We start from the raw sequence: 141,061 nt of genomic DNA on the forward strand, positions 1-141,061 counted from the left end.
CTCGTGATTTTTCCCACTCCACAACAGGCAGACAAGGGCTTTCTAGACAAAAAGTTGTCATCGTTTGAACCTCTCAGCATGAAGACTTTCATGGAGAGATCAAAACAGTTTTTGTCTAAACTAGTTTTTACCAAACTAAAAAGCAACCAACTAATGTTCCTAATTCTTAGCCTCAGCCTTTGCCAAATACCCGTTACCATGATATGATTGATGGAAAACATGTTTGTATCTGTAAAATGGGCTTAAGGAACATTTGGCCACCCCAAATTAGATAATAAAATTAACAACTAAACCTAAATATCCTGCCATGTTAAAAAAAAATAGTGTAGGTAAAACCACCATTCAAAATTGTGGATTTTTTTTACATTGTGATGTTGGGATATTGTTGATTAAGCATCCCATGCTTTTTTTATTAATTATTTTATGATTATAGTTGATTCTTTTCTAAGTTTTGGTTGGGAGAGGGAGAGTGAGCAGGAGAGTTTGGGTAAGAAGGAATGGAGAGGGTAAAATAGACCAGTACCCAGATAAGACGTTTGCACGCGCAGGTTCTGAGGCCGAGGCTTCATCAGAAGGTTAACTTAGTGACTGCTGAGCCAAAACCCAGCTATTGCGAAACATATTCAAAGGTAAAATTACAGAACCACCAACGGAAAGGAGATTCACTTGTTGGTGGATCAGTTGATGAATTAAGGGCGTTTGCCTATTGCAACAGATGTAATGCGATACCTCTCATCCCAAACAAGGAAGACGAAGAAATATCGATGGAAAGCCTTTGATAGGTCTACAACTGAACTTCAGAATTTATACTAAGTTGTGTTTTTAATTAGATGAAAGTTGTCTGTTTCATTAGCCCGGCATGATACTTGAATATATTAGAGATCTGTACCACTAGTGGAAGGCTAAAATACACCATATGGACTATCTTTGATTTGATTTATTTAATCCACTAAAGGCATACAGTATTTATCTATTTCTTAACAGATCAGAATGCTAGAGGAAACTTCTCAGTATTGACAAATAACAAACTGTCATCATTCCAGGACGAGGCAGACATGATGTTCATGTTCGGTGGGGTTGGTGAGGTAAATGAGAATATCGTCTAAGTAAACAAAGACAAAGCGGTTGAGAAAAATCACGTAAAACGTCATCAACCAGTCTTTGAAATACCGCAGGAGCGTTGGTGAAGCCGAACGGCATGACGAGGTACTCATAGTGGTCAAGCGGAGTATTAAAGGCAGTCTTCCACTCGTCGCCGTCTCGGATGCAGACCAGGTGGTAGGCATTGCAGAGGTCGAGTTAAAGATACGCACCTCCTGGACAGAATCAAAAACGGAGTTAATTAAGGGAAGGGAATATTTATCCTTGACCGTGATTTGGTGAAGTTCCCAATAGTCGATGCAGGGTCTTAGAGACTTGTCTTTCTTTTCAACAAAGAAAAACCCTGCACCGACCGGAGAGGAAGAGGGACGGATGTGACCAGAGGAGAGGGCTTCTTGAATATATTGCTCCATGGCATATTTTTCAGGGCCGGACAAGTTAAATAATTTCCCATTAGGGAGGGTGGCGCCACTAAGGAGCTCAATGGAGCAATCATACAGCCTGTGGGGAGGTAACGAACTAGCTTTGGCCTTACAAAACACGGACTTGAGAACATGATAACACGATCAACATCAGTAACCTCGCCAGTGGAGGTGGTGACAGTGCGCGGAACTAGCGGAGTGCAAACAATTGGCCATACAGTAAATGCTCCAGTTAGAAATGTGGAGAGCGGACCAATCGATGTGGGGGTTGTGAAGATGCAACCAAGAAAACCCCAGAATTATAGTAGTCTGCGGCGACTGAGTGATAAAAAACCTGATGTATTAACGATGGTTACCGGAAGTAAGAACAAGAATAGGTTTAGTACGGTGAGTGATGCGGGAAAGTTGTTTGCCGCCCAACCCGGCCGCAGTGATAGGGTTGCTGAGTGATTTAGTGGGTAACGAGAATTGTTTGACCAGTTGCTGGTCAATTAAACTATGCTCGGTGCCAATTCAATCATGAACAAGCCCATTATGTGAAATTTTGACAGGTACAAATAGAAGATCATTTTCTTTGGTGTTAGAAGAGTCTTCCCCCCGTGACATGTTACCTAACGGGGGGCTCTGTAGTTTAAACGGAGTGAACACTATGAGACCATGTGACCAGAATGACCACAATAAAAACATAAACCCTCATCTTTGCGTTTTTGTCTTTCTTCTGCGGTCAACTTGGAATGACCAATTTGCATGGGTTCCTCAGTGAAGTTTCCGGAAGGTTATGGATTTGAATGATAGGAAACATTCCCCGTAGGAGTACGGATGGGTGTGTTGGAAATTTGCTTACGGTTTTGTTGACTTCTTTCTGTTTGACGTTCACGGAGCGGGATGTCAGACAGGAGGGCTGCGGAGACGAGATCTTCAAAATGATTAGCTTCAGGCTGTGTGCAAAGATGGTCTTTTATATATTCGTTTAACGATTGGTACAAAATTCCTTTGAGCGCAGTGTCGGGCCAGCCTGCCTCTACCGCCAGGATACAAAAGTCAATGACATGATCACTTACCGAGCGTCTGCGTTGTCTGAGGCTAAGCAACCGTCGGACAGCTTCTTCTTGTTTGCGGGGTTGATCGAACACAAGACGAAATTCTCCAATAAAACAGTCAAAGGGTAAGTGAGAGATGGGATGGGCAGCCAGAAATGCTTGGGCCCACTGGAGAGCTTTATTACGTAATGCATTGACAATCAGGGTGATTTTGCTGTGGTCAGTTTGGTAATACCTTGGTGCTTGACACTGTAGTAAAAATCCGCCGCAGGCTTCGACATCTCCATAGAATGGTTCCGGTTGGAGGCAGAAGAAGACGGAGGCTGAGTAGGCGCTGTGGGGTTAGAAAAGGGTTGGCAAAAGGGTTTGAGTGATACCGTCAAGGCGACGAAAGAGATCCTGCTGAGCTGAGGACATCTGGGTGAGAGCAACTGCTTGACGGCCGAGAATCATTCCTTGCTGCAATATGGTGAGGCAGAGTCCTTCCGGGTCAGCTGGGTCGGGAGTTTGGCCACTTCGTTCTGTCATGGTATGTTTTAACTTGACAGACCCAGATACTGGAACCCGTAAGAAAACTGAGGAGGCGAGAGGTAAGTATGAAATATTTAATTGCTGGTAGGTAATATCGTTTGTAGGCTGGTAAGGTTGAATCCGGAGAAATGAGTTTAAATCCTTGGCTTGAAGGTGAGGCGTGGCTGGAGGGCTTCGGAAGGAAGTTTTCCGGACGAGTCATCCTGTAGGCGAGGCGTAGCAAGATTAGCGTGAGGCAAATAAACATGACTCAAGATACTAGAACTAACCAGACTATGCACCGTTGAGGAACAACGAACTGGCATTGAATACTGGCACTGGATCTCCTTAAGAAGCAGCGGCTTGACGAGGTGAGTGAAGTCAGCTGGTCACGTCAGGAATGGAGCAGAGGAGGGTGGGGGGAGAAGACTGACAGAGGCACCATGACACACTTGATCTTCTCGCAGATTCAAAAGATAGTTGGTATAGTGAGGCAAACAGTATGAAGCTTTGACCGTCCACCATTTTTATGCACACACTAACCTGATACAGAGTAGAATACTAATATATACACCAGTAGAATTTGCCCAACGTAAATGTATAAAAATACTTTAGCACAGAACAGCCTGTTCTTTACTAATAATTGCTATTTTGGTGATTCCATTGCAAAGGTTGACAAAAGAGGTTCACCTGAATGACCACTGCAACCCTTCTGCATTCATTCTACAAGAAGTCTGCGTCTGTTGAGGCATTTAAAAACACAGTAAAGAGCCTTAAAATGAGCTCTTGTTTTCTGCCATTGTTTTATGAGGCCTTTAGCCTTGACCTCTCCTAGAATTCAACTCCCAAAGCAGCATTGGAGAACTAGTCCACTCGGGAGAAACTCAGCATCAAAATATCTTTAGAGCCCAATATGAGGTCCAAATTAAAGCAAAACTTTACCGCTTTGGTTCCATTTGCTCACCCCTTATTCTGGGAGATTAACACATGCATCAAATCCTCTTAAATTAAGCAACATTTTCTATAGAATCTTGAAAAACCTCATCACCAAAGCTACACTTTTGATCTGTTTTTTTTCTGGACTATTCTTTGGACTGTAAACTATTTTGTATTTCTTTAAGTGCTATTTAGCACAATGCATAGTAAAATATTTAACTCTGGATTATTTGGAAATTCTCATTAAAAAACTAGGTTCAGAAAATCTACATTGTCATGCAGCTTTTGTTTTGATAACAGTTTTTCATTCAGAGTGCACAGGCACTGTATACATTCAAATTACCACCAGCATTTCTCCATCTATGGCAGGAGCATATCTTTTCATTTATTTTCTATTCCATCCTGAAAGTGAGGGCAAAAGCCAGACGGCAGTCAACCCCCCTGTAAGTGGAATTCACACTAATTAGGTCGGTGTAAAGGTACTAGCTTTGCCAGTGTCCTTGTACAGCCTCATTGGACCCCTCCCCCGACAGGTACCGCTGGTCAGAGCATTTCTTAAGGCTCTTGACTCTGCCGCCGCCTTCTAAAATCACTACTCTGCTTCTCATCTTTCCTTTTTATCTTCCATCGTCTTCGGTTAGTTGTTTTTTTTCCTTTAAACAGTCATTGCAGCAACATTTTGAATTGCTTTCCCTGTGTAGCAGTGAATAAATAAGAGGATTAAAGTCTCTGAATATATATATTTTTTTCATTTGAAAATGAGTTTTCAAAGTTGAGAATATAACAAGAAAAATGGCGTTTGAGTCAGTGACAAACTTTTGGGGTTGAAAAAGTTTGGAGGAAACAGACAGACAGACTAAAAGTACTGAACATTAAGAGAATGAGGACAAGTAAAAGTAAAGGAGAAGATTTAGATCCCAGAAGTCTCAGACAGACACTTGTCCCTGGAGACTTCTTATCTAGGGGGGACATCTTTGACTTGATAACCCTATACTTAGTTACCTGTATCACTTGTGAACCTTCTTCTACAAACAGACTTACACACACACACACGCACACACACAAAGAAACACTCACATACTGACACAACAGTAACATACATTAGCTCCCACTTCCACTGCTCCTCTCCATTGCCACCTTATTAAGATTCATACACCCAAAAGGTGACTTTTTAGTCGGGCACAGTGTCAAGGCCTCCCCACCGCCACCATTCTGACCCACAAGCTGCCTGAAGGTAAAGGTACAGTGACAGGTAGTTTCCCTCTTCTGGGAATGGGTGCAGAGACCTATGTGTCATGTGTGTCTCAGACAGACAGGGAGTTGTGGTGTGATGACAAGCCCTCTATGCTTCTTGGCTGCCAGAATTTTTTTATTAATGTCTTTATCTACCTATTTTTTCTTAAAAAGCCTTTTTTTTCAACAATTCTTGATCTAGTATATGCAACAGAGGAGACTCCTGCTGAGAGCATAATTATTTATGTACTTGTGTATTTCTTTTGCGTATGTCTTAGGCATTGATGTTTGAAGTGCTGTACTTGTTTTCTGAGCTAGAAAACGCCAAATTTTCCAGGAAATCCGTTCTGCTACAGTCTTGAACCTACTTTCAAGAGTGTTTGAAAGCAAATTTAACCACATGAATTTATGAAAAATGTTATTATCTCCTTGTTCAAACCTAGTCCATATAGGACTAAATCTGACTATAGGAAATTTTTAGGAGACCTTCTGAAATCCACGAATAGCAGGAATCACTAAAAAGTGGAATAGCTGGTTCAAGACAGAACACTCATACCAGGAAGTAGAAACCTCATCAGCATCTGTGGCTTAATGTTCAGACCTAAAAGCAAAAGAACATGTTATACCAATGTTTTTTTTTTTTGTTTTGTTTTTTTAAACTTGTCCTGTCCAACAGCTGGGCAGACAGATGACAGCTGAAGGCCTCTTGTGTTGGACATATTTTACTTTTACAACAGGGGTTATGAATCTTCTGACAAACCAGAGGTATGTCTGAATAAACCCCTTTTGTAATCGAGGCCAAACTTTATTCATTTTAATTGTTTTTGAAATTGTTTTGTGTCGGACCGGACGGAAAAGGAAAAAAGGGAAGAAGAGACAGGGATGTTAGAAAAGGGGGGGATAGGAGGGTGATCATAGGAGGGGGGAGGGGGGTAAAACCATGAAGCAGCATGAAGCAACAAGCTACTGGATGTTTATCATTACGGTAAGGTTCAGATAGAATAGAAATCTCAAAGGGGTGGGGCCTGTCCACACACACACTCAAATGGACAGCTTGGACATCTGCTGCCTGCTGGCAGTGATGTCCAAGCACCCCCCCCTACCAAGGGCCCTACATGTCTAAGGTGCAAATAAAATCGAGAGAGGGGGGGCCCATTCCATACGGCAACCATGGGAGGGGAACCACTGCCAAGTAGCCCCCCCCCCAAGGCAGGCTAAACCCTTCACCCCCTCACCCTAATATGAGATTATATGAGAAAAGGGGTAAGTTGGGGACAGCTGTGAGACTGTCCCCCGGTGGTCAAACAGCCGCCAAACAGCCCCCCCCCAAGCAAGCCCAGGCCCCCACCCCCAAGCGCCGACCCAGGGAGAGCTCTGGTCAGGCCTCGACGGGACCGAGGCTGCCAACCGACCCGGGCAACCGCCGATTGCCTCAGCGGAGACCCCGACCCGTCGAATCCCCAAGGTCCCGTACCGATAGCGCCCCCCCCCCCCCCCCCCCCCCACAGGACGGGGCCGACAAGCCCCCCCCAGACCCTGCAACCCCAGCGGATGACACCCAGACCGACCGGGGGCCCCAAGAGGGTTCCAGAGCCAGGGAAGGGTTGATCCCAGCCCCAGGTGTAAACGGACAGCCCGCCCAGCGCCGCTGGACCTCCCCCCCCAAGCAGGACCCCCGCCAACTCCCCCAGCACAGGCAGAGAGACCACCCCCCCAAGCCAAGCCGAGCCACCACTCAACCCCCCCACCCCCACCCCCACCCCCCCCCCGTGCCCAGAAGACCCCGCAGCGCCCCAGCCCGCCCCACCCAGGCACCGGACCATTATACCAATGTTTACATCACAACAGGTCTTCCAACAGCTAAACAACACATGCAGCTCCAAAACCAAAATCTGTCTCAGTGTCATTAGAGATCTTTGAAGTACTGGATCAGAAATGAAAACAGACAGAATTACTATGACAGTTGCAGTTTACCCATTGGCCACCTGTGACAAATGGATGTTTTAAATATGTGGTAAAGGTTGATTTGAAGCATCTCATATTAAATGTTTTACCAATGCCCCCTGGTATGGAAGCAATAAAAACAAACAACAGAGAGCTATACTGTTTTTGTTTGTCATTAGTAATAACTTCTAGCTGTGCTTCAGAAAAAATAATTGAACTATCTTTTAAGGGAATATTCGGATCAGAACAATCCACCTTTGTGCTGGCAAATGTTCACACTTACCCACAATGTGTTTTGTCTGGCAGATCATGATCCAGTTTTTCTACTTTTTCTGACCCTGGATTTATACTTGTCCGTCTGCAATGCATCTCCGTTGCATGGGGAGTCTGTCTCATTACCGTCAGTTAGTTTACATTGTTTCCGTTGCGACTCCAGTCCGTGACCCCTCCCTTCTAACTCCAGGAGTGGTTTGTCCTGCCACCCTCGTCTCGAGTAGTTCACCATGCTCTCTTTGCTCATCTATAAATTAGGCAATCAGGCCCCATGCCCTCTCATTCCTCACTGAGTTCTTGTAAAATGGATGTTTTGTGTCACAAATTGTCATGTTTTCGTACTTCCAAAATTAACCTTTTGTCGTCCTTGGCAAAAATGGACGCCAGTGTTATCTGCGCTGTTAACGTGCCTTGTCAAGTGGCCACATCAAGCTAAATATGAAACATAATTTTATGAAATTGTATTTTGAAAGAACAACAACATTTTTATTTTGAAACCCAGAACCGTTTCCGCTTTCTCTGGTCTTTTCACGTGGCAGTGACGCATCAATGGACTCGTGATAGAACTCCTGCATAAAGCTTGTGTTGTGTTGCGTTGCTGAGGGAAAGACGCAAGACGCAGACATGACGGAGGTGATGTAAGCATTTCAAATGATAGCTCAATTTTTTTGTGTCAAGGCAACAGAGACGCAAGGCTAACGGACCACTGTAGATCAGCTTTTAGGGAGGGACCACATCAGAGAAGCCTCTGTGAGAAAAGGATCACACCCAGATTTTCATAATTTTTTTACTTTCATGATTAGAGTTCTGTATGCCTTAGTTCTCCATCCTGTTTTATTTTGAAGGTTTACTACATGTCTTAGATTTGAGTTTTACTTCCCTGCCCCCAATCTCTCCTGATCGCTTTCACCTGTGTCTCGTCAGTCCTGTTTGTATACATGTCTTGTCTTTGCGTTCCTCTGTGCTGGTCCAAACTGTCTTCTCCCTTGTCTACCTGGTTACTGTGACAGTTTGGTTTCGTTTCCCTGCTCAGCAGCGCTTTTGTTTATGAGTATAAAACCCTTTTTACTTGGAACCATCTGCCTCCCGTCTCTGCATTTTGGGTCCTTCACCAACCCCCACACCTAACACAGACGAGAGGAACCACAACGATGGACAAAAAATCCTTAAAGCTGCTTGGCGTGGAAGCATATGGCTTAAATTTTATACAGACAGTTTCTTCTAGTGGGTATAGAAGAGAGCGTTGTTGTTCTATTGTGTTACAAATACTTTTCTTTAGCCAAGCACAGAGTTGTAGGGGTTTAGGCAGGTCAAAGTCCTCAAACCTGTCTAGCACAATATCAACAAAACCATTATCTGTAATCCTTGGGGAAAAAAATTCCAAAGGTAGATGAAGAACGGGTCAGAACTACCTCAGAAGTGTGGGTCAGAAACATTGTTGTTAAACTGGAAGCTAAACTGGCACGACATTGCTTTACACCACTGGACATGGGTACTGTGTATGCAACTGTCTGTCAAAAAACTGTGTATGAGACTAAAATGCATTACAGGGTAATTCCCGCAACCATTCAGCAGAGCAAAGCTGGGGGTATACTTTTAAAATTAGTCTTTGGGCTAAAATGTGAGGAGACCACGACAGTAGCTTCTTCATTGCAGAACCTGTGAGGAGTAGTAAAAAAAAGTGTAAGCAGGAAAAAAAAAGTTACATTGCACATACAAAGGTCTAAAGTAAGGTAAGACGTGTACCTTGTTTTAGTCTCCAGTGTCATTTATGCTTCCAGTTGCATAAAAGGACGCTCGTACTGTGCTGCTTATGCATGTTGACCCTGTCGCTACATTTTCTTCTATGTAAAGAATTGAAAGAATTTGATGGTGGTACTGCAATGCAGACATAGTTGTTAAAAAATGTTAAACATGTTGATGGTCCAAGGTTGGCTATTTGATCTAACAGTGATCCTTTGGATCCAGCCACAGGGGGGCACAATCCAGTGCTTTGGTCCCAAGTCCCAGTCCATTGATAAATCTAAAGGGTTGTGTCAGGGGGGCGTACAATAAAAAAGTAAAACCAAATCCGTCATATGAATCACAAATAGAGCTTTCATGGAGGCAGATGATTTGCTGCGGCAACCACAAACAGGGAACAGCTGAAAGGGAAAGAGAAGAAGAGTTCTTTCTCTTTCTCTCTCTCTTTGTTTTCACAAATCAAATGTGCTTTTACCAAAGCAAAGGATGGCTTGTGTTTTATCATAAAGCCTGATGCTGAAACCACAGCATAAATTTAGGCAGAGTTGTAACCTGAGGTCACACAGACTGTTTAAGGTCTTTAAATATTAGATGCACTAAGCCATGCCTTCCAGCTTGAGCTGTTCTTCTCCTAGTTTGTATCAGTGTAGCAGCCATTCAGGTCTGCAGTCCATGCACCTTCCTTTATCATTTATTATTCATGTCCATCCTCGAGCCATATTTGTGTTACGTAAGGGAATCAGCTGTCTTATTTAAGGAAAATGCCTTAACATTTTACTTTTTTCTTTTCTGAGATTCCACATTTTTAAAGATTAGTATGGAATCAGGGACGCTACAGGGCGGAGCTGGAGAGGGGGCGAAAATATTTGTCTCCCCAATTTTTGAGTCAATACTTTGGAAAAAAAAATGTTTTTAAAAAAAAATCCGGTTCCGGGTTACAGCACAGGACGCGTGTGTGGCTCTCTTCGACTATACAACTATCTTCAAACGACTTAAAAAAAGGATTTTCTACAAAAAAGAGAGCTGACCATGGCCCCTAAGAAAAGCCAGGAATACAAAGACCTTAAAAAGACTCTTGTTGATGTCCAAGCTACGTTGTATCCCTTTATGGAACAAGTGAATGCTAAGCTAACGCCACTCACAGTGCTATTGGAAGAATTCCTGAGGCTCCGCGTTGAAAACGAGAGCAACGAGATAACCGGGTCGACATTCTGGAGAAAAGACTGGACGATGTGGAACAACAAGTAAGGATGAATAATGTCATCCTCAATGGATTACCGATCAAACCTCGGGCAAAGCTAAACGCAGCTGGAGTTAGCATTGCTAATGCTAATAGCGCTAGGAGCTCTAAAACGGACAGCGGTGGAGAGTCTCTGGAACACCAAGTGAAATCATTTCTCACATCTAAAGGGATTTCCCTGGATCTCAATAACTTCGAGACCTGCCACCCGCTCCCCAGGAGAAAGGAGACGGATAAACCAGCGATCCTCATCAGGTTTGTGAATCAAAAACACAAGCTAGCTCTGATGAATCAATGCAAAAATCTCAAAGGATCTGCTGTTTATCTGAACGACCATGTGACCAGAAGGAATGCTGAAATCGCAAAACATGCCAGGCTTCTCAGGAAGCAGAAGCAGATTAAGAACACTCAGGTTAAAGGCTGCAGGATTTACGTCAAACCATTCGGTCCACCGGACCGGGCCAAGGTTCTGGTTGTGAACACCATGAAGGACTTTGAGAAATGCTTGATTACGGTCTGGACCAACATGCAATAATAAATCAAAGAGCCAAATAATTTCAAGAAATATTACGCCTGGATACATCACTTTTTCCATAAGTCTGAAGTGACCTGATTATCAACAAAGATCTGACATGCAGACAACTTGACCTCAACTCTTAGGCGCCGCTGATATCAGCTGAAGAAGGATATGGACCTCTATCCAATGTCTGCAGACATAACAGCGAAGAGAACTATAAACTCTGTTTAAACTGAGAAGAACAGCTGTTTATCAGCAGAAGAAGAAATGCCAACCTTTGTCTTTCAACAAATATGGAGCCTTTTTGCTTTGTATTTTGCTTCATAGCATTACTTTATCATAAAAAAAAGAAAGAAAAAAGAAAGAAATAAATAAAAATACAAACACATAATAAAACAAATGATTAATCAATTATTGAAAATTGTCAAATTGATTGACTTTTAATGATATTACTTCACTTGCTTCAAAAAAATTGATAAGCTGATTAATGAATTTTTCCTAATGAAACATAATTTTGTACATATTATTAACTTTAGATACTTAACAAAATGTTTCTATGAAAATTCCCGAAACAGTGTTTTGTCTATTTTACTGATACAGTATTATTTTTTTAATCATATCAATGACTTTTATAGGTAACATAATCTGCATATATTTTGGATACTTTATTGCCATGTTGACTTCTAAAAGTTATTTTTTACAAAATAGTTTAAGTAATTCATCTTTGTCATGTGCTTTCTAGGAACCGGATTGTGATAAACCATGTAATAAAATGGTTACAGTAGAACAGGGTTGGGATTATATAAATTCGCTTCCTTCCACTCCCTTTCAAGCAATACTTAATTTTATGTCTAATTATGCTAAGTTTGATTAGTTATTCTACGAATGTATAACTGATGATTGTATTGTTTTTGTGTATTATTCCCATTTGATTTCTTGAAATAAACCATTTCAAATCATTTAAAAAAAAAAATCAAATATTAGTAACATTATTGACAAAGCCGTCAGGGGTCAGTCAGTCAGGTGGGGATGACGTCATTACAAAATCGGGTGGCCATAGAGCTGTGGCAGCTGTATCACTGGCTGACAGCAGCTCTGATTGGACGATGTGTAAATGTCTCCAGACGGCGGGCGTCCATATCAAGTGCAACCAGCCTCCAACCACTCAGTAGCCTTGGGATATATTATCATTCTACTACCGAATTCTAACAAATGGCCTATAGCAGTAGAATGGCAGCATGGGGTGGCTGGAAGGGGACAGTCTGAAATAGGCCGATCATCAGACAATTTTGGGGACTTTGGAGACACTACTACCAATCAATTATTGCGCTGATGCCTTCTTGCCACCCGCCTGTCACTGGACTGCCATCGCACACCCTCGAAATGTGTCACTGACTGATGTCAAAATTATCCAGTGGCCGTAAAATTTTAACATTTCTTAAATCCTCAGCGGCCACCGCACAGCATGTAAAATTGCGGCTGCTGCCTCCCGATTACAAACACAGCCACGTGGCCACCTACCCGCTGATTATACTGAAAAACTTGCATTTAAGGTGGGGCGCGGCAGCATTTTGGAACATGTGATTAGTCTAAGCACTACAAAAATTACAAAAGCTATATTTTTGAAATAAAAATAATAACAATAAAAAAACTGTTAGAAATATGTATATTTGATACTTTTATTTCTCATGGCTTTAAACTCTGGTGTTTTGCCTCCCTTACAAAGTCTTCTGCCCCCCTTCTAATATTAAATGTTTTACCACTGCCCCCTGGTATGGAAGCAATAAAAACAAACAGAAAGAGTTTTCTTTAAATTAAAAAAATGTAAAGTTTCTAATTGTTAAAACAAAAGAAAGCTATCCTGTTTTTCTAGCTGTGCTTCAGGAAAAAAATTGAACTATCCTAAAAGGGAGTGTTTGGATCACAACAATCCACCTTTGTGCTGGCAAATGTTCACACTTACCCACAATGTGTCGCCTAAGTGTAACCGTGAAACCAATAAATTTTTACTTCCCTTGCCCTCAGTCCACAGTGTGGGACACAGTGGTCATATAAATGATGAAAGAACATTTTATTGTAGCCATAAATGTCACATCGCTGATTTCCATTTGGTTTCATTGTCAACTCTAAATAATTTTCTTTGCTGGATGATTTACAGACGGCTTTTTGAGTGAGAGATACTTCGCTGCTTATCTAACAACAGCTTGTTGTTTTCATCAATTACATTATTCACATAAGTTAGGGATATTGTTATTTACATAAGTGCTTTTCCTATTTGGTCTGAATTTTTAAGAAATACAAAAAAGTTCTCTGGTAATGAATAAAAAGAAACATAATTTTCATTAGTGTGGTATTTCTTGCCCCAAAATTAGACAATAAAGCTAGCACCAAATAATGACCACATCAATGGTAAGTTTTTTCACCATTTGCTGCATAAAAGCTTGACAGCAGCATCTTGTGCTCCTCACTAGCCTCACGATGATGTTCTGAGGTAATGCGTTCCACTCTTCCAAAAGTGCTGCATGCAGTTCTGCCAGGTCACTTAGGGGTGGGTTACCATCATCCAGTCTTCAGCTGGTCCCAGACATGCTTTGCGGGGTTCAGGTTGGGGCCAATTCTGGCCATACCATATGAGAGACTCCCACTTCCTAAAATCAATTCTGGCACAATGTGGTGGAGCACTATCATCCACGACAAGAAAATTGTGGGTTTGCTGGTGGAACTGGGTGATGATGATGGGCTCTATGAGGCCTTAAAGGTAAGAATGTGCAGTGCCTGGGCCATCTAAAATTACCAAATCGGTTTTGCACTGAGTTGTGATGCTGCTGTTGCACCTCCTCCACCAAAGCAAAGCCCATGGACCATCTTGACCCCTGGTTATTGCTCACCTCGCCTTCTCCAGTAATACTTATGACCATCATTTGTGTGCAAGGTGACCCTAAACTCATCAGTGAACCAGACTGTAGACCATTGCTGTATTGTCCAGGTCACATGGTCTTGTACCCACTGCAAACGTTCATGGCTGTTGTCTTGGTTTCCCCTGCAATGGCCATTTGGCATTCAAGTCAAGGTAGTGGAGTCAGTTCTGAATTGTCTAGAAGCCATATTACCCCTAACATCATGTAAACTGGCCTGCAGTTGTGTGGCATTTTCAAAGTGACGTCTGAGTGCAGAGATTGTCACTGTTGCAAGCTGTCACCCGTGTGAAACTCTGCCAGTAGTTCTGTGTCTTGATGCAAGTTTGCTGATGACACTTTGAGACACACCAGATTCACCTGCAACATCTGACCGCTTACTGCCAACCTGACAGTGTGCTATGGTGGTGCTGCTCGTCCATTAAGGGACACCATGTGTTCATGACTGTTTAAATGATGAACTTGCAATGACTTGTTGTCAAAATCAGCTTTTTATACCCACAGACTGTTGAAATTGATGCCACATTGAAAAGTTTTTTCCTTGAAAATTTTTGGGTTTTGGACCCAATAAGTAAGACATACACAGTGAGACAATTACGTGGAAAACACAAAATTGCCTAACTAGCCCGAAAATCTGTGAAGTGAAACAGACACTGTGTATACAACATCCACTGAGTTCTTCACAATATCCCTAACTGATTGTGAGCACTGATGAGTACAATTAAACAGATAAACTACCAGTGTCTTCTTTAATGTTCTGTCAGTAAGTGACATCTCTGATTAAAGAAAAAAAGTCGTTAAGCTACAGTTTATTGGTTCATCCTTGACTAAAAGATCAAAATACTTAGCTCAGGACTGATTTAGATCCTAACCTAGTAATTATAACTTTGGAACTACGATCGCTCATCTCAGATCCATGTCAAACAAACATTTCTCTGACAGCACAGGACTCAAAAACACACGTTTGGAAGTGCAAACAGTGAATATTTGCAATAGATTATTAATATCAGCCTTAGCAGCTGTTGTGACAACTGATTTCTGCTGTTTACCCCCACAACTTAACATCAAAAATGTCAAGCTAGTGGTTCTGCAAATAGAAGAGCGGAATGCTTTAACATAGTTGTTAGATTTATTCCCATACCACAATTCATGTGTGCTCGCATTTCCATATAAACCCCAAACAGTTTCTGTTTGGGTATTTTTGTTTGGCATTGCTCCTACAGCAGTGGTGCTACTGGAGCTAAAAATCCCACTAAAAACAGTCTTTAAAAAAAAAAAAATCTCCTTAACTTCTCTACAAGTCATGCACATTGTGACACCTTCAAAATGATCCCAGCCGCACATTAGATGCTGTCCTGTACTGACAGACGTAATCAAATTCAATTATCCACTCCTCCATTTGCTTCCCATTAGTGTTCCTCTCCCATTCTCTGTTCAAATTCCCACCCTGCAACAAAACATTTGAATGACAAAGGCGCAAACCTCACGCCCGCAACAGGCAGACTGCTGCGGCTCATCTCTGCTGCCTGGATCACCCCCTCTCCTTCCCACACGTCCTCTTTTCTAAAATCGATAGAAAGGAAAACAAAATGACACGGTTTCATATCGCTGCTGTGATACCACGAGACTACACAGGGAAATTACTATTTCCTCACACAAAAGGCTCCATTACTGCCAGGTGACCTCTCATCATTGTGTTTGTTAACCCTAGAGTTAGACACCCCAGGATCTGCACCTCAATGTATGTGAGAGCAGGTGTGCCTGTGTGTGTATGCATGACTGAGCAGCGAAATTGTGACTTCACTGAAGCCTGTCATGCAGTAGCAAAGAATCCAGCTGTCATTCATCTACATTTTTCTTCCTTTTTTTCAGTCTTTTTGCTGTCATGTCACACGGCTTTCTATTTTTAGAGTTTAAAACACTCAACATTAGAAAGACTGTCAAGTTTTGTGCACCTAATTATATTTGATTTTGTCAGTTCAGATGAGCTGACACTTCGTCATCCATTCATTGTGGAACTCATTGTTCTCAGGGTCAAAGGTCAGATAACTGGAGGTTACTGTATGTCAGGTGCCATCAGGTGACAAACGGGGTTCTTACATGGGATATTTGGAGGAAAACAAACATCAAATGAAAAATCCTTATTGATACTCATTAAAAAAAAAGAAGAACAATCATCTCACATTGTTGTCGCGGGGGCAACATCCAACCTCCACGCTGAAAGACCCCCGCTGGGGCTTGAATTAGGAAGATGTGATGGGCCACCACTGTGAAGCTCACAACAACCCATAATTATCCTTAATATCATTTTTGGCACTCTTTGGGTTATGTACATCAGTAAATTAGCTGGTGTTTCCACACATACACAGAGTTTTGGATGAATTGTTAGACAAAAACTCAGCAATCCAGGTTACACAGTTCTGTGAAAGAATTTCCATTGCTTTGGTTTGTGGGACAACATCTAAATGTATTTATGCACCTGTCCTGCTGACGTGCTGCTTGAACTTGTTAATCTTAAACAAGGACTGTAAAAGTCCCACTCTGATCATCTTTTGAATTTTTGTAAAAGCGTTCATAGGGGTGTTTTAGTTATGAATTTGCCATTTTGGGCAAAATCAAAAAACCTATGTTTTTTTCTGTCCAGGACAGATTTTCTGCAGAGCGGCAGGTATTCATCAGAAATTTTTCAAAACTGACTTTAGCGGTGGAATAAAAATGGGGTAATATTGGGGCAATCCAGTTTTGAGTCAAACAAGTAAGACAAAGACGTACATGGATCTAGTCGTCTACATGTGGCTTAGCAGCTTGTACGTTTTTTCCAACTGCATTTTTTTTGTCTTCTCCTGATTCGAGATTACAATTAGGAAATACTTAGAAATGCAATTTCACACTTAATTGAATTTATTTATGTCCACCATCATGAGAGAAATGCTACAAGAACATGTTATAAACACAAAAAACATTGTTTTAATCAGGGTGGGTCTAAAAGACTAGGGTTTCTGAAGAAAATAAATGACTTTGACCTAAAGATTTGTGATCTCTTCATTTTTGTTTAGAGCCATGATGAGCTTTCTGCAGAACAAACAAGTAACCTACCAATGGGACATTACTGTGAAACAGAAAGTTATTTTAAGACAAAAATAATTAACCTCAAAAGTCTTTTAAATAAAGCTGAACCCAAACTGAAATTAAGGCAGTGAAACAAGATTTTGTCCGATTAAATTTAGTCAAAACAGCAGCAACACAGTGGCTTAAAGGATCTCTGTGAATTTTAGCTTCCTTCGCATTTTAAACACATCCATCTCTGATTCGTGTGCGTTTTAGAACTGCTGTCATGTGTGAGTCGGAGCATCTGTGGTTGTTTTTATTTGTTGCTTTGCGATAGACTGGTGACCTATTCTGGGTCTGCACCGCCTTTTCACCTTGAATTGAGCCATCTCCTGTGACCCTGTACAGACTGAAGCTTGTATGAAAAAATAGTGTAGTATTTAAAAAGAGGTTTCATTGTTTGTGTTTGGTGGCACTTTGTGAAAAAAAGAAAACTTTAATGATCTCCCTGAATAATTTCAACTTCTTTAATGAAGAGAATTGTATAACTATACTTAAAAAACATGTTTTGATAAACATGTACTTTAAAAAGGTTTTATAGCTGTTAAAATACAGATTTAATAAAATCACATTCATTGTGCTTGGTGGTTAATTGGGTTTACTGAGTTCAAAAGTTAAGAAAAGGAATAATTAACAGTCGTCCACATTTGGCAGTCATTGATAATCCAATACATTGATTGTAGATTCATTAAAAAAAAATATTTTCACATTTTCATACATGAATACTTTAATGTTTTTTTTAAAATAGCATTGTGCTTTAGTTTGTTACAACAACAGAAGTTTTAAAAATGTTTTGAAACATGCAGTGATTTCTATTATTTGCATTTGAAGCTACATGTTCTCTAGCCTTCTTGCACAGTATTGTGTTCTTGCTAAAAGTCTTTGACCTCTTGAAATATTGCGGGTTGTGTGTCAACCTTGTGTTATTGGCACACTCCCTTTCATCTCTGCCAAACGTCATGAGTCCTGCAATTCCACATCCCCCTTTTGCATTTCCAGTTTTAGGTTTGAAAATGTTGTTGTGTAAATCACTTTGTGTCACAATCATATGACAAGTGCTTTTTAATAAAGTCTGATTAGACTTGATTTAATGAATTAAAATGTGTATTACTATCCTTATTTCTCAGCAAATGTATATTTTTGTTGTTGGATAGTTTCCATATTACACATCAGATATTAAAATATATGTTTTTTTTATGTATGTACCAATCTCTATGGGTTTAATGTAATATTTTCTTTAAATTTTAAAGTTATTTTTCACAGTTCTCATGGTTTTATGGGTTTTAATTTCCCTATTTTCCTTTACTGTCTTTCTATGATTATCAGAAATTTTTAGTTTAGTCATGTTGTCCCTCCACACTATTTCCTCCTTCATTTGCTTTGATGGTTTTTTCCTTCCATAAAGCCAAACCACATTTCTCTTTACATCCACATATATGTGGCAATAAATCATATTTTGATTCTGATGTGGTTTTGCATCTCATCTGTGCTGCTAAGCAAGAAGCCAACTAATAATCAGAATAAAAAAAAACTCCTTTGTTGTTGTGCAGATATTTCGCTATCAGAGACAATCATATCAGATGCTCTTAGCTGGAGGGGTTTTGCTGCTCCACATTTTATTAAACGTATCCCAAAGGTGTTCAGCTGGATTTGAGTTGGCTCACGACATTCTTGTTTTCATGTTCATTAGTAAAGTTTAATCATACTGCTTTTTAGCTACAGTGAAGGCCTTGTTTTTTTTTTAACACCATCCATAGGGGGTTGACATTACGCAGTGTTTTTCACACCATCTAACTGTCACAGAAACTAAGATTTCAGATCATAAACCTTGTGTTAGTTTTTTCCTTTCCTTTTTTTGTTTTTTTTTAAAGCATCACACTGCACCAATTTGGCATCATGTTACGGCTCTGACAGGTAGTGCTGTTTCTGATGCTGTTTTTTTTTTTTTTTTTTAGTCTGTGTTCTTTTTTGTATTCATCATCAGCTTTACAGTGTTGGAGATGATGATACATTTGTTATCTCCTTTTTTTGTTGATGTTCTAGTTTGTATTCTGGCACTGAACCGCTAACAAGATTCTACACTCACCAGTCACTTTAGTAGGCTCAACTGTCCAACTGCTCGTTAACGCAAATTTCTAATCAGCCAATCACATGGCAGCAACTTAGTGCATTTAGGCACGTAGACATGGTCAAGACGATATGCTGCAGTTCAAACTGAGTGCCATAAAGGGGAAGAAAGATTGTTGGTTGTTGGTGCCAGACGGGCTGGTTTTTCAGAAACTGCTGATCTACAGGGATTTTCCCACACAACCATCTCTGGGGTTTACAGAGAATCGTCAGAAAAGATGAAACATCCAGTGAGCGGCAGTTCTGTTGCCGGAAATGCCTTATTGAAGCCAGAGGTCAGAGGAGAATGGCCAGACTGGTTTCAAGCTGATGAAAAGGCAACAGGAACTCAAATAACCACTGGTAACAACAGAGGAGCATCTCTGAACGCACAATACGTCCAACCTTGAAGCAGATGGGCTACAGCAGTGGGCAACCACTCCGGGTGCCACTCCTGTCAGCTAAGAACAGGATAGAAAAAAAGAAAGAGCTACTGTCTGTCACACCTAGGTGTGCAAAATATTTTCTCTGCATTTGACCCATCCCCTGGGGGAGCAGTGAGCTGCAGATGAGCCACGCCCGGGAGGCAGTAGCGTTAAGGGTCTTCCCCAAGAACCCCCACTGGGTGATGTTAATGCTCGCTTGATGTGGTAATTGCTCCCAGTACCATTGTTCATTCCCCTCTGGGAATTGAACCCTGGATTCCAGCGTTGTAGCCCTTTACCCTACCAACCGAGCTGTTGTGGTGTTATGGTGTAGCTAATGTGTACCATCTCCTGATGGCTACCTCCCAGCAGTTGAAATCATCTCAGACTGGTATATTAAATATGACAATGAGTTCACTGCACTCAAATGACCTCCACAGTCACCAGATCTCAACCCAATAGAGAACCTTTGGGACGTGAGAAGGAGATTGGCATCATTGATGTGCAGCTGATAGATCTGCAGCAACTGTGTGATGCTATCATGTCAATATGGACCAAACTTTCTGAGGAATGTTTCTAGTACCTTGTTGTATCTATGCCACCAAGGAACATTTGACATCTTTACTGACTTTGCTAATATTATTCATCTATTTGTAACATTTCAAGTTAATTTGATATTTATTTCTTCTTTTTGCATCTACAAATGACTACATTTGAATGCTGTCGTTAATGTATTTTTAAATATATATTGTGAACGTGCCTGGAGGTGATATTTAAACAGGAACCAGGTGTCCTGTCTGTGTGTCATGTCCTCTGCTTTGTTTGTCTTCCACCTGACCCCACTTCATGACAGCTTCCCCAAAACAAAATATTTTACAACTTTCCAGGATGAAAAGCCTTGTCTGCTACCATCTTTCAATGATGAGGACTCTCCCCATGTAATTTAAAATGTAAAGGGTATGAGGGATGATTTGAGGTATAAAGGATCCACTTTTCTTTGTATATTTTCTACTTAACTAAAAAATTGTTCCAAGATTTCATGTTTCGATTTTAAGAACTGTCTTTGCCTTCATCCTTTCCATTGCTTTCTGTCTGACCTGCTTCTCCTCTTTGCGGTTTGTCTTTTACAAACAAACGCCTTTTTCTCTTGGCCAAATCATTTCGACTTCCCGCACCTTCATTCCTAACCCTCCTATTCCTCCTCCTTGCTCCACTGATTGTCCTCCCCTTTATCCTTTTTTTCACCACCTTCTCTCTCTTCTCCACCAGCTCTTAGATAAATCCATCAAAGAGGACTAATGCTTAAATATGTGCACCTTGGTGTCCCTAATGACACATTTTGTCCATTTGTTTGCAAACACAGATTTGCCTCAAAGTGTGCGGTCTGATTAAAAAAAAAAAAACTTTTTTCCTGAAATTTTGGGTGACACATGAGAAATAATGATGCGAGGATGATATTTGTAGAAGTAGATGCATTCGGCTCTCGTTCTGAGCATGTTCATTCATTTGGGATAACCACGCAGCGACTGAATGACTGGATAGGAGTGTCGCTGCAAAGTGGAACAGAGACGGGGAGCAGCTGGGCGAAATTCACCTGCCACTTTCAATGTTGATCAGAAATTGCGCTCACACCGGCAACCTCTCTGCAGCAGTAGGAGGGAAAAAAATAGGGGAACCAGCAGGACAGAACACGCTGTGGTCATACAAATCAGAGATAGTAGATTGAATAGAGAGCAGTGATGGACATAGTAAATGGTCACATTCTTTGAGACCCTTTGGGTTTGATGGAACATCAAAAATGGAACAACAGGTTGACAGTAGCTGAAAGATGGAATTTTTTCAGGTCTGGCCAAAATGAAAACTTTGTTTATGGAAAAGAAATAATCTATTTCCTTTATTTAATTCCTTTGCTTCTTGATCATTTGATTGGAAACCGAAAAGCAGAAGGAGCTCCACCTGTCCTATGTTCTTCATTTCAGAGAGGGGTACAACCATGTGGAGATGTAGTGCTGTTATTGAGGTCAGAAGCAGCATTTATTTTTTGCAGCCCACAAAAATCAACATTTCTGTGCTATGTTTAGAATACATTGACTGGTGTATCTTGCAGGCAGACAACTCTTTGCCCAACAGGGGACCACAACCTGAAATCAGAACAAAGTTGGAACAGTGAAAAACTGGGTTCACACTGCGTGCACAAAGGCTAAAATTTCTGCGTTCATTCTGGTTTTCCCATCCTGTCCCGTAAGGGTTAATGGCCGACGAAGTGTGCGGTTACTACTTTTTAACGCACGCCGTGGAAGCCTGAACCGTCCGACGCGAAGCGGAGGACGGTTGCTTCCGCGAAGTGCGTTAAAAAGTAGTAACCGCACACTTCGAAGGCCATTAACCCGCTTATACCATGGTCACTTACAAAAGCAATACATATTGAAGGAATTTATTTTTTGTGGTTCTCATTTCTCCTAGGTTTTTATCTTATCTTTATTTCATTGAAGGTTTTCTTTCTGGTTTACTGTGTGTGGGTTTCAGTAATTTCAATTAAAAGGGACTTCCTGATAATTGCATAGGTAAAGAGGTTTCAGGAATGCAGCTCCAACCTCCAACCCCCTTCAGGAGAAAATGGTCTTTGATCTTCTGAGGCCATTTGGTTGTAGGTCTGACTTGGATCATGAATCAATCATCTCAATCCCTGGGAACCGCCACAGGCATCTGCTCCCGTGTGAAGAACAAAGCTCTAGGATCGACTTCCTGCGGTGACAGTTCCTGCCACCCATGGGGATTCCGTACCGTGTCTATCTGTGAGGTTCGCCCCCAGAGACCAGATGCTGTGATTCTAAGGATGGGCTGAAGGAAGAAGGCGGGCTCCTCTGTCAGCCAATCTCTAGCGACCAGAGGCGGAGATTCGGCGGCCATTTGCTCCCGGGGGAGGATGTTCTGCCCACATGCTTAAAAGTCTGAACTCAAGGAATTTTCCTGTGTCTCCAGACAAGCTGCATGTGAATTCGGAATGTAACCTCTTGCGTATTGCAGGCCTTGATTTTGGACACCCAGATCGATCTGTTTTATTTTGTTTTACTCTGTTTTTAGAAATATTGTTAGGGAATAAATTTGTTAAACTTAATCCGGCCGAATCCCGTGGTTTTCTTCTTCTCGACTTTATTGAACATGCAACAAAGGAAAGTAATCTCAAAGCGACAGATTATATTTTTCCAACAATATTAACCAGGTTTTAGTCCTTAGTTCTTGTTTTTTTTTTCGATTTGGATCACTTTTCTCATAAACAGCGGACTATATGTTACGTGATGCGGCGCATCGCGCCGCATCACGTAACATATAGTCCGCGTCGCGCAGCACCACCGCTGCAGTCAAGATTCGGCGATATATATATATGCTGATCGTCCCGATGGGTTGAATAAAGCATCAATTCAGAGGGAAAGTTAATCGCTTACCGCTTGTTTTTGCCCAGATGATGAAGCAAAAGGTTGTTTTACAGAAGCCGGCGCAGTGATACAAATCATTTAAGCTAGCCGACCGGAACTTCTTTTTTCACCGTGCGGTTATCAGGTTTTAACGCATACCCAGCAGCCAATCAGAATCGAGTATTCAACCGGACCATGGTATAATCCCTATTAACACACAGAGCACAATCACGACTGATGTGCCTCATAGGTGAAGTGAGATTATTTGGACCGTGTAGGCTTGAAAAAAAAGCGGTTTAGATAACTGAGATGCTGATCAAGCTTTCTGCATATGATGTTCACGCTGAAAAAGCAGGGAGGGGCTTCATCTACTTTTTCCCCTGTTTTCGTCTTTTTCTACTGTTTACTAGAACACAAATCCGAGTCCCTGATTGGTCAAAGTTTAACCTAGTATAATTTCAACCAATGTTCAATGGCCGCCTGTTTTTGTACGTGGAGCCCAAAAATGGTTGTGAAAACTTGCATAGTACGCAAGAGTTTTATAACGCGGAAGACAGAAACGCACATATACATTCATTTATATAGACTTTTCATTGGAAGGGGTCGAACCTATGTTGCTGAAGGTGGTGTGAATGTAGCTTCAGAGCTCATTGTGCACTACCTTTTCTTGCTGAAGTCCCTCTTCTGGTTTTAGTGAGTCAGTATATAGAGTCCAGAAGAAGAAGAACATTATTAAAACAAACACAGTCAGGGACCCCCTGTGCCAGTCCCCAGCCCGGATAAAATACAGGGTTGCGTCAGGAAGGGCATCCAGCGTAAAAATCTCTGCCAAACCACCTGTGCGAATCAGTGAAAGCTCATTCACTGTGGTTAGAGCTGTGGGAATATTCCAGAAGGTGAACAACAACAGTTCATTTTATGTGGTGTATCTTGCAGGCAGACAGCTCTTTGCCCAACACTTTGTGTTGTGTTCAATATGTTCTATATTCTAAAAGTTTGATTTGATTTGATTTACAGTCTAAGACGTGCTATGTTGTATATGCCATATATTTAGTTTTTCAATGTTATCTAATGTAGATAGTACAGTTTATTTAAGGAAATCATTTTGAGGCTGGTGTTGGACTCATCTTCCTGTTTTAAAATCAGATCTTTCATTTTGTGCTGTTCAAAAGCACCATGTCTCCAAATTTAGCTAAAAATAATGGAATACATGGAACAAAAAGTAAATAAATGCAGTATCAGGAATTACATGTAGAGAAAAAGAATATGGTCTCTCAACAAAAAAGGTTTAACAAAAACAAAATTTTAATCCCATGTTTAATCTAAGCATGTGTTTATGGTAATGTTTTTGGCTAAATATCCAAACTGACATATTGTCTGTCACACACAAGTGTCACACAGATACATTGCTGCGCATTTGCACATGTTCCCTTCTTTGTGTCACTTCCTGTGGAGATGTTATCTGGAACCAGCTGACTTCTTTCTCCCTCTTCTTCTTGTCACATTGATCCAAATGATTGTTTTGGCTCGCATCATGGCTGCAGATTTTGCTCAGATAGCTCCATCGGCTTGCTCTCCGGAGTTTTGTCAGTTTTGTCCGCTGAAACGATTCCCTCCATCTTTCTGCAAGTCTTCCTCCCCGTGTGAGAATACGGCGCTCGGAGGCCGAGTCTCCTCTGTGCACTGAGTCTTTGGCTCGCATGGAGGCAGTGCTGTGTCATTTGGGGGCTGATAAGAGCCCCCACCACACAGCTAAGCCTCCGTTTTCCAAATACTGATAACAGATTGTTGATGTGAAATATAAATGCTCTCACATTATCACACAGTTGCTCATTTTACCAGGGACACTCCTCTTCATCTGTGACCGAAGAGCGGCCACTTTACTTCTGGTTGTGTCGGCTCCGTGTGAACTTTGGCCAGCAGTGGCCGGGCCTGGCCTTGTCAGGTCTGAGTGAAGCACAGCAGTGAGTGGAAAAGGGATGAATCAGAGGAATGTCACCGTGGTGTGGGCCAAATAATGCCGCCTCTATTCACACAGTGGATAAAACACAGTTCAGTCTGATTTAAATATTTGAAAACATGAACAGAAATGGAATAAAGATACAGGTGTTCACACAAACAAAAAAACAAACAAACCGGTGAGTCACTTTTAGACGGGTAACAAAGAAAGGACTCAGCGGTTCATGCGTGGACAGAATGTGAAAACAGGCATTCGCTCACAGTAAAACTGAAAATCATGCTTCCCAGATGGACACACTAAAAATCCAACACGCACACTTTTTTTTCCCCTCAGCAAATGTGCAGGACAGGCGAGAAAATGCTGCGCATCCCAGATCATTTCATTTTGAAGGCGGCACGATCTGGCAGTAAGCAGCTGGGACTGCCCATGAGGGAGAGATGTGGGGCCTCAATATATCCATGCAACATTAATATTTCAAATTTGTTTTTTCTGGCGATTTCCAGTCTGTGTAGCTTGGACTGGTGGCCTACATCATGCAAAGTCTCTTAACCGCATCAGTGAAAGAATGTTTTTTTCCCTATTTGTTGAGCTGTATTTGATGTCCCCTAATTCAAAATATAAAGAGTATTTAGGTGTGAATCAGAATTTTAGTGTGAATTTTAGTGTCATGGTGCCTGTTTCTGTTAAAATTTTTAAAAAACACTTCCAAAAAAGGAATCAATCACTTTATTTGTAAAGCACCTCTCATCAACATGCTGTAGAACACAGGTTGCTAGACATAAAATACATTTGTAAACATAAAACAAAAAAAAGCCATCAGATTAAAAGCAACAACAACCAAAACACAAAAATAAAAGGGAAAAGCGCAATACTTTTAGGGAGGCAATGTATACAATAAAAGATAGAAAGGATAAAAATGTACAAATGATAAACCATAAAAGCCACAAAATGCTTAAAAGTCAAACAAATAAATATGTTATATTAAATTAGACATCAAATTCCAAGTTAAAAAGATTTAAATGTAAAAGTCTCTATAGAGTCAGAAACTCTCAGATCCTCAAGTACTGATAAAGATCACAGATTGAATTTAAATTTATTTTAAAACACTGCAGACCTTCCTTTTCTTTTTTTTTACATTCATAAGTTTAAAGAAAACCTTTCAGGCTTTTTTTCTTTGTTTGCCTCTGTGTTTGCATGAAACATCAGAAGGGTCACAAAGATCAACTGCAACTCAATGATTTTTTTTTTCTATTGTTAAGAGACCGTTTCTGTGCAAAACCTTTAATTAGAAGCTGAAGTTGAATATTTACCTCATAAAAGTACCTCGTCTTTTACGTAAAGGTTAATGGCCGACAAAGTGTGCATTATCACTTTTTAACGTACGTCGTGGAAGCCTGAACCGTCCGACGCGAAGCCTGATAATGCACACTTTGAAGGCCATTAACCTGCTTGTACCATGGTCACTTACAAAATAAATAATTATTAACCAGTTTTTAGTAATTAATTCCTTTTTTTTTAATTCCGATCACAAAAAGTAGACTATTTGTTACGTGGTGCAGCACGTTGTCACAGTAACATGACAAGGCGCCGCACCACCGCTGCAGTCAAGATTCGGCAATATAAAGCGATACATATATATATGCTGATCATCCCGATGGGTTAAATAAAGCATCAGTTCAGAGAGAAAGTTCACCTCTTACCAGTTGTTTTTGTCCAGATGATGTAGCTAAAGTTTGTTTTAGAGAAGCCAGCGCAGTGATATAGAACATTTACGTTATGTGACCGGAACTACTTTTTTAGGCGTGATATATCACTGTGGTTTATCACTTTTTAATGCACACCCAGCAGCCAATCAGAATCGAGTATTCACCCGGACCGTGGTATAATTATAGCATGACTTACTGGTTTGCATGTAAAAAATAAAAAAAGGAGTTGTCTCATCCAAGAATTTATTCTAATCAGCTAAATATTGAACATTTGGAAGGAAGTATATTAAATGAGCCTGTCCAAGATGTCCTCTACCTTCACCCACGAGTGGCCGAGATAGGCTCTGGCAGCCCTGTGACCCCAAAAAGGACAAAGCGGGTTTAGAAGATGAATGATAAAAGAATGAATGAATGAATGAATGAATGAATGAATGAATGAATGAATGAATGAATGAATGAATGAATGAATGAATGAATGAATGAATATATTACATTAATCAAAACTTTGTGCTTGTGAAAGAAAATTAAGTGCAGCACAATAGCATAGAACACATGAAACAGGACTGGTGGGACTGGTGGTTTGGACCAAAAATGCAGGAAACTAGGTTTGGTGACGGAAACTTAGACATTTATTAAATAAGCAAAAAGACAAAACCCATGGAGAAGGAAAATAATGCCAGAACAGAGCAGAACTGAAAAAGCAGACACTTAAATCGACTGAGGGTGATTTTCTGAAATGAAGACAGCTGTGAATCATGACAGACCTGAAACTGGTGTGACTGAATTTAAGACAGAACATGACCAAAAACCATAACTGACAAAAACCAAACCAAAGTTCACAATCCTCTCAATGGTAAAATGGCTTATACTTACATAGTGCTTTACTACCTTCAGTGAAAGCCCAAAGGACTTTACATTCACACACTGGTGGTGGTAGTTCAACTGCTGAACACTGGCGCCAACCTTTAACCATCAGGGGCAATGTGGGGTTTAGTGTGTCTTGCCCAAGGACACTTCGACACTTGTGATCTTCCAATCAGAAGTCGACCACGCTACCTCTGCACCATGGTCAAATAAAAACAATTTGTTGGTTGAACTTTAAAAAGCTATTTTTAGAACTGCCCTTTGATACAATTAGGAGACTAAAAATGGGATTTCTTTTCTCCTGGAACCGGTGCCAAACAGAAATGCAACTTGTTGGCTGGTAAAATGTCCTGGAAAAACCTCCTGTGAAAAAATCTGTAATTGTCCTTTTATGTGTTTTGGATTCTTTTAAACTTCTATTTAATCAAATTAAGTCATATATATGAAACTCTTTCACATGTTTCCAAGCTATTTTATTTCTCCTGCACCTGAGAAATTATTTACCCTTTCAAAAAACCATAAAGGTTTTATTGTTTTTGTTCAGGTAAAGCTTCTTTATAAATTTTTGAATTTTTAGAACAAAAATAACTGTTTGACTGCAATTATCAATAATCTTATCTTAAAATGTTTATTTAAGGTGTAGCCAATAAACCTCAGATTTTAAACTGATGGATGGGTGATAAAAAGTATTTTAAATTCTTTTGTGAAAGATTTATAAAATGGAAAAATTATTTTATGTAGTCCCTCAGAAATACATTCAAAACGACTCATTGGTTCTTATTAAAGCTTAAAACAACACATTCTTTTTTACCCACCTGAGAACTGATTATCATCGCAATCTTCCTCATTTCTCTCTCTCTCTCTCTAATTATGTACAGACGAGTGTTAAATGACAGTTTATCATCCGATCACAGGCTGGACGCATTCATCCACACGCAGCTGTGGTTGGTGTCGCTTCCAGTCCAAGGAAAAACAGCTGTGCGCCGTGACGCGCGCCTGGACAGCGAGGGAGGAGGGTGAGGGAGGTACACAGAGAAGGGGTGCGAGCGACCCCTCAAAATCAACGTAGCTGTATCCCAGAATGCAAGAAGTGCAGGTGCTCTTCAACTGACCCACCTCTGAAGCTGACATAGTCTACGCGCAAACTTCCAGCCGTCGCTCCTCCAGCATGCCTGTCGGAGGCAAAGACCGCGGATGTGCCACGTGAGGCGGACCGGAGAAACTGCAAACCCCGCTCAAAGTTTGTCCGCAGAGACCCCAGTGAGACCTGCCAAACCAAACACTCAACTTTCCCCGTGTTTTTCAGCTTCTCTGACACTTTTCGCTCACTGCCTGTTACTTGGGATTGCTCGGATTTGGCGACGCGTCTGTGTATGCTGAGCACAGGAGACGCGTAGTTTTTTTGTTTGTTTGTTGGAGTGATCCGCTTTTAGGAAGGTGACATGCAGGTTGTCGGCTGGACACTACTTCTCCTCTTCCAATGGCTCTTACAAAAGGTAAGTTGCTGTTATGAAAGGAGGCAAAGCAGCAGACACGTCCTTGGTGTTTGGATTTTACGCGCCGCCTATGGACAAACACCTGCTTCGTTTAAGCTTGATTTCCTTGAAGCACTTGCCTGAGAAACAGCACGCGCATCAGATTCAGATTGTCATAAAAAAAAACGTCCAACACAATCAGCAAAATGTGAATAAAATCGAGTTAAGACCAAATTTTGATTGACAATTTGCGCATTTAGCCAGTTTTTATTTGTGTTGCTAAAATATGTTTCTCCTTTTTTCTAACCATATGATATAAATAGGGAGAATATGAGTGACTGCACTTTGAAACTCGCTCATTTCTGCTGCCTGAGCGTTTCTCTTTGACTCGTAGTTAAGCGGCTCTTCTTATCCATTCATCTACTTTTGCGCTCAGAGCAACTTCCTCTAATTTTTCTTCAGAAGCGAAGCCCGCCCGTGGCTTGTTTTATTATCTCGGCATCGATAGGACTGAGTTTTAACGCCTTGTGCAGCTCCTGTCATGCGCGTAATTTCGCATAAATTTAAAGTTTTATTTAATTTATTTATTTATTTTTGACAAAAGCCTACATAAACCATTATATGGTGACAGACAACATCCCAAAAAAAGTTTAAAACATGTTTTTTTTTTAATCAAAAAAAGCTAAAAATATTCATGTTCCACAAGATTTTTCTATTCTGTATCATCCTGACCTTTAACCCTGATCCATTTTGTCCATCACAGACTTAAAGATTTTTTTTAACCTATTTCTAAATTGTTTTTTTTTCCATCTGCTGATCATAATTTCAAGCTGCAGAGTTCAATAGACTGAGCATCACTGAACAGGTGGAACATGACCAATGTCAATCCCCAAAAAGGGAAATAACCAACTAAGATTTTTTATGTTTAAATTACTGCTGCAAGCAGATTGGAGTTATCTGACACGTACCAATGCCCTTTTTTCTTAAAAAAGATGGAAATCACTGCTTCCGTGGGTGACTGTAATACCTCTTCCACATGAGAGGGCAACTTGGGTTCAAGTGTTACTATTCACACAGTGTTAGAATTCATCCACAATGGTTCTCACCAACAATATAAATATGAAAAGAAGTGGCTTCGAAACACAGAAGGTGTTGGTTTTTTTGATGCTCTTTAGTGCAAATGAGACCAGAGTTTGACTGACATCATATGACAAGATGCATTCCTTATAGCTTCACTATCTTGAAGGATTAAAGAGGGAGGAAGTAAACTGGGTAAACAGAGAGGATGCAAGGGAGGAGAAGAAAAGTGTCTGAATTTACATAATCTGATCATTTCTTCAAACTAATCCCACCCTTGTGATCATTTAAAGGTAACTTAAAAGCCTGTTTAATGTGTGTTTAAGTGCGTGGAGAGCAAGATCTATGGTTTCAAAATGTTAGGAATGTGTAAAGATTTTAAATGTTATTCTGTAAAGGTTTTTTTTTTTTATTAAGAAAGTCCTTTTGGGATAATTGTTTTTTTTTATAATGTATAGAAAAGTAAAAAAAAAAAAGAAAAATGAGTTTCGCCCATTTATGTTGCATATTGTGTTTTTTCTTTTTCCACATGGTGTTTTGAAATGATATCTACTTTAACAGCACTACAGAAGAAGAAAAGATGTGTGAAAGCTGCTTTGCTCTTTTATGCGTTTACAAAAAAACAATAGCATTAGGGAGCATCTCAACCTGACGAAATCCTCTTATCTTCCCTCATAAAGCAAGTAGCTGTATACCCCGAGGATATCACAGCAACTGAGTCACTTCAGTTTCTTTGTATTTAGCCGTTCTTCATGCTTCATACAGTATGTTTGGCATGGCTTTGCACTTCAGTGCGTCCTGCATGTCTTGGTAAAATGTGCATGTAAAGGAGAGTCACGTTTTCAAGCCCACATGTTCAGATGAAGCCTTATGGGGAGAAGAACTGTAAAACACAGGACAGCAGAATCAAATCGTTTCTCATCACAGATGAAAGCAGGTGTTTAGTGGGTTTCCCTTCACTTGATTCTGTCAGATAGCAAGGGGCATCCATCTTCTGTAATCTGTGGAAATTATATTCTCTGTTCACTTATTATATGTGTAATCTCTTGAATTATGATGACAGCAGCAATCACATTACCGTTGTATCTATTGTCTCTGAAATTGGTCCCACAGATCAAAGACTTTTTAACCTAAAAAAATGGCACAGATTAAAGCAAATTTAAATGAATCTCTCACATGGTTTGCTTAAGGTTGAGTAACTTTTTTTTTTTAAATGGATTTCTCAATTTGTGTCCCATTAATGACCAAACAACACTTGTGAACCACATCGTGATTTCTTTTAGTACGACTGATATTTTTTTTTTTTATAACATTCACTTTAGGGAGAGGAATTTTAACCCACATCAAGGTGGAAAATTGGAGATGGTTTTTTTTTTTTTTTTTTTCCAAGGTGGTCTGAAATGTCTGGGCTGACATGGGAGCTGGATAGGCCACATCATTTTTGTTCTCCTGAAACCAGTCCATGACTCTTGTGCGTGGGAGTGCCACCCTCCCTGACGGGACTTTTCCCGACAGGACGCAAATGTTACATCAAAAGATAAAGGTGATCCCTCACACAGCTTTGGTCCTTGACTTGCAGCGCTCACCTCAAGTGAACAAGGGGAAAGATGCCAAAAACGTCTCTTACCCCCCTTAACAGAATTTGTTCCACCTCATTGTGAGGCTTATGGCATTTATAGTTTCCCTTAAATCTCAGCTGCTAGTGGCTGCTGCCTTCCACGTGTGTCGTTATTATTCTACAAAAAATAGACTGTTAGAATCTAAATATTAATATAGGAGAACATAGGATTCAAACATTAAAGGTTTGCTCAAGAATATTACATTTTTTAAATTATAATTAAGAAAATCACAGAGAAGAACTCAGCAGAAGAAAGCTGTGAAAGTAATTAACGTTCAGTTATGAGGAAGGTACAAGGCCTCTCTTTGAGTGACTTCTCAGTTGGGCGTGATCTTACACTCTTAAGTCAGTAGTATTATTCTCATAAGGTAGTGTCTCAGATAGCTTAAGAGGTTCTTGGAGATGCAGCTGAACAGCTCGGCTGCAAATGCTTGGTTCTTTTCCCTGTGCAAGAAAGCAACAAAGCCATACTTCAGGTTCAGTTAATAAACGTGTTCGGCAAATATTCAGCTTGTGTTTTTTGTATCATAAGTAGAATTTTGTTTTAAAGAGCCATTCTGATGAAAAGGGTGTTTTACTATGTTCTTGTGGCATTTTTCTGATGATGGAAGACATAGTTAAACAAAATTATGCTTAAAATAGCATTTCTGAGTGTTTCTGTGTTCAATTAGATGGGAATCTGGAGACGAAAAAATAGCATTTGGAAAATCTTGTAGTTGTTACGTAGAAGCTACTATGGCAACCACTCTAGAGCTCCACTCTATTCTGCTGAATCCACTTGAAGACACACGGATCCACATATGTCTTCATTTTCCTCGTCTCAGCTTGTTTTTTTTTTTTTCAGAACTGTACGGCTGGACAGCTCCAATATTCTTTGCCATTTTAGATGCACCGTTAACGTTAGGTTGGGGGTGTTAAAGGATGTTATCTAGCAGGAGAGAGTGTAAACAGAAACATTTCAAGCCATGACTTTTTATGTAGTTTTATGTAAACACCTAATTGCTGTGGCCAAATAATCCCAGCTCTGTGTTTTTTGCTGTGAATACAGAAGACTGCAGCAATGTATGTGCTGTTTATGTCCTAAGATTGCGCCGTGTTATCATGGAGGTCTTTTCTCACATTGTTCGGATGCTCTCCAGCCCCACCACAAATAACCAGAGGTTGTGTCATGAAGGTGTGAATGATGAGTACAGTTTTGAGTTTCAGCATTTTATTTTCAGATCCTGGTTTTAGCAGCACCTCCAAAAGAAAAAAAACACATAAAGTGAGAGGCTTCATTGAAATCTGAAAAGAAGTTTCCAAGCTTCTGTTAAGACAGTTAAACAATTCTAAACATATCATTTTTGTTTCTTCATTTTTTTACAGAGAACCTTCCAACATATCACTGGTTTAAGTGCCAACACATATTATGATTCTTGAAGTAGGAGTGGAACAAAAATGTTCTTTCTGTCTGACTGGGTCTAATACTTTTACAAGACTTAAAAGAAGAAATCACACTTTGAGTATTTTGCCAATAATAAAACAAGTGAATCTCATTTATTCTTTGTTTTTATTGTCATTTTAATGACTTTTTTTTTTACATTTTAGTATATATACATTTTGTGCTGTGACGTTTTTCTAAACAGTTTCTTAAACAGAGGGCAATGGACAAAATAAGGAAATCACTGGCATCCCTGGAGGCTCAGAGTAACTAAAACTAAATGCAAAAACAAACAGGATTTAGTCAGAGAAGAGACACAACAGAGAAGATGAGCTCAGACGTTTGCACCAGCACTTATAAATCTGAGTGTAGAATGACAGTTTGTAGGTGATTTTACTACAAACTTTATGAGAGCAGCAAATTATAGGTCTGTCAACACGGACCTCTACAGCAACATATCTTCCTATTTATCCTTTTTTTTTCATCCAGTGAATCCTCCAGAACCCACGGGTATTCTTTAAGAGACCTTTTTAGTTTAACCCAAAGTAGAATCTGAAACACAAACAGAGGATGCTTAGTTTGGTTCTTACATGTAGAGCAGCTCTTACAAAGATGTAAGTGCAAAAAAAAAAAAAAAAAAAAAGAGTATTGATGTTTAAAAAGAAAAACCAAATGAGCCGTGATCCTGGCCTTTGGTTGTTTTGCTGTTATTTTTTATGATTTAGTTAATTATCTGTTTGTATGGCTCCCCCTTTTATTTGTCCCACTGGTGCTGCTTTTGGTGGAGGATCAGAGCACCATTTGGTTTGTAAAGCGCCATTCAAAGGGATCCTGTCTAATAGCCTGTGTTTTTTTGAGATAAAATCACAAAATTTTATGTTCCAAGGAGTCATAGCAAAAAATGAATAATAGATATTGCTATGGCTTCTCATTTAGCAAAAAATAAGGCATCACCACCTCTATAGATAACATTGGATCAGAAACGCTATTTAACACATAGATTTCCAGTGTAGCACATAGTTAAAACAATCGTGTTGAAAAATCTATTTAGTGGAATTAAGTAAAATAACATTCCAACACTGACACTGAACCAGAAAAAATTATAAAAACGTATTCAGACCAAGAAGCAGAACTCTGGGCTTCACATCAGACCAGCAACCCAGCTTTAACTGCCAGGGTAATGTGGAAAAAAAAGGCCTGTGGACAGCTGTTGCCTCAGTCCCACTGAGGTTTCATGTCTCGTGGCCTGAGCCACTCACCATCCTGCGACACAGATCTTTGAGTCCCAGCCCCCTCAAGAGCAGGAGGAAATGCTAATAGCTACTCGTTATCTAACATAAAAACTAAACGGAGAACCTGATTTTTATTGACAATGCTCTGCATTCATTGCTTCCCATTTTTTATCCTTCATTGTTTGACTTTACCTTTTTTTTGTTGCATCAATTTGTTCCTTCGCTTTCTTCTCCACCGCGCAAAAGAAAAGGAGTATCAGGACACAGCACAGATGGAGGTCAAGGTCAAGATAAGCACATCTGATCTTTGTTGAACTGAGCTCTACCCACCAAGCAGAACAAAAACTCACACAGCATTTTAATGCATCCCTGCCTGCACCAATGCTCGGACTGCTATTACTACAATGGTACTGTATGACTCACCTAATCTGATAGAATGACTATGGAAAATTGCTCCCGGAGAGGAGTTGGTGGGGGATGAAAAAGGGAACGTCTGGGATGACAAAAACACTGGAGAATAAAATCAGTTACTTCTAAAGGTTTCTTGGTAATGTGTGACGCACATGTCCGTGTATTACATGGATATGTCAGGAAATTAATTATTCCCAAGTGTTTTGCATGTGGCCAAATGGTTCTGCTGAGTGCCGAGAGAGAAAATGAGGGAATGCATGGAGTAACTTGGTGATTGTTTTGTCTTGTCAGGGCCAAGGTGGGCTAGACAAAGAGTTTATATATATCACACAGCAATTACTGAATAAGTACATTGATGTAGAGGAGAAAATGAGCACTTAGCTGAAGCTGATAGAGGCACGCTGAAGCAGTATTTTTCTGTGGCCCTGTGCAATCTAACAAGAGGACAAACATCAATCATTGCAGAGTCCTCAGCTGACAGTGGGGACGGGGAATGCGCCGCCACTTCATTAACTCATAGTAATGTTGACTTCAGCTCCTTGTGAGACTGCTTTGTTTGAAAGTACAGTCGTGGGCAGGAGACTTCATTAAGATGTAACAAAAATCCCCTGGATATAGTCAGCCTTAGGATGTTCCTAACACCAGGAGAGTCCTGCAGACTGGCGTCAAATAGGGGGAAAATATTAAAGATTTTTTACCCCCTTCACTTGAAGTTTGATGAGCTTTCACATTCATTCATTCACCGTTTAACCCGTTTTGTCCCTTTTGGGGTCATGGAGCTGCTGGAGTCTATCCCGGTCACTCGTGAGCGAAGGCAGGGGACACCCTGGACGTGTCGCCAGTCTGTCGCAGGGCCTAGCTTTCACATAGACTGGGACAATCTGCCTGGCAACAGTGCATATTGTGCAACAGCTGCTAGCTCGTAGCTGTACTGCCTAAAACAAGCACAGAAGCACCGGCCAGGAAAGAAAACAAAGTCAAAAAAATAGAAAACTGGAAAGAAAACTTATAGCATTGTGTTTATTTTTTGTGAAACAAACAAACAAAAACAAAAAACTACACAAATACCTCTGGTCCCTGCTAGTCCTTCAACCATCTTAAAACTACCGTAATTTCCGGATTATTCCGGATCACCTTTGGTGTGGATCAAACAGCTCAGTGTGAAAGCAGTACTCAGCAAATTGAGATTTAGACGATGTATATTTTAAATATTTGTAAATTAGAATTTTTATCGCATGAAAACCAATCTAAAGGTATAGTTGCAATCAAAAACATAAACTTAATTCAAAACTGAAATAAAGTTTTCCTTAAGAGTGCCACAAAATTAGTTTTTTCCTGCAAGAACCTGTGACTAAATGTGTCACCATTTAACAGGGTCTTTAATATGAGATTTGTAGCCTACTGGCATTTTTGCCTGAGACGTTTTCGAAGGTTTTTCTTGTAAAACAAAAACAAAAAATACTTCCTTTTTTTTCCCAGCAAGCTCATTGATAGATATTGTAAAATGTTAAATGCAGTTTACTTGTAGCGCTTTTATACCTCCTTTGAAAGCCCAAAGTGCTTTACAGTTATAGTCCCATTCCCCCAATGCACTCACACATTCACACACTGATGGTGGCTCCGCTGTCCAACACTGGCGCCAATTTATAACAACCAGAGGCAATGTGGGGGTTCAGTGTCTTGCCCAAGGACACTTGAATATGTTGGCAGGTAGGGCGGAAACCACACCTGCAATCTTCCAATCAAACCTCTGTACCATGGCAGCATAGCTTATGCAATGATGTTATTGCCAAACAAAGGACTAATTAACTCTAAAGTCAATCACTGGATTCTGTAAGGCTAAAGTGGAGCCTGAAGTGGGAAGACCACTTTGATTGGAGTCTTAGTCTTTTGTTGTTCACATCAAGAAGGTTCCAAATTGCAATTGCTCTGTGAAACGGTGTTTGTAGCTCTGTTGGGTTCTCCCATGGGTCATCACACTTGCCAATCAAAAAAACGGAGCCCCTAAATTAATGCAAATTTGTGCTAACATAAAATCAAAACAACTAAAAAAAATGTAATAAATAAATAAAGGAATAGGCATTGTTTTGAATGTGTTAAGGTCATTTTAGGTGTAAAGTTGGGATTTTTTTTTAACAGAAATTAAAACAATAAACAAACAAATGAAAAACTGAGATACTAAAAACTTGGATATTCAAATTACATTCTGTCTTTTCTGCCTTTCATTTTTCTTTAGACACAATACATTTAAAGTCACAAAATAATAACTCTGACTTTAGTTTCTATGTTGTCAGTCTTTACTTGGATTGCATAAATTAGTTTGATCTCTTTTTTGTCAAATGGGCAGCTGTTTGTATGTGGGGTTTTTTTAAACTTATTTTTCTTTGAAATATTTGCTGTTCCATTGCCTAATCCTAAAAGGGTTTGATAGTTGTTGTCCTCTTTTACGCAGTTTAATGAAATCAAGCAGCAGAGGGAGGTTTTAGGTGAAGCGGTCAGTCCTACTTTGGATTGGTCCACTCGTGTTGCTCCACTTTGAGAGGTCCCCTGTCATCTTTGCGATGTGAGCTGTGTATTAATCTCTCTCTGCCCGTCTCCTTTTACTGGCTGTAAGGGAACATATTCGAGCTTTGGAAATAGATCACATCAGAGGGGACCCTTGGCTCGCGATGATGGGCACCATGTTTGTTTCATACATGCATGATGAGTATCTCGACTCTCTGCGGGGGCCAACAGTTATGGCATAACGCTACTGCCTGTGGTCAGTGCGTTGCCTCATCCCGACTGCCTCTCTGGAGAAAACACGTGATGTGTTACATACTTATGCTATTGTGCATTGCGTGTGTGAGAGACATGGATTTGAATCATCACTGTGAAAAAATTGACAGAAGACTTTTAGTTTATGTTGGTTTATGAGCATAATACATGCGTGGCCATCTACAATTATGCAGTATATTTGATAGTTTCTCATGTTATTGTTTTCCAATCATGCACATGGTGCTTGTGTGTTCTGTAGCCATTGCGGATATCAGGTAGCCTTAAGGTTTAACAACATCTCATGATTAATAGACGCACCCAGGGGAGATATAGGACAGGATTTTGTCCATGTAATGATATATTAAAGTGTAATCCAGCAACACTTAATATCATAACTCATGGTGCAGATACCAGGGAGTGTTCAGGGTCAGCTGAGTGTGAGGACCCTGCCTAGAAAGGCAGTGTGGAGAAGGGATTAGTTTTTATCATTTTTTTTAATATCTCAAGCACAGCTTGTAATGCATTCCTTTAGACACGCATTGGGTTTAATGGACAATGACTGCAGAATGAGGAGAAGGAAAAAAAGAGATGCTACAGGACTGATCCTTTTCTCTTAACTTCAGGATTTACTGCAGATAAATAAATAAAAAATCATTAAAAACATCTGTCAAAAACCCACTGGACATGGAATCATCAGGATTAGACAATGTTCCAAAGAATGCATCTTGTAATATAGTGGTATTTGCATTTACTTTGTGACATGCAGGATTTCAGATTTGATTCATTATTCAAATGAATTTTTGGCAATATGCTTCAATAACCTCTTCCTTTGGCCTCTTTCCCTGTCTTTTGTTAGTTTCCAAAGTTGAAACTTGTTTTTATATTGTTACCTGGATTCATGTTCAATAGAGAGTGGTGAAAAGATTTTTAGCAGAGACCCATGCACTCAGCAGAACCATTTGGTCACAGATCTCTTCCACATCTCTGTCTATTTTGCTATTCTTGCTTTCTGGTTGGCTTTCATCTTACACCTCTCTCACCTGCCACCTGCCTACCAGGATCTTCACAATCAAGCCTCTATCTTTCATTCCATTGCCCCATTTCCCCTCATGCGAGACTTCCCACCTCGATTCTGGTCATGCCTAGTTCTGCCACTATTTCACCGGTGTGTCTGATTAAAATATAGCCCTGAAGAAGAAAAATATCAGAGAAGAATTTCACAGTTTCTGCTTCCATCTCCTTGTGATCTGATAATTTGTGCTGTGGAGACGAGATTTTATTTTTTCTCTATTGCTCTCCTGGTGTTTCCTGGCTTCAGTCACCATGTTTCTCCCTGGGTGTTTCTGAAGGGAGGCATGGCAGTTCTTTCTGCTAAATTATATACAATCTCTGCTTGGTTTTTAGTTAATTAGTGCAGAAGCAGGAGTGGGGGTGGACTCGTGGCAAAGGGGAAGACATAGTGTATGTGTGGAGACGAACAGAGTAGACTTTCCCTTCTTTAGCTGGGTCCAAGTTGGCGCAAAGGAGGCAGTTGGGAAGAATGTCGGGGTCAGGGTTCTGGAAGCAGAGGGGTGGACAGAAAAGCTAACTTAAAACTGTGTGGGCAGGAGGCGAGATCTGAAAAAAAGAAACTAACAGTTTAGCTACCTCCATATCTGATTACAGTCTGTGTCCAACACATCAACATCAAGTGCCTTAAAGACAACACAAGAACATTAAAAAAATACCTTTGGTATTTTTTTAATGTTCTTGTGGCATTATTATCGTTTCGGAAGACATATATTATGACATTTAAGCTTAAAACGGTATTTCTGAGTATTTCTTTATTCAAACGGTTGTAAATCAGCAACGAATAAAATGCCATTGTAAACATCTTGTAAGTGTGACGTCCAAGCCACACGCTCCCTGCTCCGCTCAATTTTGATACATCCACTTGCAGAGAAATAGATCCAGTTACATCTTTATTTTCTTCATCTGAGCTGGTATCTGGATCAAAACTGTACGGCTGGATTGCTCCAATATTGCTCGCCATGGATGGATGATTGGAAGGAGATGGGTTTACTCCATGCCAACAGTCCCGCCCACAACTCAGAGGTGAATTTCTGATGAACTACTGTCGCTCTGCAGAAACTATGTCCTAGAAAAACAACACAGGCTTTGTGATTTTGGCTAAAAACAGCATAATCTTAATTAAAAAGACCACAGGGAACGCTTTTAAAATTGATCAATAGATGATCGGATTGGGTGATAAAGCATTAAAGCAAATAAGTTGCATGATGTTTTTTTACTTCTGACAATGAAAGAGTACAAAGCATGATTCTTGCCATGCTTTTCCACAAAAATGACAAAAGTGGAAACAATTTTGCTCAAATGCACTGGTAAATTTTACATGCTAGATTATCAACCCAATGCTGCCCACAATATTAATCTGTGTCCTTAACCAACTCAACAGTATTAACAAAATGTATCTAACGTTTTTTGTAATCAATGCCTGTTTTACTATTTTTGTCCTATTTTCCCCTTGCGCAATGTCTCCAATGGCTGTTAGAGTATTGATCACAAGTCTGCGCTTCTGTTTTTTTCTTCTGGAGCACTAAAATGTCTTATGTCCATGTTTTTTTGTTTCTTTTCTGCTAAAATGCTTCCATAATTTCATTTTTCTTGACTGATGTATTTTTTAAAACATAACACACGTAAACACTCGTAAATGGTAATTCCAAAGTATCTTTCATTGCACAAGCAAATATTTCAAACCTGCAATCAGAACAAAAACAACAAAATGTGTTAAAATGTTTGGCTTTATAATCAAACTTACCTCACATTATAAATAGAGAAAAGTTTTCTGAGACTACTCAAGTTTTTTTTAATTAAATGGTTAAAAATCAATAAAAAAAACCTAGCCAATGTTCAAGCATATTTTTCTATATGTGTTTCTGTGACAGTGCCACACAATTGTTTTTATATTACAGTGTCCATATTTGTTTTATGCACTGTAATGTGGCTTTCAGCACCATTGACTTCTTGTAACAAGTCCCAGCTGGGGCTTTTTCTTATGCTGGGTTTTTGTGTTCTTCCCACACATGCGTGGGTTTTCCCCTGGTACTCTTCTGTCTGCAAACATGCATGTGATAATGACTGGCGATCCACACAGGTGTGTGAGACGGCGTGGTTTGTCTCAGAGTACCCTGCAATGACTGGCGACATGCCCAAGCTATGCATTGCTTCTTGCCTAACGGCATCTGGAATAGCTGACCTACTTGACCTGGAAAGGAAGAATCTGGCTTGAAAATGAATCAGTGAGACTGTGCACAGACGGAAAGTAGACATTTTCATTGCTTTTTATCACAATAGTGTCACTATTGAAATTCAGTTTCAATAAAAACATGCAAAGTATGGCAGGTGTTTTTCCCTTCAGAGGTGACTTTTTCTGTCTCTTTAAGTAAATATGTTTCAATTTTTCAGTATTTTTATATAAATGTATTTACATGCATGGTCAAGAAACTTTGCTTACATTTCACCTGTGTTTTGTTTTTTATATAACTTTAGTCAAGACATTAATTATTTTACCAGGAAAGAATACCAAATAGTTGGATTCTTAGAGTCCCAATAAGTTCTGCTCAGCAGATGTCACCCTGCCCTCAGTAAAGACTTGGACCAGACCTCAACCTGCATGTAGCTACATGACCAGTCAGTGGCAGTAACATAATGTGGCACCTAGAGAGCCAGACAGACAGAGACTGAGAGGTGGAAGGTGATAGATAGGGATGAAACAACTACATATCTCCCACCGGTTAGAGGATGGCCGCCTCCATAGGGCTGTGCTTCAATGCGTTCAATTGAGAAAAGTGTGAATAATGTAATGTAGCTTCTACATGGAGACCGACGGCTAAAAAAGTAGGATATTCAAGGGGCTCAGAACATATTCTTCTTTCTTTCCATATAACTCAGAGCAGAGGAACTGCCAACAGCTTTAAATTAAACTCTCTGCATGACTACTGTTGAGACATGTGCTGCATGAAGCTTGCTTTAACTACACTTTTTTGATTTATTGGTATGGATTGCTTGTGGGAACATTTATTTGAGAGCTCTTTGACCCAATAACCCACCTCCTTTTCTTGATACATTAGTTAGTACTATTACTCTTTATGTTTTTTGTGTGTTTTTATTTTGTAAGAAGTTTTACAACACTTTGCTTTATCTTTGTTGGTGAACATGCTGGTCTAATGAAACTGTTCATGAAAAAAGATAAAGGCAAAAGAAAAGAACAAATTTTAGGACACATGTTTTAGAAAAGTCAAAACAACAAAGATTAATCTTATTAAATTTACTATAATTATCATTTTACAATGATGATCATGTATAGATTTTATTTTTAAAAGTTTTTTTCTTTTATTAATGATCCACTCCAATAGTTCACAAAAAATGTTTTTTAAGGAAAAATTGGTCTAGGTTCTTATTGGTTAAAAGCGTTCCCAGTGATCTTTTATTTATGATGATTTTAGCAAAAATCTATGTTTTCTAGCGCTCATTTTCTGCAGACTGGCAGATTTATTTAAAAATTCACCTCTGAGGTATGAGCGGGACTGTTGGCAACCCCGGCCCCCCGTTCCCCTCCCTGTTGCTGAGAGCTCCCCTAGTTCAGAGCTTGCCCTGACCAGAGTATTTTCTACGTCACAAGTCAGCTCTTTTTGAAACTGCATTTTTTTTTGTCTGATCCTTGATCACTAAGATTTGAATAAACAAATACTCAGAAATGCAATTTTGAGCTTACATTTCTTTACATATGTCCTCCATCACGAGATTAATGTTAATTGTTAAAATAATCTACTTCTAAGTGTTTCTACTAGCATGCAAGAATTAGAATTGATCTGAAACTTAAAACCATTTCTTTGAAAAAAAAACATTCTTAACAAGAGACAGATGTAACTGGAGCAGCATTGATCAATGGTGCCCCAGTAAAATCTTATATGACGCATTAGCAAGGTGTTAGGATTGTAAAAAAAAACAAAAAGAGTGTGTTTTTTTTCCCCAACAAAGAAGGGCAAATGTGCCTGGATATGTTAAAGCCAGGCTTTAGCTTTACCCTCTGTGTTTGTCTGTAGTGCTCTTCTTTATTGTCCCAACTTTTGGCGGTTTCCAGGCATTCATTTCCCTTACATTTTTCTCTGTCTTGCTGTGTAGTGGACTACTTTAGAGCAATCCAGATAAGGGGAGCGGGGTGATCCACATCTTGCTACATCAGGCAGCAGAGTATAGAGAGGACAGGTTTGTGTCCCTGTGGCCTGCTAAGCCACATAAATCAAACACATGAACACACAAGGACAGAAAAAGAGATTAAAAAGATATCTGTGAGAGATTGACTGCTCTGTTGCCTTGTAAAACAGAATAACTCCCCCCAAAAAACATGCATATACGTGTCTCTCTCCAGACGGGACACTGAATTTATGCACCAGCAAAATATCGTTCTTGTGATTGACTTGAAGGCTTACCTCAAAGTGATATCAAAAATGACATGTCTACAAAATTTGCTCCAGCATAATTGCTTGCCTCAATGTTTATCACGTCTAACAGAATCTCATCAGGCAAAGCAATTTCTGTTTTACCGGATGTGCTTTAAGCAGGGATTGCCACATGCACTGAATCAAGATTAAAATGAGATTTACGAATAATGTAACTGATAAATGGTTTGTAATGTTTTTAATCTACAAGTTTGCTTCCTCTTGTAACTCTTTCTGCGGCGCCCATCTAATTTGTTGACATTTTTTACACCAGCAAGCTCTAGTTATCTTCTTGAGGTTTACATCACAAAAAGCTTTAACATTGAGAATGTGTTCTTTTATAGAGCAAGTTATATAAGAGAAGTTGTACATCGTGCTGGATCCCAAACACCTCATGTCTTTAAAATGCGCATTGTCTCCACAATGGTTTACATTTTTCCAGAAATTGATTTCTATCTTCGATAACGAATGTTCTTTGTGGTGATATCAGCCCACCCTCCCATTTTCATTCACCTCATCTGATGTGGCAAAGATTGGATTTTGTTGCCAAATAAATGGGGCAGTTAATGAATTCATTCTTGTTTCTCGCTGAGATATCAAACCTCGATGTCTTCTTTCCATTCACGTTTTCAGTGCCCTGCAGACTGTTGGCAAATAATTTAAAACGTGCCAGTCCTTTAAATTTCCAGGGTTTGTGGGTTTTTGTGTTCCTGTCACATGATTTCCATTCTTCTGTTTTTAACTCTGCAGACAGATAAACAAATCACAACACTGTCGATTGCTGTGTCCGAATTCCCTCGCTACTCCTTAATTACTACGAAACTATATAGTGCGACTCTGGATACTGTCGACACTGCCCTGGATTTAAAAAGCAACTTGGATGCCCTGCTCAGTAAAACAATAAATTACCAATTTCCAAAAGTAAAAACCTGATGAAAATTAACATTTTACAAAGACTAATTATGAATCCACAGTGTTCTAATGATGAAATCTTGGATGGTTTATAAAAAATAAAGTAAAATACTTATTGTAAACAGGAAAAATGGTTCAAACGCAATGTATTGTGGTCTATCCTCCCCAATCTAGTGAGAATCTATGCACACTGGTTTCTTTGCAGAGACTTCTATTCTAAATTTTTTCCTCAACTCATTTAAAATCTTAAACTATGCATGGGGTGTCAATCAAATTTAGTTGCAAATATAATTAAAAAAAAACAACTCATATTTATTTGACTAGACCTAAATAGGACTATAAAAAATTAAAAATTTGAACTACAACAGTTGAACAATAAGATTCCTCCATCCATTCTCTTACCCTAACCTGGTCACTGTTCGGTAAAGGCAGGGTACACCCTGGACAAGTCACAAGTTTGTAATCGCACACACAAACCAAGGGGCAATTCAGAGTAAACTTTTGAATCATGTTTTTGGAGTGTAGGAGGAAACGCAGGTCTTGGCTGGGATTTGAACCTTCTCACTGTAAGGTAAGAGTGCTATCCACTGTCCTACCGTGCAGCCCACGGAGTCTAAATTTACAAAGGCTACGTGACACTTCGTCTTCTGAACAAAAAGCAAGCATTTTCCCGCTTAGCGCCATCTAAGGGTTGCAAATCGGAAGGACCAAAAGAAGATTGTACTTATAATGTTAAATCAACAGAACGTAAAATGTCATATTAAGTTTTGTTTAGGTGAGATGTATTGGACTTAAATTTTTAAGTAACATGAACAGCATGACCAAGAGCTAGTTCAGTTGAATTACAATAATACATTAGAACAACAAAAATGTCACAATGCAATTTACAGTGTAAAAGTGATTTTCTCCTACCGACATTACATGTAGGAAATTTGGCCTCGTTGTTATATGTAATTTTCTCAAATAACCTTTTTACCACCAGTTTTGACCCACACACAATGAGGTTGTGGAGAAATTCATACATTACTTAGATTTTCCTGTAGATTTATGATGTAAGCTGTTAAAATAAATAAATGTGATTTGCTCTGTGAAATCTACATGATTACTTTACTAACGCATAAAAAAGCCCAATTATCAATAGTTATGGAAATCCAATAACATGTTTTGTTGTTCAAGTCTGTTACAATAGATTTGTTCGAACAGCCTTTGTGCTAACTTCAGATCACATTCATTGCATGATGAATTGATTTGATCTGGATTCCTTTAATAAGACTTGTTGCACCAAAATGGCCCAAGATGGGTTCAGTCTGTTAATTTTCATTGAACTAGATTGTTCCTGTGTGGAAACTCGGCACTATTTAAAAGACAACCCACAAATGTGCACCCAGTTCTGAGTAAGAAGTGTTTCTGCTGGCTGGATTGACTGGAGATAATATTGGCGAATCGAACAGAGATAGTTAAACTGGTGTGTTTATGGATTAATTTCCCTCTTAGCACCAAACTAACTGTATTGAAGGGAACAGAAAATCTTTGAATGCTCAAAGGCTCCTGGAATAAGCTATAATTACAGAATTGTACAAGACAGGTCAATGTCTACAGTTGAAGGAGGAAATGAAGATTTCCTCTGGCATCTAGAAACTCAGATTTGAAGGAGGAGAACAATACAGTTTTATTTAACAGTTTTACAACATTGTTTGTTGCATTGCTGAATTACCGTAACTAAACAACCGCATAAAACTTTCATTAATTTTTTTTTTCTTTGCTTATCTCTATAAAATGTACATTTTCCAGTTTGAAATGCACTCAGTTTCTCTTTTGTTTTTATTTTCTTTGAATGTAAGGGACATCTTCTGTAAGTAACACATTTATGTGTCATTTCCATTTGTTTGGGGCATGTTTGAGCCAAGTATCCTCATCCTGATTGTGTTTTTTAAATGAAGCAATTCATAGTCCAGTGTATCAGAAAGACTAAAATGTCATTTTCATTTCAAACAAACCCTCATTAGCTTCTGTGCATTACAGTGACAGAGCTGCAACAAAGATTACGGGAAAGCAAAATGCTCTCGCGAATATCCACAATGTCAGTTCCACCCTTTCCCAGGCTCGGTGCAGTCAGAGTAAATCTAATTGCCAGAAATTAGCGTTTGTTCGCTGAAAGCTTCAGAGTGCAAGATGCTTAATTTTATTACTGATTCAGTTGGCAGAGGGGGTTGTCAGGAAGTATGGAGGAAAGGAGTTGCAGGCAGTGCAATGGGGAAAAAAAGGAAACCGAGCTAAAATTTCAACAAAAAAAAAAGAAGACCACAAACTGAAATAAAGATGAGTGCTGCACTGAGCCACACACTGAATATAAAAGACAATTGTGTGAAATATGCATGGCTGGATGGAATGCTGAGAACAATACTAAGCTGCAAGCTTTACCTGTAACCCACAATGTAGGCCCTGATCCTTAGCCTGTTGATAGCTCCAGAAGATTTGGAGATCATGCAAATGATGGAGATCACAAAGCTGGTTCATCACCTAGACAACGATAAACAAGAAGACAAGGATGAGAAGAAAGTCTCTTCTATGTTTAATAGGATTTAAGATTCTTTTTTTCCTCTTTTTGTAATACTTTTATTATTGCTTTTCTTATTGCAGATTGGTTTTGCTTTGAAAGGTATTGATTGTGAGCAAAAGCACCAACGGGGACTGAAAGAAGCAGAGATGGAAGGTGTGGGCTGGTGATTTGTTTAAAGAAAAAAATGTTCTCCTTCTGCTTTGCGAAGTGCATCTATATGTTTTAATGAGTCAAAGCAAAAACCAACATTGGAAAACTATTCTTGGAAGAATTTTTCAACATAAGATGATCACAAAATCCCAATCTTTTTCTGACAGTGAAATGAAAAAGATCACAAAGTAAAAAGTTAATGTAAGTAAAAGAGATTTGCTTTCAGTTGATTTCATAAATAACGATATCCAACTAAAATATTATTAAAAAATATTTTTCCAGCTGGGATATCACGATAGCCTCACAAACTGATTATAAGTTGTAAGTTGTGTTCTCATATATAAAGCAAAACACAAAATAAGAGAAGAAATGTGGAGACAGAGAGTGACTTATTGTGTCTGTGTTCCTATTGTCAGCCTTGCAATGGGAAAACAGCACTAATCATCCTTTCTAACCTTAATACCTTGCTGTCAAGGTCAGCCCCACAGTGAGGGTATTGTTGGCAGTGTGTCCTGGATACTGAGGTGCACTGCCAGGTTGAATTTCTTGCTTGTGTTGTTATCTGTGACGTGCCCCAGAATATGTCACCAATCTTTCTGAAGGAAACAAAAATAAAACAACCATGGGGCATTACATACCCAGTTGAGCAGTTCTACTGAAAAAAGTAGACTATCTGCATTGTACAACTGCTTTACCAAGGAAGTTATGGATCGTACTGTACAGTTTAGAAATTACTATTTCTAAACTCTCTGGTTCTTTTTTCATATAATGACAATTCATCTGCTGGTAGCAATCGTATTGTGGTCTTTGTACATTTCACACTGAAAATTTGGGATACATTTGTTTTTTATTTTTTAGTTTATTATTTCAAAGATATTGTTCATTCTTAAAACTTTCACTGATAAAATGTGTGCAAACACTAAAAAACAGTAGAAATCATATCAATTTTCTAACCTGTGGGGATGTGCTGGATAATAGGGCCTCTATTTTTTTATGTGAACAAGCCAGGATGAATATTTTTGCTATTAGACCACTATGTTCTGTCTCTATATAACTTCTATGTAGAAAAGTTTTTGTCCAGTTGACAAAAAAATGTACTTCTCCTTTATACTATAAAAATATAAGAAACTATAGCTGGACCAAAATGTCATTGTTTTAAACATTGTGGGCACTGATCCACCAAGTCTTCAAACCTTTGGTGTCTTTTGTCAGCCCTTTGACAAAGAAAGTCCATGAAACTCGTTCATTTGGTTGGAATTGATTACACATCTGTGGTACCAAACCTCCAGAAAATGTACTTAACAGCTTCTTTGGAGGCAGGATTCTCTCAAACCAGCACTGACCAACCAGAAAAATGAAAAAACAAAAAGTGAGTGTGACATCAGCCATGGAAAATGGCTTACCGGTACTTTTGGCTCCACCCAAATGAAGTCAATTCAGCCGCCATTTTTTCTCATTACAGACGTCGCCATGTTGGAGCGAGATGACGTCAGTAAGCAGCGATTATCCGAGTCGGTCTGACTCAATGTATCTATGGCAACCACTCTCGCCAATTATTTGACCTGTTGGAAGTCCACACTGAAAACAGGCAAAGGAAAAACTAAATCACACGTTTCAAACGTTCAAGTTGGGATTCACCGGATACTTTTATCGAGGCTTCTGATTGCTCTGTTTATGATTTGCATAACTTGCAGTAAAAAAAAAAATACTATGAAAAAACAGGATTAGCATGTTAAAAAAGGTAGCAGAGCAAGGATGGCTATTCTGACAAATAGAATGACTGAGTCATATTGTTATTTCTCAAAAGAAACTTATGGGATTTTGGCTTCTTGGAGCCAGCAGCTACTTCCTATTTGGAACGCCAGGGGGAGGGGTCACTCAGTCCAGTTCTCCTACAGTATCAATGAGTGAACCACATCAGGGTTCATTTGCAAGTCAGCTAAGACCCTTGTTTTAGATGTACCTGGGTTATCTTGTTTGATCTACACCAGAGTTCAGGAGAAGTTTTTTTTTCCTTATCAAAGGAAATATACTTTTACGTGGACCCAATGGAAAAGCCTTTTTTTTGCAGTAGCGAGCAACATTACAGAGCCATGTGACAAAACTAGACTCAAGTCCGCTTGAAAATGATATTGTTTCAGATTGTATATTTTTCTTTTAATGGCATTTGGTAATTAGATGTTCCACATCTGATGTCCTGGATGTCTGAAGTAGATGTGCCAAAATTATTAAGATTTGTTTACATTCCTGAAGTTTAAATAAAGCATTATATAAGAAATTGCCTTTTGCTGACTTGCTCTTGTCAGAGCATGAACATGCAGGCTGTTTTTCTCATCCTTTCTGTGATTCTTTTATTTGTCTCAAAGGAGAAAAAAAAACCAAAAGGCTAAGACCACAGGGACCTGAGTCAAAACCAAAAGCAAAACCAGTCCTGGGGAAACCGAAACTGTGGAGAAGGCTAAATATTGTACAGAGGGAGGAACAGTCAGCCTGTCTCACTTGCTTGGATCATTAATTTGTATTCTAATTAGCAAGAATGCCACAGTTGGAATGCGACGCCTGCACAAGGATGACGGCCGTGTGTGACCCTGTGTGTGTCTGTGAGAGTGTGTGTTTGTGACCTGCCTGGGCTCCAAGTCTCCTGGCTTGTTAGAAATGACAGATTGATGTTATCCTGCACCCCTCACCCCAACTTCTCTACCCAACCCACCCATCTGCTCTGGAAGGTAGCCAGATCTTTAAACCTGCCTTGTGTTTACACCATGTGGGTGTTTGTCTGTGTGTGTGTGTGTGTTTGAGTCACTTTTAGTTCTGTCATTATTTGACTGCTTGGACCAGCAGGGGAACATTGAAAAAATTCAAGTCATGCTTTAACTGCATCTATCATTTTTGCAGCTGTGAATTTCAAGGCCAAGCTGCCTTTTTTGTATGTGTGCGTTTTTTAAGCACTTTTGCTTCAAAATGAAATCTTACAGTGGAAATATACTCACCAGTATCAAGATGTGGAATATTAAGATTAAAACCTTCAAGATGGGCCGAACGAAATGATGAATTCACGTCCCACTCGGCTGTGGGAGCGCTGGAATTGACGGCGTAGGTCATTGTTCATTTCCTGTGTTTTCCCATTCATTGTGGGTAAACCACTTCAGCCAAGCTTTTCATCTGCTGTCCCCTGATTTTTTTAAACGCCCAGATGGTGAAGAGAGCGTTTGTGTCCCGAGGGCCTAAAAACATTCATTTAGATAGTGCCAATACCCAATCTTCAAACACCATTCTTTTGGACATATCTTTAAGGAAGAAACCCGAAAAATGTATCAGTGCTATCCCTTGGCCAGTGACATCACATTTATTAAGGTTGTGTGTTTGTGTAGTTGAGGTCATTTTTCAGTGTGTTTGTGGTGTGTGTCTGTGTGTTAGCTACACTGCTACAGTGTCTCGCCCAAGGACAAAGGAGAGCTGGTCCTCACAGTAATTGAACCACAGATCCTACCAGACTATTAGTCACATATCTTGCTCTGTCCAGAACCTTTATTGTTGTTGAATCAACACAATCTGTGCCAATGAAAACAGGTCAGTAATACAAATGTAGCTCTCACAGATGGCAATGCCCTGCTTTTCCTCACACAAATGTTGGGCTTTCCTTTCTCTTTTAATGAAAAAAAAAAGAAGTTTGCACAAAGTAAGTGTTGCAGTTGTTGTTAAATACCAGATTTCTTTGAGTGATTTTGCTACTTTTGATGCAAAATCTGGTTAAAGGCGAATTTCCAGTTAATGACAAAATGAGGTTAGTATTTATTTTTTATTCTAATTGTCCCATTTGACTTTGGTTTGATTTGGTTTAAAGATCAGACGAATGGCAGAGTGGTAAGAATGGATTTAGCTAACGCACTTAAAAAGATTATTTGGCCTTAATGAGATCATTTAAAGGTAGAGCAGGAATTTTTTCAAATTATACAACAAAGTTAAAAAAAAGTGACTGGACAGTACTCAACATAAATTCAACCTATGAACTGTAATTTCCAAATTTAGGTACAAGAAATTTTAAAATAAAGTGTGAGCATTAACTAAAAAGTAATATATATAGTTAATACAATATTGTAATTTTTTTTTAAGTATATGTAAAGTCAAGACAAAATGTTATGTTATATGTGTTTGCGCTGTTATATTTTTAATGTCTCTGTGATAAGCTGAAAATCTAAACAGGATTTAGCTTGTTCTTTAGCCAAAAAATGCTGGGACAATTTCCAGCAGTCAACAATCAAGACTATTAAAACCTTTTTTGTGGTCTTCTTATCCTGTATTCTTCTCGTATTTATTTGTTTATTTTTTTGGTCAGGTTTTTTTTATTCATCTATTTTTATTGCTGTTTATAAGATTTATTAAAGTAACAAAAATTGGCTACTGCATGAAAGTTTTCATTCAGCTAAAAATTGAATATACAGTTGATCCCTATTCAAAAAAAAGTGCCAAAACTCTGACTGTAAACAAATGTTTCCCACCCTAAAATCCAGCTTATGACGACTAAAGAAAAGTAAAACTAAATTAATAAGTAATAGAGTTTAAATTTTTTTTATTTCTTATTAGATCCTGTACTTTCTTCTGTTATTTAAATCTATTAAAATGCTTTCTGTTCGTTTATTTTTATTATCTGTGACTGCTGACATGACCTACTTTGTTGCAATTTAAACAAACATAATAGTTGTGTTTAAGGATTTTTTGAATGCAAAGTATGTTCAAATCAGCATATTTGATCAGTTGGGACATCCACGTTCATGTTAACACATCGCAAATGAAAAGCTCTCAGACGAACCCTACTGTTAGGTCTGCTGAGAGAACTGAAGTCCTGCAAGATGGAAATGTTAGTTTATTTGACCTAAAGAGAAGACAGTGATCTTGTAGCCCGGAGGACCTACTTATTGTTTAGTCAAGTAACTGGACAGACTTTACCTTTCTTTTTAGACATTTATTTTTGATTTTTAAGTTGTTTGTGAAATCAGGTCAAATGATAAAAAGACCGTCTTCTCTTGAGAAGGCTGAGCGAAGAGGGAAGGGAGTGCATGAATGTTTGAAAATGTTCTGGAAGGGATGACAGCTTTCTGCCTCTTTGTCAGCCTCATGGTCGCCTTCACACTCAATATATTTCACTCTTGTAAGCCTCAAGATAGGATTTTATATGAAATGAAGCCCAGTCTTGGTAACAAGACTGTAGGACTAGGGCACATGCCTTTTCTGTCTACAGTAGACAGTCCTCCCTCACTGTTTTACAGTTTATCCAGAGGAACAGAATGAGATCAGGGCCACTGGACACTGGTTTTCTGCATCCAGATGGTAGATATGATGGATCCCAGCAAGGGGTCCCGATGATGTGCCCTTGAAATGATTTATACACCAGCAAAGGCATCTAAAAGGCAGTTGAAGAGAAAACTTCACCGTACATGAAATACTTGCAAATTCATTTTGTCTTAAATTCCTTTTTTATATGTATATATAAATAAATTTTATAAATTTCTATTTATTAGAATCCTTTATAACTTTGTTGCAAAAAAAGAACAAGATGTTAATCAAATGAAAAATGTTTCATCTGTAAATGAAGGATGGGATGATTAAATGCTAAATTCTGAGAAGGAAAGGTTAGAATACAAAATTCAACAGAAGGCAGTTTGAAATCAAATGAGATTGGTTACAGAACCACATGTGGTTGGAAAAAAAGGTGAAGCCAAAGGAATTAAAAAGAGCAGGTCTTTATTATGATAAGTAACTTTGACACGCTCGCACTGAGCCCAGTGCCAGTCCATCCGTCTTCCCGGTCTCCTACTGATGAGCACTGGAATCAAATCCGAGTACGCTTGTTTTTTTTTGCCACCACAGTGACTTGTCTGGGTCGTCATCAGTCTATGTGTCCCTGTTTTACTCCCCAGCTGAAGTCTTCTGGATTCAGTCTCACCCACTGGGAATCTCTGCCTCTCTTCGTCTCGCTTTCCCTTCATCTCACCTTAACATTATGCAGATTTTTTTTTTTTTTGGTTGTTGTTTTCTGTGCCAATCCCTCATGTTGATTTGATTCTTTATTTACCTCAAATGTTGGTGCTGTTTGTCTGTTTGCAGAAATGTGCGCATCGCACTTGATAAGTTGTGAAACACAGAGGGCATCAATCACTGTCACTTGTCTGCTCGACTTGTCGCTCACGCTGACAGAGCCCTCTGCAAAACCTTCCCTGCTTGGTCTAACCTCGATGAATTTCCAGCTCCCCCAACACATAAATCTACCTATGAGGGGGTAGAAAGAGTGAGGGAGTGGGCGGGAGAGCTGGTATACGGACACACAGTTTTGTGCTTTTGCAATCTAAGTCAAATATGTGTTTACACATTTACAAATGAGAAATCCAAGAGCGCAGTGTCACTTCTTATATTCTCCATGCCCATGGCAGCCAGCCAGGCTCAGCGGCCCTTCCTGTAGCAGACTTTTGCAACAGTTATTTAGATAAATGATTAAAGTTTAGGCACAGGCAGCAAGAGCCTCACCATTCTTATTTAAGGAAGAATGGGCAAGCTGTCATCTTTTGATGCATTGCCTGGCCTCCTGCATGCAAACGAGACAGGCTCTCTCCACTGATGCTGCCCCACTTCACAGTCCCTCCCTTCATCTTCTGGTCCCCAAAGACTTGCCTTTGTGATTGATCAGGTGTCACGGTGGCATCATCTGAGGCACGAGGGGAGACTGCCCACCCAGCAAACCCTGCATGCTGATCATAATGTGATTGAGAAGATGGCAAAAGCAAGGGAAGACAACCACACAAAGATCTATGGTTACAATAGTGTGGAACACTCCCTTAAGTCTTCACAGACCAAAAAAAAGTTTGCCTTTGTCTGTTCGAGTAAACTGCATGTACTGTAAAGATGTAGACGCAGTTTGTGTGGGCATCCTACAGGCGTCCTTCGTTATGTATCACCTGGACACCCCGTGTGTCCAGCACTTGCGCATGGTCAGTAAGAAGCCAGTATGCACACGTCACAAGGGCACCATATGACAACATAAAGTCATCGCATAGCAAAAGGGTTGAAAAATGTTGGACTGTGTGGACATTCAAACAAATAGACAATAATAAACAAATTATAGCCACTTTAACCCTTGTGCTATCTTAGATGACCCCACCCTTACATTGACGTGTTCTCCCTACCATAACAAAGGTGGATAAAGGTGGAACGATTTCATGTAATCCATGGACACCAGTGAGGTTCACAAATCATTAAAGAAAAAAGGTTCAGAGCACTGTCTAGTGGGTCTAGATGACCCAACTCCCAATGTTAAAGTGCCGAGGATAGCACAAGGGTTGCATAAATGTTAAGGAGTAGTCGGTCAAAATAGAGCACAGGGAGGTTTTCTACTCCCTCCTCCCACAAAGTGAGTATTATAGGACAGAAGACTGACAGAATCCATCTAAAGCTTTGGAACATTTCAAAACTCTTTTATCACTTTGAAGGGATTCCAGGCATTCATTAGACCCATACATGAGAAGTGCATGTGACTTACATTATCTTTGCAAATACTGTATTTCATAATACACTTACCACTCACACAACAATGGTACATTCCATTCCATTCCATGACTTTCCTTGAGTTTGACGCACGAGCCCCAAGGGAACAGCAAGACGTACCTGCTTTTCCTTGACCCATTAGAACCCAGACCCATTTTTTTCTTAAAATAAAATTATGTGTATTTTACCACAAACCAAGTGGACCACAGAATCCATTTCTGATATTTATCTGTTACACTGATGTCACCATGGGTTCTTATGGGTTAAGATGCAGTTGCTCTTCTCTACAACCTTCTACAGGCCGAGACAACCCATAAACCTGCATCGCCCGTTCGGGTCCATTCCCAGGTGGCACAATGAGCTTCATCCATTGTGGGTACTTGGGCAAGACCCTCACGTTACTACCTAACTATGTATCCACAAAGAGGCCCAAGTCTGGGTCTCCCTGTGCCCGCCCCCAGCTTGGATGAAAATGCAGGGTTGTGCAAAACTTTCTGTGTGACTCTGTGAAAACTGGTTCGCTGTGGTGACCCCTTGAAGGGAAATACTGAAAGGTGAACAGCAACACTGAGGAGAGTTCTGCAGATCATGAAGCCACAGCTTTTAATGCCATTTTTAATAAAATAACAGCATAGCTTCATGGTAAAAGTACTTAACAGAATACCTGCCGTCAATATCTACAACCTTGTTCAAAAAATTTTCTCAATGTGAAAATAAAACTAGATTAAAGAAACTAAATCAAAATAATTTGGAGGATGCACCTCCCTTATAAACATGTCCCCCTCCACTCTCTGACAAAATCTGCACAAATTTAAATAGATGTGATTTTTTTAATTAGTTGAATATTAGTCACTTGAAGCAGGATTCTTTTCTTTTTTTAGTTAATGTCCAATAGAAGGCCACAAGAAAAACAGAACTGTTCAGTGATTTAGCTATGGCGGTAAAACTCACACTCATACTTTTGGCTTCAAAGAACAACATGTTGTTGGTGTTGTACATGTTCTTGGCTTCTTGGCGCAGATAGCTGTGCAGTCTCCTGGGCTAATAACATACATAGCTCCACAATCCCTCTACATTTTACAATAAACAAACCAAAAACAACAACAAAAACAGCAACAATTTTTATTAAGTGCATTAAATCTTCATTATATACGGCCTTGATTTAGTCCAGAACGAATACAACGGCTAAAATGAGGTAAAAAGAAAACATATAAACTTCCTCATAGCCCTGTGTTTGGTCATTACTTCCATGAGTGACCGGACTACAAGCACAGTGCACCCTAGAGGAGTTCAGAGTAGCAGATGTCACTGCTTTTGATGATGAAGCAAAAAGAGAGTCAATTTGGAGTCAAATATAAGCCTCTAGATTTTAATGAGGAATGATCAAAGACACTAATTAATGAATCAAAGAAGTTTCTAGTGTACAAGAAACACTGCAAAAACACATTTTTGTTTGTAATTAAGTATTGGCTGCCAGGTCCACGATACTCCGTTTTCCCCCAACGCACATATCGTATAAGCAACACATCAAGATACCGGCATTTATGGTCTATGAGTGAAACATCTGTTTGGTAGTGGGACAAACTCTGCATGGTTACATAATATTGTGTTTTACACATACATCTGTAGCTTTTTTATGCATTTCCTTTAGTCACATTTTGTTACATAAAATCTGTCTTTAAACTATTAACAAGATGTGAAATTTTAGGAATTTGAAGTACTTGGTGACAGTAACTTCCGAATGTTTTATTGATTTATTCAAAAGGTTTTTGTTTTTTTTACTTTTTTATAAGTGTTTTGAATCATTATACATTCTTGCTTTGCAATCCTAAATTACCCTTGATGAACAAAGAATGTCCCTAAATTGGTCAGGCTTGTTTTTTTATTGACTTTAAAGTACTTGTACCACGTCGTTCTTTTCTTATTTATCTTTTATCTCGTAAAAACGTATTAGATTTCTTTTTAACACATGGAAAAAGTATCCATTTTCAGCAGCAAAAATTATTTCAGAACTGTTCTGGTCTTCTTGAAACAATATTACAGATATTACTCTCTCAAAGAAACCTCTGATTATTTTCTTTGGACTGAAGTGAGTCTCATTTTTGCCTTATTGCGCACATAATCTGGCTGTGTGTCGTATATATATTGTCTTTTTACCTTTTCTTTCTTTCTTTGCACTTTCGCCTCATATTGTCTTACAGACCTCTGCTTTCTCTACATTCATTCTCTGATTCATTTTATTTTTCTTTCTTGCTGTGTTATCTGTCTCAGCTCCATTTCCTTGCTCCATGATACTCCCCCAGTCAGTAGCTTTCATTTTCATGATAATTCAGCAACACCACTGGACTGCAAAATCACTTTTCTGCCTTTTCTTCTTCCCGTTGCCGCTGTCTTTAACTTTATCTTTTTTCCTTCTGGCTTTATTTCAGTTTTTGTAATTAAACGCTGTGTTCTGAATGAACATCCCTAACTTTTTCCTGTTAAAATAAATAGGTGAAAAGGGTTGAAAGTGATAAAAATCATTTTTATGAAAATTGAGTAACAAACTTAAGTAACTTTAAGTCTTTATTTTATTTTATTTATTTTTTTGTGTAAAATCGCTGAGTTCAGCTCTTGTATCCCAGTGTTTTCATGAACTCTGTTGCCTTTAAAGGTCATGAATCGCAAAGATGAGGAAACCCAATTTTCTAGTTTAGAAATTCTCCGGGAAGAAAGCTGATTGTTGAAACCAAATCAGTTTGTAGTTTCTGCTGACCGCTTTCTATACAAATATATTGTAACTCAGTGATATTCAGTTTATATTCTTTCACAATACTTGTAGTCATCGTCTAAATACTGTATTTATTTAAGCCGATAAGGGACAAAAATGTTAAAGTTCCACTCCAGTTTGATCTATTGTAAAAGAGTTTCCAGTGGTCTTTTATAATTATTATGCCATTTCTAGTCAAAATCAAAAAACCTGTGTCATAGGACATGGGACATAGCTTCTGCAGAGCAGCAGTGGTTCAATCGAAATTCACCTCTGAATTGTGGGCGGGACCATCGAGAAAGAGTTTCCTGACTTCCCATCATCATTTTTTTACACTCTTTTCTATTAGCTTACAGCCCCTCACAACCCCAAGCTAACATTTTCACTGCAACAAACTGAAAAACGAAGACATTAATGGATCTTGTTGTCTACAAGTGGATGCATCAGAATGAAGCAGAGTAGAAGGCTTGTGACCGACTGTTGTAGATTTAGGTGGCAACTAGCTTTTCCAACTCAGTTTTTTTGTCTGCTCCTCATTTACCATGATTTGAATGAAAAATAATTATCTGAAATGCAATTGTATCCCTAATTTTATGTCATCAATCTTGGGAATAATACCAAAAGAACACAGACAGTGCAACAGAAATGGATGCATCTTCTTCAGATATTTCTGGTTTATTTCTCTTATCTTTTTACTAAAATTTCGAAAAAGAATTTCCGCTGCCTGACCTTGACTTCATGACTTTATATCTGGACAAAACAAATCTGATTTTTGTTATTATGTTAGTTCACCCCATTTGTTAAACTATAGGTCTATTTACCATTCTGAAATGCAAGTCGCAACCCAATCAGAGAAATATAAAACATGCTTAGATATATGGGCTTTCAAAAGATGAATCCCGGCAAGTAACAAAAGATAAAGGACACAAATGTGCTGCTGCACAAATGCAGAGCCAGAACGACGAAAGAACATTGTGATATATCAAAGATGCATATTATTAAAAAAAGGTAATTTCACTGCCGGCATGCAGGATTAGACAAACACAAAAGTAAAGAGCTCTGGCCAAGACTGCAAACAAGCTGCTGTCTCAAATTGATAGTTCTGATCACCAAACACAAACAGTATTTTTTCTTTTTGCTGTTTTCCTTCTAAATTTAAAATCCGATCAACACAGCACTGAGCTCTGATTTCACTGCAGAGTATCAGAGAAAAGCACAAACATTATTTACTGAGGCTGGATATTCTGGCAGTGGTATGATATGCATAATATGCTCCATATAGAGATTTGTATTACATCTGTTTTGATTCTTAATAATAAGACGCAGCATGTCATGGCTACAGAACACTTTTCGAACCCAGATGCTGGAACCCAGAAGAAACACAGCGGGAAGCAAGCGTGGCAGGTAAGAGGTTTAATACGTGGAGCAGGAAACAGAGCGTGAGCAGGACTGGATGTCGGTTCCAAACTAGAGGCAGAAGTTAGCGGCGTCACTGGTGGATTTCTCCGTAGGCAGATGCTGGTGAAGGATGGGATACTAGAAGAGGCAGAGGCTCGTGGTGGGACCGCAGGAGAGGACAGATTGGCGAGACTGGCTGGAAACTGATTCTGGCGACCACTCGTGGTACTGGATTCCTGGAGGTGAGTAGAGAGAGACAGTTTTTAGTCATAGACTTGACGTAACGAAACAGACAATAGCTTGACTTGAAGACCAACTATGCACCATCAGGGGCAACGGACTGGCGAAGACTGATGATCCTGTGGCTCCTTATGAAGGCGGATGAGATGATGAGGTAAGTGGTTGCAGGTGGGGAGAATCAGCAGCCAAGCGGAGAGGAGAGGGGGAGGAGTCCGACAGAGGCACCATATCAGTACCCCCCCCCTCAACGACCGCCTCCAGGCGGTCAAGGGCGGCGATCAGGGTGGGCACGGAAGAAATCCTCAACGAGCGAGGGGTCCAAAATAAACGAGCGGGGAATCCAGGAGCGCTCCTCCGGACCGTAGCCCACCCAGTCGACCAGGAACTGGAATCCACGACCCCTACGACGGACATCCAAAATCCGGCTGACGTCATAGGCCGGAGCGCCGTCGATGACCCGGGCGGGCGGTGGGGAAGTGGACGGCGGGCACAGAGGACTGTCCTGGACTGGCTTGATCTGAGAGATGTGGAACGACGGGTGGACCTTCAGGGCTTTGGGTAAACGAAGACGGACACAGGTAGGGTTGATGAGTTTGTCAATGACGTAAGGACGGATGAATCGTGGAGCCAGTTTCTTGGAGGATGCCTGAATGGGTATATTGCGAGTGGAGAGCCAAACCCTCTGACCAGGTTGATAGTCGGGTCCCACCACCCTGCGACGGTTGGCGATCCGGCAGTTGCTCTCCTTGGTGCGGAGGAGAACGGCCTTCGTCTGAGTCCAGACGCGTTGACAACGCTGGATGTGATGGTGGACGGAAGGCACTGCCAGATCCAACTCCTGGGAAGGAAACAGAGGTGGTGAGTACCCAAGGGCGGCCTCAAAAGGAGAGATCCCGGTGGCAGATGAAGGATGAGTCTTATGGGCATACTCTATCCATACCAGGAAGGTGGACCAGTCCTTTTCATTCTGTGCCGCCAGACAGCGGAGAGCTGCCTCCAGCTCCTGGTTCGCTCTCTCCGCTTGGCCATTTGACTGGGGATGATAGCCGGACGAGAGACTGACCGTGGCCCCCAAGGCCGAGCAGAAGGCCTTCCACACTTGTGACGTGAATTGGGGGCCACGGTCGGAGACAATGTCCATAGGGATGCCATGGTGGCGAAAAACGTGGTTGACCATTAGGTCAGCAGTTTCAGTGGCCGTGGGGAGTTGAGGAAGGGGAATGAAGTGAGCCATTTTCGAAAAACGATCAACAACAGTGAGGATAGTTGTGTTACCGTGTGACGGGGGGAGACCGGTGACGAAATCCATGGCAAAATGGGACCAGGGTCGATTGGGAGTGGGGAGTGGATGAAGCAGACCTGCCGGAGCAGAGGATGAAGATTTTGACCGGGCGCACGTGGAGCAGGCTGCTACATACTCCCGCACGTCCTTTTCCATGGCAGGCCAATGGAACCTTTTGCGGATAAGGTTAAGAGTCCGGTGAATTCCCCCATGGCAAGCCAAGCGGGATGTATGCCCCCAGGTGATGACCTCGGACCGGAGATCAGCAGGAACGAACAAGGTACCCCTGGGGACAGGAGGGTGGTCATTATTGTCTCTCAGGGCTTGGAGTACCTTGTTTTCGACGTCCCACGTGAGGGCTCCGATGACGCAGGTGGAGGGAAGGATAGTGGCTGGGGCGCGTTCTGAAGGGCTGTACTTTCGGGACAGGGCGTCAGGCTTGACATTTCGGGATCCGGGTCTGTAGGTGATTACAAAATTGAAGCGGTCAAAAAAGAGACACCAACGAGCTTGCCTGGAGTTGATCCGTTTGGCTGAGCAGAGATAGGCCAGGTTCTTGTGATCGGTCCATACGATGAATGGCTGTTCTGCTCCCTCCAACCAGTGACGCCATTCCTCCAATGCCAGCTTGATGGCAAGTAGTTCCCGGTTGCCGACATCGTAGTTCTGTTCTGCCGGTGATAATTTGCGAGAAAAAAAAGCACAAGGTTTCATTTTGCCCGTTGAGTCTTCCTTTTGGGAGAGGACGGCCCCCACCCCGGTATCAGAAGCGTCGACCTCGACGATGAATTGGCGAGATGGGTCAGGTTGGATGAGGATGGGTGCGGATACGAACAGTTCTTTCAATTTGTCAAAGGCTTGTTGGGCTTCAGTGGACCAGACAAAGGGGTGAGAAGTAGAAGTAAGGCGCGTGAGGGGAGAAGCTATGCTGCTGTAATTACGGATAAAGCGCCTGTAAAAATTGGCGAAGCCTAGAAACTGTTGACGTTTTTTCCGAGTGTCTGGAGGAGCCCAGTTGGTGACGGCTTCTAACTTAGCAGGATCAGGTCGGATGCAACCGCCCTCAATGATATAGCCGAGAAACTGAACGGTTGAAACATGAAACTCGCATTTCTCAAATTTTACATAAAGCTGGTTTTCCAATAATCTCTCCAGCACGATACGTACGTGATGTTCATGTTGGGCCTGATCATGAGAATAGATGAGAATGTCATCTAGGTATACGAAGACGAACCGGTTAAGGAAATCACGGAGTATGTCGTTAACCAACCTCTGGAAGACTGCAGGGGCGTTGGTGAGGCCAAAAGGCATGACCAAATATTCATAGTGGCCTAAGGGGGTTTTAAATGCAGTCTTCCATTCGTCGCCTTCTTTGATGCGAACCAAATGGTACGCATTGCGGAGGTCTAATTTAGTGAAGATACGAGCTTGTTGAACGGAGTCAAAAACGGATGTGATTAGTGGCAGGGAGTATTTATCTTTGACTGTGATCTGATTAAGTTCGCGGTAATCGATGCAAGGCCTGAGTGTCTTATCTTTTTTCTCCACGAAGAAAAATCCAGCCCCCACAGGGGAGGAGGAGGGTCGTATGTGCCCTAGCGAAAGCGCTTCCTAGATGTACTGTTCCATGGCATTTCTTTCGGGGCCCGACAGGTTGAATAGCCGCCCCTTAGGTAGAGGAGCACCAGGAAGGAGGGTAATAGCGCAATCGTAAGGTCTATGCGGGGGAAGGGCGCTAGCCTTAGTTTTACTGAAAACCGCTTTTGAGTCGTGATAACACGACGGAATGGAAGCAAGATCTACCGAGACGGGACTCTCGGTATCAATGGAGCACACACGGGGAACCGCGGACAGTAAACAGTTAGCGAGGCAGTACGAACTCCATTGAGTGACAGATCCTTGAGCCCAGTTAAATTGGGGATTGTGCAATTTAAGCCAGGAGAACCCTAACACTATGGGAGTATGAGCGGACTGGGTGATGTAAAACTGAACTGATTCCCTATGATTACCTGACGTGACGAGTAGAATGGGCTTGGTACGGTGGGTGATACGAGACAGGTGTTGTCCTCCGAGGCCAGAAGCTTCAATGGGGGTTTCTAGGGGCTCTGTGGGGATAGACAAGTGGTTAACTACATGAAAGTCAATAAGGCTCTGTTCCGCCCCAGAATCTACAAGGGCCCTTAGATCATGAACTTGGAGATCGAGGCATAACTTGACAGGTAAATACAAAAATTCTTTACCAGAATCTGTGGCAGATAACTCCCCTCGTGGCCTGTCGTCTAGCTAGGGGCTTGGGAGTTTAAACGTACTGGGCACCCTGAGACTAAATGGCCTTTAGCCTCGCAGTAGAAACAGGCTCCAGCTTCGCGTCTTTTGCGCCGCTCCTCTTCTGACAGCCTTGAGTGACCGATCTGCATGGGTTCATCCATAGTCTTGGAGGGGACAGGACACTCAGCATACGGGCCGGGATCGATCGGTGGAGCGTGGATCGATCGGTGGAGCGTGGACTGACTTAGTTGGGAGACGTGGAGGCGGATGACTTCGTTCTTTTTGGCGTTCACGTATCCTAACGGCCGACCTGAGAGCGGCGGAAACTAACTCCTCAAAGGATCATGCTTCCGGTTGAGAACAAAGGTTGTCTTTAATTTGTTCATTCAAGGACTGGTAGAAAACACCTTTGAGGGCCAGATCGGGCCAGCCAGCTTCAACCGCTAGAATGCGGAAATCGATGACGTGATCGCTAACAGGACGGTTCCGCTGTTTGAGTGCAAGCAGCCGCCGGGTCGCCTCTTCCTGTTTACGAGGTTGGTCGGATATCAGGCGGAATTGGCCGAGGAAACGCTCATAAGACAGGTGAGAGATGGGATTGGCAGAGAGAAAGGCTTGGGCCCACTGGAGAGCTTTACTTCGTAGAGAATTGATGATGAGTGTGATCTTACTGTGGTCGGTCTGATAGAATCGGGGAGCTTGTTGACATATTAACTGGCACTGCAGCAAAAATCCTCCGCAGGCTTCCACATCCCCGAAGAAAGGTTCCGGTTGGAGTCGGATGTTTTCGGGTGCGGACGGCGATCCGGAAGCAGAAGAAGCTGGGATGACAGGAGTATGGATTGTGGCAGGCGAAACCTGGGAAAACTGGCTAGTTAGTTCATGTAAGGTCTGAGTCATACCATCTAGGCGATGAAAGAGATCCTGCTGGGCAGCAGCCATTTGTGACAGAGCGTCCGCTTGACGTCCCAGCATAATGCCTTGTTGGGAAACGGCTAATCTGAGTCCTTCTGGGTCAGCTGGGTCGGGATTATGGCCAGTCCGTTCTGTCATGGCTACAGAACACTTTTCGAACCCAGATGCTGGAACCCAGAAGAAACACAGCGGGAGGCAAGCGTGGCAGGTAAGAGGTTTAATACGTGGAGCAGGAAACAGAGCGTGAGCAGGACTGGATGTCGGTTCCAAACTAGAGGCAGAAGTTAGCGGCGTCACTGGTGGATTTCTCCGTAGGCAGATGCTGGTGAAGGATGGGATACTAGAAGAGGCAGAGGCTCGTGGTGGGACCGCAGGAGAGGACAGATTGGCGAGACTGGCTGGAAACTGATTCTGGCGACCACTCGTGGTACTGGATTCCTGGAGGTGAGTAGAGAGAGACAGTTTTTAGTCATAGACTTGACGTAACGAAACAGACAATAGCTTGACTTGAAGACCAACTATGCACCATCAGGGGCAACGGACTGGCGAAGACTGATGATCCTGTGGCTCCTTATGAAGGCGGATGAGATGATGAGGTAAGTGGTCGCAGGTGGGGAGAATCAGCAGCCAAGCGGAGAGGAGAGGGGGAGGAGTCCGACAGAGGCACCATATCACAGCAGAGCGGATGAGAGGACTGCACATGCACTAAGGGTAGCTGGGTTACAAAAAGGCAGATGGAAAAACACTGACCTGAAATGTTAAGAGTCTTGGAACTAAGAAGATTGGCCTGCTGTCCAAAAAAGATTAGATATGATTGGGAAGTTCAGGTGACAAGACTTTATTCTATTTCCTTTGAAAAACACTTTTTGGTGACCTATTTTAAAATCCTTAATAGCATAAATGTTGTTTTTTTTTATTTTAAAGTTGGTAATGCGCCTAATACTTTGTTGCACGTGTGCATGACATAAGTTCCAAAATAGACTATTGTATAGAAAATACAGTAGCTTTGAAATTGTTGGTTTAAAACAAACATAAAAAGAGTCATGACACATGATTGTATTAACCCTTGGAAAATAATCTTGGACCACTTTATAAAGTGGAGGTTCACCTGTTTTTTTTATACATTTCTCACATTGATTTGACCTTCTTTTTGTTTTTGGATGTATATTTTTTTTTTGTCTGATCTTTGTTTTGAAACATAAAAATGGCCATCTCAACTTTTGGGGTTTTTGCAGTAAAAAAAATGGCTAAATTTACAACTTAAAAAATTTTTTTTGGCACGTTTCAGGCTTATTGAGGAATTATTGTGTGGTGTGATGAAAAAGCATCAGTAAAGAAAAAAAGCTGGGGTTGTACTAAAAAGACAAATATCAAGCATTGCCACAAAAACTGTTTTAAAGGTAAATTATTAGAGCAAATTGTGAAGTAGGAAAGAAAATGCTAAAAATGGCCCTGGACTACTGATGATATTTGATTTGATTTGAAATGGTTTATTTCAAGCAATTAAGTAGAAATAATACACCAAAGCAATATAATCATCAGTTGTACATTCATAAAGTAACTAATCAAATGTATGATAATTAGACATATTAATAAATATTGCTTGAAAGGGAGTGGAAGGAAGCGAATTTATATAATCCCACCCCGTTATACTATAGCCATTTTATTACATGATTTATCAATATCCGGTTCCCAGTTTTTATCAGACAGAATTAAAAATCATAAGGTATCGATAAAGCACATGACAAAGATGAATTAGTTATTAGTGAAACAACCAATTACTGAAACAGAATTCAACCCTTTTTTTTTACTTTAAGTCGCTCCAGAATATAAGGTGCAGCAGCCAAAAATGGTATATTAAAGAAAAATCATATTTAAGTTGCACTTCTGGGAGAAATGTATTTAACAAAATATGGGAACAAGAACAGAAATTTCATCTTGAAAGGAAAATCATAATAACAGAATAGACAATAATAAAAGACTCAGTACCACACCGATGCTTATCTAGCGAGCTTCATGAAACATTGGAGGAATCTAGTATATTAGTGCAACATATGAACATTTATCAAGAAAACATAAAGAACATGCCAACAAGTCAACTAAACTCTTTATATCACCTTAAATCTCTAAATGTATTGAATTCATTATTCTCTGTTTAGCTTTGGAACAATTCCACTTAGCCTGACGTGAGAGGATTTTGGTCAAAATGTTCCTTTCACACAGAGGACCTCCAGTAATTCAAAGGCCCTTTTTGTCCTCACATTCAAATGAAACAGATAAACCAAATATTTTCCCACCACAATTGTTCTTTTAAATTAGACAGTAGGCCATGTTTAATGGGAGAACATACCAAGCCACATTCCTGTCCTCTATGGCACCACAGACTTCCCAAACTGATATGTAAATGTAGAATTTAAACTGTTTTTAAAACTCAGCACAACCTGACATCTCTTAGACTAAAATATCCCATTAAAACTGCATAGCAAATGCTGAAAGTTGCAAGTTATTTTCCACACTTGTCACTTTTAATAAGAGGCCTTTCATTACTTTAAAATGCTTCTTTTACCTCCAGCACAGATTTATTAATATTATTTTTTTGGATGCTTTTTTCGGAAGTGGTTAAAGGGCATTAAAGATGAGAAGAGCTTCAAATTAATATTGATGCTACTTGGATTTCACAACACCTAACCCCCCCTAAATGTTTTCTGACTGCTCCAAAGTGCAGTGAAGCTCTAGAAAAAAAAATCCAAGTGGAAGTGTACAATTAATTCTTCTGTGTGACAGGAGATCAATACAGCCTAAAGCATGGATAGAAATTAATTGATTGTCACCAATAAAACTCAGATAAAAAAGGGGAAGCAGAAGTATCTCTCTTCTTTGTACGAGTCCTCTGGGGGATTTGGGAACCTGTGGACAAGGTTCATTTAATCTGAGTGCTTTTGCTATCAAGGAGGTGTGGATGTCTGGAAAAAAATTGTAAGGGGGGATACCGCAGATCTGGGATCAACTATAGGCAGAAAGCATAAATAGAAATGCAACAATTAATTCCAAGAGCCTCATCGAGGAAAGAACACCTTAATTGTTACATGATCAATCAAGTTTGAACCGCCTGGTGAGTTCATTTGACCCTCTCCAATTCATTAGTATTTTTACACCCATTAAGCCATTCCATATCTGTGGAGAGACACATCTCTCTATTTTAGCTCCACTTGTAATCTCCTCATTCAGCAATTCCGACGTTTCATTCTTGCATGTACTTCCTGGCTGGTTATAGCCTTCCATTCAGGCAGCAACTAAGTGTGCTTTTTGCTTATATGAAGCTCCAAATTAAGTTAAAAGATGATTCATGTTCCTCTTTCCTAGAAAATGTACAAGATGTCTTTACTCTCTTCTCTTTCCCTCTCACTTCTTCACTAATAACATTTTCTTCTCTATATCCCCCTCTCTCTGAAGCTTTGTAATCTGATTGTTCCTCCTGTGATTTTTCTGGTATTGAGTTGCCTGGATCATACATATGTATAAGTCCTCTACAGCACTTATTTCACCTTCTGCTGCTATTTCCTTTAACATACAACCAAAGGGAGGTTCTACACGGATTCTATGTTAACACTTGTAAAAGCTTCCATCCATGGAAGGTTTTGATTTGTATCACAAAATAACCCACCATGTCTTCCGTTTTCTCCATACATGGAAGTCACGATTTAAAGGCCCGTACACACCGGGACGAATATTCGCCAGGCGTTATTCGCCAGCGTTTTTCGCCACGTTTTTTGTGTTCACACCCAGGCGATTTTCGCTGACGATGAGCCGAGCGAACATGCAATTTCATTCCCTGACATTAGATGGCGCTTAATGTAAAACAGAAATACTCCTGTACACAAGGTGGCGCTGCGCAACTTTACGCTTCTTAAAGCCGCTTTTCACTCAGAAGAAGAGAGCAAGTATTTACGCGCTTGTCAGAGTCATACAAAGAAAACATGAATATTTCAAGCACCAGTTGCTCCAACTGGTCCTTGGTTCGGGGATATTTTAGAATGTCCGTCATTATTTCTTCGCGGCTGTGTAGATGCAACTTGGCGTCTATCTTCTTCGCTGGTATGTGTGCTCAGCAAGGCAGTTTTGTGTTTGAGCGCCCCCAAGTTGTGTTTTACTGTAACTTCAGAGGCTCCAGACACGTGTGCAAAAGCGCCGTTCTCATTGGTCAAATAGATTTTGACGCGACGCGTCGAACCAAAAAAACGAACCCGAGGCGTTTTTTAAAAAGTGACGCTTTGACGCGTGGCGTTTTTTCGCGTCGGTGTGCACACTCACATTGGTGCCCTTTGTTTAGTCACGAGGCGTTAAACTAAACCTCAGCGAAAATCGCGGGCGAAATTCGTCCCGGTGTGAACAGGCCTTAAGCCTCAGTCGCATGCACCCTTACGGAGGGTTGACCCGTACGTATGCTGCAGGTTTTTGGGTTGTCTGGACCTGTGGAAGGTAGTAGGGAGGAGCGGCCAGACTTATGGGGAGTGAAATTTTGTCCCTTGAGGCTCATATGGCCACCTCAAGGAATGGCATGAGAATGAAACGCAGCATTTTAGTGCATGTCGTAGCTGTATCATGAAGTATTTGTAAGGATATGTAAGTTGCTGTAACTTAAAACAGACAGGGTATGCTGTCACACAATGCCCTTATGCTGCACTCTGATCATTGGTAGAATGCGAGCACTGGCTCCGTACTCCTTACTGCATGAAACACCCATTGTATTTTATGCCTGATTTCATATTTTTATACAATTACCAGAATGAAGCCTATTGAGACAACTATGTTGTAATATTGGGCTATATAAATAAAACTGAATTACATTGAATTGCTTAAGTGTTTGCTGCGACCTTTCACCAGTAGCAGAAAAAAGTGCACATGAACATTTTCCCTCTACGGTAGGGGTGTCCTAATTTTTAAGAAGTCTTGCCTCATCTGCTGCTGATTACCTGGATCAGGTGTAATGGCCAATAAGGTGCTTCAGCGGCAGGTTAAATATGTAGGACCAGGGCCGGCCCTGGTCTTCTGGGGGCCCTAAGCGAAATTTAAGTTGTGGGCCCTCTAACTGATCAGCAGCACCAAAAAAACGCAACTGTTCTTGTAATATAAATGAGATCTCTCTTAATACATTTGTGAATGTTTTATCGTTGCTGCCAAAGAATTGAATACAGTTAATTGCCTGCATGTTGGATGCACATTTAGTGGTGCCAAACAAATTTTAAATGCAAAGAAATAAATATGAATGACAAATGTACATAGATATATAGATATATATTTTTATGTAACATTAGGCACTCAACAAATGACATTCACAAAACTCCAACTTATTAAAAACAGCAACTTAATACCAAATCAGATAACGATAAAACAATCCAACATAAAGAAAACAACAGCTCAATGAGGGGGATTTTAGAAAGTCAGTCTTTATCAGTCTGAAAAGTACCTCTTTGCACTAAATCCATTCTTACTGGATCAGAAAGTGTGGTTGGTCATTCAGCTGGACCAACTGGAGTTGAGGTACCGGTAGGTGGAATTTTGGATCCAGTAGGCTTCCCTTCCATACACGCCTCTCTTGGAGCCTCTGGAACATAAGATACAGAACATCAACAAAAGCAAACAGTGAAAAGTAAAACAGTCAAATGTTTCCCTTTCAACAGTAGATGTGGTGACAGCAGTTTCTTCTGCATCTAAAAAACAAGAATTATTATTATACAATAATCAATGATAAAACTAATAAATTATCTAAAGCAGAAAACTACTAATAGTTTAGTGGCTCATTTAAAATCTGTGTGCAGGTTTTTCACAAATTCATGGTCTTTTTATATATTTATGACAGATTTATTGTTTGATTGTATATTTGCATGCAGTCATATTTATTCATTTTTATTATAAACAACTTGGGACTCCATACTCCTCAGCTGCTGTTTATGAACATAAGGGGTTATGCAGACACTGTTTTTTAAATTACTTTACATGCTATTAAAATTACCTTAGATGGCATACTCAGTGAAGTCAGGAACATCTTGGGATGTGGACGCTGCACCACCTCCAATACTTTTTGAGAGCAGAAGAAACTGTCGGCTGAGACGGAACTGTGCAAAAAATCATCATCATGTAGGACCAAAACTGCAAAATACAAATAAGAAATAAATGTACCCATTTATAAAACATAAATGTGAACAATAATTTGAGTATAAATGGAAATATAAGCATTTATACACTTCTTCTTTATTATTATTTTGTACGTTCAGGATTTTAAAATTAGTACATTTATTTTGTTTATCATTTATAAATGAGAACATTTATTTCCTATTTATATTTGGCAGTTTTGATTCTCCATATTTCATGCCAATGCAAGATTTAAGACACATTCAATGTTGAAAAAGTCAGACTACCTGACCTGCAATAATATAAAACGGCAGTTTTTTTAATTACATAAACCGGAAAATGCAGAACGCACTAAATGTGTTAGCAAAACAATGAAACAATACGACAACGTGAGTTAAAACATTTATCAGCCATCATCTACTTTTCTCTGCTCTCCACTGTTTTGGAAGGTCATGTCTGACCTCATCTTAGAAACTTGTATCAGAATTATTTTCGAGTTTTCCATTGGAAATTTACGACAAACGGGGTCGTTTGTGTGTAATCTTCACCTCGGATCGCTGAGTATTTTACGTAAATTGCGCAGCTGCACTAATGCTGGATAATGTAAAAATACGGCCCCAACATCCTCCAAACTTACCTTGTGATTGATGTTGAAGTTCTTCATCTTTTTTCAGCTCCTGATGGATAAAGTATCTTTGTCATGAAGTTCTCTTGTTGTCGCTCTGATCAGCATGACAAAATGTGCTCGTTTTTTTTTCTTTTTCCCAACTTTATTGAAATAAAATGCGCTCGTAAATGCACACTGTGCCAGGATCAGATGCAATGATGTTGACCGATCGTTGCTGAGTGGTGTAACGTCATTATTTGGGTTGCCAGATTGGTTCAGGTGTGTTGGAGGGGGGGGTCACAAAAGTGCAGGCAACTTTCTTTTGCACACGTTGGTACGGAAATTCTATGAAATGGGTTGCCAGATTTGGGTCTTTCTTTGTTTTATTTTTTTCGCCACTCCGGGGCCCTGGTGGTGGCGTGGGCCCTACGCGGCTGCGTAATTCGCGTATAGGGAGGGCCGGCCATGTGTAGGACACTAGTCCTCAAGGCCTGGAGTTTAAGACCTGTGCTCTACGAGCTCACTGAGTGGTCTACAACTTTGATATATCCTGCAAGCGACCTGCGTGACCTGTGCAGATTTGCCCATTTTTCACCCACAGTCAGCTCATATCCACATCCCATATCCACGCATAAGGGCAGTTGTGACAAGGTCCAAAACGATTCAAGAGCTTACGGTCCTCAATGGAATTTGAAGTTACAAAGTTCAAATATTTAGTCATTTGAAAACAAAACTCTGCTTTAGGTTCCTAGAAGGTAAGGCTCATGGTAAACCAAATAGGGGATGTAAAATAAAAGGTCAGTTACAGTGAAACGAGGATAAATAAATAATCTTTGTTTGACATTCTGTACATTTTAAAGAAATCAGCCATCAGACTTCCAAATATGGGATTGTCTTGAAATTGTCTCTTGAAATCCACAAAAACATGCTCAAAAATAGTAAAAAGGAATTTTGTTTACACTGAAATGTTTGGGTTTAAATTTTAGTTTACATGTCTAACAAAATGCTAATTAAAACTACAGATCTTCACCGGTTTAAATTTAATATACAGTTTGATGTATCCTTAGATAAATGAATCGGTTTGTGAATAATTTGCCTTAGATATGCCGTTATTGATGCTCCTATCAAAGTGTAAAGTCCGAAAAGCAAAAATGTTGCTTGGGACATAATAGAATGCAAGTACACGACACATGAGAGAGAAAAGGGCACTGTGTGACCATTCCATCAATTCATCAATCCATTTTCTAAACCTGTTATTCCTGTTTGGGGGTCACATGGTTGCTGGAGCCTATTCTAACCAATGCTGAGTGAAGGTGGGGTACACCCTGGACAGGATGCCTGTTTATTCCAGGGTCATGTGACCATTGTTGGATCTAATTTTAGTGTTGTTACTCTCAAACTTCAACATATAATGGATTCCTTTATATTGTGGTTTAAAAGTAGGCATCTCTATTTTGAAATATACATTTTTATCAAAGCAACAACAGAACTTACAAAACGTGTTTTGGTATACGATGCATTTTAGAAAAACTGGACTCAATTACAAAAAGAAAGCTCAAAGGTGACACATTGAGCAGAAAAAAATACAAGATATTTTTCTTATTAACCAAGCCCTCATGATCTAGTTGCTTTAAACAATGCATCTCATCAAACACCAGGTGACTATTTTTTTGTAACACATATGTCTGACTGTTTGCTGAGTAAAATATTTCAAAAGATTCTATAGTAATTTGATCTGGGGGAAAAAGTAACGTCTTACTGTACAAAACTAATGAACTACTCATAACTGCCTATTATGCATTTAATGTAGTTTGCTGACTTTTGATTTTGTACCCCTTGCTGGTGCTGGGTTGGACCCCTTTTGCCTTCAGAACCACCTTGATCCTTGGTGGCATAGATTCAACAAGGTACTGGAAACCTTCCCCAGAGAGTTTGGACCATATTGACATGATAGCGTGACGGTTGCTGCTTACTTGTCGGCTGCACATCCATAATGCTAATCTCCCATCCCACCACATCCCAAAAGTGCTCTATTGAGTTTAGATAATCAGAATATGGTACACTGTGGTCATAAAGGTATGGACATGGTCAGCTGCAATAGTCAGGGTAGGCTGTGGAATTGGAACCATGATCAACTGGTACTAGAAGGGCCCTAAGTGTGCCAAGAAAATATCCCCCACACCATTATCCCACCACCACCACCAGCCTGAACCTTTGATACAAAGCACGATGGATCAATGCTTTTATGTTGTTAAGGCCAAATTCTGACCCTACCATCCGAATTTTGCAGCAGAAATGGAGACTCATCAGACCAGGCAATGTTTTTTCAATCCTCTGTTGACCAATTTTGATGAGCCTGTGTGAATTTTAGCCTCAGTTTCCTGTTCTTAGCTGATAGGTATGACACCTGGAGTGGTCGCCTGGTGCTGTAGCCCATCTGCTTCGAGGTTGGATATGTTGTGCCTTCAGAGATGCTCCTCTGCAGACCTCTGTTGTTACCAGTGGTTATTTGAGTTACTGTTGCCTTTTCATCAGCTTGAAACCAGTCTGGCCATTCTCCTCTGACCTCTGGCTTCAATAAGGCATTTCCAGCCACAGAACTGACGCTCACTGGACATCTAATCTTTTCCGACGATTCTTTGTAAACGCCAGAGATGGTTGCGTGGTAAAATGCCATTAGATCAGCAGTTTCTGAAATCCTTAAACCCGCTGGTCTAGCATCAACCATGTCACGTTCAAAGTCACTTCACTCACCTTTCTTCCCCATTCTGATGATCCATTTAAACTGCAGTGGATCTTCTTGACCATGTCTACATGCCTAAGTGCACTGAGTTGCCTAGTGAATGCTTGCCGACATTTACCAACTGAACCCGTCTATTGGTGAAATATGTTCTGTTGAGGTAAACCTGCCTAGCTTTACCACCTCTTCATCACATGACATTACCCCTCTAGCTTACGCTGTAGTTACCTCACATCTATTGTATCTCAAATGAATAGCTCCTGAAAATGAATAAACTGCTTTATTTTTCAAATCATCACTCTTTTGCAAAAATGCTGCAGCCTGAAATGACCTTATAACAAACGCTGGTTGTTTCAAAAAGTCCATAGCCTATAGATTTAATGTCAAGAGAAAATATCAGATATTTCTTCTAACATACCTTCACCCTTTATATGGATTTACTGTCAAGCACAAAAAATGATATATTTATGCTAATGGAAAGTCCATCTGCTTATTGGTTTTTCCAGGCATTTTATTACTTTCGTGCCACAGATGAAGAGGCTGTTCCTCCATGCTCATCTTTTCCCCCTCAATCAATGTTCAAGTTTCAGGCTGTGAATAGGTCCACTCCATCCTCCTTTAGTCTGACTCAATTTTACCTCAGACTCCAGAACCTTTTTAACTCTGTGCAGCTGACCCTGAAGTTTGGGTTGAGGTTCCTGTTGTGATGCTGATCCTAAAGATGTTTAAGTATTGTGATGATCATGCTAGTCTGAGCCTTGTACTATACACAAGAGAAATTATTTGGACTGCACCAGCAGAGTATTAGCATGACAGATGGCAACACATGGAGCGAGCTGACAGCACTGCTGACAGCACATTCACAGGAAGTCCCCATACTGCATGCACAGAGCACAATGTTTGTTGCTCAGTGTATCTTGATGTTTGTCTGCTATCAACTGAAGCCTTTTCTTACCTGTCAAAACCACAGTCTGTTCAAATCAGACACTCACCTGCTTAAAATTGCAAGACCTCTGCTTGGGCCTGAGTTAAAATCCACTGGAGACGTGATCTATCACTTCCATCTTTTGACTAGTTCATTTCTGCAGTAGTCAATAAAGTTTTGCCTACTTTCCCTCAATCACTTTAGTTAGAAATCAGTTGTGAAAGCGTGTCAACAAAACACTAAAACAGGTAAAAACAGATAAAATTAATCAAATAAATTAAATTAGTTAAATAATGTTTTTGCATAAAGTTGACTACTGACATTATTTCAGTAAATCATGTATTTGTTTGTTCTTTGGTTTCACATTTAATAAATGTTGAGTCTCACTGTGCCACAGACCTGGCAATTTTATGGTTCTATATAGGAATGGTGGGAAATTGAAACTGTCACTGCGTGATTTCTGTTTTTTCTGGAGTTAACGTTAAATGCTGTTTGCGTTCATGTGTGTCTACCTGCTCGTATTTGCTTCTTTGTTAGGACTTCCTCTGGTAAATTCATCAGTATCTGGGGGTCCAATTTTTGGCATCATAACCACAGATCTATCTTAATGGTAAAATATCCAATACAATTCAATTAAATTCAATTAAATTCAATTCAATTCAAGTTTATCAACCCCACAAGCGGAAATTTAAGTCTAACAGAGTGTCTAATAGTCTCCTTGTTACATAAGCTGTAACTCTAAAGCTACATACACACTGGGCATTTGATGCGTGTTCTTGAATGCGCATTTAGCCCATGGTGTTCACAATGGACAAGCAGGGAGGGGATTCTTCTTCTTTGTTAGTTGCTGCTGTTTACTAGCCCATGGCCCCCACCTAGAGCTGGAAGGGGCTTGGTGCAAAATGTCAAAGCTAACTGGTTTGCTCAGTTGGTTAAGTGTAGGACAGGCACATGGGGTACAATGAGCTTCATCCAGCGTGGGTCCTTGGGCAGATCCAGCTCAGATAAAATACAGAGTTGTCTCAGAAGGGGGATCCCGTTAAAAAAAAAAAATAAGCCAAAAGGTAAACAACAACAATTTGTCGCTCTTTACGCCAGTTTCAAGTAGATGTGTGTTCAGAAGTTCTCATGTGCTTGTGTTTGTTTATCTTTGTATGTGTGTGCGCTCTTGTGGGTGTGTGCACGTGCGTGTGCGTGTCTGTGTGTGTGTGTGGATATGTGTACATATAGATGGAAGTGGCAATGATGTGTTTGAGACATGAAAGAGGGCAGACCATAATTTGCAGTCAATCAACTATGTGAATAACCACCCTGACTGTGGATTAAAGGCAAGGAGCTGTCTCTGCAAACAAAGACTGTCATCCATTACCTCACGCTTCCCGTTGTTTTGTCTTGCTCTTCGAATATACTCTGGCAACAAAATGAAAGTGTGTTGACAAAAATAGACATTTTGTCTTGAGTTTGTGCGACGAGACACACCAACATCTAACGACAAGTATGCTTCAGGATATAAACTTATTGGGGTAGGATGGGGGGACAGAGAAAATTTGTGTGCAAAATGCAGTAGAATAAAGAATTAATAGTTTGAAGGATAAAACATTTTTAATTCTTATTTTGTAAAGTCAAGAGGATTTGCCAAATTTCCTACACTGATTTTCTTTTCTTTTTTTTTGCCAAATCCCAATGATATTTTTTTTGATTGATCTACTGTTTCGTCTCATTTAAACCACAACTGCAGGATTGGCAAAACAAGAATACAATTATCATCATCTCTCCAGCAGAACTTATTACAGGATAATTGTTTTTGAGACTGTTGTGATAGCAATGGTCAAGATCTTTCTGGGAAAAAAAATGAAAGATGGTTTGATTTAAAAGAAAACGTTATTCTTTAAATTATTCATGTATTGCTATGGTAGTTAGAGACATATGCATGTCGGCATAATTCCTGATTTATTAATGTTAATAATACGATTGTTATTGGTTATATTTGTTATTTTATGCATTGTATCCCCTTTTTTAATGACAAAGATGTAAATATTCTAATTAAGGCAATTTTCTGTCAATTTCTGCTTTGGCTTCTTACTTCACTTTTGACCTTTAGTTTTCCCACTCTTACACTCCAGGAGCAAACCACATAAAGACTTTCCCATGGAAAGTTGATGGGATTGATTTTTTAAAAACATTTTGTGTCTATGTGACTGTAAACCACCGAGGGCCTTAAAGATGATTATTATTATGGTAGAAAAGTACAATTAAGCATACACCATTTCAGTTTTTTTTTTCTTTTAAACACTGGCCATCTAGTAAATGGGCTTTTCTACCTAATTAGACCTATTTTGCTGCAAACATTTCACTGATTTTCATATTGAAGTTTAAAATGTTGTTTTGTGTAAAAAATGTAGGATCACTGAAGTACAGCCCTCATCAGCCAACAATTGCTGTTCATTCTGATTATCTGCTGACTCATCCTCCCTAACATCCATCTCTTATAACAACATCACTCTCTGGTTTTGCTATATAAATTTTGTTTTTTATTTGATCTTTTTAACATATTTTTAAAACTTTGGCCAATTTCTCATAATATCTTTCTGTTTGTTTTTTATACTCTCTAGGTCCAAGGTCTGGAGAAGCAAGTTGACTTCTCAAATTTGGGCCAAGTGGGCTCAGCCATGAAGACTCTTCCATATGGCGTGGGTAGTGGCACAGTAGGAGGAGTTGCTAAGCCTCCGTACCAAACTCGCATCTTCTCCACATCGATCGACCAGACGCCAATGAAGTCCAAACCACCTACCTACAGTTTCTACAACCCCTACGACTCAGGCCGGAATCACTCCCTGTTTCTGGATCAGACAGGATATCGCTCCAAGCGCAAGCCTTTGCTAAAGACAAACATGAAGACGAAGAAGATCTTTGGCTGGGGAGACTTCTACTTCACTGTAAAGACCGCAAAGTTTAGCTTGCTGGTGACAGGGAAAATCGTGGACCACATCAACGGGACTTTCACTGTGCACTTCCGCCACAACTCAACCAGTCTGGGGAATGTGTCAGTCAGCATTGTACCACCGACCAAAGTCGTGGAGTTCGAGGTTCTGCAACAGCCACAACCGAATCCCCACACCCAGCAGGACATTCAGATCCATGACACAAAGCAGTCTACCATTGACCCCAAAGAGGGAAAGACCCTAAATTGCAGGGTGGAGTATGAAAAAACTGATAAGTCCAAGAAGTCCAGACCTTGCCTGTATGATCCATCTCAGACCTGCTTCACAGAGCACACCCAGTCCCAAGCTGCCTGGCTCTGTGCCAAACCTTTCAAGGTGATCTGCATCTTTATTTCTTTCTTAAGCATTGATTACAAGCTGGTGCAAAAAGTTTGTCCGGACTACAACTTCCAAAATGAGCGCCCTTACTTTGGATAAATACATGAGACTCAAGAAAACCAAGAAACAAAAGAGACTATGTTAATGACAATTATAAAGAGTATAATGATGGAAAATGGTACTAATATTGGTTATTATGAAAAAGCAGGGGACAGTTTTTTCTGCCTCTGAACTGCTGTGAATCGTGGATTTATTCATGTATAACCAGAACCACGGATCATTACGATATGGCCGATTTCCCCGTTTTTTCCAACTTTGTGTTTGTTAAGTGCTGTTTTTATGTTTTGTTTATTGTAAATAATGTAATCAACCTCAGCAGACTTATTGTTTTTAGATATATGTTTCTCTGTGTTATTACTTTCTTCAGTTGGACAATTCAGTTAAAAACCAGCAAAGTTGGTACTATTCCCTTTCAAGTGCAGAATGAGTCTCTGAGGCAGCTGTTCTTTGCCATTGCTGTGTGGCAGACAGACTGACTGTTAATCATCTTCTCAGCGCTACATTTCAAGCCATGGATACAAGAGGGTTATTTGTTTAAGAAATGTTATGGATATGCGTACAAGATCCTGTATGAACAAGCACATTAAAATCTCTTTAACCGTCTGTCTTTCATTGGGTGAATGATTTCTTTCAGAGCTCGGAGCATTGTTGCAGCATGTCATCCAACTCTTTAAAGATTTAAATTAAGCAACATTTTCCTCTGGGTGGAAATTCATATTCAAATGTTCTGAGAAGATGTGTTATAATATTTTAGGAAAACACATTAAGGGAGAGCTTGATACTGATTGAAAGTTAATAAGAAAACCTACAGTAAAAAACAAAGAAATGATAGTGTCGCTCATTTTTAAGGGAAATACTTTTTACATAATCCAATAGTAGAATAATTACTAATGCACTGGCCGAAAGTTAAAAAATAAAGGGTTTTAATGCTTTAGAAACCAATTTGCTGACTAAATTAAGTGTGTATGATCAGATTTTATTTTTTTATTTTTATGCTCAGAATTTGAAATTCTGTCTAGAACATGTCATTGACAAAAAATCTGCCACTCAAGCCTGCACAACATTTAAGATCTCAATGCAGAACCCAAGTGCAGTTTTCTCTTAGCAAACCTTCCCACTTGAACGCCTTGAGTTAGACTCTCGATTGATATCACTATATCATTTCTATTTCAGTGGAGTCTGTTGTTAAAGACCCACTCAGATGAAAATCACGTTTTTGATGTTTTAAACAAGTTATTGTGGCACTTTTTTTCTCATGTTCGATGACCTACATAAAGAACCTTTCCTTCCACTTTCGGCTTCTCCCATCAGGGGTCGCCACAGCGAACAAGTCGCATGGTAGATTTGGCAATGTTTTACGCCGGATGCCCTTCCTGACGCAACCTTCTCAAACCGGGCTTGGAACCGGCACAGAGGTAGAGAAGGGAACAGGGAGCAGCCCGGAGTCGAACTCGGGTTTCACGGATGGAAGGCGCCGCAAACCAGCACGAGAAATTAGGCTTAAAATCGAACTTCTGAGTATTTCTTACTTAAATTGTTGTGAATGAGGAGCAAACACAAAAGTGGTGTTGGAAAAAAGCTTTTAGCTGTGGCGTAGAAGCTACTACAGCATTTTGTGCGTTAACAGACCACATTGTTGAGACTTGTTGAAAATTTTTGTGACAGCTGAGTGTATGGCCACCATTTTAACAAATGGCCGCCATTTTGGAATTTTCTCGTGGCTAATGTGATTTTTGAAAGAGGGGATCCTAAGGTACAAGCCACATTAGGTGGATCCCCCAATGTGGCTTGTACTTGTACTACAAAATGCAAAATTTGTCTGAAATAATCTGACTGGCTTCTATGTTCAAGGATACTTTATCTGGATTATTAGAAAACAAACAGTTTCCTCCCCCTTTAATTTAATTTTTTTACTATTACTTAAAGCTAAAAATTTTGTTTTTTGTTACAGTTTTTAATTTAGTCACTTTAGTGATTTAAAATGTAGTAACTGCTCCTCAAAATAAGAAACCACCACAGACAAAGTCCCTAATAACCAAAGGTAAATTCATCTGTTTTTCTAAACTACTGAGAAAAAAATGTATGGTCGGTGTTTCTAGATTTCTGAAAGGCAACATTTCATCTAACAATTCTACCATGACACCTGCAGCTGTTGGGTCAATATTTCCTGAAAAGGTGACACAGATTTGACTGGCACTTAGAAAGAAAAAAAAGGTTTCACTGCTCATCTTCCACTATGAAAAGTCTAAGAATATGCCAGCAGTTTGACAGGCCAAGACCAGAGGCCAGGCTCATAAAAGAACTGTGAGCATGCTGAGACCTTCAGTTTCACACAACCTCAGTTTGGAAGGAAAAACATTTTGCAGCCAGGTATGAATGCTCATTCTTCTGATCATGCACAAACACTAACTTATAATACTTAACACAAATCTCAAGGGTTAAAACTGTAATCCTTCAGATTTAATGCAAAGTTACTTGGAACCACTTCAAGTTTTTAGTGTTGGAGGATATCCATCCATCTTTGATGTTTCATTTCTTTAGGCATCTTTTGTTTGGTTTTGGTCTTGTTTCAGACTGTTTGAAAAAATATATACATGACATTATTTTTAAACATTAACAAAGTACAACCAATCAAGCTGATGAGATACAAAGAATAAACCAGACACTTGAACACACTTAAAGATGATCAAAAAATGAAAGTGGGACTAAAAAAAAAGTTATTTTAAATTGAAAAGTACTTAGAATGTGTTTTTTTCCCCTCACAAATATTAACTTAGATTAATTCTGACTTTTTGTTTTGTTTTGATGTCAACATTATTTCCGAAACCCTTTACATATAGATGCCTGGATCATATCAATCCTCGGGCCTGTTGTATCAAAGGGAATTTGTATCTATCTCACATTAAAATATTATTTGTCACATACATAAACATATAATATGACGTATTGTAAAATACTTGTAAAATTGTAGGGGAGGGTTTTTAAACAATAGATATGAAGGAGAGACGAGGAGCGGAAGAATAATATAAGTTTAAAATTGCCAACAAAGCTGTGCTATCTAAACATAAAAATTAATGTAAAAAGCAAAATAAAATACAGCATAAATAGAATAGATAATAAATTACAATAGGTTAATTTAATAAATAAGCCTACATATGCAGGAACCAGATGGTTGCTGTACAACCCGCAGGAGTAAATATAAAATTGACAGATTGTTAAAATTGTCCACATGCTGCCCTTCAACATACAGTAAAGTGACTTATCCCACGCTGTAAAGTGACAAGGTGCCAGAAAATGCAAAAAAAAGCATGTGTTTCAGGTATTGCATGCTTCCTGATTCAGCCTCTGAATGGGCAGTCTTTTTTTATTATTAGCATTCCATCCATGCATCTTTCATTCCAACGGTGCAGGCTCACTGAGGATGCTGAAGCCTATCCCAGCTACTACAGGCATTTGCAGGCTATACCCGAACAGTTCACAAGTCCATTATGGGTCCACCCCGACTTCAAGGACAATGTGGAGTAGCAAATCAACTTATGAAGCCTGTTTTTGGTCTGTGGGACACAGCCAGAGTGCCTAAAGAAACCCCATGCATGCACAGTTAGAACATGCAAAGCTCACATGAAAAGACCCAGCTGAGATTGGAATGGAACAAGAACCTGTTTACTGAGAGCACATGCTAACAACTACAACACTGTTCAGCAATATATATATTATAAATAACAAGATCAATTGACAAGTATTTACAAAACATTTTTCTAAATTATTTCCTTTGTCTTTTGTGAATTGTATGAAATTAGTGCAAGCCTGGTTTCTAAATATTTCTTTAAATCGTATTTTATGTAGATATCATCATTATCGTCTTTATTAATAAAGAACGCAAATAAAACTTTAACAAAGCACTGTACATTAAAGCTAAATATAATAAAAACTGTAAGAAATAAATGTAATAAATAGGTGAATAAAAAATATGATTTAAAAAAACATAATAAAAAATGTTAACTTCTATTGCTACAGTTATGGCAAGGGTCCGTTTCTGAAGTAAAAATTCAGGCAGTGCTTTAGTTATTCAAAATGTTTGCCTTTGTTGTATTTTAAGATAACTGTTTTAAGATGGCAAAATTAGTTAAATTGAAATAAAAAAAAACATCACTTCCTTAACTGAGTGAGTTACACGCAATCATTGGTTACACGAACGGCCTACTCTTCCCATCGACCCTTTCGGCAGGAGAACGTAACATCACGTAAGCGGTAACGTCAAGCAGCCTGCCGTGCGTGTCCCTGGTGTGTTTGGAGTGCCGCTTCTTGCTGTGATCCTGCAACCCTAAACATGCTGACTTTTGCTCTGAGACAACTCACGCGGGTAAGTGCACACTTAACTTTAACCATAAATGTCTTTACGGTGTTGGTGACTATCGGCGCTGCTGCACGAGCGAACTAGCTTGGATTCGTGCTAACTTGTCATGGAAGCGAAGTAAGTAACCACATGATTGGCTCGTAACGATTCGTTGTGTGGTGATTTAAAGGACACGGTTTGCACTAATACGCCACTGGTTGACCCTTCTTTTTTTTCATTACATTGTTGTTGTTTTTTCCACTATGAGGAATGTTAGCTTAAAAGCTACCGGCTAGCTTAGAGTGTTAGTTAAGTTATGTAGCTGCTGCTGTGCTGTGTTTATGCAATGATGCAACACTAAGCGCTCAGTGTCATCATGAGGAAACTGGAGTAAACTAACAGTCTGGTTTCCACCAAGTGTTTTTGAAAAAAGCATTTGTTAATCAAATCGACAAACAATTTCACCAAATAGACAATTTTGCTATTTTTTAATAATGTAATCTGTATATAAATGGTATTTTTAGAAGCACATGTAAAAATAAATAAAACAAAAAACTTCTTGAAGAATTAACAGCCTATTTGTTTAGAACGAAAATACAAATATATATGGAATTAAAGAGTTATTATTACATGCTAGATATTGATTGTCTGGTTATTTTACTCTTTATGAGAGTTATGCTGAACTTCAACCTCAAAAGCAAGAGAGTTAACATATTAATGTGACAATATGTTTGCTGCATCTGTTTAATATGTGCTCTAACTGTTTGTAGATTCACGGATATATGTGAGAATACGTTTTTTTTTACATTGATGTCTGAACTGACACCTAATTTGCATCCTGTTATCCCTCCTGTAGTCGTGAGAATGAGTTTCATTAGTGCAATTATAATGGGAAATTAGCTGTTATAATCATTTGAATGTTGTGTTTATTACCCACCTGTTATACGTAATCAGTGAACTGATTATAAAGATGTTAGTGTATTCAACTTCTTATTTTCTTCAACTTATTTCTTTCCCTTTTTTTTCTGCACTAAATGGAGACAGTGAAATGTTTTAAAAAAACAATGACTCAGAATATTTCTATCCAGATATGTTCAAGGTGCAGAATGAGCCTCAAAGGTTCTCAAGTAGCCCGAGGATGAATATTAACAGCTTATCATGAGGAAGTCATACTGTAGATAAATTGGACCAGCTTTTATACTTCTGCCTGCGTCAACAGCTTCCCAGAGGTTATATTTACCGGTACCAGCAAATCTGCTGAATTGTATCTGAGAAGATTTTGTCATGCAAAGGCAGACTTAAGGACTTCATAGTTTGACAAAATATTCATACACAGTGCATACCCTTTATAAATTCAGCTAACAGGTTCATAACTGATCAGCTGCAGGATCAGTTAGGTGTCAGACAGAGGTCGGTTGATTAGCAGCTCTATTTTGGTCTTTTGACCCATTTAGGAGTTGTAAATTCTACAGATTTTCTCCGATATGATAAGACTGTGTCAAGTTTGAACACAGTTTTTTTTATTTTTTTATTTTTTTTAGTATGTTGCAAGAACTCAGACCTAGTAGTCATTACTTTTCCATGCACTTCCTAAAGTCTTAGTTACAGTTACCCTAACGAATGGATACAAGCTGCCTGTGGGCAAAAAAGGGGCAAACCTGTTCGGGGCATGCAGGTGGCCTGCAGAAAATTTCAAAGTTGTAGATTGCTTGGTTATCCTGCATGCCAAAAATGTTTATGCACCAATGGACATGCTGTGGACGAGTGGTTGTAGCGTAGACTTATACAACACCCAAGGAGGTAGGTGAGATGCATGCACGTTGTGCGGATGTTTCCACACAACGTGCATGGAAAAATCCTGTACAAGGAGCTCGTTTGTGCTGTTCAAATAAGAAAGCCTGACTGTTAGAATTTACGATATTAGTGTAGTTTGTGTGAGTATACTATCAAGCTTGTCACATGCACACCCTGGGTTTTTTAGCATTTGCACGCCGTCAGTAAGGGGCCACTACGAGCACTTTACGAATGACTAGAGTGCGTCACAAGGAAACCGTTTGACAGCATCCCCTGTTCTTGATAAGGATGAGCAACTTGCATTCGCCTTACGAATACTTCACGATTCATTTGCCACATGCACCTCAATCATACGTTCCATTTTTACGACATCCCTGGAGACGGCTGCAGGAGCCTCAAGGGAACTGCAAGACACACCTGTGGCCGCTCCTGTCTACGACCCTCCACAGGCCTGGAAAAAGCTGCAGCACCCGTACGTGGGTTGACTCGTAAGAATGCATGTGACTACGATTTTAGTGTGATTTCTGTTAAAAAGACTTCACATGGTTTTCCTGTGGTTTTGTTTTTGCTAAGTGGTTAAACATATTGTGATGTGCTCACAAGACGGGACGGTTTTGGATCAGTATGAAAAGCATGTGTCCTCACAGGATTTGGATTAGTGTGATTCACTGACTTTGTTGCTTTTTTATTGCTTCTATTAAATTTAGGTCTTCCTGGCAGACTGAGGCCAACAAGACGCATTGGAGTAAGAAAATTGGACAGTTTCCTAAACTTAAACTAATTTAGAAAAAAGACACGGTTAAAAAAATTGAATAAGCTCAGGTAGGGTAAGCGATGATTTGTAACACAAAGATTAGGAGCAGCGAAAGTGAAAGAATGATCAATTGCATTCTTTTTCTCGAAGCAACTTTACAAGCTCCCTATTATCCAGGAGCTTCTTTTTCCTACATATTTAAAAAGCGAGTGATGAAGTTTGAGCTGAAAGTATTAGCCTTCTTTAAGTGAAGTGGCCAGGGTTGAAGCCCAACAAAAACAATTGTATTATTGTTTTATGGAAGCACCAAAACTCTGATCCTGAAAAAGTAAAGAAACTGCACAGAGCTCAAAAACAATGATTTCAATGTCAAACTCGTTTTTTATGTTTAAAATTGTGAAAACCTTCTACTTTTTAATGACATTTTTATTGTAAATGTAAATGGCAGAAAAAAACAAAAAAACTATAAAAAAGATAAATAATAGAAATAGAGATAAAAGAAACAAGCAGTTATTTCAGATACTTTAGCTAGCCACCACGAGCCATTAAAACAACTTAAATGCAGCTTAGTGATGCATGAGTGCAATAGTTTGAATGTGGCAGCCCAAAACACACATATACTTGAGTTAACATAGACTTTTTATTGGAAGTGATCATCAAGCCTGGTGCGAAAGTAGCATTATAATCCAATATTTAATGTGAGAAGATCACAGGATTCAAGATTCATCCCCCTGACTTGGTGAGCATTTAGGAACTTCACCAAGACAAAGATTTGACCCAGACAGTTTTGACCTTTTGGGTCACTTTGGATCTCCACTGTTCTCAGTCTACTGTCACCTAGAGTGAATACTAGGCCCATTTGTAATGGACAGTTCAGCCATTAGCCTGTGACAGCAAATGGACATCCAAGTGTCAGCCTGATGGATTACTGTCTGTTGATGCTTCTCTTCCCTTTTTTTTTTTTTTTGGCGCGTGTCTTGTTTGTTTGTCTTGTGTTACTGTGATGATTGCTGTGTGTCGCAGCCACTGATGGACGGCAGTCATCTGTAAAACTCGTCTCAGGAGTTAGCTGGGAAATGGGCAAAAATGATACAGAACAGGAATTAATGAAATGATTTCCTTTTTCCATTTCCTTTTCCTCTGTTGTTGTTTGGAGAGCGTTGAGGTTTGACAGAAATGAGGGAGCCGTCCAGATAATGTATCTTTGCACATCTCTTACCTCGCTATTGTTTCCCACTCAGCACGTGAGTTGATGTGGCCTTTTCTGCTCCCTTTTTCTTACAACAGAGTGTTTTTTTTATGAAGTTCACCTTCAAACAGAGCTGTAATCTGTATCTTAAAATAGTTTTTCTGTGACATATTTGGTGCTTTCATCTTGAGTCTCATATTTCTTGGAACCTTTTCACTTGTATTTATCAATTAATCTCCTGTAATCATCAGAGATTGTAAATGAAGTCAGAAAATACAGATCTGAGCAACAAGGACTCTTTTATTTGATGGAGGCTTGAACTCTTCCATTTAGAAGCCATATATATGATATTTGAAAAAAAAGTTTCTACATGTTCAGGCATACTGAGTAAGATGTGTTTTCTAAGATGCATAAGCAACAAATGAGGTGGAAGGGGAAATTCTTTAAGTGGAGGCGTTAAAAAAAGAAATCTACCAGTACACATTTTGCTTTTATGAATAGTTCCAAAACAGCATATTTTTGGCTGTCCCTTTCCTTGGCTTTTATCTACCCAAGCAGAAACACAGACAGCGAAGGACAGTTCATGTCAAGCTTTAATGACCCATCTAATTTCTTGGTAACAAAGGTGTCCTCTGAGGCAACTCGACCTGTATTCCCTGCTTCTCTTTCCTTTTCCACCTTCACTATTGCCACCTGTGACATAAGGCCAGGCTGCAGACTGTTAGAAAATGTAATTATGTGTAAGTTGCTTCCCTGCGTGTGTCACCTCCGTACCCTCTGCCACACTGGAAGCATTTTAACAGGCAGGCCATATTAGAACTTCTTCATTTACATTACTGAGAACATACAGGATGCCATTTATCTGTGTTTTTCTTTAGAACGTTTTTGTTTTCACAGGTTTGAAGAGTTGATGGCGCTCATTTTAGAGGTCAAATACCTCAATATTGATGGTATTGGTTTGTTTTCTCATTCCCAGGCTGTCTCTGAAAATCCTCTAAAGCAGTGGTGCCCAACCTTTTTCAGGTCGTGAACTGGATTAATATCAGACAATATTTTTATGGACCAGTCTGTAAAATATCTGCACCTGGTTTAAGCTTTATTTGTAAACTAGGTTTTGTGTAGGAACCATTAAAATGTGAAATAGATTTTCCCTTAACCCATAACTGTCAAAGTGGAAACAGAGAAATCAGACGCCAACTTCAGCCCCATCAGTGTGGTGCACATGCAGGCGCCATTGCCATGCATTGAGTCATGTCAGCAGAGCCCTGCTGTTCCAGTTTGGGACAAGGAGGCATGAACCACAAAATTGAGGCGAGCTTACTTATTTCTGAACTGATTTTCATAAAACATAGCTCAAATTCAAGTGTGGATATCGTGGTTTGTTTAAAAAATTATTATCTCTAAAGGTTAATCTGTAAATCGATTTTAATTAAAAAAAACAGTTTGACACTACAACTTTTATTATCTTTTACTAATTTTGTGTTACCTCCATGGAAAAAATACCTGTCAGTTGCTTTTAAAATTTTCATTCAAATAGACAATTTTATAGTCCTTTGTGAAAAATAAGCCTCCTCCTCTCAGCTGGCATCTTTGGCTGAAACAAGAAAAAAAAAGGTTATGCTTAAGAACATGTATCATAACGTCAAATACACCTACGTAACTGTTAAGATTCCAAACACAATGATATTGCCTATATATTGTCAGGTTAAAGTTTCAGGGCACAGCTTCCTTCGGTGAGTGAGGCCAAGAAAGAAAGAAATTCAACACTGGCCGCACTTATTTCAAAAATTACTTGCGTATAGTTTCTTTCTGCCTTGTACGCACTTAAAAATATGTGCGTGCAATGCACTAGCAATGTGCATCTTTGCTGCACAAATTATGCGGGGCCAACATGAACTTCCATCCCTTTTTGTGCTAGTGGCACGTAAATCCGTTTGAATAACATCAGTTATGTTTTAAAATATTAAAACATTGAACATTAATAACATTAATAAACAATATACATCGAAGAACCAAACTAGCATGCTACTCGCTAGCACCCACTTTAGCACAGACGTCATGCTTCCCAGCCAGATTTCTCTCTAATAAAATGTGATAACTATCCTGTGATGATTTCTCTCAGTTTGATTATTTTGTTGGTAGTGTTTTTGCTGTTGATTGGAAAACACGGTGTCCCCCCTTTTGTGATTCTTTGCGTACTTGTTCGGACCTCCTCAGTTCTTCACTCTGGAAGACTTGATGCATAGTAACGGCACGCGTGTGTCACGTCGTATATCACGTGACGGCCAATCCAGTAATACACATCAATGGTCATGACAGACCTTTATAAAAATTAGCAGAACCTGTTAACTGCTCACATTTTACAGTAACCCAACAGGGAGGGGTTACTTAGATAAAACACATGAGACCTAATGATGGTTGAATTCCCTTAACACCACTTTTTCAGGCTGAAACTACCCACCGGTGTTTCAGATGAGAAGATGCAATATTTTAAAGAGCAAGTGTTTTACCCCTTATAGATGTTCTCACCTGGTCCTAAGTCTGGTTTTAATTGCTTTTTAATGATCCCATTAAAGGAAAGCAGTCCTTCACGCCACAGTGCCTTACACATGAAAACCACAGCCAGTGGTGGGATCTGATCAAAGTCTCACTCATCATAAATGTTCATTCAAAGTTAGGAAGAGGCGGGGTTTTCCTAAGTGCAGTTGGTCTGTTTGGTCTCTTCGTTGAACCTTTTCCTTTGCATGGAGACGCTTTGTGCTTTTATCTTGGAAAACGCAGCTTCTCTAACTGCCAGCAGAGAGGGAGAGAAGCAGAACTGACCACAGTGTGGATTTCAGATTTTCAAAAGAGTCAGTAAAAATTTTTTGACTGTGGGCTCTTGTGATCAGGCGTTTGCAGCAGCAGAACTTACCGGCCCCCATTACAGATTAGATAAGCAAGAAATGCTGAATCTGTTCTCTACAATGCCTCGGCTGTTGAAGTCAGTCCCCCAGTTGGTGGAAGTGCTGATGGAGCAGAACTGATTATTGGTATCATGCAAACACACTGGCTGCTAATTATACCACCCTACATATTGGAGTTAGAGAGGAAAAGAAAGGCTTTCAGGATGACTTCAAGTTCCCCCTTCAGTCAAGTACAACATATCTGGGTGTTGCCAAATGTGATACGATAGTTTTCTTCTGGAGAAATGATCTGTTTCATGTGTTTTTGGCTTATTTTAAGGTTTAACTATTTGCCTGATGTGATCCCCAATCATCTTGTGTTCACCTTTTTGTTCACTGTTATTTTTGCTGTTTTGTAGCCCCTGTGCCAGCGGGCCCCTGTCCGCCTCAGTGTGCGTCTGCAGCAATCCCACGCTGCCACCTGCACTGCGGATGAAGATCGCTCCTGGACCGGTCAGGAGAGCCTGGCTGAGGATGACCCTGAAATGTGGGCTCTCCTGCTGAAGGAGAAGGACCGGCAGTGCCGTGGTTTGGAGCTCATTGCTTCTGAGGTACAGCAGCTGCACAATGGATGTCAAGGGTTTTCTAAACCAATTCCTGTTTTTTTCTAAACACTCAAGCCATCGTGTGATGTAAAACTCTTGTTCATTTAGCACAATGTCCAGTCTATGAAATGCATAGAGTGTAAGGATCCGCTCATCCTGCAGAAATGGGCAGTACATCCGTTGTCTTTTGGCGTGTGAGGTTGCTAAGGGCGCCTCCGTTTTGCAAGTTTGGCAAAAATAAAAAGGATAGACATGAGGTATCAGTAGCCGCTTTTACATGGGCAAAAGTAATCGGAATGAACGCCTGATCGGAAAGAAAATGCGTCATGTAAACGCGCCGTTCGGAATACTCTGCCCCGGTCAGACTCGTTCGGATCAGAATTTCTTTCCTTTTTTTTTTTTTTTTTTAAACTTGTTCTGTCCAACAGCTGAGCAAACAGATTAGAGCTGAAGGCTTTTTGTGTTGGACAGGATCAGAATTTTTTTCCCATCGAGATAGGTGTCGTCTATCCGATCGTGGGGCATGCAAACGGTCATTCCGATCGTGTGTCACTACTGCTCTGGTTTACGTCATGCATAGACGGTGTTTCGCTGAGAGAAAGCCTTTCAGCTCAGAAATTACCGACCAGCTGCTCTGCGGACGCCCCGTGAAAAGCGCCGCTCCGCTCTCGCCCCGCTCTCGCCCCGCTCTCGCCCCGCTCTCGCCCCGCTGACTCTCCCCTCTCTTACACCCCTCACAAGGGAGATGCGGGGCAGGAGCGCTTCGTGCCCCCCCGCACTCACTCGGTCCACTGGCACCCGAATTAGCAGAGCAGCCGGATTAATAATTTTGTGTCGGGGGGGGGGGGTGCTTTTTTACGTGTGCGTTTTGTTGTTTTGTTATGTGTGGGAGAATTCAGACTGCGAGCCGTCCCGCCGTTCTGGGTTAGCGGCTGCAGGACTCAGGAGGAACCGTGTTCGAACAGAGCTCGGGCCGCTACCTCACAGAGTGGCTTTGGGGCGGTTTGTGAACTTTTCAGAGCAGAAATACAGTAAACAGAAACTGTTCAATCACGTGGATTTGTGTTTCCAGTTGTGTCCCGACAAAATAAAGGCTGATGTTATTCCCAGACATTTACGTGCAGCCAAGCTGCAGATTGCTGCGTTTCTCGCACGGTCCTGGATTTTCTGTCCATCAAGGCTAATGATGTTAGCGTGTTAGCCTGTCTTAACCCTTCTCCAGCTTCGTTCTTCCACAAAAAAGCACTGACCACACGGATTAAATATAACGATGAGCGAACAGGCGCTTCATAATATTCATGACATTAATAAAAGCACGTTTGCAAGATCGTCTCGTATTACGGAGCTGCTGCACATGCTGTCTGTCTGTGGCAGCGGGTTTTTTAAAACTGGACTTATTTACTCATCCGAGTGATTTTACTCTACTGCTCATGCCCAAATTATTCATTTCGACCGAAAGTGTGAGCCATGAGAACGTTTGTTCTCATCGGAAAAAGGTTTTCTGTGCCCATGTGCACGGGTGAATTTTAACCCGACCAGTGATCCGATCAAGATATTCTGCCCATGTAACCGCGGCTACTTTCAGTTAGCTATTGGATGTTTAAAATTGTTGGCAACTAACTAGTCTTTAGAAAAAAATGTTAGCCTTAGGTTTGACAGGTTTTTTTGGGGATATCATTTTATTATTTTATTTTTGCGAATTTAGCGCATTGAATAATCTGGGAAATTAGGAACAACCTTTTATACACTGTGTTAGAAAACAAAAAATAACTGGAGATCAACAAAGCATTGAAAAGACTTCAAAGAAATCTGGGAAGTTTAGAAGAATCATAATCGTAGACACTTGTTACAAACATTTCTTGAACAAAAGTAAATTCAAGATTTTAAGATAATTTAAGGAAGATACAGAAGTGCTGCCTCCATTTGCTGCCACGTTCCTTAGACATCCTTTGCAGCTCAGATAACCTTCCTCCTCAGCTGACTTCTCTTTGTTTTTTAAAACGTTACCCTTTCAGCTGATACGGGAACAGTAAGAAGTGCATTGAAAACGATGCTTGTAGTCACACAGCCAGATGACAAAGAGGCAGTCCACTTTTCCACTGTGTGACCCACAGAGATGCTGCACTCAATTTGTTGATTTTTTTATTTTTAAATCTCAAAAACAATTTTTATTTTATTTTAGTGTGAAGTAAATGTATCCAAAGTTTAAAAGAATTACAGATTTAAACTCTTTCTGCTAATTATGCATTGGCTTTTAAAAAAGTCAAGAATCTGGCAACAAAATCAATTGCAATTGGTAGATGTTGGATTTTAAAAACGTTTATTTACTTTATCAAAACAAAGAAAAGTCCTGCCCAAAGGATTTCCCCCCAAAAAAGTCACAAATATTTATCAAAGCATTACGGCTGTACGGTTACAAATCAATTAAATTTAATCTTGCTCACTTCCTCGCTGTAATTCTTAGTTTTTAAAAGAAAAGACGTTGAGAAAAATTGATGTACATATTTTTTAATTGTATCATTGTATTTAGTTAGTCTTATAAAAGGCCAACATATGCAAGATTAAGTAAAAAATCCACAGTGGAGGGGTTAAGGTTGATATTCAGATCATTTTATTTTGTTTGTTTTACTGAGGTTTTTTTTGGCCGCTTTGTCCTAGAAATATATTAACTTGTACTCAATGAGTTTTAATATAATAAATGGCATGTTAAAAATGTTAAAAGTGCTGTGAAGAATTTCATGCCTGTTTTTACTCAACAAAAGAAGTGCCTTTGTTTTACATTGTGTTAATATGAGTTTTGCTCATCAGAAGGCAGGAAAAGGTTTCGTACTTGGCTGTTGTTTTCCGCCTGTGTTGTCTTTAGTATATATCAGTCCGTCTTCCACACAGGCCCATTGCTTTAGTGTGAGATTTAACTGATATCTTCACTCTACCTTCTCCTTAACTCGCGCTTTTAAAGGAATATCACAGGACAGTCGGGTAGGCCCTCTTTGAATGAGAACACAGACATTTCTGCATGATGACATCTACGCACACACACACACACACTCTGTGAGGCAAGTGCATCTTCCATCCTAATATATGCACACTTGTCTGCATGACAGACAGAAGCAGAAGAAAGCTGTCACTGGAGCTGTTATCTCCCTTGATCTCCCCTTTGCTCTGAGGTGAAGCATTAGCATAAACACTCCGATACGGCGCACTCACCGAGCAGCTGAAGGAGAGAGTGAAGAAGACGTTTGTCTGTGTACATTTCTGTTAGATCTTCTTATCAGTGGATTCATAAACGGTGGTTGTTATGGTGGCTGTGGCAAATGATTAGTGTTGTAGCCATGGAATAAAAAAGCCTGAGCTGTTTTCACCTATGCACGGAAAACTTTGAAATCTTCTTAAGAAGTGATGATGGGTCAGAGTATATAACTTTTTATAACTTTATCCATTATGAGAAATGTATAAGCTCTCATAATGGATCTTGTGGGTGAGTAATAGTAAGTTAAGAGTCAGAAAAAAGGACACACATCCTCCCTGGGTTCTGATTTTGTCACATTTACCTGATATGAAAAAAACAACTTTACTGAATGAAATTCTTAGGATAAAGGTCTTTTTTTTCCCCCTGCAAACCCGTTAAGTTTGATGCTGATCTAAAACTGATGGAAGTTGTGACTGTAACAGGCTGTTCTTTTCTTCAAAAGTCTGCATCTAACCTAAACACATGTAGAAACATTGAGTGTACTGTGTTTTATTCTCCAGCAGTGGATCAGGAAGAACTGTGAAGTGCTGTGTTAGTCTATCCAAGTCCAGAGGTTCAATACTTTAATGATTACTTCAAGCTAAAGGAGGGATTTCTCACCATCAATTAACACACTTTAATTTGCTGTCCTTGTCCTTTCTTGGTCATTGATCCAAGTGTGCATTTGTTTGTGTGTGAATTTTCATCGCAGAATTTCTGCAGTCGAGCCGCTCTAGAAGCTCAAGGCTCCTGTCTGAACAACAAATACTCTGAAGGTTACCCGGGGAGAAGGTGAGCCAGCCCTCTTTCTGACACACTTCAGCTCACAGATCCTGCTTTTACACGTAGTGCTTGAGAAATTCTCTACAGATGTACTAAGCATAACATTTTTCATCGTAACTGAACAGCAATGGCCTAAACTTTAAACTTCCCACCAAGTTTATACTTTTTTTTTTCCCAAAGAAAATGCCCAACAAGTTACATGAGTTAGAAATATCTACTTTTTGCTTTTATTTTGAAAATGTCCCTTTATCATTGTTTAGTAACGATGATCAAGGTCCATTCCTGCTGTTTAACTGTGGGGTAAACACTGCTCTGTTTTGGGTTTTAAAATCAGCCATTTATTCAATTTGACCCAAATGTCTAGCAGTAAACTATCTCTGCTTTTGTTGTGCAGATGATGAAGAAGCTCCAAAATTTTTTGTGTTTAATTTATTGCTTTCGACTTTAAATAGGAATAGTCTTGTCATACATTCTAGTTGTAGCTTGCAGCAAATTCTTCAGCTAATTAGGTGAAGAAAAGTGTGTTTTAGTTCTTCACTCACAGCTTTGATTGTTTAAACCTCTTTTTTCCCTCTGCTAAGTAAACACCTTTGGTTAAGTTGTCTATCCAAGGACCCGAGCTGCTATGCATAACTAGACACAGAACTAGAGCAATTTAAAAAACGGCTAATCCCATGTGGAGCTGATGGTAGGAGCATGACAGGACAGTCAGGGGGAGCAGACCCACAACCCTCACTACTGCATTTAGATTCCGAGCATAAATGGATCCAGTTTTCATCCAGTTAATCCTTATGTTATCGGCACATAAGACCGTGTAAACAATTTTACTGCAAACCCCTGACAAGGAAAACAAAAGACTTTAGGGATGTAAGAAATAAATAAATAATGTTCCACCTTTTGTTTATTTCCTTTTAGATTTTTTATTTTATTTTTCCTTTTATCTCTTTGCAAACCTTCCTTTAGATACTATGGTGGAGCAGAGGTGGTTGACCAAATTGAGCTTCTTTGTCAAAAGCGAGCTCTGGAAGCCTTTGACTTGGACCCAGAAAAGTGGGGCATCAACGTCCAGCCGTACTCTGGTTCTCCAGCTAACTTTGCAGCCTACACAGCCGTTCTAAACCCCCACGACCGCATCATGGGGCTGGACCTTCCTGACGGCGGACAGTCAGTTATTTCTCTTTTTCCTTTTTTCTCGTCATGCTAGCACCTTTTTCTAGTATCTTCTCACTCAAAGCTGCTCCTGTTTCTTTGGTGGTTAGCATCATTGTTTGTCCTGGAGATTCTGAAAAGCTTTGTATGTTTTATTTCATATTTAAATTTGACTAAAAATATGTCATCGTTGTTGACTTCTGTTTTGGTTTTTCATCCCAGTCTAACCCATGGATACATGTCTGATGTAAAGAGGATCTCTGCAACATCCATCTATTTTGAGTCCATGCCTTACAAGTTAAATGTAAGTAACGTCTCTTTTTTGTTTTCATGTTTAATTCTTGTTTTGGAATTTCATTGTTTTGATGTTATAGAAATATATTTACTCGTTAATAGCTGACTTCTAAAGCTCTGTAACTTTGTACACAAGTCAGTTGAAGAAAACGTTAATGGAATGAAGAACCCAAACGTGACAGTGGAGAGGGAAGTCTACTGAGAAAGCTCCAGTGGAACCAGACTCGGACTGCTTGGAGTCACAAACAGATAAAAACTGGAACATCGTTTAGTATAAGTATAGTATAATTAGCATAAAAAGACAAGTTTGTAACTTGATGAAAATGCACAAACACAAAATCCATGTAACACCCATTTAACATGTGGGACCGGGTCGCGAGGGCAGTAGTCCAAGCAAAGATGCCCAGACAGTCCTCATACGGCCACCTCCTCCAGCTCCTCTGGGGTAGGGGTCCCAAGACGTTTTCATGCCAACCAAGAGATGTCGTCTCTTTAACGGGTCCGGGGACTTGCTCAGGATCTCCTGGTGGGACACCTTTCTAGGGAGGCATTCATGAGGTACCAAAAACAGATGCCTGGAGCCAGGCCTGGGGTTGGGGCTTGCAAGCAAGCACCCGGTGGCCGGGGTCCTTCCCACGGGCCCACCACCTGCAGGAGAGCTCAAAAGGTGCTAGTGGTGTGTGGTTTGTGTAGCATCAGTCGGAAGTGGGGGCCTTAGGGGCCCAACCCTCCTGCCATGGAATGCCTGAAACATCTAAAACTTCAGTCCAACAGTTACTACTTACATACTGTGCACATACAGTTACGTAAGGGTTAATGGCCGACGAAGTGTGCATTATCACTTTTTAACGCACACCGTGGAAGCCTGAACTGCGGAGGACGGTTCAGTTTGCTTCCGCGAAGTGCGTTAAAAAGTAATAATGCACACTTCGAAGGCCATTAACCCGCTTATACCATGGTCACTTACAAAAGAAATAAACATTAACCAGTTTTTGGTCCTTAATTCTTGTTTTTGTTTTTGTTTTTCAAATTGGATCGCTTTTCTCACAAAAAGCGAACTATTTGTTACGTGGTGAAGCATGTAATACATAGTCCACATCGCGCCGCTCCACCGCTGCAGTTGCAGTCAATATTTGGCGATATGTATATATATATATATATATTAGGCCTGCACAATATACCGCAAATTTATCGTTATCGCGACATCAAGCTGTGCAATATGCATACCGCAAAAGACGGCGAAAATCGCAATAAATGGTTACCTTGACCCTTGTGCTATCCTAGGCACTTTACCATTGGGAGTGGGGTCATCTAGACCCACTAGACAGTGCACTGAACCTTTTTCCTTCAGTGATTTGTGATCTTCACTGGTGTCCATGGATTACATGAAATCTTTCCACCTTTATCCACCTTTGTCATGGTAGGGAGAACACATCAATGGAAGGGTGGGGTCATCTAAGATAGCACAAGGGTTAAATGTCCCAAAACAAACTCATGGCAGCTTGAAATATTGAATAAATGAAATACATCCCTTTATGCATTTAACCAATCGGAAGGACCCGTTTACGCTGTTGATCAATCAAATGAGCCCTTTTATGTTTGATGTTTGCCTCCTATGTCGACAAGGGTCATTTGGAGTATAATTTTTATACTGTTGCATTGAAATGGAAATTATGTTTTTGGTTGTTTATATACCGCAAATTATATCGTCATCGCAATATTAATCACCAATATCGCATATCGCGAGTTTTCCTCATATCGTGCAGCCCTAATATATATATATAGATATATATATGCGGACCTTTCCGATGGGTTAAATAAAGCATCAGTTCAGAGAAAAGTTCACCGCTTGTTTTTGTCCAAATCCTTAAAGAAATTTAAGGATTTATTGTTTTATTACAGTAAACCAGGCTTAATATAAGTTTGCTGAAAGATTTGTCCTTATTGTTACCTCCTTGTTAGCAAAATGGGTTTATGGTATATTCATTGTATTTGAGGCTCTCACAGTAGTTTGGTGACGATGGTAGGAGCTGACAGATGGCATGGGGAGCGTGCATGTCCAAACCTGCTGATGTATGGGCAGGCAGAAATCCTCTGCGAGAGAGATAATGGGAAATCGACACGCTGGCCAGCAACACTGGCCCTGTCTTCACAATGAGCAAGTTGATGGAACGAGGGGGCATCTATAGATGTACTCTCTGGATGAAAGATGATCAGATTGTATAAATAAAGCTTTTCCTCTTTTTTTCTACTCGTTTCTTTGTTTCTGACGCCCTTATTCTTGGTGGTTTTTGTCTGTTTTGGAGGGTTCAAATGTAGGAGGGTGGCACATGAGACGTATTCCGTGAGACTTAGTGGTCAGTGTTATGGATTAACTAACATGTTTCCCAAATTGCCCAGTTTATTGAAAGGAGCAGGGAGTCTTGACACCAGCCTGATCTGTTCAGCCTCATTACTGTAGCCGAGCAGACCCCTGAAAGGTTGAATTGGGATAAGTATGGGTGCATTACTGAAATTGCTCCATCTTTCTCCATAATATGATAGGTGTAAATTTATACCTAAAATAGATCCCATTTCCCTTTAAAGTCACCCAGAGTGCTTAAGGTGCAGCTGCTTCAAATTAGCCTCACATGGGAAAAAAACATCACTTCTGTGTAGATGCTTCTTGATCTTCAGATATCTAACAATCCTTTTTCATCTTCTCACCTTCCCTTCTTCCTTGATGCCTGCACTTCCGCTAATCTCATATTCCTCTCCTGTTCTTCTGGTCTCCCTTTTTGCAGCCTGCAACAGGACTCATCGACTACGACCAGATGGAGATGACGGCCAAGCTGTTTCGGCCCAAGCTGATCATCGCTGGCACCAGTGCCTATGCCCGCCTCATTGACTATGCCCGCATCAAGAAGGTGAAAGGAGACACCTCATAAACAAACAGAGCCGTTTAAATCTCCTTGCTTGCTTTCTGTGCATCGGAACAGGCGCACATCTCTTCCCTGTCACTAGTGTTAGACGATGAACCCACTGATTCATTTGCTGTGCTATTTCATGTGGCCGTGTTTCATCTATTATTAACATTAGAAGAACAGTCGTTGGTTAAATAGCATAATTTTTATTTTATTTTACCCCCCTTTCCTGTTTTATTCTATAAAATCAACAGATCCTCTTTAAAAATGAGAGAAATTGTGGATTTCGTGATAATTCATGTTGATTGGAACGTTGTGAAGACTTATTCTGGTCATCTGCCAGCAAGAGTTTGGATATTAACAAGCTATTTATTGCTAGTTTCCTCTCTCAGAAAATGTTGGCAGGCAAAAGCATGGACGTATTGCCATAATATTTGGGGCTCTTCAGTCTGTCTCACTGTGTAATTCATCCTTCTGAAGTATCTTCTGCTTTTGCTGGACATGGATGGCTAATAGGTGCAGAGTAATACATTTAAATGTTAATCTGCTAAATCAATCTGAATTTATTGGCATTTTTCTTACTAAATGAAGGTGAAACACATCATTTTTAGTTACATTTAGTGTTTTTATGTACAGTTTATGCCAAGAAACATGCTAAAATGTCTTTTTGCTGTACAGTTGAATGATGTCTATGCAGTTCCTTATTTATATGAAGTTTTTAACCCCTCCCACACCTTTTTTTGGAACAGCTCTGCACAGATATCAACGCCTACATGCTTGCTGACATGGCTCACATTAGTGGCCTCGTGGCAGCCAAAGCTGTCCCCTCCCCCTTTGACCACGCCGACCTGGTCACTTCCACCACACACAAGTCCCTCAGAGGAGCGAGGTAGGTAGAGCGTGTGTGACCCCGAAAGCCCAAACGGAGTACAGCCATTAAAGGTAAAGGTCTTTGTTCGCTGGTGGCTGTTCTCTGCAGGGCTGGCCTCATCTTCTACCGCAAAGGGGTGCGCTCAGTGAACAAGAAAGGGAAGGAAATCCTGTACGACCTGGAGGACAGGGTCAACTTCTCCGTTTTCCCCTCCCTGCAGGGCGGACCTCATAACCACGCCATCGCTGGTGTGGCCGTAGCCCTCAGACAGGTCAGCTCAGCTGCACCGCAAAGATAATGGCTTAGCACCCTGCCTTGATATTTTCTGATAAAAAACGGGTTGCTTGTGCAGCAGTTTGTGTTTTTTATGTTGTAATGGAAGCGTGTTGGTGTTGGGTACTAATAAGGGATCTTAACATTTTCATTAGTTCTTGTTCTGCTAATAAAAGCGCTCAACAGTCTTTCATTACCGTCTGCAGGCTCAGTCTCCCATGTTCAGGGAGTATATCGTTCAAGTACTGAAGAACGCCAGGGCCATGGCTGACGCTCTTCTTAACAAAGGCTACACACTTGTTTCAGGTAATCCACCTTTTTTCATACATTTATGCATCTTTACCCAGTTTTTAATTAGAGCGGGTGGTGGATTCACTGCAGAGAAAAAAACGAATAAAAGTTCAAATGAAATGTTCAAAAACTCACTTACAGGAGAGTTTCATTCAAATTCATGATGTGCTGCAGACCCTAATGCACACACTGTTTGCTTGTCAGTCAACAATATAAATGTGATGAAAGTGGTATCTTTGTGAGGTAAGCATATATTTGAATCCTGTTAAACACTAAATATGCAGCTATCAGCTCTTTTTTGATGTATAGCCTTCAAAAGATGCTCTAAAATATACAGACTCTGCAGTTTGTACTTCCTACTACTATTTGTGTTTTATTTAAACAACAAAAAAGAATTTAAACACATTTTTTCATGATTATATTCACCTCGGTTACAATAGACTTACGTGATCTGCTGTAGATGTGAGGGGTGTTAACTAATTATTATTAACGTTATCAGATTTGCCTCGTATGTTTACATCATTCTTCTTTTTAAGGAAAAAAGTATGAAGGTGCAAAATATAAGGATTCACCTCCTATAAACAAGCAACAATTCTATTCCTCACAGACCTGTTACTTCTTCTTTTAGAAGTTCTTTCATCATCCACTGATTACCTGTATTAATGTCACATGTTTGAACCGATGTTCTGTCTACGCCCTTAAATGGTCAGACTATAACCTCCTCATCGAGACCAAAGAGCTGTCAAAGGTCACAAGGGACAAGATTGAAAACCTGAACAAGACTGGGACAAACCAATCTTTGATAAGCGAGCCGTTTGGAGAGAAGAGATCAATTGTTGGAGCAATTACCGGTATTAGAAATACAAGATCATTGACGATCTCCTTCCACCTGGAGCTCCATGATAGATCTCAACCTGGTGGAGAGCAAATGATCTTGAGATCGGGGAGAAAACAGACCAGAACATAATAGGATCTGGTCAATGGCCTTCATAGAGCTTGGGCCACAGGATACTGAATACTGAGTTTCATCCCAAAAGCACCAAACCCACTTTGAAGCACAGGGGTTAGTTTTTCTGCAAAGGGGGCCGAACAACTGATCTGTACGAATGAAATGATGACTGGGGCCATGTATGATGAGAGTTTGGTCAAAAACCTCCTTCCATCAGCGAGAGCTTTGAGGAGGAAATGTGGCCGGATCTCCTAAAATGGCAATGATCCCAAACACAACAAAAGAGTGGCTATGTAAAAAGCAGTTCTGGGTTATGTAATGGTCTAGCCCTGTTCTCTGGACTTCAATCCAATAGAGAATCTGTAAAGGACGTTAAAAGTCCTTGTTGCCCAGCAACAGCCCCAAAGCATCACAGCTCTTGAAAAGATCTGCACGGAAGCATTGACCAAAATAGCAGCTACAGTGTGAATCCAGGAAACCTTTGACCTCTGTCATTGCAAATTAGAGTTGCATTAGAAAGTATTGATTGACCAAATGCATATTTTCTGAACCGCTATACAAAGAAATACCTTAAAAGTCAAACTATGTGATTTCCTGATAAATCTATGATGAGCATTACATGCCTTCTAGTCTTTTGAGTAGGATAACTTGCACAATAGATGACTGACATACCTCTTTGCCCCTCCCTTTCCCTCATTTAGAATGGATTTCATTGATTTAAATGTTGAATATTCCAGGTGGGACAGACAATCATCTGGTTCTGGTGGACCTGCGGCCCAAAGGCATTGATGGGGCCCGGGCTGAGAGGGTGCTGGAGCTGGCATCCATTACTGCCAACAAAAACACCTGCCCAGGGGACAAAAGCGCCCTGACCCCCGGGGGCCTCCGGCTCGGTAAGGAGCAGCTTATTGCTGAATGGACTTGACACGTGCGCACGGTAATCTGGAAATAATCTGACAGATATGGATCTTCCCACTTTGCTGTTCAGAGTTTTGGATTCTCTTTTGTCTTCTTCTTTGCATACGATTTCTTTTTCACTTCTTCATAGCTCTGCACATTGAAATGGTCCGCTACAAATTAAGCCACAAGCAGTTTGTTATTTATTCAACATGTTTGGCTTTTTAATCATCTGTCAGGAAGTTCAAGAGCCAAATTTAAAGCAGCAGCCTTCGTCTTTGTCCTAAGGCAAGACTCTTACCTGCACCGCAGCGCTCTGCTGCACTTCACTTCTTCATCTTCATAGCGATGATATTCACTAATGTTTATTTTTAAAAGTCTTTTTTTTTTGGGTATCCAGCGACGTGAATGTTGTATTTTCTTGGTCTTAGGCGCTCCGGCTCTGACCTCCCGACAGTTCAAAGAAGATGATTTTGTTCAAGTGGTGGAGTTTCTAGATGAGGGTTTCAAAATCGCTTTGGATGTCAAGAAGAAGACTGGTGAGTCTGCTTTGAAGAAGGAGACAGTTGTAGCTGCAGCTTTTTTTTTTTCTACCTAAAATAGCCTGAAATGACCTTGGATGAAAAGTTTCATTGTGGTTTTTCAACTGCAGGAAAGCTTCAAGATTTCAAGAGCTTCCTCCTTCAGGATCCAGAGACGGTGGCTCGTATTGCAGACCTGCGACTCCGGGTTGAAGCCTTCGCCAGGCCGTTCCCCATGCCGGGCTTTCACGACCATTAGACGAGCACATGCGGAGTCTTGATTTGAAGGGGTTGACAGTTGGTAGACAGGCACGAAGAAACACCATCAGAAAAAAATGCTGTTCATTCTGCTGACGTTTTTAGCCTTTTTTTTTTACTTTCTATCACTATCAGAGTATCTCTGCATACAGTTAGCATCATGAGGTAAATACATAATTAAAGGAAGATGAGCAGTTTTTGATCTTTTCCAGCCATCTTCACACCGTTCTACTGAGGGGAAAAAAGCAAACATCTCAGTTCAAGCAGAGACCAACACCTTGTTAGTGTAAAATATCAGTCTTATTCAGTAAAGAGTCTTAACTAACATCCCGTGTATGTTTCCCATCCCCCTTTTTCTTTTTTCTTTTTTCTTTTTGGTTTTGAAGCCATTCAGAAAAGAGGCTTCATGAAGTGAAGAACGACAGTCAGTCAGTGTTGGAGGGGTTCTGGTTTTTAAATATCCACTCAAACTATTTTTGTAAAAAGAGCTTTTATTTGGAAAGAACTTGAGCCAATTCTTTCTACAGTAGAACATTCAGAGTAAGACTATACAAAACATAAACTAATAAATATATTTTACATGGTACAGATTGATAAAATAACACTACAGTTTGTTCTCAGATTGTTTAGAACTTCAAACTTGACTTTAATCTAAATTTATGTGGGATAGTGTCATATTGCATCACAAATCTCCATAGGTACATTTCTATGGAGGGATATTTTGTGCTATTATTCCAGCGCATCCCTCACTATTTTCAGTGTAAAACATTAAAAATTTTGGGTGCTCAAAAAGTTTGCACTTGAAACTTAAAAATATGTGCAATCCAAACTAAATTCTCTCTCTTCTGCACTCGAAACAAAGCAGAACACCGCGTTACAAATGTGCCACCCAAGCCAGCCAATCACAGACGTCTGTTTTTCTGTTTCAAGTCCAAATTATTTTTTTGACCACACTAGATATTTCAAGTTTTACGCTAAAAAAGTGAGTGTTGCACTTGGTATAAAGGCTCAAAAATAACTCCATACATTTCCTGTAATTAATTTCTTTCAGAAAATTCTTCTATGAAACTTTGTATTTTGCAAAAAGTTGGTATTCTAATGGAACTACCAAATTATCACCTTTTAATATGTCCTGCTACTTTTAGTATTTCCACAAAAAGTGTTAATTTTTCTGTGTATTTTTTAGTAACTGACATATTTCTTGCTGATTTGTTATGCAAAAAAAACAAACATTTATACTTCATCTTTTCTGATTTCAAATGAAGAGTTCAGTTTCTCTTTTTTTTCTGCCAATATCTTGAAGATAGCATATCAGTCTGTGACATGTTACAAAGCACAAACCACAAGCAAAAACTCTTTTTTTTTTAGTTGTTTTCACAATAATTTTCCTAACCATTATTTGGCAAACATGGTTTTGCCAAAACACAGTATTTGCTGTAGTTTTATTTAATTTACTGCCTTTATCATCTGTGAAAAGATCTGTGATTGCACACGGAAGCAGTTTTGAACTAAAGTTTACAGAGTTTGAAATTACTTTTATTTTAACTGTTCTAATAAAAGTTGATTACTTGCACAGAAGCTCTGAGGATTTCTTATATGCATCACATTTGACAAACAAACCACAAATTTAAAATATGAAAAGTTTTTTTTCATTAACATATAAATGACTTATTTTTTGTTTTGATGGATCCGTGATAAAATAATCCTAAAGCATAACTGGTCCACACAAGCTAAAAAAGCTGCCAAACACCATCATGTGGAGCATATCTTATGCTCTATTTCTCAAAATAAATTGGTAGTAGTCCCTTATTTGTCTAAGAAGACAACACTTTTAGTTTATACTCATGGAAAAAGCCAACATAAAACAGTATTTACATGGTAATTTCAAAATGTAATTACCTTCAAGACTAAAAAAAATATGACGTTGCTTAGAAAAAATTAAAACACGATAACAAATGATTTAATTAATCTGAAATACTCCATTTTTTTAGTTCATCTTCTAAACAACACAATTTAAACAGGAGAGAGGATTTTACAATCCCTCTTTAATATGAATAGCATTATAAGCCAGAAAAAGTGCTATGAAAAAGCACTCTTCAGAGGTAATTGTCATAATCGTACACAGTATTACCCATCTGCTACATTTCCCCATAATGTTGGTCATCTATCACAGGCTTGAATTTCCCTCTGATCTGCCCTCTGCTGTTGTAAAAGCATGCAGAGTCGAAATGAAAAGATGATCAAACGAATTCCCCTTGGCAGCAGATCAGACGATAAATCATGTCGGCGTAATGGGAAGAAGGATAAATGACATTGTCAGCAATTAATTAGAAGTGTATCTTCAGCTCATCACATCTCTGTGACGTTATGCAAGTGTAGATACAATATGCATGAATGTAACTTGTCATTTGATCGCTTGTACTAATGAAATTGGACAGAAACTGACATGGCCGTGTTAAAAAAAAATCTCAATACAAGAGAGAAGGGGGTGGACTGTCCAGATTTAGCTATGATCCATATCTAGAAATTCAATTTTCACTCAAATGCTGTAATTATCATAATAGAACGATAGTGTTCTTCATAGAATTTAAGGATTTGTGGGTTTTCCCTGCAATAATCCTGATTTCTCTCCTAATCCCGCCCCTGCTGCATCTACAGCTATCTATACTAAAACAAGCAGCAGCTTTTTATTCACACTTTCTGGCCTGAAATCAGTTTTGTATTCCAGATTCACTTGTGATCTAAGTTACCTAAACTTTCACAAAGACGGAGACCCTAAAACTGAAAGCAACTATCAAAATGTGATAACAGATTAAGATTTACCCGTTTGGCTCTCAAGCTGTTAAAACATGGCTGAGTCAACTATAGCAAACAAGCCTGATCATTTCAGAGTTGTCTTCATCAGTTGTTGTGGCATATCTACGTGTAAAGTAAACACAAAGTTTTTTTAACGAAAGAAATGCATTTGGGTCCAAGAGTTATTTGAAGGAACTTTACACCTAATTTTGGCGTCATTTTGTTACTTTTTTTATTCAGTCAGAATTCATATGTTGATTTTTTTTCTCTCCCCCTGCAGTCAGCTGCTTTTGACAGATTTTTTTTCCTTGTGTTTTTTTTTACCTCCCATTCTTTGAAAACTACTCTTGGAGCAATAAGATATTCTAGGAACAGAACTGCTTATGCAGCATAATCTCCTCCTTTCACAAACTCCAGGTTACTTTATTTCTAATATGCTCACATTTTTTTTTCTAATGTTGCTATCTATATTATTTTTTATTAAATGTGTTTATTAAAAAAGGACATTACTGTGACATGAAAGCAAAAATTTGACTCAACTTAAAGTTGGTCATCTGTTATAACATTGTAAAAACATCACCAGTGGTCTTTTAATTATGATTATGCAGTTTTTAAGTGGTTTTCTAAGGAATAGTGACTGCAGAGCGGAAGTAGTTCATTTGAAATTCAACTCTGAGTTGTGGGTGGGTCTTTGGCGTGAAGCAATCCCAACACCCCCTTCCAGTCCCTGTTACTGAGAGCTCTCTGTTTACACCCTTCACCCTTGTGCTATCCTAGGCACTTTAACCCTTTAACTGCCTGGTCAACAAAACGGTTGAGCAAACTTTGAGTCACCATATTTTTATTAGAGAAGTTTCTAACTTAATTCAAACTGATTTAGCCATCTCAACCAATTGGTAGAAGCATGCAAAGCTAAAAAAACCAACAGATGGCACTGTGTCAGTCAGTGGTTACTTGCCCAACGTCTTTGACTGACAAGCAAGTCACAACTTGAAAATGATCATACACATTTTCTTCCTTTTTATGAAAATTTGAAAGGTAGGAATATTTTTCTTACTTGGTATTACTAGTAAAGGCGTTAATCAACAGAAATATGTTCTTAGATAAACAAAAATAAACAAATTTCTGTTTGTAATAATTTTTTAAAAACATGCTCTACCAAACGGTTGATTTGTCACTTTATGGTATAAGTAGCAAAATCAAGCCAATGTTAAATAAAGGGACTGTTTGTCATAAAATCAGTTAAAACAACCTTCTAAATCATCCATTACTAAAGAAATATTCATTAACACATCATAAATAATCATTTAAAATACATAATACTGTATAGTTTTGTCTATTTTTGAGTTTATATCAGCTGGTGTGTAAATAAATAAAAAAATCAAGACTATTACAACAATTCATTTAAAACTAAACAAAAAAAGCTGCAATAATAATATTAACATTTACAAAAGTTTTCTATCATTTTCTTTTGTTCTACAACTAGTAGATAGACAATAAAACATTCTACAGTGCTAGACCACGACAAAGTCCACATGAATCAGATGCAGATCTGTATGACAGTGATGATGACCCAACAGAGGATCCTGATTATCAATCCACACATGCAAAGGGCATTGGTGACAGTTCTTTTGAATCCCTGGATGAAGAAGAATCTCTTTCAACCAGCAGATCACCTACACTGCCACCTCATAAGAAGAACTGAAAAAGCAAACACACGCCATTCTACCCCACCAAGAATAGCCTGTCTCCTCCAATTCTGTTGGAGGAGACAGGCTATTCTCCTGACTCAATATCCCCCTCTAACCCAAGCAAAACCATAAGAAGAATATGGAAGCATGAGGACATTGAGGAATTCAAGGTTCCAGAATCAAGATTTGAGCCTCCTGAGGATGTACACACACCCTTCCAATACTTAAAAATGCTTTTCACTGATGAAATGATTGAGCATATTGCTTATGATACAAATCTACAAAGCTAAATAGATCTCTTTGATATGCTGGTGCACCTGTACAAGACCTGTACAATTAAATCTAGGTGACGGTACAGTCCCCTGTTTGGATACATCATTGACTTGTGTGTCACTAATTCATGGCTGGTCTACAAGAGGGACCTACTGAAGCAAAAAACAGTGTTACTCAAAAGGTTCTGCCTGGCTGTTGCACACAGTTTAAATAAGATCAACAAGCAAGCAACCAAAGTTGGCTGACTATCATTGAGCTCTCTACCACAGATGTGGAAAGGCGACACACCAAGACCATCACGACCAAAACAACAGTGTGCACTACGACAACATGGTACAGCGCCTCTTCTTCTGACAAGCTGGGAGAAAATGTCAGAAATATAATTTTTTCTGTGTTTCATTCCAAACCAAGAATCTATTTATGAAATACCATCAAAAGTGAGTCAATATCCAAAATCGTTGTAGTGTCAAACAACTTCTAGGAAATATAGGTCAAAATTTGCTTTGTTTTAAAAAGTTCAAAGTTTGAGGCATGATAAAAAGAATGGAGACAAATGCCCTTAATATTTAGTATTAATAATGTCTAAATGAATTGGTTTACATGATTTTTTCAAATATTTGTTATATCTGTATGAAATTTTGCACTTTTACCATTAAAGGACATCTCAACCGTTTGGTAGAGGACATTATTTAAAAAACTAAAAGGTCAGTTAAAAAAAACTAAACAGATTGTGGTCATTACTTACCTAAAGCAATAAGAAATGCAAACAAATAATTTTTTGATAGCTTTTTTCTTGGTGGGGTAGTTAAAGGGATAACATCGGGAGTTGGGTCATCTAAACCCACTAGACAGTGCACTGAACCTTTTTTCTTCAATGATTTGTGATCCTCACTGGTGTCTGTGGATTACATGAAATCTTTCCTCCTTTATCCACCTTTGTCATTTCAGGGAGAACACGTCAATGCAAGGGTGGGTCATCTAAGATAGCACAAGGGTTAACTTAACATTACAGTTAAAACAAAAATGGCGAGCAATATTGGAGCTGTCCAACCATACAGTTTTGAGCCAGATGCCAGATTAAGATGCATCCACTTGTTAGACGACTAGATCAGAATGGAGCGAAGCAGGGAGCTTGGGGCCCACCCAGCGTATTTTCTATGTCACAAAGAAGCTCTTTTTCTTTACACTTTTTTTGTCTGCTCCTGATTCACGATGATTCCTCCATCATCACAAAAATCCCACAAAAACATTTTAAAACCACTATTTTCATTGGGTCTTTAATGATGATATGTATCACAGTACAGCTTAGTATGATACTGATACACTACTTTTTTTTTGTTGTTGTTTGTTTTTTCATATCTTGAATCACAATGACTCTTGTCAGATGCAGAACTAAAGAATGAGTGAAAGCACCACCAGGCCCAGAAACTAACCCCCAAAGACCCAAGAATGGATTTGGACAGACTTTAGTTTGCGCTTTTATTTTAACTTTCCAGCTCCGGGAAAACACACTAAAGGATGAAAGGCCCAACTTTCTGCACGACATCAATGGATCTGCCCAGGGCCTCACAACAACACCGAGCTAATGCCCCCACCGTTGCCTCCTGTTTTGTGGCATGTCCTACTTATTTATTCGTCCCTCCTCCACCCACAACTTCTTATCTCACCCATTAAAATTAATCCTCATCTAAAAATATCTGCTCTTGCTGATCGGAGAGGATGTAACCAAGAAACAGGACATCTTCTTCCACTCCTCTCACAAATAAACTCTCGGGTTTCATAATGTCATTTTGTTAGAGGAAAAGTGGAAAAAGCCTCAATCACATGGAAGGACACTTCACTTACCAACCTATAAATGACCTCCATTGTTTTCTTATATGTTTTTTGTTTTACTTTCTACCTGCTTTTATTGACTTTGGCGCAAACCTGGAGGTTCAAATTACTTAAAAAAAAAACACTTAAAAACAGGTGTCTAGGCAACCGAGTTGTATTGACTTCTAATTTAAAAAGTTAGACTTTGTACGTTTTGTGGTCAATGACTTTATTTTCTACTCATGACAACAGCAAAGGAGGTGAGTTTTAAAAATCGGTTGTTTTGATTTTGCTAGAGCTTAAATTACTGTTTTTTGACTTACAGCTGAGTGGACCTCAAAAGGCCTCTCACTGTACTCTGTCCCGTCCAACTGGTCATTTTTGGAATGTTTTTCCTCCAAACTGCCAAAACGATCTGGCTCTACCTTCTTATTTGTCTCTTTTTCTGTGATTACCAGCAGAGAAACTCTTCACCCTGGAAAAGGCTATTTTGAACAGTCTGCCTCCAGGCCAGTCGGAGCAAAGCTGTGGTCTGCCGTGTGTTGAGGTCGATGTTTGTGGTCTGTGTCTATTGCAGCATGCCTGCTGGGCATTTTCCTTTGCATCCCTCTGTAAAGCAGACATCAATGCACCCAATCCAGAGTGAGCACCTCCATTAGTTTATAAATAAAGGACATGTTGGGTGCTGAGCTTCATTTGTCCCTTAAGTTTCACAATATTATGAAGCATGATAACAATGACTCAGAAAGCAGTTGACATCTGTCTACCCTCTGTGCTTTGCGACCATTGACTATATATAATAACTGGACTGAGTAGCCCCTCCCCCTTGGGGTTCCAAACAGGAAGTACCCGCTGGCTCCAATAAGCCAAAATCATAGACTTCTATTGAGAAATAAACAGCTATTATTCAGTTATTCTGTTTTTCAGAATTATCATTCTCATCCCTTTTTTTCATATTTTTTTCCTTTGTTGCAATTTATTCAAGTTCTAAACTGGCCAATCAGATGCTTCAATTAAAGCATGTGGTCTCCTGTTGAATGTTTCACATCTTTGATTGACAGATTCTACCAAGCCCACTTTCAAGTGGGAGGGGTAATGGCTTTCCAACAAGCATGACTCAGACCGATACATCATACTCACTTAATCCAGCTCTCATATACAGTCGGTGGTTGTGACCTTGTGATCATGCCCTAGTTAGAGAATGTAGATTGATGTATGTAGTTCATCTCTATCTAGTATCACAGCGTTGGCCCAACATTAAGACAGTTTTTCTACCACTAGAACAGGATCTTCTATTGTCTGGTGTCCAGAGATGACTAAGCCACACATGCAAATATTTAAGGATGCCCCCAGATGGGGGAATTAAAGCAGCATGAGGCAGATTTGTACAAAGTAATGCTGAGTGTCATTTCTATGCAGCTCACCTGATTGAAAACAATGTTTTTGTCTTCACAGTCCAACAGAAATGATTTCTTCATGTCCTCTCTGTCTCACTTTTTGAATTGCATCCTTCCAGAGCTGGGAACTAAAAACAGGCTTAAAAGTCTTCTCTGACCTGCATAACAACATCCTTTTGTCATGATGGATTTCTATTTCGGTCTCATTTCATCTCCAGCTTCATCTTACAGCTTGTGTTCATGTGTGACAGCAATGAAAGGTTTCGAAAGTGATTATCTTTGTAAATAAGGTTTTTTTTTTCTTACTACCAAAAACTCAAAATGGCAATTAATATTGCAGAGAAAAGTACTTGCACTATTGGCAAAAACATATCAAATCCAGCACTGATGTTCCCTTTTTAGTTCCCCAAAATGTTTGCAGTTGATGGGCAACATGTTTGTTTATTGTACTTAACATTAAAAAGATTAAATCTAAATTGCTATAAGACTTACTGTAAAGTGAGGTTTAAAGGAATAACAGATGTTACACCATTTTTTTTTACAGTGTAAGGTTTTTTGTTTTTCCCCAATAATGCCATAGGGGTTTTGACCTGTGCAGCACCGCCCATTTTACTGTGTGTTTTTGAAAAAATATGAATCTCAGTATCTAAAGAAATGTACAAAAAAAAAACAAGAAATGAAGTAGACAAAGCTTTTTCAGGTAGAGTACTAATACAATATTTAGAAAGTGGATATCTCAGATACAGCACTCTGTGAACAGCCAGCTTCTTTTGCAAGACACCAATGTACCTTCATTTTTTAACCCTTGTGCTATCTTAGATGTCCCCACCCTTACATTGACGTGTTCTCCCTACCATGACAAAGGTGGATAAAGGTGGAAAGATTTCATGTAATCAATAGACACCAGTGAGATTCACAAATCACTGGAGAAAAAAGGTTCAGCGCACTGTCTAGTGGGTCTAGATGACCCAACTCCCAACGTTAAAGTGCCTAGGATAGCACAAGGGTTACACCATGAAGCCTGTGGTTTTCCTCTTGATTGTTTGGCATGTTCTACTCAAACTGACCCAGAAAAATTTTGATGATCAAAATGAAACATTTTAATTTTTAACTTTTTTCAATATTCAAATTTTCTAAGAATTTGAATCAGGAGCTACGTTCACACCGCTCTCTGCAAGTTGGGCTTCTGCATTAAAAATTCTTGGGTTCATGCGTAGCTATGCAAGTTTCCACGGTTGCTTTCAGGCGCCATGTACCAAACATATTTCCATTGAAGGCGCATTGCAAGTTAAAGCAGGTCGGACTTTAACCAATCAGGGACTTGGATTTATAAGTGACATATCGATGGCGTCCCTTGTAACTCACAGAAGTGCCAACAATTTGAAAATGGATCATGCTGATTATTATTTGCGGTTTGTGCTCTACCGGAATTATATGACACCAAGTTATTCACATAACAAAAAGCCAGGGGCAAGATTTGCACCGCATCAACATTTTTGACCAAGCCTTCTCTAACTGTACATGGCAGGCATGTGCTAGCAAATAGTAGAAAAAGAAAAAGAAGAAGAATCCCCTCCATGCTTTTGTGAACACCATGCACCAAACATGCATTCAATGCCTTCTTGAATGTGCTAAATAGTATTAGGCTTCCAACAAATTACAGTAATCATCCAATTAATAGGAAATAAACATTTCTATTCTTAGTCTGTGTAATTAAGCTTCATTACAAATAACCATCACTGTTTAAATGAATTTAATAAAAATATGAGCTTTCTCGATGCAAAATGCATGTATCAATCAATGGCAAATTTAAATGTATCTTTAAAGGCTCTTACCAATAAAAGCAAACAAAACTAATAGAATTTAGACTGACTGCCTTTTATGTATGCTCTTTAATTGTTCCTTAAATTATTTTGGGAGCTGCTGTATCAAAGCCAAGGTGGCACAGGAAGTGTCCAGGAGAAGGTCTGATGTCCATGGCGTCAGAGCTGAAGGTCCTGCCACACTCTGTGCCTCTGAAGTTGCATGGGGGATCTTTAGAAATCTGGTCCGTCTTTCTTTAGGCTCTTGTAGTCCGTGTTGACAGCTACAAACTATGAAAAGATGAAGAAATTCATTTGAATCAGCTTTGCTTATATTAAACTCTGTCTTCTGGACTCCATGATGGACGGATTCCTCCCCTTTGTGCAACAACATATTGTCATAATGTTCTTTTAGGTTCTAAAAAGAATAAAGACGTATAGCAGGTATGCATTTTTATTTGCGTGCCATTAAATTCATCACCTTTCCACCTCTTCGCTTCCATCAGTCTTGTCTTTCTCCTCATAATTATTGTTTGTACTTGGGTGGAATTTTGATACCAGACCTTTGCCTTGTCATCAAGAATTAAACATCCCAAGTTTTGACCTTTTGTCTCCAACTTTTATTTCATTGCTAAGTGCCCCAGATCCAAAATCTTCAGGAAAACTTTCATTCCTCTAAAAAGCTTCCATGTCTGTTTGGATCCCAGCTGTTTCTTTTATTTATTTTTTTATTTTTTATTTATTTATTTTTTCATGTAATTTTTTGTTATTGCTTCAACAATTTTGGTTGAATAAAACTTCTGGTCTCATCTGCCTTCACATGTTTTTGAAACCAAAACATATCCAGATCCAAAGACTCAACTTCAAGACATCCTTTCCTCTTCATAACATGTATAGAGTAGTTTTCTGATAAACATGGCTGGAGTTAGCGGTCATGCCATGCTTGGCTCTGTTTACAAGAGTTGTCACCTTGTACTGGTAGGTTGGATCAAGTCTGGTCCAGGGCTCGGGATTGTTCTTTTTGTCCCAGAATCTGTAAGTGTGCAAAGGTTTGCAGAGAAACAAAAGAAAGTTGTATAAGTGAAGGAAGGAGAAATATAAGGATGAAGACTGTGTTAATAACGATTCGTTTTAACAATGGTTTGCTTCGTATCAGAAATTGTGGTTGCTAATTTCATCTTTCACAATGAACATTTAAATATTTACCCACATACTTAAAAAAAGCAATGCTCCTGCTTTATATTCCAAAATTTTTGAAGTTGGTTTATACAAATTTGATGTGGCCTTCTGTCAAGAGAGACCCGTCCATTTGTGTCATGATGTTTCTTAATAGGAGTGAAAAGCTGTGACAATGGCAGTGAGGCTAAAGAAATTGTCAAGAAAAAAGATCTGAGGTTCCAAAGAATAGTTACCATAATTTCCAGAGTATAAGTCATGTTTTTTTTTTCATAGTTAGGACGGGGTGTGACTAAGACTTAGAAGTGACTTATTAGTGGGCTTTTTAAAACCCAAATAGGCTAATATATACATACATATAGTTCCCCAGTTGCCCTTGAGTGGTTGTTTATCATTAACAGCCAGAATACTGTAGGTGTGTGTATCAGTTTAGCTACTGACAGTAATGCAGAAGCAGTGCCATCCAAAACATACGTGGAATCTGATTCTTCACATTCAAATATTTTTCTTGTTTGCAACAAGACATTTGTGTTCATGTTGTGACATGTTCTTGTTTTTATTTTTCCCTCCCCAGACTAATGCAGGACAGCAAGTGATCAAACTGGGTTAACCCTTGTGCTATCTTAGATGACCCCACCCTTACATTGACGTATTCTCCCTATCATGACAAAGGTGGATAAATGTGGAAAGATTTCATGTAATCCATGGACACCAGTGAGGTTCACAAATCATAGAAGAAAAAAGGTTCAGGGCACTGTCTTGTGGGTCTTGATGACCCAACTCCCAATGCCAAAGTGCCTAGGAGAGCACAAGGGTTAAAGAGAAACGGAAGTAAAGCGGAAAGTGCCGTTATGCAGACACAGCTCTTTAGTTTAGAAAGTAACTTTTGCCACTGAAAAAAAAAAAAAAGACTGAACGTTCTTATGAACCCAAACATGGAGACGTTCTTACTTTCGTAGAGCTCTTTCTTCAAAATAAATAAAGGTGATCTCTCAACGTCATCCATGTCTCCCATGCATTGTAAATGAGACAGGCAGTGCTTCCATGTAGCGTTTATGCTTTTTGACGCATGTCGAAAAAGAGGCTGCGGACACAAATTCGACACGAGAATCCTGTTCACTGTGATTGCAGCATTATGTTGGGCTTGGTGGAGCTGTTCAGAAGCATCCCACTTTTCTCCCAAAAGTACGTCTTATACTCCAGTGCAACTTATACAAAAAAAAGTCTTCTTTTTTTGGTTCCTGTGACCTATGAAATTACAGTAGGTAGAAGGAAGTATCACAGAATAACTTTTGTCATTTTTTAAGGTTATTGCTCTATTAGCAAGTGTGGAAACTGAATTATTAGCTTGATCAAAGAATCAAAACTATATGGCCGAATCCAAATTCTTCCCTTACCCCCTACATATATCCATCTAAATGGAGAGTTATGGAAAAATAGTGTCTTCAAATTCGAACGTTACTCCCACTCGATGTAATCAATAGTCGCCGGTCAGCTACAGAATGTTAGCGCAGAGCTGCTATCACTCGGAAATACATATCAACATTGGTTTTCTAACTTTGAAAAGGTCATGCTTTAATAAAAAGTTCTTACTTACATTTTGGAAAACCCTACCCCTCCGAATGCCCCTACAATTGGAGGGGTATAGGAGAAGCCGAATTCAGATTCGGCAATATGTGTCTAAGTTTGAACTAGGAGGTTGTTTCTTACCTGATAGTAGAAGGATTTGCTACTGCACCACCATTTCTCTAAGGTTTCAAAAGTGTGATACTATTTCAACACTCTATGTTCATTGGTAAATGACTGACATCCGCCCTGAATCTCTCCGTAAATCTGTTTGTTTGTTTGGGAAAGATAAAGACATTCTATACAAGAATAAATTGAATTGGTTAATTCAAAAGGGGCCCAAGTCCACAATTTTTCAAAATAGAGATATTATATGTTCTATGGTCTTCAAGGGAAAAGTTATTTGATTATGTTCAAAAAAGTCCCAAGTCCATTGTAATGTATTGACTATGCTTGACATTTAAAATGCATTAAGTGCAAAATTCCTGGACTTGGGCCTCTCTTGCATGGGTTTTGCTTTATCCCATAGATGGCAGCACTAGTTATCCAATATGGCAGTGCCCCTCTTTAATTCAAGAAGGGCCCAAGTCCAGAGACTTTAGTTTGCTGGTCCTCTGAAATTTATAAAAGTGAGGTGCTTCATATTATAGCATTTGTAAGCTATGAACTGGTCCTAAATCTGGGTAAAGTATTAATCATGTGGTGTAGCCTCCCTTTAAGCTATATGCAATTAAAATCATTTCATGGAAAAACAAACCTCTTGGACTTGGGCCCCTTTTGAACTAACCGATTCAATTTACAACCTATGGTAGCTTTTCATTAACCCTTGTGCTATCTTAGATGACCCCACCCTTACTTTGACGTGTTCTCCCTACCATGACAAAGGTGGATAAAGGTGGAACGATTTCATGTAATCCATGGACACCAGTGAAGATCACAAATCATTGAAGAAAAAAGGTTCAGAGCACTGTCTAGTGGGTCTAGATGACCCAACTCCAAACGTTAAAGTGCCTAGGATAGCACAAGGGTTAAGCTCAGTGAAAAAGTCATTTTCAAATCAAGTCAAATCATTTCCTGGAAAAACAAACCTCTTGGACTTGGGCCCCTTTTGAACTAACCGATTCAAAACTGCCATATTTTCTAACTATAAACTGCATCTAAAGATAAGTTGCCAAACAATGCAAAGTAATGTGACTTACACACCAAAAAATACAATAATCAAAGCTTTGAACATGTTTATCACAGAGCGGTATCAGAGTGACTTACGTTACGTGAGGCCCTCTTGCTAGTCGAACCAGGTAGAGAGTGGCCCCTGTGATTCCAAGAGTTACGAAGAAAAACTGAGGGATTAACTAAAGAGTAGAAAAGAGGAGCAAGAAGAAAACCAATATTGTAATAATGTTCTATCAAGGACTGTCCATGACAGCACACACACTTACAAACACATACACACAAAAAGCCGTCATTGCTGCTTCTCCTTTCCACCACCTCTTCCATATGCATGAGACTCAGGCCGTGCGTGAGTCTACTGTCTGTCAGCGTGGGTTGAACGGGCAAGGACGCCGCTAAAGAAGGAGCTGCTGTTTGTGTGTTCATGCGCATCACCTCAGCAAACACACAACTTAACATGCCTACCTCCCTTACAATTATTAATGGCTGTATGTGTGCGCAGATTCTATTGAGAATATACATGGTGACAACAGGGACTAATATAAAAGGAGCTGCACTAATGGGGCAGAGGGACAATGTGATGTGTTGTCTGCAACACCTACAGCTTTGGTGCAAAAATACTCAAACCACACAATATCTGTTCATCAACACCACACTCCCATCATTTTTTTTTATCTACTTTACCATGAGATATTCCGGATGAGGCAGAGGGGGAGTCACACTACTGGTGAACAGCTGTTCTCAGCCCACACATATGCAGTCAAGCTTTAGAGAGCTGACAGTTTGATCAGGTTGAACTGAAGGATGTTTCTACTCAGCTGTATCTAGACATCTGTCTACTGTCTGATTGCGCCACCACTCGCCGCCTTGTTGATGAGAACATATCTAGCACTAACTTTGATGTTTACAACCTCAAAACTTGCAAATAAATGTCCCTCAGAGACACGTTGAATCCCCTCAGAAACACAAACTCATTACAGAACTGTGTTCTCATTGTAGATTCTGCTTGTATTAGAAAATCACATATTTCTGTCATTGTTTCTCTTGAAATATTTTAACATGCTGACAGGAAGTTAGTTTACTGGTTTCATCTAGAGTCTGACAGCCCAACAATGTAATATTTTCATCCGTTTTATTGATTACAGCTTTTTATCATTTCAGCTTCTATTAGTAAAACACAAAAAGTACAAAATAATATATGTGCACATATACAAAATGACAGGAAATTTCATGGTCGAGGTGTCCAGGGCGAACGCTGCCTTTTTACTCATCAATTCCAGATCAGGGTCACAGAGATGCTGGGTACGCTCAAGCATCTCTGTGACCCTGAACTGGAAGTAGAGAAAAAGATTGGATGGAATGTGAAATATAAAAAAATGAAGACAAGTGGATTAGGAGCTGTCCACTTTCTGGTGCTGAAATTTTAAGACTAAGTTACACGAGGGATTAATTCACTTTTCTCCATCCTGTCTGCCCAATATAAGAAATATTTTTGCAGTCCCTGTTGCTGTCTCTATTACATTTTTTGGCAAAGCAAACCCTGCTTGTTCATGAATGTGGACCATTAACATTTTGGTCATTTAAGTAAGACTTTAAGGGAAAATTATATTGTGATGCCTTTTTGAAAAACATCTGCATACTTCAGGTATTAATTATCAAAGATTTAAGTGCCCAAACTTTCATTTTCATTTGTTGCTCTTTACTTTTACACAATTTGAATATTTCACCCCAACGTTAACACCCTATATCACAAAAGTTCTGCCTTCAAACCACAGATAAGTACAGTATGGTCACTGGTGTGACTCAAGATCACTGTATCTAACTTCACTATGCCTTATTTGAATTTTAAGCACTTAAGAATTTACTTTCCGTTGGAAAAATTAGCTTTCAAAGTTAAGGGAAAAAGTAAAAATGCAAATTACACTGCAGAAAAGACTTCTGAGAGATGTTTCTTATATAAGAATGATAAAATGAAATACATTTAATCAAACAAAATGATGTTGTTGTTTTTTATATAAGTTGGTAAATGCATAGGTTGGATGTAACCTACCCCTGGATGTTTCTTGGCATGGTGGATGATGGTCTTAATCATCTTTATTTTTCATCCAAAAAATGCTTTCCCAAAAAAAAAAAAAATTAGACAAAAAAACTCACCACTACAGTCTGGCACTGTCCATGTGACAGAAGGTCTCTGCAGATCTAGAGATATTTGTTCACTGAAGTACAGTTTGTCAACAAGAGCAAAGAGACCTGTTGTTAGTCCGCCTGCCTCCCGGTGGATTAATGGCGAGGGTCAGGGAAAGCCCTAATCCTCATAATCACATCTGTTGAGGACACTGTATGTTTCCACTGAGGCTCACTATGTTCTCTGTGTCCTAAAGTGCTTTGTTACACAACATCAATACAGCTTGTACTGAGACTCACACCCTCAATGCAGCCATTGTGCCGGGGTCTTCGAATAATTAATAAAATGCCTTTTTAATGAGGGGAATCATTACTCTAAAACTTTAAAATCACAACTCAGCAGTTGTTAAGTGCTGTTGTTTTTTTTTTTTGCAGCATGAAGAGGAGATTGCAAAATCAAACACATCCCTCCGGTCGACTTTGTCACTGGTTCATAATGGCAATTGATTAGACACTGATGCTGCAGCTGCAGACCTTTCGGGTTCTTTAACAGCAGGCTAATGTAATTAAAATCCAAAAGTACAGACTTTAGGATTTTTTTACAAGAGACAATTGTTGTGCTCCACTCCATTTATCATGCTTTACAGACGTGACAAAGTAGCAGCACTTACGTCCATGTTTATGTCCGTCACCTTACTTGTTTATCCAGCTAAACACTTTGGTCCAGAGAGAAATAGGAATTTTTGAATTCCTGCACCCCAGATGCCAAAAAGTCAAAAAGAGAGCAGTATGTATGGGTGAACCAGACGCAGGTGAAGAAAAAAAACAAGTCAGACTACTTTTACTTCAAAATAATATAGTACTGAAAGTTGTAGTCAAAATGTTAAGTTAAAAATAACAAGTGAAAAAAGTACTAACAAATTAATGAGTCATTCAAAAATACTGAATTATAAATTGTTAATAATAACGCAATTAAAATTTGAATGTGACAATAATTAGGCTCTATTTAAACACAATAAACACGTAATGTTTTTTAAATCAAGCCTCTCCCCTTTCAAAGTATTGATCATTCAGTGTCAAACACTCACTGGACACTTTGTTGGACATTCCTGTCCAACTGCTTTTTTCTTATCAGCCAATCACATGACAGCAACTCAATGCATTTAGGTATGTACACATGGTCAAGACAACCTGCTACAGTTCAAACCGAGCATCAGAATGGGGAAGAAAGGTGATTTAAGTGACTTTGAATGTCGCATAGTTGTTGGTGTCAGATCTTTTTTTTTCTATGCAGAGTACTGATCCAAGCTAAAATTTCCTTTAAAATGTTCTTCTGGAGCCATTTGCGTCTCCTTCATGCCTCCACTGTTGCTTTTTGGCTTTAAGAAGAATGCAAGCAATAACAATATTTAAACAATTTGTAGTTAATTCTTTTTAGTTAATAAGTTATATCATTTATATAATATCATTTATAAATTTACAATTTGTACGTGTTGGGTAACAAAAAAATATATTGTAAGTGTGGTTTATTATTAGTGGTTTAACACGCACATAATTTTATTTCAAAAATTGTATTCTGCGTCTAAGTTCAAAATGTTTATTGTCAACAGTAAAAGAATAAAAAGGATTTCAGTCAGACAACTCTTGCAGAAGAATATTTATTTCACAACATCTTTAGATTTTCACATCTTTTGGTTGGCATTCACAATTAGATTCACAACTTCGGTTTGGCATAAGGCTCCGTTCAATTCCTTGAGATAATTCTTTTTCCTTACACTTTCGGGTAACAAAAACCCCCGTAACGGAGCCCACAGGTGGAAGCCGGGGAGGAGGGAGGGGCGAAGAATGAGCGCTGAAGGTAAGATAGAATGAACAATTGTTCACCTGACTTAAATAGGACGCTAAGCAGGTGAGTTAATTGACTGACCCGCCCTAGGGGAGTAACCTGTAATTCTGCAGAGTATCTGCCCGAAATGCGACGAGTCGCTATTTAAAAAAAGCACTTGTCATAAATGTAGAAAACATCAGGTTTGATTTGACTTTCTCAGATTTTCACATGATGTATTTTATGTTGAAGGGAACTTGAATGTGCTGCTGTCAAAAGTAAAATAAGTAAATTTTGTAAGTAAGTAAAATAAAAATTTTCACAATGACAATTATTTGCACTTCAGGGCCACTGTAAATTCAATTCAATTATTGTAAGAATTTCAAATAAACATTTTATACATAAAAGGTCACGTAAATAAAGTATATTTTTTCTAAACTGCGACTTTGTGGTTTTCACTGGGTTTTGGTTAATGGGAAACTGGACCAAATGGCTCTTTTAGCATTAAAGGTTGCAGATCACTGGCTGAAAGACCTACAGACTGAGCATAGATAAGCTATGCATGGCCTTATTGATGAAATTTAGTAGGTCACTTATATATATGTCAAAGATAACTTACTTTATTCTGAATTTCTCATGTTTTATCTTCCTTTTTTATTGTACAAAGTCTACTTCTGGGTTTCAGTTTTGGACCCGAGCATCATCGCGATTGAAGCTGCTGTGATCTGCCATGTAAACCGTGACAGTTTCTCTGCTTTAAAGTCCAAGACTTTCCTTTTTTAAAGAGTTTATTCTTAATTGATGCAGTATGGTACCTTTATAGTAGGCTCTTTCATATTTTCTGCTTTCAAGATTTTCTTTTCAGTTTTTGTGTGTATCTTTATTGTCTTGATGGTTGTAATTCTGCTGATGTAAACAAAATATGTGCATTCAGTCCATAAAATAAAGAACCTTTTTATTTGGGCTCACCAGTGTTTGTAATGCAAACACATTTTTAAATCTTTGAAAGTGATTTATGCTGTGACGCTTTCCTGCTGCTGTATTTTCTGTATGTTCTGTATGTTTTACCTGATCCCTGTAAATAAAATGAATCCAATTTTTGTAAACCACCTGACAAATGTAATGGGTGTCATTATTCACCCAGGATAAGAGATTGATAGCTGATGGGGATGGAGAGCTGCTCAAGGTTAGAGGTTTGGGAAGCATTAAGATGAAAGTGGTGAGAGCAAAAGTCAATATGCGCTCGCTCGTTTTTCTGCTCCATTGTTCTTCAGATGAGCTTGCAGAGCAATTGTTTGAAAGGTGAGACAGAAAGCAATATTCAAATCTCTTTTTTTAGAAGCTCAGTGGAAAGGGGGCTTCTGAGAGATTTTCTTTGTGGAAATTATGATCCGCCTGTCCCAAGTCCTGACCCCACCCTTTAATGATGCAATGGTGTGTCTGAAAAAGAACATTAAGTGAAAAAAAAAGCCCAGAGATTTCTGCATCTGTGTGGTAAGGGATAGTGCACACGTGTGAAGTGCAACCCTTTTAGTGGCATTCAGTGCACAAAAATTCATTCACAGCCTGCTTCAGAAAACGTGAAAAATGTGAGGTTTAGTCTTAAAATAAACAAACACGAAACACGAGAACACTGATAAAACATGCATTAGTCATATCTGCATAAGAAAAATCAAAATGTGGAAAAGTAAGGCCCTGTGACGGACTGGTGAACTGTCCAGGGTGTACCGCACCTTCACCCTGCAGAGGCATGGATAAGTTCCAGCATCATAGTGACTCCAAAAAAGATTGAGTGGGTTTAGAAAATGAATAGATGGATGGGAAACTAATACTGATCCAAGTACGTTGACTTAAGATAAATATCCACTCTGATCCTTTTATTTAATCTATTTATCTGTTTCTATCTATTTTATCTAAGCATTCCCAGTGGTCTTTTAATGACGATTATTATTATTTTATCCAAAATCAAAAACCTGTGTAATCTAGGACATAGTTTCTGCAGTATTTCATTAGAAATTTACCTCTGGGTTGTGGGCGGGACTGGTGCAGAGTCAGCTTGACCCCAAATACCATCACCTATCTGTTGGCAATCTAGAGCTTCCACAAGCTTACAGCATAACTTAGCATTACTGTGAAACAAAAATGACAAGTAATATTGGAGTTGTCCAGCCATATGGTTTTGAGCCTGATGCCATGTAGTCAGATCTAGTCGTCTATAAGTAGATGCATCAGAATTGAGAGGAGCAGGGAGCTTGTTGCCTGCCGGTTGTAGCGCCTACGTCACACCTACAAGCTTTTTCCAACTGCTTTTTGTAGTGTGCTTTTTAAATCCCCATGAACTTGAATTGAAAATACTCAGAATTTCCTTTATAAATGTCTTCCATCACGAGAATAAATGCAACAAATACATGTTAAAAACTGCAAAGTTCATCAGAGTGGGTCTTTAAAAAACAGGCATAGCAACCCCGTTTATTCTTGTAAAAAGCAGCTTAAAAAGTTTGTTTCTGTAGAACAGAAATCATCTTTTCAGGAACAGACTATTATTTGTGCCTGGCAGTCTTCATAGATTTGTCAACACAGAAAACACAAGAACCGAAGCAGAAAAAAAACACTACTGGAGCTGTAGAAGTAACAGCGTGAGATTTGTTTCTTTAACCACAAAAGATCAACTTTTTTAATAGAAGTCTTGGCCAAAAATTGTGCAAAGCAGAAAAGGAGTGAAGAGTATGACATCTGTTGGGAATTATCCATCTGTGCATGATCTCGTTTTAGCTTCTAAGGGTGCATGAGAAAGAAAGTCATAGTTACACTGTTATTTCTCATTTCCTTGAGCAGAAGGTGGAGACAAGAGTTGATTTAAAAGCAGAAGGCATTTCAGCTAATAGCCATGTGTGACTAAAAGCATAAAAAACAACACAATCTGTTTCAAGTAGGTATAAAAAAAAACCTGACAAAATTATGTTCAGAGTCAAGCATGTTTCATCGGCCACTGTCACAGAAATCGCAAGAACATAAATGGCAAATAAAAGGCAGATTCTCTCTTCTAATGGAGAAGTAGTGAAGGCTCCTGTGTTATTTTTGTGACTGGAGGAGCTGCTTCCTTCTATCTCCACCACAGAGGTTGGATGGTGGTCAAGGCTTTGTTTGCCTAAATGTGGTTCCACGAGGACTGAGATTGCTGTGATGCATTTTTAAAAATGGATGTGACATGAATACTAAAAAGAAAGGCGGCTCTCTTGTTCAGACAACTTACACGAATGTAACCACTTGTTTCTTTTTTGAGCCCCAAATTTGTTGCACCAGTTATATCTATTTCATAAAGTAGAGATAAAGGTGCTCAATAGCTCTGAATATACTGAAGCCATTGTCACCAAATATGATTAGTCAGCATAGAAAGTTTGGTGACAATAGCTTCAGTATCTTTAGAGCTATTGAGCACCTTTATCAGGATTCATTTCTCTATCAAAATTTGAAAATATATAAACAATAAACTAAAATAAAGCTGGATTTTCTCACACAATATTTATTGCAGCATTAATATGCTGACGAGTTTTCATTACCAGCTCATATAAATGTAGACATTTATTCGTTTTTGTGAGATTATTGATTTTTACAGAATGGTCTTTTTTTGAAACTTGCACTTTCTTGATGGTCCCTTGGCAGGCGTGTCTACATTAACAGCTCAAAGAGATCTTTTCTCACTAAAAAATAGATCTTTTTTTCTTTTGAAATGCATTTTTTACTTTACTCTCTGTGTACTGTATATACAAAAATGATAAAGAAACTTGCTGTCACATTTGAACGTTTATCATAAGAATATCTTTAACTTTACTGAAATCACTTAGCTTAGCCTGCCTTGCTTCAGCTCAGACATCCACTAAACAACTTCCAGGTGACTGTAAATAAATACACGTAAATGTGAAAATAAAAATAAAATCCGATATTTGTTTTTCTGTTTTTCTTTTCTCACCCGGAACTTAAAAATTAACTTAAGCAGTCTTTTTTTTTCATTGTTGATTTTAGTTTGAAAAACAGATAAAGGAATAATACACAGATTTATACAAATGGCTGAAAGCAAACACGCCTGGTTGGCTGATGAATTTGATTGACAGATTCATTAGCCAATGACGACATTCGTTGACATGGCACGTTAGAAGAGGCTCAATATTCACCACACAAATTCAGAGGGATTCTCAATTGAGAGGCGATCAGTAAATACACATTCTGTAATTCGTATGATCTGTGAGCTTATATTCCAGTTTGTGTGTATTTGTGAAACACACCATGTAGATTTCTGAATTTATATTACAAGTTTACATAAATATATATTTGTGAATCAGAGTGTGTGTTATTTGTGAAACAGTTAGTGTCCACTTCTGATTATTGAGACTAAATTAACTCCATACACCTCCTCCTCCTCGAATTTCCTCTGTAACACCTACAGTTCATGTCACCACTGTCTTCCTGCTCTCATACATGTCCTGAACAACTCCAATGTTGTTCACTGTCACTCCATAGTTCGTCTCTCTGTACTCTGTCACGGTCTTTCTCTAGATCTAAAGACACAATCATGGTTCTGCTCCAGAAGCACACTCAAGGCAAATATTGCATTTAAGGTTCTCTTTCTTTCTTTCTTTCTTTCTTTCTTTCTTTCTTTCTTTCTTTATTTATTAATGCTTGCTTGTTTTTATATTTTGTTGTTTTAATGTAAAGCACTTTGTGTTATATTTTTATATGAAAAGTGCTTTATAAATAAAGTTTGATTTGATTTGATTTGATTTGGCATGAAACCATACTTTTGCTCACAAATGCTCATTTCTGACCTTAAGTTTAGCTTCCACTACTCTTTCTCATAATTTCCTTGTGTGACTCATCACCTGTTTTCCTCTGTAGCTTCCACAACTCTGCACTCCTCCATTGTTCTTAAAAATACTCAACAGAAGACTTTTTCCCTCATTCTATAGGCACCCTCTCTTTCTCTAGTATCTTGATAAAGAGCCCACCCAGAATCTCTATTTCCACATCCCCTGAACACTTCCATACCTCCACAGGAGCTGTCAGGACCAACTGCCTTTTTTACTCTACATCCTCTAGACCAGTGTTTTTCAACCTTTTCTGAGCCGCGGCACACTTTAATCTTAAAAAAAATCCCGCGGCACACCAGCATCCAAAAATGAAAAAAAAAGGAGAAACTCATAGTCTGTATTGATCTACAGCCCCTCCGCAATCTCACATGCATTTTTGAGATAATTATTGCAGAAAAAGCTGGAAGCTGCAGGTGTTTTTCTAAAAGATGCAATAAAAGTTAAGTTAGAAGATTTAAAAAAAGTTTGAAGTGTGTTCGTTGTTTTCAAGACGTTTAACAACAGAACTCCGTTTACGCTGTCACTCTCACAACCCAATGCATCATGGGAGATGTAGTGCATAAAAACGGCCGGAGATTGCTTTTCGGAGCTTCATGGTTTTGTTCTCTTGTTCCACGGTCTGATACCGGATTCTGTGGAAAGCTACAGCGCTAAAGACGACCTTTAGCTGGTATTTTTGTTAGAACTGAGCGACTTTACGAGCTAAATCGAGACAAGGAAGTGAAGACTTTAACCACTTCTGATTGGGCAGACTGATGACATGTGATTAAGCCTTCAAGAATGATTGGTGGAGACAGGTAAAGGGGCGGGACTTTTCCTAAATACAGCCGGAGCTGCAGCTGAATCGCGCTGCCGTCATTCTTATCAAAATGTCTTTAATAAAATAAAATAAACGCAAAGAAAAAGTATTTTACGATCTTTTATATTCCTAACTCCTCAGTGTTTTATCAGGGCCTGTTTGGATGAACACAGAGCTGAAATCCTGGAGATGGGAAATGTTTTTAGATCAGTTAATGAGGGCAATTTCACACGGCACACTTGACCATCTCCCACGGCACACTAGTGTGCCGCGGCACACTGGTTGAAAAACACTGCTCTAGTGTCAGTAAGGATGAGCAAAGATGAGTAAGGATTATCTTTGCTCATCCTTACTGATCTTCCTGCTGCACAAAAGCCACTTCCTCTTCTCTGTGCTTTCCAACATTTTCCTCAGTCATCAGCCCTTTGAAGTTCTCCTTCCATTGTAATTCTGGAAACACATTTTCATCCCTATCCCTAAATAATGACACAACCTGGTAACCAAGATGTCTAAATCCAGGATAAAATGTGGCTTTTTGTCACAGATCATGATCTTTTAGAACTGTTTTTCATCTGTGCTTTGAGAACTTACATTTACAGCACAGGACTCACCAAGACCCAACAAAGAAAACAGAGAGTTCCACATAGGAAGTATTGTATAATGCTCCATTTTATCCCTTTTAGCCTATCAATACCTGGAAGAAGCCAGTTTTATCATATTTGAAAGCATCTGCAAGGACACATTGCACTAGATGTCTTTGGTTTTTTGGTACCTTTCTCGTCTGAAACAGTGCCAGAGTTTGCTCATCCCACCAAGATCAGGTCTCTTCTTATTGGTTATTTATTCAAAATAAGTCAATATGGCTTTATTGTAAATCACTCACTGCTTAGAGGAAGATTGTCTTGTTGAGAGTGAGTATATGGAAGGGAAAGTTAGAATGTATGAGTGAGAACATATGAAAGTAAGAGGTTCATAATGAGATTTGTCTTGTACTGACCCTTATGTTTTAGCATGAAAACTTGGATCAAAGCATTTATAAATTTGAAGCTTACCAGCAACATGAATGATTTCCCTCCATTTTATTCTGTACATCTTTGTACAGGAGCAACTTCTTGCACTGAAACACAGCTGCAAAATACACACAACTTTAAATATAGAAACGTATCACTGCCCTCTTTTTTTTAAATCACTTCACAGGGAGGAGGTTGTGTGAGATTTCAGCTCCGGCACGAGTTTAACACCTGTTTTAAAGGCAAAAATCTCCTCTAATCACAGGTGAAAAAGACAAGTCAAAATGCAAATTACAGAGAATAAGTGCGGATTCTCTCTGGTTTTTTTTTTTTTTTACTTCACATTGACAGACTTTAGTGCATTCGGTTCTAAGATGATAAAAGTGGTTTATTTTTCTCATATGACTTAAAAAGCTCAAAACATTTTCTTACACAGTAGGGTTTGGGTTTTGTTCTTCAAAAAACTCCCCACCAGTTAACAGAGGGACATAAGCATCATAGATTCTGCCAAATAGCCTAATATTATAATATTGTAGGCAATGTCATCACCGAATGTGTGGGGAATAATGGCTTTTCCTTCCCTGTCTGCAGGTCTTGATGAAAATCTAATTTTACTGACACAATCATAATGGAATTATCTCCAGGTGTGATGAGGGCGTTTAATGAAATCATTACAAAGGATTACTTGCTCTTTTTTCACAGGCTTATTAAAAGAGCCATTGTGATTGGAGGCGGAGTGTGAGAGGTTGTATTATTATTTTTTTCCCTCCACTCTGACTGATTGCCTGTTTGTCAGCCTGGCAGTCACACAATTTGTGGCTGGCATAAACGCCTGCAGGGAGGCATAAGATCTGATTGGGAATCTTCGGGAAGTAGAGGGAAATGCATGGTTTTTTGCAGTGTTGTATTGATGGCTTTGAACACAGGGCTCTCATTTCCATGCCCTCAAAGCACATATATACAATAAAATTTCAACTAGATGTTTCTTTTTTTATGTATAATTTATATTTTCTGTTTTTTTCCTTGTCTGTGTGAATTTTCCACTTCTCACTGTTTCCACTTCTTCTGCTCTTGTTGCTCTCCATCTCTTCAGGCTTATCAACCTTTTATTACAAGTCATGTGGCTTCATTCCAGTACTGAACTGTGTTTAACCTGTGTTGTACATCTTTGTTCCATTCTGTCAGCGGTAAGATGTACACCTCTGACCTTTGGTTTAAAAGCTGTACAGCCTTGTCCCACCAGTGTTGTTGTCCATGGAGAGAAATGAAAAATCCATGTTTTTTTGCCCCGCACTACACTTTCTGACATTTTTTCAGTGTCAAAGCAACTTAGTTTATTTACTCATCAATTAGTTTCAGCCTAAGGATACATGCTTCATTGTAAATGTACAAAAATGATCTGTTGTTAGAAGCATTACTTCAGATGTTATAAGGGATCTAAAGGAAACACATAAGTATAAAAAATATATATATATCAAAGAACAGTAGTATTGATTGACAACCCACAGGATAATGTTGGCTATAAAATCGATCAGAAAGTAAATAATTTATTTCTGGCTAACTTTGTCAGTTTCTCTTCCTGTTCTGCTCTCAACTGTCTTTACCGTCTTATGCGCATGTGATGCAAACAAAAAGACGTCCAATCACAAGCTTGCTTCCACCAAGTCGGGTCAATTGTTAAGGCTGCAGGTGAACCACAGCGAGGGATGTGTGTTGCGTGGACTAAACATTCATTCATTCATTCATTCATTCATCCATTCATTCATTCATTCATTCATTCATTCATTCATTCATTCATTTATTCATCTTCTAATCCGTTTTATCTCTTTTATCCCATGGGGTTGCCAGAGCCTATCCCAGCGACTTATGAGCAAAGGCTGGGGACATCATGGACAGGTCGCCAGTTTGTCCAAGGGCCACAATCACACACCCCTGCACTCTCACGTTCACACCTAGGGACAATGTAGAGTAACCAATGAACCTATATGAAGCATGTTTTTGGACGGTGGGAGGAAGCCGGAGTCACCGGAGAAAACCCACGCATACACACACTCCACACAGAAAAGTCCCCCATTGAATTTCTGTTTCAGCCGGGACTTGAACCACGGGCCTTTTTGCTGCAAGGCAAGAGCGCTAATGACATCATTTTCCTTCATAGCACCGAAAACAATACCCGAATAAATAAAAATGACCATTTTTTTAACCCTAGAGAACAAAACAGTCAAAAAGACCCCAAAGGCCAGGTTTTTATGTTTGTAGCTATTATGTCAAACACATTTTGTTTTTGTTGCTTAAAAAAAAGTTCAAAAAAAAGAAAAACAAAAAGTTTTGAACGCCATTTTCCTTTTTTAGTTTGAAATGAATAATTTGTATATTTAGATTGTATATATTTGACTTAGACATGTCCAAAGTCTGGCTCATGGTCCAAACCAGCTCACTGGCTTCTTTCATAAAGTCAATATTTGGAAAAAAGCCTTTTTTTTCTCACACTGTGTGGTTGGATAAATTAAATTCTAAGTCGTAGTAAACCTGTGGCAACCCTGTCATGAGACCTTACTTTGCCTCTCTAGCTCATTGAGGGCCACCACTTCCAGGACAGGTGGAAATTGGCTTTTTTTTCCAGCGAAATATAAAACAACTATGTCTGCCCAATATGTCAAGAGACTGAGGCTGTTCTCAAGAAGTTCAATATCAATAGGGACTACCAGACAAGACATGCTAACTACGTCCAACTAACTGGGAATGAGTGGTGTAAAAATGGACAAACTGACAGTATTTTTGGTGGAAGAGTAATTACGTTTATTTGTTTTCTATGTCAAAAAAATTAAAAGTATGACACTGTAGTAAAATATTCATTAAATAGTTTGTTTCCATTTAATGTTAATAAAATAGTTCAAAGAATTCAGGCCAAATGGTTGACCCTCACACAATTTCACCTCACCAAATCTGAGCCTCTTTTCAAAAACTTTGAACACCCCTGATTCACGTCAAAGACTTGGACTGTATATCACCACAAAGTTCGTTGAATCTTTTGTGAATGGATTTGTGGATGATGTCTTGAGATACGTATCAAATCGTGTGAGAGGGAGAGATACACAACACTAAACTTTATAGTTTGACTGAACTCTTTTTTTTTTTATTGTCTGTTCCATTAATGACAGGAATTACCTTACAATTACCGGTACGAAGCCCATTGAGACAATTGTTGTTGTGAATTTCGGCTATATAAATAAAATTGAATTGAATTGAATTGAATCACATGTTTTACATACAAGCTCTAAGACCCTTGGAGTGAACACACTGGATTGTCGGGCTGGACCAACAATCTTATGACAAAATCAGGATTAAACACCCTCTAGATCACATATGTATGCATCCTGAATAGAAAATGAGTCTGTGTTGTTCTTGTTCAAAAACTTTGGAGTTGGATTTCCTCTCTAGTCTGACGTCTGGACGAAAATCCACACATCTGCTCGATCAACAACTCAAACACAACCCTCTGCCCCCCTACAGTGTGGTCTCCATCTGACTATTAAAACTACATCTGTAATGTAATTTTTCATCCATCCCTCCATCTTCTTCCTCTCAACCCGGACCGGGTCACGGGGTCAGCAGTCTAAGCTTCCCTATCCCCAGCCACTTCCCCCAGCTCCTCTTAGGGGACCCCCAGGCGTTCCCAGGCCAGCCGAGAGACGAATCTCTCCAGTATGTCCTTGGTCTTCCCCTGGGCCCCATCCTAATTTTTATAATTTAAAATACTTTTTTACTCCCCTGTGTGACTTTTAAGTAAAATAACTTTTGCAATTTAGATAGTAGATATTAAAAAAACATCTCACTGCTTGAATTTTTATGTTTTTATTACTTTTTTCAAGCCAATTATTCTAATTAAAGCTCGACAAAAATGTTAAATGCTCAGAATTTCACCCCTGACTCACACCACCACTTCTTCTGGCATCCCTGTTCCGTCTGCTTGGCAGCAGGAAGCTGCAACAGGTGGGCAAGCAACTTTAAAGCTGCTCATAAACCAACATGGAACTGTGCTGGAACTGATGAGGATTTGCTGAATTCTTCTTCTGGTGAAGCTGGCACGTTTTCAGATGCTGCACAGGGTTTGCTCATTAAAAACCAAAAAATAACAAGACAAAAAGATCTTTTCAATGCATTTAGCGTCTTTATGGTTTCTGCTGAGCCTTTAAAAAAATGCAGCAACAGCTACTGTGGTGTTCATTAACACAGTTTGAGCAGACATGACAGGGCTGCAATAATTAACATCTTTGTTATAAAAAATGTAGTGGCAGAGCAAACGCTTCTGCATGGGTGCTTTAAGTTTAGCATGTGAATCAGAGAGGCCAAGGCACCCCCCACTAAACATGCCACTAAACATGTATGAAACTTTGACCATGTGTACACTTGTGTGGCCTGTAGAGTGCATGCACTTGGCTTGGTCCTACCTCCATCCTGGCTGCACTTCTTCATTTTCTGTCACTTGCAAACTTATCCGCCCTTTCAACAGTACAGGTGGATATGAGTCCGTTCACCAGCATCCGTTCAGAAGACAGAGACTGAACGATAAGCAAAGCTCAGAGCTGTTGTCAGGCTGAGATGAATGACTTTGCCTAACTCCTCAGGAATAATGTTTAAAACTGAATGAGTGCAGGTGTTGAATAAATGTATTAAGGATTTGTGTTGTGCCTGGTCAGCACTACTTTGGTGAAGAGAAAAGGACGGGCAAGGTGGGGGTGTGGAGCGGCGAATGGCGATGGTGTAGAGGCAAGAAATCAAGCACTCAGCAGCTCCACAATACACCATTAGTCTTCATTTCAGGAGGACATGCAACAGGGCTCTTATGTCTTAAAGAACAAACTAAAATTTATTGGACTGGCAAGCTTGGGCTAATTGAAAGAAATTCTCTGTCTGTTCGCCTTGCACTTGGTTAGTGGAGAAAGTGTCGGGGAGGGGGGTGATGATTTGGGGATTGAGCTTTTTGCCTTCTGCTTGTCCCAGCCCCCAGCCTGGTTCCCTGCTAATGGTTTGATCCATGAGCGCCCTCCACTGAGCAGACAGTTCGGGCTGTAGGAATCATTCTAGGATGAATCGTTTAGGAAGGATTTATGAGCTGTAGCCATTAGGAAGCGCCTGGAGGTAAAGTGATTCCAACAAGTAATGGCAACTTTGAAATTGTTTACCACTAAGTCTATGCATATTGTAGTTTTATTTATTTATTTATTTATTTATTTATTTATTTATTTATTTATTTATTTATTTATTTATTTATTTATTTATTTATTTATTTATTTATTTATGTATGTATGTATGTATTGACCACTAACGGTGACTATGACTGATTATGCCCTGATACTTAAGTTTGTTTGAATGAAGCGCCAAAGTTATTCCAAGATGATTGGTGATGTAGAAGTCAGGCTGAGGAAGGTAAAACTTTATCTATTACCTTTACACTTGATAGATTCATAGTTTTTGCAATGGAATTGAATTGGTTAGTTCAAAAAGGACCCAAGTCCACAGTTTTTCAAAATAGAGATATTATAAGTTCTATGGTCTTCAAGGGAAGAGCTATCTGATTATGTGCAAAAAAGTCCCAAGTCTGTTGTAATGTATTGACTGTGCTTGACATTTAAAATGCATGAACCCTTGTGCTATCTTAATGTAAGGGACGTAAGGGTGGGGTTACCTGACGTGTTCTCCCTACCATGACAAAGGTGGATGAAGGTGGAAAGATTTCATGTAATCCATGGACACCAGTGAAGATCACAAATCATTGAAGAAAAAAGGTTCAGAGCACTGTCTAGTGGGTCTAAATGACCCAACTCCCAATGTCAAAGTGCCTAGGATAGCACAAGGGTTACGTGCAAAATTCCATGACTTGGACCTCTCTTGCATGGGTTTAGCTTTATCCCATAGATGGCAGCACTAGTTATCCAATTTGGCAGCGCCCCTCCTAAATTCAAGAAGGGCCCAAGTCCAGAGACTTTAGTTTGCTGGTCCTCTGAAATTTATAAAAGTGAGGTGCTTCATATTATAGCATTTGTAAGCTATGAACTGGTGCTAAATCTGGGTAAAGTATTAATCATTTGGTGTAGCCTCCCTTTAAGCTATATGCAATTACAATCATTTCATGGAAAAACAAACCTCTTGGACTTGGGCCCCTTTTGAACTAACCGATTCAATTTACAACCTATGGTAGCTTTTCATTAACCCTTGTGCTATCTTAGATGACCCCACCCTTACATTGATGTGTTATCCCTACCATGACAAAGGTGGATAAAGGTGGAACGATTTCATGTAATCCATGGACACCAGTGAAGATCACAAATCATTGAAGAAAAAAGGTTCAGAGCACTGTCTAGTGGGTCTAGATGACCCAACTCCCAACGTTAAAGTGCCTAGGATAGCACAAGGGTTAAGCTCAGTGAAAAAGCAAAAATGTGATGGTTTGTTGGCTATGAGGAGATGACAGCATTTCATCCTTTGTTGTTAATGCAGAAAATTAAAAAATAATATTTGTGAAAATATGCAATAATGGCAAAAGTACGACATGGTAACTATGCATAATTATATAGATTTAACTGGAGAGAATCAAGTAATGTCAGAACGTAAACATTAGAAATGGTCTTCTGAGGAATGTAAATGCATCTCTCCCCGCTCCGTCTCTTCTGCATTTGACGCTTTTCTTTCTTTATCTTAATTCCTGTTCAGCTGTTTTGCAAAGTTTTCATCGCCTGACCAGAGTTTTAAACTCAGACTGTGTTGAATTTTTGTTCATTTAGTTTTTGCTCTTACTTTATAAAAAGAAAAACTTACTGATTATACTGAGTCGCTATTTTTAGCGACTCAGTACTTTACTGTTCTCCGGAAGACGTTCTCAAACTTTTCCAGACGATCACAACAATTGAATCAAGAATGAATGTCCCAAAAATAAATTGGGAATAAAATGATCTGACACCACCCAACCCCCCTGATTTTTTCTTTACAAAAACACACTGATGTTCTGCAAAGAGGACACAGGAGGGTTTTCTGACCCACCATAAATCGGTGATTTCACTGTAGAACTTTCTCGGTGCAAATCAAAAGATCCCCGGAGAAAAGGAGGTCAAAGAGTGACTGCAGCCCATCTCGTCATCTCGGATGCTACAATCTGGCCGGCTTTACCCTAAGGGATTAAGTTTTTCACTTCTCTTGAGAGTAAACATGACAGTGAACGTGTCATGACGTAATCTAACTGGGGCTGAAACTTGAATTCTGGATGATTTGGCCTTTAAATCTGTAAATAAAATTTTTTCCCAAGGACACAGCCTCTAAGCTGAGAGAATGACTTCCAAAAATCCTAACTGAACCCCGAATGATAGAAAAAATTGTTATGCAAGTCAGGGCCAATCTCATCTGAAAACAATAGTTAAAGGTTCTGAAGAAACCTCTGGAGATGATGAGGTGTTTATCAGTGGCCCCTTACCCCAGCAAGAAGGCGGAATGAGAGATTCAGGAGTTTGTGGGCTTTTGACAAATGGCCTTCAGTAGAATGGAAAACTTTGATACTGTCCTTTTTCAGAACAGAGGACAACTATTCAGGTCAGATGGATCATACATGAACGAATCAAAAACAAATTCTGCTAACATGTTTAGACTAAAGGTTTCAAGGATACCAACTCATATTTTCGCTCCCAGCACAAAGCAAGACCCAATGAAGATAAAACACCACTATAAGTCTGTGATAATTGTTCAACAACTTCCGAATATCTACTGTAAAGATAGGTCTAAGTCCTATTAGTTTTCACACAACTACACACGGAAACCATTTGGTGGTTCAACCCCTCAATCTAACCCCTTAATGCTGAGTGCAAGGCAGGGAGGCTTTGGGTCCCATTTGTAGAGTCTTCGTCTGACTTGATTGCAAATTTGAACCTTTCAGTATCATGCTGGACACTCTACCACAAGACACCTGAGTTGGTTTTCCATTATCAGTGTCATTCAAAGCTAGCCATGTCAATTCACTCATCACTGCCCAAAATCAGAATTTGATGCATTTAATGATTCATTTGGATGGCATAAGTATAGCCCCCAATTCCACAGTTAGAAACCTTGGGGTTTTATTTGACCAGGATTTATCATTTAAGGCTCACATATCTCAAGCGTGTAGAACTGCCTTTTTTCACCTGCGGAATATTGCTGAGATCAGAAATATACTTTCTAAGAGTGATGCAGAAAAACTCATCCATGCATTTGTTACATCTAGGCTGGATTACTGTAACTCTTTTCTTAGCAGCGTGTCCTAAGAGTTCCTTAAGAAGTCTCCAGTTTTTTCAGAACGCAGCAGCTAGATTGTTAGCAGGAACTAGCAGAAGAGATCACATCACTCCTGGCTCCCAGTTGATTCTAGAATCAAGTTCAAGATCCTCTTGTTAACCTATAAGGCCTTGCATGGACTGGCCCTGTCCTACATTGCAGACCTCATAGTGCCTTACCAACCAAACAGGACACTTAGTTCGCACAATGCAGGACTGCTTGTGGTTCCGAGAATTAGTAAAAGCACAGTTGGAGGTAGAACGTTTAGCCACCAAGCCCCTGTTTTATGAAATACGTTTCCAGCTCATGTAAGAGAGGCCGACTCAGTTTCCACATTCAAAGTTAGACTTGAAACATTCCTCTTTAGACAGGCTTATTGTCAGACTAGCTAGTATTCAGAGAATATTTACCTTACCATTAAATAAAAAAATTAAACTCAACAATAACAATAAAGTTGTTAGTAGGCTGCTAGAAGTTTGAAGCTAGGGTAACTATGGTGCACTGAGGTTCTGTCTCGCCTACTTCTACTCTCCTTCTCTCCTCTATTCTTGATAATTTATTTATCATTTAGTTCTCCACGCCTCTGTTTGGTGCAGTGCGATTCATGTACTGTCCCAGTGCTTCCAGATTCCAGTTGGCTCATCCGTGCTCCTGTACCTGACCGTGTACCTCGTCTCTGGCTTGCCTCTACTACTGCTCCTACACCTGGCTGTGGATCCTGTCTCCGGCTCGTCTTGCACCCCCAGCCGTCCCCCATTTTCATCTGGATGAAGATCATTTGCTGGACTTTAAACATGTAATTGTAGAGTTAGATAAGTTAATTCTTCCCTATGAGTTCTGGTACATCGCCTGTCCGTCCTTGGGGAGGATCCCTCCTTCATGTGGACACCCCTGAGGTTTCTTTGTTTTTCCCGGAATCTGTTTTTTTTAGAAGTTTTTCCTTACCATGAAGGAGGGTCTAAGGGCAGGGATACCAGTTTAATATAGTCTGTTTAGTTAAAGTTTAGTATTATCCTATTGAATTCTATGCATTTATGATCCTTTTTGATTGTATTTTTACCTTACAATTACCGGTACGAAGCCCATTGAGACGACTTTTGTGAATTTGGGCTATACAAATGAAATTGAATTGAAATGAATTGAATTTGGAACATGCTTGAACGGTAGCAGGAGCTCACCTGTTCTCATTAAATCAGAGCCTCCAGACTTTTTATTGTTTTCCAATCTGAAAGCTGGGGGTGTAGGTCTATATTTAAAGATTCATTCCAGTGGAAAGTGTTGCTATGTGGGATATTTGACTTTTTTTAGTATCTATGTTTTGAGTTAAAGAGCAAACCAAAGTAATTATTGCTGATTTTTACATGCATCCAATCCCTCCTGGTCATTTTCTGGACCACCTCTCTGAGCTGCTTTGTGTCATTTCTTTTTTTTTTAACTTGTCCTGTCCAACAGCTAGGCAAACAGATGAGAGCTGAGGGCCTCTTGTGTTGGACATATTTTATTTTAACAAGAGAGGTTATTAATCTTCAGACAAACCAAAGGTATGTCTGAATAAACCCCTTTTGTAATTGAGGCTAAACTTTATTAATTGCAATCATGTTTGAAAATCTTTGGTGTTGGACCGGACGGAAAAGGAAAGAGGGTAAAAAGAGAGAGGGACGTTAGAGAGAGGGGGGGGGGTAGGAGGGTGATAATAGGAGGGGAAGGGGGGTAAGACCATGAAGCAGCATAGAGCAGACAGGTTTACTGGTTGTTTATCATTACGGTACGGTTCAAATGTGGTACAGTCTATCAAATGTCATTTTGATAGACTTTAAACATTGATGGTGGGGGATTTTAGTATTCATGTTGACAACTTAAATTACACATTTTGCTTGTAAAACTATTGACCCATTTGATCTGCTGCAGTCGGTGAAAGAACCAGCACACACTCAAGGTCACACACTTGATTTGGTTCTGATCAAATATTTTGACATTTTCCATTACTTTTGTCAATGTTGCTGGAAATTTTGACCATTTACTATGTTCAAGTTGCTATGCTGGTTGTTTTCAAAACACAGAAGTGACTGTTGGAGGGAGGTTTCTGAATAAATACAGCGGTTATGTTTATATTCAGGCTGTGAGTGTAAAATTGTCGTGAAAGCAATCTTCTGATTGATTGTAATAAGAGGGTCTTTGCTGTGACAAACCTGAGTTTAAAATGGATGGACAAGCCTATAATGGTTTCGTCAATCTTTAGTCATCACCACAGGACTAAGGCAGCAGTTGGTACTAAATGACATCCATGTCAACACTGACGCTTGATGAAACTCAATTTCTTGACCTGAATGCACCTCTTGAGGACCAGGGTCTGGAGCCAGGATACCCTGGCATGATTTGTTGAGAATAGTGGAATCAAAGCAACAGTTTCTTGTCAACAGAGCAGTCCCTTGTGACTCTAAGGACGGACAGACGACATGGACGTAGCACATGGATTGTGACACTATGCCTCAGTCCTAAAACGTGGGCAGAATTCCCTCATCATAACTAAATGAAGCCGAAAGACAGCCGTGGAGGCCAGCTTTAAACCAATTGAAGTCACCTATAAATATGTTATTTATCAAGGAAGCCTCATCCCCGCTAATATTCAGCAGGCCTGAACCTCCCCAGTCAGATACTAGCACACACTGTGCATGGAAAACGTTAAAGAAAATAATGAGTAATGGCGCAACCAAGGACATGGATGGAACCAAGCATTGTGACAAGACTGAAGCTACGTTCACTCCACCCTCTGTAAACACTTTTAATCTGACACTTCTAATGACAGGTTGATGTGAACACATGTAAGAGTGCATTTCGGGCTTCTACATTCGAAACGTTCCTTTTGACAAATCGCTATGCAAGTTTCTATGAGCATTTTTGGGCTCTATTGCTCCATTGCTCCATAGAAAATGCATTGAAAGTTAAAACAGGTTGCATTTTAGCCAATCAGGGACTCCGATTTTGGTAGTGACATATGGATAGCGTAATTTTTCAAAATACAGAAGGCCCTAATTTGAAAATTGATCATGGAGGACTGACCATGGCTGCACAGGAAAAGGCCCTGAGTACAAGATCAATAAAGACTGGGATCTCCCTCACCAGACAGAATTATTAGTGCAGATTGTTTTAACCCTTGTGCTATCCTAGGCACTTTAACGTTGGGATTGTCTAGACCAGTGTTTTTCAACCTTTTTTGAGCGACGGCACACTTTAACCTTGATAAAAATCCCGCGGCACACCAGTATTCAAAAAAAAAAGAGGAAAAAAAAGGATAAAAACAGTCTGTATTGATCCACAGTCCCTCCATGATCTCACATGCATTTTTGTGATAATTGTGGCACTAAAAGCTGTAAGTTGCAGCTGTTTTTTCTAATAAATGTAATAAAAGCTAAGTTAGAAGATTTAAAAACTTTTTGATTTGTGTTCGCTGTTTCAAGACGTTAAGAAGAGAGACTCGTTGTGCGCCAAGACGCTCACGCTGTCATTTTTAACCCAATGCATCATGGGAGATGTAGTTAATTATCCGCCGAACGCAGAAAGACCAGCGTCTCCGAGCTTCATTGTTTTGTTCACTTGTTCCACGGTCTGACACCGGATTCTGTGGAAAGTTACACCGCTAAATACGAGCTTTAGCTGGTATTTTTGTTAGAACTGAGCGACTTTATCAGCAGAATTCAGACCAAGGAAGTGAAGATGTTAACCACTTCTGATTGGTCAGACTGATGACATGTGATTAAGAATCCAAGAATGATTGGCGGAGACAGTTAAAGGGGCGGGACTTTGCCGCAAACGGCTTTAGCTGCAGCCAAATCGCGGTACCAGTCATTCTTATCAAAATGTTTTTAATAGAATCAAATAAACACAAAGAAAAAAAAATATTTTATGATCTTTCATATAGCTAATTTCTAAGTGTTTTATCAGGGCCTGTTTGGATGAACAAAGAGCTGAAATCCTGGAGATGGAAAATGTTGTTAAATCAGGTAATGAGGGCAATTTCCCACGGCACACTTGACCACCTCCCACGGCACACTAGTGTGCCGCGGCACACTGGTTGAAAAACACTGGTCTAGACCCACTAGACAGTGCTCTGAACTTTTTTTCTTCAATGATTTGTGATCTTCACTGGTGTCCATGGATTACATGAAATCTTTCCACCTTTATCCACCTTTGTCATGGTAGGGAGAACACGTCAATGTAAGGGTGGGGTCATCTAAGACAGCACAAGGGTCAAAAAGCCCTTATGAGATATTACAGCACATAACAGCAGCTGTGACAGACTGACAGCAAAGGCATGCATAAACTGTGGTAACCACTGTAAGTGGCTGGAATGTTCCACAGAAACATCTATTTAGGTATGGGATGGAAGTCCCAAGACCATGGTAAAAGTGGAAGCCAGATTTTGTTCAAATAAATCATTAAATGATTCTGTTAGACTCTCAGATATGAGGTGCTGATATCCAACCAACCAGACATTGCAGTGAAATGCAGATAGCTGTGGAAAGTTATGCTGATGTAGCAAACCCAAGTCTTTGCAATACTGAAATGAATAAGATAAGCATAGGAAATGTGGCAGATTGATGAAGGAGGTGGAAACAATGCAGTGCATGAAGGCAATAGTGGTCCCCGTGGTAATTAGGAGCACTTGGAGCAGTTGTAAACAAACTGGAAGAGTGGCTTCAGCAAATCCAAGAAACAACATCTGGATCTCGGTTCAGAGGAGCCAAGCAGGAACCGCCATGGTACTGTGTAGGATCAGGACGTCCCCAAGACTCTGTTAGTGGACCTGACCTCTGTGAGGCACGTCCGGCCAGCATCACACATTCTCAGACTAAAACATGCTTATTTTATATATATTTAACACTTAAAGTCCCACTCAGATTCATTTTTGATTTATTTTAAAAGCATTCCCAGTGGACTTGTAATAATGATGATGCCGTTTTGAGCCAAAAACATCTGTCGTTTTCTAGGACATAGTTTCTGCAGAGCAGCAGTAGTTCATTGGAAATTCACCTATAAGTTGTGGGCAAGACTGTTGGCGTGGAGTAAGCCCACCCCCATTTCCCTTCATCTATGTGTTTACACTCTCTCCCACTAGCTTACCGCCCCTCATAACCACAACCTTACTTTAACGGTGCAACAAAAATAGCGAGTATTATTAGAGCTATCCAGTCATACAGTTTTGAACCAGATGTCAGCTCAGACGAGGAAAATAAAGACTTACTTGTATCCATTTGTCTACATGTGGATGCATCAGAATGGAGAGGAGCGGGGAGCTTGCAAACCGCAGATTGTAGCACGTAAGTCACTGATACAAGCTTTTTTTAACTGTATTTTATTTAATCTGCTTCTGAAATGCAATTTTGAGGTTTATTTTCTTAGCATATGGCCTGCATCATTATAAAAATGACACAAGGACATGATAAAACACCAAAAACACATTTTTCATTAGAGTTGTTCTTTAACTTCTCAATCAGCATCACACATTCTCACACTAAGACATAAAACTTTATCTAATTTTAACACACCAACAAATTAAGAATGCATATGTAACTTCACATCACATTATTTTTGTGAAGAGCTTTAATTTTTTATCTTAATAAAATTGCATGAGTGGCTAAAAGTATTTATTTGACTCATAAATTGACTTGTACTTGATTCAGCCTTCTCTTTTTGCCATTTAAGGGGAACTCGGGAAAAAAATCTGTTGGGGTTTCAGTTTGCCTTTCAAATGGACAAGTATTTTAAATGTTCACATTCCATATTTCATGTCTAATTTTTACTGTGAGTTTAATGCAAATCCATGAAACGCAAGCAAGAGAGTCTATCTGAGGAAAGATGGAACATCAGAGCATCATTTCCTGCATTCTTCCTCTGCTGCTCTGAAGTGAGGCTTTAACAAAGCTGAGGGTGAATGACCGAGCTGCTGTTTCCACGACTGACAGGCAGTAAGTAGGTTTCAGTAACAGTCAGCAACATAATCTGAACTGCCAAATATATTTTGACAACTTCTGCCTGCTGCCTCCTCTCCCTCCTCTTCCTCTCTGTCACAGACCAGATAAACTCTCTGCCGCTGTCTCTTCGCAATTATAATTGCAAACATTTAACAGCTGAGCTTCCAAATCCTGAGGAGCAACATGAAAGCGTGCGCAAATATATATTTAAATTAATAAATGCACACATCTCTGGTGGAAACTGACTGGCACCGGTGTTTAAAATAATAAGATGCAGATGTTGATAGTTTGCGACTGTCTCCAGGTTTTCTTCCCTGTGGCCTCAATGGCAGCAAAGGAGCCGTGATGAAGGCAGACAGCTGACAGGTGCTTCAGGATGGTGCTGCTATCAGGTGCATCTGCTAAACTTATCTCCAAGATGGGAAGATGCGAGAGTTAGAGAAAAAAAAGACACAGGATAACCCGTGCAGGCGACGGTGGGAGAAAATGATAAGTGGCCAAAAAAAGGGGTAGAGGGTTGTGATGTTAAGAAAGTATAGTGAGGAAAAGCAGATGTGTGTTTATGTGGGGGTCTGCGTGCTCTGTGAAACTTTACTCCAGCTCCGTCTGTGGATAAATTCACAGGATATCTTTGAACCTGAGAGGCTGACGGAATGGGTGCCTGTGGGTGCGTCTAGACGCTGACACTCTGAAGGGCTAACAAGTTTACCGAACAGGTCAGGAGATGGGGAGGCAGCAGAGGCAAAGTAATAAGGAGAGATAATGAGCAAGTGCAGAAATAGATGGAGGGGCTGGGAAGGCATAATAAGAATGAAGAAATTAAATAAAAGGTGAAAGGAAAGAAAAAAAAAGCTGGCTTGACAAGAAGTAGGTTTGAGCGTGTGCACGAGACAGGCAGGGGATAGGCACGTTCCCATATGTTTAGATGTCGCTGCATACATAAGCACTTTGGAGCAGCCATATGCCCATCTTCCGTGTCAGGAAGGCACCCTGGGCTCGAATATACCACCTTAATGGATTCATTGTGTGCTGCCGAGGCAGTGGTAACACTCACTGTGTTTCTGACTCTAAGAAAAGGTGCACGAGTCAGGAGCTGAGGCAGGGATTTGCACCTTCAAAGTTCAGAGCCGTTGCAGACAAAGTGATCACTCCTAATGACTCAGTTTTTGGGGCACAGGAACAGGTGACAGGAAGCGCAACTAAAGAGTTGATCTTCCAGCCAACAGTTCTCTTGGGTGTCTTGCTTTCCTGACATGCACACACTCTAATATACGATGCACAGCAGCAAGGAGAGAGGAGCAAGTCCAGCACATTGCAGGTAGCCCGACAGAGTGGCTGGAAGCGCTGTCACCAATTTGTTCCTAGCCATGGGGGACATGGAGGGGATAGAGAGGCAGTGGCAGTTCCCTGTCCTCATCATGGCTAATGAGGGCTCGGCTTCTCATTTCTTCTGTGTATGTCTGTGTGCACGTGTGTGTGCGTTTTGGTTTGTAGAAGTTGTGTCAGAGTGCTGTCAAAGCTCCTACTTTTCAAAACCACTGTGGATTTCTGGCACATTCAAGCATCCCGGAAAAGAGGCAAAGAGAGCAGCGATGGTGTGTAGTCTGCTCTGATAATGTGCAGCTTTTATGTAAAGGCAAAACCACACTGACCCTTAACAGGAAAGGATCAAATTCAAGTGTTCAGTTTGTGTTCAGTCTGATCCTAGCTGTTACACAAAACCTTTCATTTAAAAAAAATAAAATATAAAAAACACGTGGGAT

At 39.5% G+C, this 141,061-nt stretch overlaps 3 protein-coding genes across 3 annotated transcripts; 2 read left to right on the forward strand and 1 right to left on the reverse strand.

Annotated features, from left to right (window-relative positions):
- The first annotated feature begins 28,299 nt into the window (after positions 1-28,299).
- On the forward strand, positions 28,300-77,344 carry nxph4 (neurexophilin 4). Its single transcript, XM_011474898.3, has 2 exons — positions 28,300-28,955; positions 75,974-77,344. The coding sequence occupies exons 1-2, from the start codon at positions 28,902-28,904 to the stop codon at positions 76,778-76,780; spliced, it is 861 nt and encodes a 286-aa protein (XP_011473200.1). The 5' UTR covers positions 28,300-28,901; the 3' UTR covers positions 76,781-77,344.
- A 3,627-nt stretch (positions 77,345-80,971) lies between these two features.
- On the forward strand, positions 80,972-102,300 carry shmt2 (serine hydroxymethyltransferase 2). The gene is made up of 12 exons (XM_004068690.4): positions 80,972-81,104; positions 88,119-88,310; positions 92,246-92,325; positions 93,280-93,480; positions 93,688-93,769; positions 96,543-96,665; positions 97,412-97,551; positions 97,642-97,804; positions 98,013-98,112; positions 99,784-99,939; positions 100,375-100,482; positions 100,596-102,300. The coding sequence occupies exons 1-12, from the start codon at positions 81,072-81,074 to the stop codon at positions 100,721-100,723; spliced, it is 1,506 nt and encodes a 501-aa protein (XP_004068738.1). The 5' UTR covers positions 80,972-81,071; the 3' UTR covers positions 100,724-102,300.
- Positions 102,301-110,365: 8,065 nt separating this feature from the next.
- LOC101164638 (cytochrome c oxidase subunit NDUFA4-like) lies at positions 110,366-116,701 on the reverse strand. The gene is made up of 4 exons (XM_004068691.4): positions 116,456-116,701; positions 114,502-114,587; positions 111,463-111,526; positions 110,366-110,784 (listed from the first exon to the last, which is right to left on the reverse strand). The coding sequence occupies exons 1-4, from the start codon at positions 116,495-116,497 to the stop codon at positions 110,728-110,730; spliced, it is 249 nt and encodes an 82-aa protein (XP_004068739.1). The 5' UTR covers positions 116,498-116,701; the 3' UTR covers positions 110,366-110,727.
- Positions 116,702-141,061: the final 24,360 nt, after the last annotated feature.

The sequence above is a fragment of the Oryzias latipes genome, chromosome 5 (genome assembly GCF_002234675.1).
Source record: "Oryzias latipes chromosome 5, ASM223467v1".
Taxonomy (NCBI): Eukaryota; Metazoa; Chordata; class Actinopteri; order Beloniformes; family Adrianichthyidae; genus Oryzias; species Oryzias latipes.

Excerpts from the sequence above, each read along its gene's own strand:
- nxph4 (XM_011474898.3), top strand. The coding sequence starts at position 28,902 with ATGCAGGTTGTCGGCTGGACACTACTTCTCCTCTTCCAATGGCTCTTA. Across the intron at positions 28,956-75,973 it reads TCCAATGGCTCTTACAAAAG|GTCCAAGGTCTGGAGAAGCA; the intron begins GTAAGTTGCTGT and ends TATACTCTCTAG.
- shmt2 (XM_004068690.4), top strand. The coding sequence starts at position 81,072 with ATGCTGACTTTTGCTCTGAGACAACTCACGCGG. Across the intron at positions 88,311-92,245 it reads TGGAGCTCATTGCTTCTGAG|AATTTCTGCAGTCGAGCCGC; the intron begins GTACAGCAGCTG and ends TTTTCATCGCAG. Across the intron at positions 92,326-93,279 it reads GAAGGTTACCCGGGGAGAAG|ATACTATGGTGGAGCAGAGG; the intron begins GTGAGCCAGCCC and ends ACCTTCCTTTAG.
- LOC101164638 (XM_004068691.4), bottom strand. The coding sequence starts at position 116,497 with ATGATTAAGACCATCATCCACCATGCCAAGAAACATCCAGGG. Across the intron at positions 114,588-116,455 it reads ATGCCAAGAAACATCCAGGG|TTAATCCCTCAGTTTTTCTT; the intron begins GTAGGTTACATC and ends TCTACTCTTTAG. Across the intron at positions 111,527-114,501 it reads GCAAGAGGGCCTCACGTAAC|ATTCTGGGACAAAAAGAACA; the intron begins GTAAGTCACTCT and ends GCACACTTACAG.